The sequence below is a fragment of the Lissotriton helveticus genome, chromosome 12, assembly GCF_964261635.1.
Source record: "Lissotriton helveticus chromosome 12, aLisHel1.1, whole genome shotgun sequence".
NCBI lineage: Eukaryota > Metazoa > Chordata > Amphibia > Caudata > Salamandridae > Lissotriton > Lissotriton helveticus.
In genome coordinates this window covers 868,331,933-868,475,752 of record NC_136073.1, presented here as the reverse complement: position 1 = coordinate 868,475,752, position 143,820 = coordinate 868,331,933, and the positions used below count along the sequence as shown (strand labels likewise).

The window sequence follows — 143,820 nt, the reverse complement described above, 5'->3', positions numbered from 1 at the left end:
AGTGCGTAGTGCAGAGGCGTAGTGCAGAGTACAGAGGCGTAGTGCAGAGTGCAGCGGCGTAGTGCAGAGTGCAGCGGCGTAGTGCAGAGTGCAGAGGTGTAGTGCAGAGTGCAGAGGTGTAGTGCGTAGTGCGTAGTGCAGAGGCGTAGTGCGTAGTGCAGAGGCGTAGTGCAGAGGCGTAGTGCAGAGGTGTAGTGCAGAGTGCAGAGGCGTAGTGCAGAGTGCAGAGGCGTAGTGCGTAGTGCAGAGGCGTAGTGCATAGTGCAGAGTGCAGAGGCGTAGTGCATAGTGCAGAGGTGTAGTGCGTAGTGCAGAGGCGTAGTGCGTAGTGCAGAGGCGTAGTGCAGAGGCGTAGTGTGTAGTGCGTAGTGCAGAGGCATAGTGCGTAGTGCAGAGGCATAGTGCAGAGTGCACAGGTGTAGTGCAGAGGCGTAGTGCGTAGTGCAGAGTGCAGAGGCGTAGTGCAGAGGGGTAGTGTGTAGTGCAGAGGCGTAGTGCGTAGTGCAGAGGGGTAGTGCGTAGTGCAGAGGCGTAGTGCAGAGGCGTAGTGCAGAGGCGTAGTGCGTAGTGCAGAGGCGTAGTGCGTAGTGCAGAGGCGTAGTGCAGAGGTGTAGTGCGTAGTGCAGAGGCGTAGTGCATAGTGCAGAGGCATAGTGCAGAGTGCAGAGGCGTAGTGCAGAGTGCAGAGGCGTAGTGCATAGTGCAGAGGCGTAGTGCGTAGTGCAGAGGCGTAGTGCGTAGTGCAGAGTGCAGAGGCATAGTGCAGAGGGGTAGTGTGTAGTGCAGAGGCGTAGTGCGTAGTGCAGAGGCGTAGTGCATAGTGCAGAGGCGGAGTGCATAGTGCAGAGGCGTAGTGCGTAGTGCAGAGGCGTAGTGCGTAGTGCAGAGGCGTAGTGCGTAGTGCGTAGTGCTGAGGCGTAGTGCAGAGTGCAGAGGCGTAGTGCTTAGTGCAGAGGCATAGTGCGTAGTGCAGAGGCGTAGTGCAGAGTGCAGAGGCGTAGTGCAGAGGCGTAGTGCAGAGGCGTAGTGCAGAGGCATAGTGCGTAGTGCAGAGGCGTTGTGCAGAGGCGTAGTGCGTAGTGCAGAGGCGTAGTGCAGAGGCGTAGTGCAGAGTGCAGAGGCGTAGTGCATAGTGCAGAGGTGTAGTGCGTAGTGCAGAGGTGTAGTGCGTAGTGCAGAGGCGTAGTGTGTAGTGCGTAGTGCAGAGGCATAGTGCGTAGTGCAGAGGCGTAGTGCAGAGTGCAGAGGTGTGATGCAGAGGCGTAGTGCGTAGTGCAGAGGCGTAGTGCAGAGTGCAGAGGCGTAGTGCGTAGTGCAGAGGCTTAGTGCGTAGTGCAGAGGCGTAGTGCGTAGTGCAGAGGCGTAGTGCAGAGTGCAGAGGTGTAGTGCAGAGGCGTAGTGCGTAGTGCAGAGTGCAGAGGCGTAGTGCAGAGTGCAGAGGCATAGTGCAGAGGCGTATTGCAAAGTGCAGAGGCGTAGTGCAGAGTGCAGAGGTGTAGTGCAGAGGCGTAGTGCGTAGTGCAGAGGCGTAGTGCGTAGTGCGTAGTGCAGAGGCGTAGTGCGTAGTGCAGAGGCGTAGTGCATAGTGCAGAGGCGTAGTGCATAGTGCAGAGGCGTAGTGCAGAGGCGTAGTGCGTAGTGCAGAGGCGTAGTGCAGAGGCGTAGTGCGTAGTGCAGAGGCGTAGTGCATAGTGCAGAGGCGTAGTGCGTAGTGCAGAGGCATAGTGCGTAGTGCAGAGGCGTAGTGCGTAGTGCAGAGGCGTAGTGCGTAGTGCAGAGGCGTAGTGCATAGTGCAGAGTGCAGAGGCGTAGTGCGTAGTGCAGAGGCGTAGTGCGTAGTGCAGAGGCGTAGTGCGTAGTGCAGAGGCGTAGTGCAGAGTGCAGAGGCGTAGTGCAGAGTGCAGAGGCGTAGTGCAGAGTGCAGAGGCGTAGTGCAGAGGCGTAGTGCGTAGTGCGTAGTGCAGAGGCGTAGTGCGTAGTGCAGAGGCGTAGTGCAGAGGAGTAGTGCAGAGGCGTAGTGCAGAGGTGTAGTGCAGAGTGCAGAGGCGTAGTGCAGAGTGCAGAGGCGTAGTGCGTAGTGCAGAGGCGTAGTGCAGAGTGCAGAGGCGTAGTGCGTAGTGCAGAGGGGTAGTGCATAGTGCAGAGGCGTAGTGCAGAGGCGTAGTGCGTAGTGCAGAGGCGTAGTGCGTAGTGTGTAGTGCAGAGGCGTAGTGCAGAGGCGTAGTGCATAGTGCAGAGGCGTAGTGCGTAGTGCAGAGGCATAGTGCATAGTGCAGAGGCAGAGTGCAGAGGCGTAGTGCAGAGGTATAGTGCAGAGTGCAGAGGCGTAGTGCAGAGTGCAGAGGCGTAGTGCGTAGTGCAGAGGCGTAGTGCGTAGTGCAGAGGCGTAGTGCGTAGTGCAGAGTGCAGAGGCGTAGTGCAGAGGGGTAGTGCGTAGTGCAGAGGCGTAGTGCGTAGTGCAGAGGCGTAGTGCGTAGTGCAGAGGCGTAGTGCGTAGTGCAGAGGCGTAGTGCGTAGTGCAGAGGCGTAGTGCAGAGTGCAGAGGCGTAGTGCTTAGTGCAGAGGCATAGTGCGTAGTGCAGAGGCGTAGTGCAGAGTGCAGAGGAGTAGTGCAGAGGCGTAGTGCAGAGGCGTAGTGCAGAGGCGTAGTGCGTAGTGCAGAGGCGTTGTGCAGAGGCGTAGTGCGTAGTGCAGAGGCGTAGTGCAGAGTGCAGAGGCGTAGTGCATAGTGCAGAGGTGTAGTGCGTAGTGCAGAGGCGTAGTGCAGAGGCGTAGTGTGTAGTGCGTAGTGCAGAGGCATAGTGCGTAGTGCAGAGGCGTAGTGCAGAGTGCAGAGGTGTGATGCAGACGCGTAGTGCGTAGTGCAGAGGCGTAGTGCAGAGGCGTAGTGCGTAGTGCAGAGTGCTGAGGCGTAGTGCAGAGTGCAGAGGCGTAGTGCAGAGGCATAGTGCGTAGTGCAGAGGCTTAGTGCGTAGTGCAGAGGCGTAGTGCGTAGTGCAGAGGCGTAGTGTATAGTGCGTAGTGCAGAGGCGTAGTGCGTAGTGCAGAGGCGTAGTGCAGAGTGCAGAGGTGTAGTGCAGAGGCGTAGTGCAGAGTGCAGAGGCGTAGTGCAGAGTGCAGAGGCGTAGTGCAGAGTGCAGAGGCATAGTGCAGAGGCGTATTGCGTAGTGCAGAGGCGTAGTGCAGAGTGCAGAGGTGTAGTGCAGAGTGCAGAGGCGTAGTGCAGAGGCGTAGTGCGTAGTGCAGAGGCGTAGTGCGTAGTGCAGAGGCGTAGTGCGTAGTGCAGAGGCGTAGTGCGTAGTGCAGAGGCGTAGTGCGTAGTGCAGAGGTGTAGTGCAGAGGCGTAGTGCGTAGTGCAGAGTGCAGAGGCGTAGTGCAGAGGCGTAGTGCGTAGTGCAGAGGCGTAGTGCGTAGTGCAGAGGCGTAGTGCGTAGTGCATAGGCGTAGTGCATAGTGCAGAGTGCAGAGGCATAGTGCGTAGTGCAGAGGCGTAGTGCAGAGTGCAGAGGTGTAGTGCAGAGGCGTAGTGCAGAGGCGTAGTGCAGAGGCGTAGTGCAGAGGCGTAGTGCAGAGGCGTAGTGCAGAGGCGTAGTGCAGAGTGCGTAGTGCGTAGTGCAGAGGCATAGTGCAGAGGCGTAGTACAGAGTGCAGAGGCGTAGTGCATAGTGCAGAGGCGTAGTGCATAGTGCGTAGTGCAGAGGCGTAGTGCGTAGTGCAGAGGCGTAATGCGTAGTGCAGAGTGCAGAGGCGTAGTGCAGAGGCATAGTGCGTAGTGCAGAGGCGTAGTGCGTAGTGCAGAGGCGTAGTGTGTAGTGCAGAGTGCGTAGTGCAGAGGCGTAGTGCGTAGTGCAGAGGCGTTGTGCAGAGGCGTAGTGCGTAGTGCAGAGGCTTAGTGCAGAGGCGTAGTGCAGAGTGCAGAGGCGTAGTGCATAGTGCAGAGGTGTAGTGCGTAGTGCAGAGGTGTAGTGCGTAGTGCAGAGGCGTAGTGCGTAGTGCAGAGGCGTAGTGCAGAGGCGTAGTGTGTAGTGCATAGTGCAGAGGCATAGTGCGTAGTGCAGAGGCGTAGTGCAGAGTGCACAGGTGTAGTGCAGAGGCGTAGTGCAGAGTGCAGAGGCGTAGTGCAGAGGCGTAGTGCAGAGGCGTAGTGCGTAGTGCAGAGGCGTAGTGCGTAGTGCAGAGGCGTAGTGCATAGTGCAGAGGCGTAGTGCGTAGTGCAGAGGCGTAGTGCATAGTGCAGAGGCGTAGTGCGTAGTGCAGAGGCGTAGTGCGTAGTGCAGAGGCGTAGTGCGTAGTGCAGAGTGCAGAGGCGTAGTGCGTAGTGCAGAGGCGTAGTGCGTAGTGCAGAGGCGTAGTGCGTAGTGCAGAGGCGTAGTGCGTAGTGCAGAGGCGTAGTGCAGAGTGCAGAGGCGTAGTGCAGAGTGCAGAGGCGTAGTGCAGAGTGCAGAGGTGTAGTGCGTAGTGCAGAGGCGTAGTGCGTAGTGCAGAGGCGTAGTGCAGAGGCGTAGTGCAGAGGCGTAGTGCAGAGTGCAGAGGCGTAGTGCAGAGTGCAGAGGCGTAGTGCAGAGGCGTAGTGCAGAGTGCAGAGGCGTAGTGCGTAGTGCAGAGGGGTAGTGCGTAGTGCAGAGGCATAGTGCAGAGGCATAGTGCGTAGTGCAGAGGCGTAGTGCGTAGTGCAGAGGCGTAGTGCGTAGTGCAGAGGCGTAGTGCGTAGTGCAGAGGCGTAGTGCGTAGTGCAGAGGCGTAGTGCGTAGTGCAGAGGCGTAGTGCGTAGTGCAGAGGCGTAGTGCGTAGTGCAGAGGCGTAGTGCGTAGTGCAGAGGCGTAGTGCGTAGTGCAGAGTGCAGAGGCGTAGTGCGTAGTGCAGAGGCGTAGTGCGTAGTGCAGAGGCGTAGTGCGTAGTGCAGAGGCGTAGTGCGTAGTGCAGAGGCGTAGTGCGTAGTGCAGAGGCGTAGTGCAGAGTGCAGAGGCGTAGTGCAGAGTGTAGAGGCGTAGTGCAGAGTGCAGAGGTGTAGTGCGTAGTGCAGAGGCGTAGTGCGTAGTGCAGAGGCGTAGTGCAGAGTGCAGAGGCGTAGTGCAGAGGCGTAGTGCAGAGTGCAGAGGCGTAGTGCGTAGTGCAGAGGGGTAGTGCGTAGTGCAGAGGCATAGTGCAGAGGCATAGTGCGTAGTGCAGAGGCGTAGTGCGTAGTGCAGAGGCGTAGTGCGTAGTGCAGAGGCGTAGTGCGTAGTGCAGAGGCGTAGTGCGTAGTGCAGAGGCGTAGTGCGTAGTGCAGAGGCGTAGTGCATAGTGCAGAGGCGTAGTGCAGAGTGCAGAGGCGTAGTGCAGAGTGCAGAGGCGTAGTGCGTAGTGCAGAGTGCAGAGGCGTAGTGCAGAGGGGTAGTGCGTAGTGCAGAGGCGTAGTGCGTAGTGCAGAGGCGTAGTGCGTAGTGCAGAGGCGTAGTGCGTAGTGCAGAGGCGTAGTGCGTAGTGCAGAGGCGTAGTGCGTAGTGCAGAGGCGTAGTGCGTAGTGCAGAGGCGTAGTGCAGAGTGCAGAGGCGTAGTGCTTAGTGCAGAGGCATAGTGCGTAGTGCAGAGGCGTAGTGCAGAGTGCAGAGGCGTAGTGCAGAGGCGTAGTGCAGAGGCGTAGTGCAGAGGCGTAGTGCGTAGTGCAGAGGTGTTGTGCAGAGGCGTAGTGCGTAGTGCAGAGGCGTAGTGCAGAGGCGTAGTGCAGAGTGCAGAGGCGTAGTGCATAGTGCAGAGGTGTAGTGCGTAGTGCAGAGGTGTAGTGCGTAGTGCAGAGGCGTAGTGCGTAGTGCAGAGGCGTAGTGCGTAGTGCAGAGGTGTTGTGCAGAGGCGTAGTGCGTAGTGCAGAGGCGTAGTGCAGAGGCGTAGTGTGTAGTGCATAGTGCAGAGGCATAGTGCGTAGTGCAGAGGCGTAGTGCAGAGTGCACAGGTGTAGTGCAGAGGCGTAGTGCGTAGTGCAGAGTGCAGAGGCGTAGTGCAGAGGCGTAGTGCAGAGTGCAGAGGCGTAGTGCAGAGGCGTAGTGCGTAGTGCAGAGGCGTAGTGCGTAGTGCAGAGGCGTAGTGCATAGTGCAGAGGCGTAGTGCGTAGTGCAGAGGCGTAGTGCGTAGTGCAGAGGCGTAGTGCGTAGTGCAGAGGCGTAGTGCGTAGTGCAGAGGCGTAGTGCGTAGTGCAGAGGCGTAGTGCGTAGTGCAGAGGCGTAGTGCGTAGTGCAGAGTGCAGAGGCGTAGTGCGTAGTGCAGAGGCGTAGTGCGTAGTGCAGAGGCGTAGTGCGTAGTGCAGAGGCGTAGTGCGTAGTGCAGAGGCGTAGTGCGTAGTGCAGAGGCGTAGTGCAGAGTGCAGAGGCGTAGTGCAGAGTGCAGAGGCGTAGTGCAGAGTGCAGAGGTGTAGTGCGTAGTGCAGAGGCGTAGTGCGTAGTGCAGAGGCGTAGTGCAGAGGCGTAGTGCAGAGTGCAGAGGCGTAGTGCAGAGTGCAGAGGCGTAGTGCGTAGTGCAGAGGCGTAGTGCAGAGTGCAGAGGCGTAGTGCGTAGTGCAGAGGGGTAGTGCGTAGTGCAGAGGCATAGTGCAGAGGCATAGTGCGTAGTGCAGAGGCGTAGTGTGTAGTGCAGAGGCGTAGTGCGTAGTGCAGAGGCGTAGTGCGTAGTGCAGAGGCGTAGTGCGTAGTGCAGAGGCGTAGTGCACAGTGCAGAGGCGTAGTGCAGAGTGCAGAGGCGTAGTGCAGAGTGCAGAGGCGTAGTGCATAGTGCAGAGGCATAGTGCGTAGTGCAGAGTGCAGAGGCGTAGTGCAGAGGGGTAGTGCGTAGTGCAGAGGCGTAGTGCGTAGTGCAGAGGCGTAGTGCGTAGTGCAGAGGCGTAGTGCGTAGTGCAGAGGCGTAGTGCGTAGTGCAGAGGCGTAGTGCGTAGTGCGTAGTGCAGAGGCGTAGTGCAGAGTGCAGAGGCGTAGTGCTTAGTGCAGAGGCATAGTGCGTAGTGCAGAGGCGTAGTGCAGAGTGCAGAGGCGTAGTGCAGAGGCGTAGTGCAGAGGCGTAGTGCAGAGGCGTAGTGCGTAGTGCAGAGGTGTTGTGCAGAGGCGTAGTGCGTAGTGCAGAGGCGTAGTGCAGAGGTGTAGTGCAGAGTGCAGAGGCGTAGTGCATAGTGCAGAGGTGTAGTGCGTAGTGCAGAGGTGTAGTGCGTAGTGCAGAGGCGTAGTGCAGAGGCGTAGTGTGTAGTGCATAGTGCAGAGGCATAGTGCGTAGTGCAGAGGCGTAGTGCAGAGGTGTGATGCAGAGGCGTAGTGCGTAGTGCAGAGGCGTAGTGCAGAGTGCAGAGGCGTAGTGCAGAGGCGTAGTGCGTAGTGCAGAGGCTTAGTGCGCAGTGCAGAGAGTAGTGCGTAGTGCAGAGGCGTAGTGTGTAGTGCATAGTGCAGAGGCGTAGTGCGTAGTGCAGAGGCGTAGTGCAGAGTGCAGAGGTGTAGTGCAGAGGCGTAGTGCGTAGTGCAGAGTGCAGAGGCGTAGTGCAGAGTGCAGAGGCGTAGTGCAGAGGCGTATTGCAAAGTGCAGAGGCGTAGTGCAGAGTGCAGAGGTGTAGTGCAGAGGCGTAGTGCGTAGTGCAGAGGCGTAGTGCGTAGTGCAGAGGCGTAGTGCGTAGTGCAGAGGCGTAGTGCGTAGTGCAGAGGCGTAGTGCGTAGTGCAGAGGCGTAGTGCGTAGTGCAGAGGCGTAGTGCAGAGGCGTAGTGCAGAGGCGTAGTGCGTAGTGCAGAGTGCAGAGGCGTAGTGCAGAGGCGTAGTGCGTAGTGCAGAGGCGTAGTGCGTAGTGCAGAGGCATAGTGCGTAGTGCAGAGGCGTAGTGCAGAGTGCAGAGTGCAGAGGCGTAGTGCGTAGTGCAGAGGCGTAGTGCAGAGTGCAGAGGCATAGTGCAGAGGCGTAGTGCAGAGGCGTAGTGCAGAGGCGTAGTGCAGAGGCGTAGTGCAGAGGCGTAGTGCAGAGTGCGTAGTGCAGAGGCGTAGTGCAGAGTGCGTAGTGCAGAGGCGTAGTGCGTAGTGCAGAGGCGTAGTGCGTAGTGCAGAGGCGTAGTGCGTAGTGCAGAGGCGTAGTGCAGAGGCGTAGTGCAGAGTGCAGAGGCATAGTGCATAGTGCAGAGGCGTAGTGCAGAGGCGTAGTGCGTAGTGCAGAGGCGTAGTGCGTAGTGCAGAGTGCAGAGGTGTAGTGCAGAGGCATAGTGCGTAGTGCAGAGGCATAGTGCAGAGTGCGTAGTGCAGAGTGCGTAGTGCAGAGGCGTAGTGCGTAGTGCAGAGGCGTTGTGCAGAGGCGTAGTGCGTAGTGCAGAGGCGTAGTGCAGAGGCGTAGTGCAGAGTGCAGAGGCGTAGTGCATAGTGCAGAGGTGTAGTGCAGAGGTGTAGTGCGTAGTGCAGAGGCGTAGTGCGTAGTGCAGAGGCGTAGTGCAGAGGCGTAGTGTGTAGTGCGTAGTGCAGAGGCATAGTGCGTAGTGCAGAGTGCACAGGTGTAGTGCAGAGGCGTAGTGCGTAGTGCAGAGTGCAGAGGCGTAGTGCAGAGGCATAGTGCAGAGTGCAGAGGCGTAGTGCAGAGGCGTAGTGCAGAGGCGTAGTGTGTAGTGCGTAGTGCAGAGGCGTAGTGCGTAGTGCAGAGTGCAGAGGCGTAGTGCAGAGGCGTAGTGCAGAGGCGTAGTGCAGAGGCGTAGTGCAGAGGCGTAGTGCAGAGGCGTAGTGCAGAGTGCATAGTGCGTAGTGCAGAGGCGTAGTGCATAGTGCGTAGTGCAGAGGCGTAGTGCGTAGTGCAGAGGCGTAGTGCGTAGTGCAGAGTGCAGAGGCATAGTGCAGAGGCGTAGTGCGTAGTGCAGAGGCGTAGTGCGTAGTGCAGAGGCGTAGTGCATAGTGCAGAGTGCGTAGTGCAGAGGCGTAGTGCGTAGTGCAGAGGCGTTGTGCAGAGGCGTAGTGCGTAGTGCAGAGGCTTAGTGCAGAGGCGTAGTGCAGAGTGCAGAGGCGTAGTGCATAGTGCAGAGGTGTAGTGCGTAGTGCAGAGGTGTAGTGCGTAGTGCAGAGGTGTAGTGCGTAGTGCAGAGGCATAGTGCGTAGTGCAGAGGCGTAGTGCAGAGGCGTAGTGTGTAGTGCATAGTGCAGAGGCATAGTGCGTAGTGCAGAGGCGTAGTGCAGAGTGCACAGGTGTAGTGCAGAGGCGTAGTGCGTAGTGCAGAGTGCAGAGGCGTAGTGCAGAGGCGTAGTGCAGAGTGCAGAGGCGTAGTGCAGAGGCGTAGTGCGTAGTGCAGAGGCGTAGTGCGTAGTGCAGAGGCGTAGTGCATAGTGCAGAGGCGTAGTGCGTAGTGCAGAGGCGTAGTGCGTAGTGCAGAGGCGTAGTGCGTAGTGCAGAGGCGTAGTGCGTAGTGCAGAGGTGTAGTGCAGAGTGCAGAGTGCAGAGGCGTAGTGCGTAGTGCAGAGGCGTAGTGCGTAGTGCAGAGGCGTAGTGCGTAGTGCAGAGGCGTAGTGCGTAGTGCAGAGGCGTAGTGCAGAGTGCAGAGGCGTAGTGCAGAGTGCAGAGGCGTAGTGCAGAGTGCAGAGGCGTAGTGCAGAGTGCAGAGGTGTAGTGCGTAGTGCAGAGGCGTAGTGCAGAGGCGTAGTGCAGAGGCGTAGTGCAGAGGCGTAGTGCAGAGTGCAGAGGCGTAGTGCAGAGTGCAGAGGCGTAGTGCGTAGTGCAGAGGCGTAGTGCAGAGTGCAGAGGCGTAGTGCGTAGTGCAGAGGGGTAGTGCGTAGTGCAGAGGCGTAGTGCAGAGGCATAGTGCGTAGTGCAGAGGCGTAGTGCGTAGTGCAGAGGCGTAGTGCGTAGTGCAGAGGCGTAGTGCGTAGTGCAGAGGCGTAGTGCGTAGTGCAGAGGCGTAGTGCATAGTGCAGAGGCGTAGTGCAGAGTGCAGAGGCGTAGTGCAGAGTGCAGAGGCGTAGTGCGTAGTGCAGAGGCATAGTGCGTAGTGCAGAGTGCAGAGGCGTAGTGCAGAGGGGTAGTGCGTAGTGCAGAGGCGTAGTGCGTAGTGCAGAGGCGTAGTGCGTAGTGCAGAGGCGTAGTGCGTAGTGCAGAGGCGTAGTGCGTAGTGCGTAGTGCAGAGGCGTAGTGCAGAGTGCAGAGGCGTAGTGCTTAGTGCAGAGGCATAGTGCGTAGTGCAGAGGCGTAGTGCAGAGTGCAGAGGCGTAGTGCAGAGGCGTAGTGCAGAGGCGTAGTGCAGAGGCGTAGTGCGTAGTGCAGAGGTGTTGTGCAGAGGCGTAGTGCGTAGTGCAGAGGCGTAGTGCAGAGGCGTAGTGCCGAGTGCAGAGGCGTAGTGCATAGTGCAGAGGTGTAGTGCGTAGTGCAGAGGTGTAGTGCGTAGTGCAGAGGCGTAGTGCAGAGGCGTAGTGTGTAGTGCATAGTGCAGAGGCATAGTGCGTAGTGCAGAGGCGTAGTGCAGAGTGCAGAGGTGTGATGCAGAGGCGTAGTGCGTAGTGCAGAGGCGTAGTGCAGAGTGCAGAGGCGTAGTGCAGAGGCGTAGTGCGTAGTGCAGAGGCTTAGTGCGTAGTGCAGAGGCGTAGTGCAGAGGCGTAGTGCGTAGTGCAGAGGCGTAGTGTGTAGTGCGTAGTGCAGAGGCGTAGTGCGTAGTGCAGAGGCGTAGTGCAGAGTGCAGAGGTGTAGTGCAGAGGCGTAGTGCGTAGTGCAGAGTGCAGAGGCGTAGTGCAGAGTGCAGAGGCGTAGTGCAGAGGCGTATTGCAAAGTGCAGAGGCGTAGTGCAGAGTGCAGAGGTGTAGTGCAGAGGCGTAGTGCGTAGTGCAGAGGCGTAGTGCGTAGTGCAGAGGCGTAGTGCGTAGTGCAGAGGCGTAGTGCGTAGTGCAGAGGCGTAGTGCGTAGTGCAGAGGCGTAGTGCGTAGTGCAGAGGCGTAGTGCAGAGGCGTAGTGCAGAGGCGTAGTGCGTAGTGCAGAGTGCAGAGGCATAGTGCAGAGGCGTAGTGCGTAGTGCAGAGGCGTAGTGCGTAGTGCAGAGGCATAGTGCGTAGTGCAGAGGCGTAGTGCGTAGTGCAGAGGCGTAGTGCGTAGTGCAGAGTGCAGAGGCGTAGTGCGTAGTGCAGAGGCGTAGTGCAGAGTGCAGAGGCATAGTGCAGAGGCGTAGTGCAGAGGCGTAGTGCAGAGGCGTAGTGCAGAGGCGTAGTGCAGAGGCGTAGTGCAGAGGCGTAGTGCAGAGTGCGTAGTGCAGAGGCGTAGTGCGTAGTGCAGAGGCGTAGTGCAGAGGCGTAGTGCAGAGGCGTAGTGCAGAGTGCAGAGGCATAGTGCATAGTGCAGAGGCGTAGTGCGTAGTGCAGAGGCGTAGTGCAGAGGCGTAGTGCAGAGGCGTAGTGCAGAGGCGTAGTGCAGAGTGCAGAGGCATAGTGCATAGTGCAGAGGCGTAGTGCGTAGTGCAGAGGCGTAGTGCGTAGTGCAGAGGCGTAGTGCGTAGTGCAGAGTGCAGAGGTGTAGTGCAGAGGCATAGTGCGTAGTGCAGAGGCGTAGTGCAGAGTGCGTAGTGCAGAGTGCGTAGTGCAGAGGCGTAGTGCGTAGTGCAGAGGCGTTGTGCAGAGGCGTAGTGCGTAGTGCAGAGGCGTAGTGCAGAGGCGTAGTGCAGAGTGCAGAGGCGTAGTGCATAGTGCAGAGGTGTAGTGCAGAGGTGTAGTGCGTAGTGCAGAGGCGTAGTGCGTAGTGCAGAGGCGTAGTGCAGAGGCGTAGTGTGTAGTGCGTAGTGCAGAGGCATAGTGCGTAGTGCAGAGTGCACAGGTGTAGTGCAGAGGCGTAGTGCGTAGTGCAGAGTGCAGAGGCGTAGTGCAGAGGCGTAGTGCAGAGTGCAGAGGCGTAGTGCAGAGGCGTAGTGTGTAGTGCGTAGTGCAGAGGCGTAGTGCGTAGTGCAGAGGCGTAGTGCAGAGTGCAGAGGTGTAGTGCAGAGGCGTAGTGCATAGTGCAGAGTGCAGAGGCGTAGTGCAGAGTGCAGAGGCGTAGTGCAGAGGCGTAGTGCGTAGTGCAGAGGCGTAGTGCAGAGTGCAGATGTGTAGTGCAGAGTGCAGAGGCGTAGTGCAGAGGCGTAGTGCGTAGTGCAGAGGCGTAGTGCGTAGTGCAGAGGCGTAGTGCGTAGTGCAGAGGCGTAGTGCGTAGTGTGTAGTGCAGAGGCGTAGTGCGTAGTGCAGAGGCGTAGTGCGTAGTGCAGAGGTGTAGTGCGTAGTGCAGAGGCGTAGTGCAGAGGCGTAGTGCATAGTGCAGAGGCGTAGTGCAGAGGCGTGGTGCGTAGTGCAGAGTGAAGCCAATGCATATCTACAGGCTAGCGATGACAGTGCATATCTACAGGCTAGTGAAGCTAATGCATATCTACAAGCTAGCAATGACAGAGCATATCTACAGGCTAGTGAAGCCAATGCATATCTACAGGCTAGCAATGACAGTGCATATCTACAGGCTTTTGAAGCCAATGCATATCTACAGGCTAGCGATGACAGTGCATATCTACAGGCTCGCGATGACAGTGCATATCTACAGGCTAGCGATGACAGAGCATATCTACAGGCTAGCGATGACAGTGCATAACTACAGGCTAGTGGAGCCAATGCATATCTACAGGCTAGCGATGACAGAGCATATCTACAGGCTAGCGATGACAGTGCATATCTACAGGCTAGCGAAGCCAATGCATATCTACAGGCTAGCGATAACAGTGCATTTCTACAGGCTAGCGATGACAGTGCATATCTACAGGCTAGCGATGACAGTGCATATCTACAGGCTAGTGAAGCCAATGCATATCTACAGGCTAGCGATGACAGTGCATATCTACAGGCTAGCAATGACAGAGCATATCTACAGGCTAGCGATGACAGTTCATATCTACAGGCTAGCAAAGTCAGTGCATATCTACAGGCTAGCGATGACAGTGCATATCTACAAGCTAGCGATGACAGAGCATATCTACAGGCTAGCGATGACAGAGCATATCTACAGGCTAGCGATGACAGTGCATAGCTACAGGCTAGCGATGACAGTGCATAGCTACAGGCTAGCGATGACAGTGCATAGCTACAGGCTAGCGATGACAGTGCATATCTACAGGCTAGCGATGACAGTGCATATCTACAGGCTAGCAATGACAATGCATATGTACAGGCTAGCAATGACAATGCATATGTACAGGCTAGCAATGACAGAGCATATCTACAGGCTAGCGATGACAGTGCATATCTACAGGCTAGCGATGACAGTGCATATCTACAGGCTAGCGATGACAGTGCATATCTACAGGCTACCGATGACAGAGCATATCTACAGGCTAGCGATGACAGTGCATATCTACAGGCTAGCGATGACAGTGCATATCTACAGGCTAGCGATGACAGTGCATATCTACAGGCTAGCGATGACAATGCATATGTACAGGCTAGCAATGACAGAGCATATCTACAGGCTAGCGATGACAGTGCATATCTACAGGCTTTTGAAGCCAATGCATATCTACAGGCTAGCGATGACAGTGCATATCTACAGGCTAGCGATGACTGTGCATATCTACAGGCTAGCGATGACAGTGCATATCTACAGGCTAGCGATGACAGAGCATATCTACAGGCTAGCGATGACAGTGCATAACTACAGGCTAGTGAAGCCAATGCATATCTACAGGCTAGCGATGACAGAGCATATCTACAGGCTAGCGATGACAGTGCATATCTACAGACTAGCGAAGCCAATGCATATCTACAGGCTAGCGATAACAGTGCATATCTACAGGCTAGCAATGACAGAGCATATCTACAGGCTAGCGATGACAGTGCATATCTACAGGCTAGCGATGACAGTGCATATCTACATGCTAGTGAAGCCAATGCATATCTACAGGCTAGCGATGACAGAGCATATCTACAGGCTAGCGATGACAGAGCATATCTACAGGCTAGCGATGACAGCGCATATCTACAGGCTAGCGATGACAGTGCATAACTGCAGGCTAGTGAAGCCAATGCATATCTACAGGTTAGCGATGACATGGCATATCTACTGACTAGCGATGACGGTGCATATCTACAGGCTAGTGAAGCCAATGCATATCTACAGGCTAGCGATGACAGTGCATATCTACATGCTAGCGATGACCGAGCATATCTACAGGCTAGCGATGACAGTGCATATCTACAGGCTAGCGATGATAATGCATATCTACAGGCTAGCGACGACAGCACATATCTACAGGATAGCAATGACAGCGCATATCTACAGGCTAGCGATGACAGTGCATATCTACAGGCTAGCGATGACGGTGCATACCTACAGGCTAGTGAAGCCAATGCATATCTAGCTAGGCTAGCGATGACAGTGCATATCTACAGGCTAGCGATGACAGAGCATATCTACAGGCTAGCGATGACAGCGCATATCTACAGGCTAGCGATGACAGTGCATAACTACAGGCTAGTGAAGCAAATGCATATTTACAGGTTAGCAATGACAGTGCATATCTACAGGCTAGCGATGACGGTGCATATCTACAGGCTAGTGAAGCCAATGCATATCTACAGGCTAGCAATGACAGTGCATATCTACAGGCTAGCGATGACAGTGCATATCTACAGGCTAGCTATGATAATGCATATCTACAGGCTAGCAACGACTGCGCATATCTACAGGATAGCAATGACAGCGCATATCTACAGGCTAGCGATGACAGTGCATATCTACAGGCTAGCGATGACGGTGCATACCCACAGGCTAGTGACGCCAATGCATATCTACAGGCTAGCGATGACAGTGCATATCTACAGGCTAGCGATGACAGTGCATAGACTCACAAGGAGACCACAGGCAGCTGAGGTGCAATCTTCTCCCACTCACAAGAACGACATCACAGGCAGCAGCAGTGCAAGCTTCTTACACTCACAAGGAGACCACAGGCAGCAGAGGTGCAAGCTTCTCACACTCACAAGAAGGACATCACAGGCAAGTAGTGCAATATTCGCACACTCACAAGGAGATTACTGGCAGTACACACCACATGAACACACTCCATAACACATAGTAACAATACATTGGCATTTACAATGCCATTAGCTCAAACTCAAATAAATCCGAGCCCGATTGCATTTCTAATGCTTGTTTGTATGTGAGTTGCATGTTAGAACATGCCTTGTGTGTGTGCAGGGAATACCCAGCTCCAATAGGTTTAAGACCTTTTACTTTGAGTTAGGGCTGGATCATCTTAAGACAACCAACGCAAGCTGGCTTATCGTTTTGACTTAGTAAAACCCATCAGTCAGTCATTCTCAAAGTTGGACCACCGACATTGAGTCAAGGTGGGCAGCCAATGAAAGGTTAGTAGTGTACAGCAAGGGGGTCCCCAACTTCCCCTCTCTTGGCCACCAAAAGCACAAGCCAAAAAGAAGACCTTATTCCGATACTACTTTCACAGGGTTAGTATCTCCAAGTTGGGCACGTTGCGGCCTACAGTGCTGTTTGGGCTTCTTCAGGACCCGTGTGCCGTAGTATGAGTGTGAAAGGCCCAAATGCAACTATCTTAAGATTGTGTAGTAAAAACCTCGACAACTGCAAGCAGTGAGCCCTCCCAACGCCCCTACACCACTGCATCTGCTGCTCTAACGATGGCTGTTTCCATGACAAGGTCACACTCACATAGAAATAATCCTTCTTTAACAGGTTTGCAAATTTATGTCAAAACTTGGGCAAGTTATGAAAACATTTTCAGACAGCAATTTTTTTGCTGGCGAATATCCTGGATAAGAGGGCAGGGGTGAAAGTGCATGACAGTGGGGCGTCAGATACCCACCCTATGACTGGGGGCTGCGCTTAGCCGTGAGGGGCAGAGGTGAAATGTTGCAGTCCCCACGCAGTCTGCATTCGCCTGACCAGAAATCGCGGCCAATGGGTTGAAACTTTTGATTGGCAGGCAGTGGTGGGGCAACTATTGGCCCTAGAAGGACAGTAGGAGGATTTCTTGTTGTCTGACATGACGTCATTTTATGACTGTTTTTGCAAACTGACAGTCTTACACTTTGTGAAACATGCAACGTTTGAAGAACGTGTGAAGTGAAACTTTAAACTTTGCACAGACAGAACATAACAACGTGACATAGCATAGCACACACCATAGCACAACGGGACATAACAACGCATAGCATAGCATAAAATAACAGGGTCCACTCTCACAAAAGCTGACTCGGGTTCCTTCACCCCAGAAAACATATTTAGGGGCTCTGTGACATTAATAAGTAGTCAGAGAGACCCCCCAAAATCAGGAAGAATGTACATTTTCGTCACTGTGGCAAGACACAGCAGAGACCACCCTTCTCCCACGGCGATGAACCGGGAAGACCGCCAGGGTTCAGGGAGACCCGGCTGCCTGTGGCTCCCAGAAGGCACCGCAGCAAGGGCCCCTCAGCCCTGGTGGCAGCATGCCAAGGCGGGCCCCCTGCCAGCCCGAGGCAGACCCCAGGGGCCCATGGATGTCAATTAGGGGGTAACCAGGGGTTGCAGCTGCGACCCCTGAGCCACCCGTTGCGACCCCTGCCACCTTGCTTGCGACCCCTGTCTGTCAGTCAGCCTTGGCAAGTGCTGAGGGGCCGTGGGTTTGTTTCTGGCCACCCCAGAGGTGATTGGCTGGCATTTTATGAATCCTATCAGGGAGTCGGAGAGTGTGCCCAGAGCAGGCCAGAGGCCACACCTCTCCTCTGCTCTCTGTTTAATGTGGCTGTTTACAGACCCGCCTTCTTCGTTTCTGACCAGCAGGGCTGGCCCCTGAAGCGGGCTGATAAAAACTCTTGTTCCCTGGGCAGAAAACATTTACTGTGCAGCCTAAAACCCCTGAGACTTCATAGAATCCACAGGACACCACACCGGGGGAACCCTCGTCTTACAACTATCCCCACCACCAAACTTACTCATAATAGGGAAAGGGTGAAATGCACCCCAAGCAGACCCTACTTGTCAACCTATAATCAGGGTCACTGGAATTATGCAGCAGGGTTTACCACATTATGCAGCAAGAAAAGGCACATTAATGCAACACAATTCGGCACATTTTGAGATAGTCTCGCCTGATTATTTTCACATTTGTATACATGTTAACACTTTCTTGGAAGAGGTCACACTTCATCAGTTCCAGCCAGACACACAAACACAGCACAAAGCAACAGAAAGATGACCAGTCAACCTCTGCAAAGGGTTTTCCACTGCACAGACACATGTGAAGCTGCGTTTTCAGTAACTTTTGATCCGTTTGAGCTAGAAACTATTTTTTTCTTAAAATCTGCAAATTGTAGCGCAAAAGTGGGGGGCAGTGGAAACACCTACCCTGGCCCAATGGTGTAAGAACATGGACATAACTATGGTGACGGAGAGGGCGGTGTATAAACAAAGATCTAACCCACGCAAATGGAATACATTATGGCTACCCTGGAATACCTATAGGGGGGATATATGCGCGCCTCTGCCAGAGGAAAAAGACTGGGATAGCTCGGGAGAGGATGACGATGAGGACTAGGGTCGAAGGGGGGAAGATAGGGTAAAAACAATGGGTAGGCTACAACAATATAGGTTCACCGGGCGGGGCTACAGTTCACAAAAATCATAGAACATACAGCCTGTACTACTGCTTAGCTACTATACAATGTAATGCTGATTGTCAGAACTGATGCCAAATATCAAATCAGTGACGTTTTTAGTTACTAGTTATAAAAACAGAAAATGTAAGTTGCATTCCTGGTTGACTATGGCTGAATGTTGAAGCCACGCTACTAACTGTCGATACATAACTCAATGAATATTGCATTGCAACAATAAAAATATTTAAAAAAAAAAAAATCTGCAAATTGTTCAGCAGATGATAGATTATGTGGCAACGGCAGCAAATCCATAATTATGCGGAAAGCGTTGCAGCTGCAAAATCGTATAATGCAAGTGGCTCTGCCAATAATTGCGAACATGAGTGCGAACGAGAATGAATGGAGACCTGGGAAAACGAGAAAGAGACGTGAACCCAGGGAGACAAGGACACAGAGCTCAGCCGGTGAGGAAGATGACACGAAGTTGGATATACACACATGGTGAGACGAGGCGTTGAAAATGTATCCAGGTTGCTTTACCTTTGGGGTAGTTATAGACAAAGGGGGCGGGCTTTAGATTTGACTGAATCATATAGCCGTCTTTACCAGGTATGTAATATAAAAAATAAAAAAATAAAAATATATATATATATATATACATCTATATCTATCTATCACCCAGGATGCATCCGATTTACAATACACACCTGGAAGACCTGGGATTGGAGTAGTGATCCAGGCTGCTTTACTGGATTGGCTGTAGACATGGTGAGGTTCAGTTTGGGTAAATAAGAAACCTGTCAAAACCCAGGAATGGAACAGACATTACACACAATGCATTCGAATTGCAATCTCCATCCGACAATTCTGTTTGGAGAAGATATACACCTGTTGGGCTAAGAGTTGGAGTAAATTTACATCAGGTGGGACTAGGTTTAAAGCAGCAACACACCTGTGCGGAGTAGGTTTGCAGAAATGATATTCCAGTTTGCTCCAGGTATGAGATACTTTATAACACAGGACATATCTCATGTATTACTACTCCAAACCCAATCCCTCAGGTGTGTTCCTAATCCAACCATAATCTCAGCAGATGTAAACCTCCTCTGAACCAAACCCGGCTGCCATATAGATACTCCAACCTTAATCTCACATGGTGCACATCCCATCTCCATGGAAACCAAGATGACAACTAATCCAAACTGGTGGTATGCTTTGTTAGTATATGCTATGACTAATTTATGACCCTGGTTTTCACCACAAACCACTGTTTTCCCTCTCCAAATGCCCTCAATAAAAAACAGATGATCCTGAGTTCTTCTCTTAAATTTGTTAATCCAGTCCCACTCAGTTTTTTTCTGATTGCAGTATCTGTAAATTAGACTGATAATTAAACTGAGTCACCCACACAACTATGTATTGATGGTCTTTGCACTACTCTGATGTGGATTTGTGTAAACCACAATTTTATCAAGAGTGAAACTGATAATCATGTAAATACCCCAGAGGGCGAGATATTAAATAATAACAAACAGCACGTAGTACTTCTTGACTCAGGGCTGGTCCACGAATACTTGGATTTCCATGTGAATAAAAGGTGTGCACCTTTTTTGCACCGCCCTGCCGCAATGTTTATACAACATATCCGTCCTCGGGCTCTGCGGTCGAACGTGGAAACTAAATGTAGGCACAGATAAGGTAGGTAGCCCTTTAGTTAACTTAAGCTTTTGGTACTGATGACAAATATGAATAAGTGAGGATTTGATATGCACATTTGTATAGCACTTTACCACCAGGTGTACATTCCTATGGCTTGTTTGGAATCTGGGTCCTTTACGGAGTCCAGGATTTGTCCCTGACAGGAGTCAAAGTTGACTGCTTAACTATTGGCTGGAACTTATATCGACCTCGCGATAGTCACTAAGAGCAATGTGCAGCCGCGATAAATTGATGTGGAGTTAAGAATAGTAAATCTACACTTCCTCTTGTACCTTCACATGGGCAATATCTTGGCAATCAATGGATTAAGACACTGTATCATTGCACTGACACTATATTGAACGATTAGAGATAAAAGTCAGGTGCCATTGAACGCGACAGAGTTGGGACATGTGGGCGGCGGTCACATTTTACCTGGGCAGCTGGTAGTACTCCGGTCCACCTCTTGGTTGAACCGCTGTTTTTTCCAGCCTCTTCTGACCATTTACTTTTCTGTTGTGTATGATTTTTGATGGGATACTGTTCGTGGATTTGGTCCGTTTGCGGAGATTGTTTTTTTTGTACTTCTACAACCACAATTCACCAAAATTATGGAATCCCATTTGGTGGTCGTGCAAGGGGTGCATTAGTATCTGCTACCTGAGCCCTCGACTGGGTCTGGATGGAGCTTGCGGAATTCTCCTCTGCAGAATCACAGGGAGTTTCATTAAAACTCTGCAAAATGTACGTTGCGCTGTTCGCACTTCGAACAATGTACAGAAAAATTGAGAAAGGCAATTTAAACTCATGGCCCCAGTCTTCCTAAAATGTGCAAACTAAAAACGTAAATTTAATATATATTGCTCCTACTGCAACTCCAGGCCACCCCTATCAAATTTAAAATTGTAAGAAAAAAGTAAAAAGGTAAAAAAAAAAGACAACTGGTGCATGTCCTCCATCAAACAAAAAACTTATCCACGAGTTCTTTAACTAACTTGATCTTGCACAATTTTTTTTTATCCAATATTATACTGGTCCATTTTTAGGTTGAAACTATCTATGCTGGCTCAAATTTACGTTAACAAACCAAACACGTTTCTAGCTTCCCTACCCCACTCTCCCACAGGAGCGGACACATGGGGCAGGCTTACCCCACAATCCTCCTGTAATGCTGCCGGCCGTTGGCAGGCCATGGAGGTCTATGGTGTCACCCTGTGGGTCTCAACGAGTGGCTGCTTTGACCATCCATCATCTGTTTGCATGTGTTGGTGAGTGACTGGGGGCCTTAGAGTTAGGGTTGAATGCCTTCTGTTCAGTCGCTTGATGGGGCGCCGGGGATACTGCTTGGCTATGACCTCGGAATGTAAATGCAGGTATAGAGAAGGGGGTGCGGGAGGTAGCACCTGGATCCCTTCTCGTAAACGCCATTACACTCTTTCGCCTTCCTTGGCCTAGAACTTTCACCCCATCCTCTTTCCCTGGGAGTCCCCCCCCAATCAGTTTACCCGATCATAATTAAAAGCACGAGTTTCGGTCAAGTTGGCTTTCGTATGGCCTTCAGCAGGGCATAGAACAGGAGTTAGGCTCACAGGGAGGGACAAAAAGCAGAAGTAGACCAGCGTTGGATTGTGGCAAGCGATGAGGCTGGTGCAGGCGGCTGCATCTGCGGTGTCCCAGTATTCAGAAGTTCTTTTTTCATTGAACAGTACGAAGGTGTGTCAATGCCCGGGTTACTCATTAGTATACTTCATTAACATGACTCCCTCTTCCTTGTTTCACACTCACACTGTGATACGGGGTCCACAACTGCAGCAATCGACCACCTCTAGCAAACGCAACATACGTGTGTGGCTTCCAACTCCAGTGCAGGCAAAGCCAATTGGTAAAGCGCTGGCCACAAGCCTTCTCTTTGTCAATGCTTGTTTTGTTTTGTCCTTGTTTTTGCAAAACTTTATTATTGGGAAAGCTGCTGGGCACTCACCAATCTTAAAAAAAAAAAAAAAATGGCTGAAGCAATAAGTGTTTTTGCAAATGAGTCCTGTGAACTATTTCATGATGATTCACAACTGTGACCAGAGGTTGCATGCGGTTCTCTGCAGCAGGTGCATTAACCTTCTGAGATAGTTTGCTGCTGTTTCACCCTGAGACTTACTGGATATGCTGCTCCAGGGTGGCCTCGGGGAGACATCTGTGGTAGGAAGGTGGGTGGACAGGCCATACTCACCCTTAATACACCAGGAAAAGAAGAAGGCGAGGGCTAAATCTATCTGTGGGCACCAGTTTGGGAAATGCTTGGCCCTCACCGCATATAAATGCCTCTGACTTACATAATATGAAATATTTATGTGTCAAGCCTATTGATTGTGGGTTGACATACACATCGCGTATCTCAACAATGAAAAATACCAAATACCGCTATGTATAGTAAAAGAACTTCAAATTCGGACTCGCTCAAAGGTGTATGCTATTTGCACTTAACCCGTGGAAGGGAGGGGGGTGCCATCCTGTAGCCAAACATTCACCAAGGGTATGCCACAGCCCTGGTTTGCTGCCGCCCTCATCCCGCCATTTGCATTTTTTTAAAATAAGGTCCCGAAGAAATGCGAAGACCCGCTAGGGTCATAGTAGATGGTTGAAACATGTAGAGCAAAACTGATAAAAGGGTCCTTTCATCCCCAAGTCCATCATTGTTAATTCGTTTTTAATCCAGTTGAAGTAACCAAGAACAAAATGAATATATTGTGATGCTGATGTCTGTTTTAACTTTACTTTTCTTTCCTCTGGCAGTGAGGGAATTTTATTCTTCACTTAAAAATGTACTTGAAACCCTTGTTTCCACAACATTGGTTGTAACCTACTAAAACTTGCAAGAGTTTAGGTGTGGGAATGCCAGATGATGAAGAATGGCACTTTTAAGTGGGTGAGGGTCTACCAATTCAAAGTGGAATAAATGTCCCAAATTGGTACCTACAAATATATTCAGCCCTTCTTTCTTGTTGTATTTTTTGAAAGGGAGGATGGAAAAGCAGGCCAATGGGACCTCTCCCCCCTATTTTGCTGTATATTGTCCCACAAACCCCATTAGGTGCAATGAGGGGTAGGGGTTGGACCACTGCAGGAGAGGGGCAACACCTTTGCACTGACTGGGAACCTTGAGCAGGAGTGGCAGGGCGGTGAGGGCATTGGGACCATAGTGTAAACACAGCAGAGTCACAAGCTCTCACAGTCCTTCCGGTTACTCAGGTCCATCCATATGCGACTTAGTAGCTCTTCTCTGGGGTATTTTGTTTGCATTCTGGGACTTGTAGTCTTCTTGATCTCACAATAATACCAGGACTACAGGTCCCAGAATTCCACAAACAGCAAGGATTGGAGAAGGTAATTAAGCTTAAGATCTGCTGTTTGCACATTCAGAGACGAGCACGCACTCCACCGTGCTGCCTCCATCCCCTGAGGCTTGATAAGGCTGCACTCGCTCCGCCAGTGACGCCGCCTTATCTGTCCCACACAGCTCCTGCTTTCCACTCGGTGTCGTGACATCACACACGTCAGCACGCTTGGCGCGGCACCACGCAATGTGCGCACGATCACTTGTTTGGACTCTCCTTAAGAACATTCAGTTTTCTCTCCGTGACTTCCATGGGGCCAAATTGCAAACATGCCAACACACCCGATTCAGGCGGGAGGCTCCTGATTTTTTTTAAATAAAAAAAATGTCTTTCTTTTGGCTGTCTCCTGCCTGAAATTGCATCTGCTTCAATGTCAGTCAATGGGGAAACACATACTTCCAATTATATATTTTTTTAACTCCCATGCTCAAGCGTTTCTCTAGCGTCGCCACAAGATGGGCACCGCCAACGCTCCATCCTGGGAGCTCACGCCCATTTTGCAGTATAAGAATGGATGGGCATGTCCCACAGCACAACTGTACAAACAGCCCCCTGGCTGATGATGGCTCTATCTCACCCAGAAAGTGCTCTTCCAGAAAGGAATCCTTCACTGTGAGAAAAGCTTCGGTTCGGGTACCAAGTTTTGTCTGGGCGTACAGATGTCTCTCTTACTGTTGCCAATAGATGGATTTAATATGGATCTTGGGAGGTCGCCCCACCCTCCGCTGAGAACATCATGGCAACCCACTGACATTACCAACTCAAGGGCAGGCAGTTAAAGGGCAGAAGAGACCTCCCACTCATCGGTCACTCCAACAATTGTCGATAGGTTCAGAAGAGGCTTCTAAAGGGTAATTAGTACACTCACTAATCTGAAGTGTAATGAGAACACTCACTAATCACTAATCTGAAGTGTAATGAGAACAGTCACTAATCTAAATGAGAACACTCACTAATCTAAAGTGTAATGAGAACATTCACTAATCTGAAGTGTAATGAGAACACTCACTAATCTAAAGTGTAATGAGAACATTCACTAATCTGAAGTGTAATGAGAACACTCACTAATCTAAAGCGTAATGAGAACATTCACTAATCTGAAGTGTAATGAGAACACTCACTAATCTAAAGCGTAATGAGAACAGTCACTAATCTAAATGAGAACACTCACTAATCTAAAGTGTAATGAGAACATTCACTAATCTGAAGTGTAATGAGAACACTCACTAATCTAAAGCGTAATGAGAACAGTCACTAATCTAAATGAGAACACTCACTAATCTAAAGTGTAATGAGAACATTCACTAATCTGAAGTGTAATGAGAACACTCACTAATCTGAAGTGTAATGAGAACAGTCACTAATCTAAATGAGAACACTCACTAATCTAAAGTGTAATGAGAACATTCACTAATCTGAAGTGTAATGAGAACACTCACTAATCTAAAGTGTAATGAGAACATTCACTAATCTGAAGTGTAATGAGAACACTCACTAATCTAAAGCGTAATGAGAACATTCACTAATCTGAAGTGTAATGAGAACACTCACTAATCTAAAGCGTAATGAGAACAGTCACTAATCTAAATGAGAACACTCACTAATCTAAAGTGTAATGAGAACATTCACTAATCTGAAGTGTAATGAGAACACTCACTAATCTAAAGCGTAATGAGAACAGTCACTAATCTAAATGAGAACACTCACTAATCTAAAGTGTAATGAGAACATTCACTAATCTGAAGTGTAATGAGAACACTCACTAATCTGAAGTGTAATGAGAACAGTCACTAATCTAAAGCGTAATGAGAACAGTCACTAATCTAAAGCGTTGTAGTGTAGTTCCCATCATCCCAATAGGCTCTGCGCATTGGAATAATACCTACAGCAGTAAAGGCCTAGACCAGACGTTAACTAGGTCTACTACTGTCGATATTAGACTTAAAGTTTTGGGTTTGCCAGCTTAGCTCAGAGTTCACTAGAAACTTTCTCGAATGTTCAGGAAAGAATTAACTCTCCTGATTAGACAAGAAGGGATTTAGTTTCTGACAACCATAGAACATGACAACTTTGCTCTCCCCTAATCAAGAGTATATCTCGAGAGTCGTGTGAACAAAAGGCAGTTTATTTTACTCAGTCAGTACGTGCATTCTTAGTCTCATTGAGATTGTAGAGAAAAGGAAGAGACGGGCGTGTTCAATAAAAAGGTGTTATTTATTGATCAGTCTCTTTTCTCATACAAGAGAAATGGATCGATATTATTGCAATACTTATAGTTAAGTAAAGTGCATACATTAAAAGCAATAGTATAAAATAATACTGTAAAAACATTGATATGGTTTCTAAGCCATATGATGTTTTAAAATGAATAAAATATATTACATACACATATACATTTGACTAAACGTACTCAACTGGTGTTTCTAAATACGCCTACCCCGTGTACCTGACCTAAGTCTAATACGTGGGCGGGAATAGAAAGTTACAGTCTAAGTTAAGTTTGTTTTTGCCAAGTGAATAACTAAAGAATTCTCTGTGAGGGGTTATTCAGTTCTGTACCTGGAATCTAGGAATGAGGGATGGTATCTCTCGTCTCTGGTCTCGATATTCCAGGCTGCCTGCGAGGGCTACCCGGAAACGCCGGTGCTGGATTTCTCGGCAGGAGAAAGCAGCTTCTCTCAGCGCGTCAGGAAGGCGGGGCTGCGCCAGCGGGGTCTGCTCTGCTCTTCGCTTCGGCAAGTATGGCTGCTCCGTCTCGTCACCACGCGTGTGTTTGCATAGGGCAATATCGGTAATATTTATACCTTTAAGGTGCCGAGATTGACGTAAGGATGGACATAGATACGTCAATAAAGATGTCATACGACTTGCTCGTTAGCACATTCTTTTGCTGAAGTTCTCGGTGAAATCAAAACAATGGCCGCACGGTTTTTCCAGGTTGTCATAGGTTTGATTTGTTATGAGAACTCCGTATGCCTTATCAGGGGCTGGAGGAATATCGCTTGTCTAATTAGATCGCAAACGTTATGACCTAATCAGATAACACGTTCCTGTGCCGTAGTGTGACTGCGTCAGATAACGGTATCTGCATCATGGGGGTTTTCTGCCTCATGGGCTGACTACTAGTTAACTTGTTAGTTTGTTGTAACCAGAATAGGGTCAGGAATAGGGGGATCGATTCAGAACCTATAGGAATACATCACACCCACTCCACGCTAACTATGGACATATTTACTAATCTATGCATAGCAAAACATACTATAGAGTATAGTGTATACCTTACCACCCCAAAATACATAAATGCATTTTGAAATTATCAAATATACTGAAAAATTGCAGTCATATGTACTGTATGCACTCAAGCTGTAGAATAATGCCAAAGTAATCGCATTTGTATACATTATTGCTATCAGGTATATGAGAATTACACATGAAATGGCTCTTAATACAGAAAAAAAGTTCGAGACCATTCCATCACAAAATAAAATATTTATGAACATACCAGCGGGCAGCTAATGCCTATAAAGTATTCTAAAAATAGAAATCTTAGTTCTCTAGGAATAGTTTCTTACTTTAAGCAGAAGATAAGTGTCCCGAAATTTTGTAAAAAGTAATTTGGGGCTGCTGAAAAAATTGCTGTCCGTGAACTGGAGTGAAAATTGTTCATGTGACTTTATTTTTAAAGTTGAAGGCCGAATTCAGGGAACGCCGAGTGCGAGCTTGCTCAACAGTCTCTATTTCTGTTCCGGTGAGAACATCATATCATTTAGGCTTTCGAAAAAGCTGTCAACAGCTTCCTGGGAAAGTTCCACTAACTCGGAAATAGGTGTAATCATGCATTCGTGCGCATGATTGTCTCCATTGACATTCTGATTCGCATTGCTGACAGAAGGTCGTACCTGTTCGATGCTGCTTTCATCTTGAACTTCACTACCCATCAATCGTAGTGGTGAAGCTTCCACGAATGCCGTCATCAGGATTGGTAGCCTTTGAGGGCAGCACAAAGCATGAACCTTTCATCGGGCTCAACAATGTTTCTGCATCCATTGGCGCATCCGATTGTAGCGTCAGACAGGTGTCTAACACGCATTCTTCTCCGCATAGCAGACACCTCAATACAGGTAAAACACATCTTTGCCACATTGGTCGAAATGATAGAAACCAAGTCATGTTCAGGTCTCTAAGCCGGGAGAGTCCCAGGATTTTTGATATCCGGTCCCGGTATCCAATGGCTAGGATTGTTTCTTCCCTTGTCGCAAGAGTTTTGTCTGTGACATGGGTTGCCATAACGAAAAATAAGGACTAAGAATAGGATTCCTGCAATTAGTCCCAAGATCAGCGGAAGTCCGCCAAAAATCGAATGGACGAAATCTGGAAAAATACCCAGTATGGCTTTGAATGGTGTTAATGCCATCGAAAATACTGTCTTAAATACCTTTGAGACCCCATTGGTATCAGAAATATTTAAGATTTCATTCAGGATTTCTGCGAAATGTATGGGGGAATTAGTTGATAACAATGAATGTATCTCTGCAGTCGTCCTTGCGACTTGTAGATCATACGTTTCTTTTGATGACGTGAGCCTTGTAGGCGTCTGAAGAAGCACTGTTTTCATTCTGCTTAAAGTATCTATTCGAATAGAAGTAATTTTCAAATTGGGCCATGCCCTTGCCTCCCTGTCTGGAAAGGAGCTGGGGAACAATGAGCGTCCACAGCACTTGACCTTCGCAGTCGTAGTTACGAGATAAGGAGTCCCGGGCATAAGACTACAACATCTGCGGTCTACAATTAGAATGTAACTCCCATTATAGAGTCTTTGAAAGAATGGTTCTATTTCTGTTGCAGGTGCGCCTTGCTGGTGACATGAAAGGTTGTATGAATTCCCTTCACAAGCTCCATGCAAACTAATTCCGTTACACAGAAGCGTGCCGCTTAGTGACATCGCACAATTATTGCCACTAAGAAACACTTTCTGTCCTTTATTACTGACACATGCATGTGAATAGGGCAGGTTCCATGTTGTTTTAATGTACCCCTTTCCCAATTTCTCGTACATGCCAGCCTGTATATATTTTTGGCAGTATTGAAACCTGAAGGTTGAGATTGGAATATTTATTATCCCATGTATTATCCATTCACTGACAGGTCGTTCTGACATTGTCACTGGTAATCTTTCAAGTTTTTCAATGCTCAAGATTGTATAATCAGCACCCTTTTGTGCCATACTGATTTGTCTATCAGTAAGGTTAAAGATTTGGAATAGTGACGTTGTGTTGATTAAACGCCAAGGCACATAGCCTGAACGCAGATTTTGTAACGTCCAGCCAAGCTGTACAATAGAACGCAATTGAGACTGACCGTGTTGTAGCCACAGTAAGTCTTGCGATAATATGTCGATTGCTGAAGACACAATGCTGTCCAAAGAAAAAATTCTGGAGGACAGAGTCATTAACCCATTGTCCACTACAGAAAGTGATTTTTCCAACTTAATACGGTCAATTTCCCGTATTCTCTCTGCTGTTTCAATTTGAGTAACCTTCCAGGCCTTATTGTATGCTGCATATACAGAGGCTGCTATGAAACGCTTTTGACGCTGTTTGCGTGGTCCCATAGTGAAATCACGCAAGTCAGCACCATCAGTAAGTAAAGTTAGGTGTTGCTTAATTTCTGCTAGTGTGGAAGTTTGTAGCCATTGAAGGCACAATTTGCCCACACTGTAGGTGGTTATTATCCCTGGGTGATGTCTTTGAGGATATCTAGGGTCTGGCCTGGTCATTTTGAACCCCTGTGTTTTGTTCAGGAATCTGTCTTGACAGTTATTAGTATCTGTGGGCCAGATCAACCACTGTTTCCAATCAGGATGTGTTCTGTTTTGGTTAAATACATAATTTACGTCTATCTCTTCATCTGTAGAGCTATTGCTAAACATTGTTGGCTTTGGAATAGACGGTTTATTTAAGTCTTTGATTTTGGCTAAGCCAAGACAGGTGGTTTGTTGAACAGTGTCATTTAAAAATATCATTTGTTCTGGGATCATGCAGGCTCTAAACAAAGATTCTATACCCTGTACTTGCCAATCTTTTGTACCCCAAACACTTTTCAATTCAACATTTTTGTCCCAATAATCAAAACCAAAAGTATTCATTTTTTCAAAAAATGAGTCCGAATATATCAATTTTGTGTTGGTTATGATGGTTTTTGTCCCTGTCTTGTTTGACAATTTAAAATAAAATATTTCAGCATTACTTATGTTAAAACCTGAAAAATATGAATATTTGTCGTAAACGGTTCTTGAGCTCCCTTTTGGAGGTGTTGCACAATGTTCCCATTGATTATAATTTAAAACATTTCTAGGTTGTGCAGATCTATGTAAAAAATGGTTACCATAGTGGTTATAACAGTACATACTATCATAATTTGTAGAACCCTGCAAATAATCATGTTTAGTAAATTTAGCAGACATTACTAAGTCAGACATCATATTATTAATGCTTTCGAAGTCCCAATCATCAGCAAATGAGCTTAGTTTTACAAAGTCACTCAATGAGATCTTAATTTGGTGTGGATATTTCAGGATTTCAACAGGACCATACATTTCGTAGTCAGTGTTGTCTCATGCTACCCCACCAGGTATAGGATTGGCTGTGAAGTTGACTGAAGAAAGTTCTCTTTTCTCGACGTGTGAAGATGTGTGCGGTTTGAGGATCAAGTTGATTTTCTGAATTGCTGTGTCCATTTTAGCATATTTTCCCTCAATAAAGCGTCCCAAAGTTAGTACCATGATGAGCCAAAGTATGAGGATAAATGCACCAAAACCCACCCAAAATTCTATCCATGGAGAAATCAGATATGTTTCTTTCAGTTGTTTCAAAAGTTCTGTAGCTTTGTCTTTAAAGGTTTTTGATGATGGCTGTGTCTTTGATTCACTGAAGCCTTCAGAGGAATCATCGAAGTTTATGAAGTAGCCGGATGCAGTTCTGTCAATTGTCCCAATTGCTTCAGGATTTCTGTTTCTTGCATTTTCACTTGGTACTTCATTATATATTGGTGTGTCTCTGCTAAATGTTTTAATTTGGGTTTTCAGAGGTCTGAGTTCTATTGCATTGTTGCATAGTCCTTGTTGTTCTTCTGTAGGCGTTTCGAATGTGATGAGCCTCTTTGTTAGGACCTCTGTACTGGTAGCAAACCTTGGTGTTCTGCTACTTATTGGGAGTCCACTTGGCCTACTGTTTGTTATCGGCCACATGATTGTGGTTTTACCAGGTCGATGGATACAACTCGGTTCTCCTTTTTTCCAGCAAGTGGCGGTAGTACAACTGATCTTGTCCCGTTGACAGACAAGACAGGAACTGCTTTTCTGTAAGAAGGCCCAAATTCCTTCTTTACCGCGATCTTTTCCCTGACTAGATCCCCGACTTTTGGAATCCAGACAGGTCTTGCTGGGACAGGTGGTGGTTCTTCGGTGGTTGTTGGCTGTTGTTTCAACTTTATGTTGCTCAGGTCTTTTCTTGTTTTGTTTAAGTCCTGCAAAATAGCCAAACGGTCTTTGATATCAAAGCTTTTTTCTTTTACCACTGAAGTCTGACTATCAATGTCAGAGATCAACATCCTAGTTCCAAATAATAATTTGTACGCACTGAATCCCTTCAGAGAATTTCTTGGCAAGTTATTGAGACTACGTTGGACACTTATTAGATGTTTGACCCACCCAGCTCCCGAACCTAATATCCTTTCCGTTATAGATTGCTTTATGCCTTGGTTTTTTCTTTTCACCATCCCGTACCCTCAGGAAGGAAGTGAGAAGATTCCCGCTGGGCTATGCTCATTTGGTCATGTTTCCCCTCAGGCTGGAGGGCTAGAGTGAAAACAATGGTCAAACGTAGCATGCTCTTAGCGTATATGCCATTTAGACTCGCAAATCTTTGTATAACAGTCCAGACGTCAGCCGAGTGCTGGTGATCTACATTATAAGTGGAAACTAGCCTGTATATGTTAATCGCAAGCCATGCTCTTTACTGGTGATATTCTCTGCAGTGAGACTCCACGGTAGTATACTGTTTCTCTCACCACTGCGATCTCTGTTGCAATTTTGGCAGTTTTTTACAAACATGGTGTGACGCAGGCTCATGCCTGGCCACCAGTACCGTGATTGTAATTCTTCCAGAGAATCTTTTAGTATGAGGTGTCTAAGACCCTCACCCATATGTGCGTCTGCGATTAACAAGTTTCTCCTGTCCATGTTTGGAATCACTCTATTCCCCACTCCAGGGATTCGAGCAAAAGGGACGGAGTTTGCATCGATTATGTATGTATAATTGAGTGGATAGTTGATCGGTAACGCTGAGCAGTCGCCTTTTGATGACGTTTTCACCGCCAGCATTGTTTCACCGTCAATGTATTTTAATGTACGCTTTTTCCGAACTACGGGAGCCGATTTAGTGGCTGCCGCTGTGGCTGTTTCAGCCAATGAATTCCCTGCAACGTGAACGCCATCACGCTGATGACTCAGTGAGTGTGTCACGTGAGTCCTTGGTAGCTCTTTTTGTAAAAGAGCTATTTGTTCCCAGAGCAGTTTTTGCTTTATTGGTGCATCTGTGTCATCTTTGTAACCGTTTTGAATCCATGTCTGCAAATCCTTGTTATATGATTTGACGCAGTAATATGAATTTGACACTATAAGTGTCGGGAATTCGCGATCCGCATTATCTAGCGCCATTTTCAATGCTATTATTTCAGTCTGTTGTTCTGAATTAGTTTCTACTGAGTGTGTTTTTGTTAATAGAGGTTTTAGTTTACCTCCGCGCCACACTTCTTTTGTAATCTCACATGTGGGGTTGTATGCTTGTTCTCCCCACACGGAGGGTTGTGTATGTCCGTCTGTGTAAATTACACAGGCGTAATGTTCTAGAGGCAGAATTTCGGTCGGCAGAGGACATTCAAATTCATATTGGAGAAATTCTTGTGTTTTCAAGTTGGGATCAAATTCGTATGCCACGTCTGTTGCAGCAAGAGAGTTAGCCCATTGTATCCATCTTGGATGGAGCGCTTTAGCATTAGGAATGCTTGCTTTTGTTACAGCCTCTAGGGCTGGTATTGGTGTCACGATTATTATTCGTTTACCTTGTGCCAGGGCTCGTTCTTTTGCTATAGCTGTCTGTGTGGCAGTTAGAATTTTTTCCGTAGGGCTAAATTTCATTTCAGCCTTAGTGTACAAGTTTGATTTGAATGCAATTGGTACCTTTTCTCCCTCATTAGAGGTCAGGTATGTGAATCCGCATCTCCCTGGGATGACTCGAATCACAAGATTGCATGTGTTGTCACGTGTTTCTAATTTTGTTTTAATTAGCATGTCTGTTTGTAAGGATCTCAAAATTTCTGTGTGTATTTGAGTCCAATTGGATCTTTTAAAATCTGGTTTTATCAGATCATAAAGAGGTTTGACCCTTTCTGCGTAATTTGCAATGTATGTTCTTCCGAAATTTAGGAAGCCTAGAATTGACTGTAGGTTTTTGAGTGTTCTAGGTGCTTGGAGTACGGCACATTTTTCTAGAAAATTGTCAGCCAGGCTTTTGCCTTCACTTGATAATTCATATCCTAAGAACAGGACTGTCAGATGGGCAATTCTAGATTTTTTAAAGTTGAATTTGTAACCCTCTGCTGCGAACCCAAGTATTATGGTGTTCACTCTCTTCAAGTGAGTCTCCAAGTCATCATCTGTTAAGTAAATGTCATCGACATAAGATAATGCTTCATCATCATATATTTGTAGTAATTCTGTTACTCTCGCTGAGAATACCCCCGGGCTGTTCTTGTACCCCTGGGCTAACCGACAGAATTGTTTTTGAGTGCCATTTATTGAGAATGCAGTTAAATATCTGCTCTCTGGTGCTGTGTTTTGACAAAAGAATCCATTAGAGATGTCTAATGTTGTTTTGTATTTTTTGCGCACTATGTTATTCATTAGTGCAGCACTATGCGAATTTTGCACTGCAAAAGTTTTGCAACATGTGTTAAGGTGTCGGTAATCCAAAACTAGACGATATGAATTGTCTGGTTTGGAGACCGGAAACAAAGGGTTGTTCATTTGTGAGGTGCAAGTTTCAATCACCCCCTGGTATTCTAGCTGTTCTAGTATTTCATTTACCTGTTTTTTAGCTTCTTGCTTAATTGGGTACTGCCTTTGTGCAGTAGGTTGCGATTTTAACTGGATTTTGTGAGGAGGTGAGTCCTCATCCCATCCCACGTGATTTTTATATAAAGCAGGAGCTAGAGCCACTGCCCACTTTCTAGCAAGTGTGTATTTTTTATGAATTGGGATTTGATTTGAGAAGGCAGGCATAATTATTTCTTCGCCATGAGGGCACTCCCTGACAAACTCTGGTGGCCAGTCTTTTTCAGCTAGAAGGATATCATAGCCCTTGGAGAGATTATCCCAAAATAGTCCCCTTATTTTTCTAGTCTTATCCCCCTCTATACGCAATGTTATTTCGTATATTTTGTGAGGTTTGCTAACTCTGGTGTCCGCAGTTTCCACTTGAAGATATTCATTCGTGTCCACTGTCTCCAGATGATTCATAAGGACTTTGCGAGCTATGCTCACTTCTGCTGCGCTGTCTAGCATTGTCTGAGCCCATTCTCCGTTTTTCAGTTGTGTCCTCAGAATTCTCGGCATTGTTAACTATTTTAATGCTGGCTACCTTCTTCTTTGGAAATTGTAATTTATTTTTTAGCTGAGCAGGTTCCTTGTCTTTGGACTTGGCGTGCTCTTCTCTTTGTTCTGATCGTCCTCTTCTTTCCGATTTCTGCGAGGAAGTCTGAAAAGATTGAGAGGGACGTGTATCAATGTCTTGATATCTATCAGGTTTCTTAATATTATGCCTATTTCTAAGGTTGTATCTTTTCCGAGAGGGGTCACTCTGCGGTGACCTGTGTCTTTGGTTCGGAGATTTTTCTCTTCGCCTAGGAGACCTTCCTCTGGACTGGAATTTCTTTTCTTTAGGATTGGATTGTTTGTTTCCATCCCAGTTCTTTTTTGGTGATGTAGAATTATTATTAAAAAATATTTTTTCAGGACTTTCAGTCAGTTGTGGTTTTACTGGTATTCCACCTAAACTATCTCTACCTAGTTCCTCATAGGATTTTTCTATGATTCTGGCAATTTCAGCTGGTTGGTCTGCTATATCTGTCTCTTATAACCTCTGGCGAATCGCCACGTTTGCTGCTTCTCCCTTTATGTTGGCTAATAATATAGCCGAGACCTGCTTGAAGTCTTTTAGTAATTTCATACCAAGAGTTAAAGCGGGTTCTGGACCATATTCATCTTGAATTTGTGTTAGCACATCTGGTATTACCGAAATGGATGGAACACCGTGCGTTTTTGTGTAGATGGAAGCAAAGACTGTACCCCAAGTGTCACAGTCCTCTATGTGTGGTGCGATTCCCATTGGAAGACAGATAGTCAGAATCCTGTGTTTTTCTAGCGGGGTGGTGTCTGGAAACACCGCCTCTATTTGGGTGATTTTCTGCGCTAGCCAGAATGGTATTTGTTCCCGTTTAGCCGGTACTTTACCTAGGCAGGACTGGATGTTCTGTGGTGTAATTTTATTTGTGTTCCCCTGCTGAGGGGTCAGCTGTGGAATTTTAATCGCTGGCTGAATTGTTGAAGTCCGCATCACATACTGGACTAATTGTCTATGTATTTTTATTAATTGTTTTAGCTGTGTTAACAGGTTAGCTGCAGACATCCCGTCGATGTCTGGATGTGGTGTGTATCCGGCTAGAACCGGCCACGTTGCTCCTGGTCTACCTAAAGGACCGAGCCTGGTGATGTGATTATTGTGTATTAGGGCGCCATCAAATAAGAGCAAATGCTCTTGAAATTTGAGTGGTACTTCCACCTCCTCGAAAGGAGTGTACTCATTAGGAGGTTCCTCTATTTTGTAATAGTGGAAGTACTTTGTTACAGCATTTGCTGCTGGGAAATGTATCCATGAATAGTATACCTCTGTCTGCCGATATTCGTGTGCCTCAATTACGAATATGACTGTGCCACCTCTAGGTGTCAGCCCATTTTCTATAAGTTTTAATGTTATAGATCTCCTTTTAATGACCGGGATGAGTATTATATCCTGGTCTGCCGCCTGCATGGTTGCATCAGCTGCTGCGAGTTCAGTTGCTAATCTAACTGCCTCTCTTTCTTCTTCATTGTCTGACATTGTACTGTCCAGAAGGTTATTTCTTTTGTTTGCAGATCAGGTTTCTTATGGAAACAAAGATTAGATGCACAATATTTTGGAACAGTGTATCCTTCAACGTTGACTTATACCAAGAACCATACATAGGAGTTCCCTCCTGCGAGGTCTGGCGGATATAACCTTTCACCCACTCCAGACGTCTTTGGAGTATTATGGGAAAAGGGGTCTGAGTGAGAAAGCACGACTGAGTTACTCTAAATGTCTTACGTTAGTTTTATCGCCCTTTCCAAACACGTTGGGCGCCATGTAGTGTAGTTCCTATCATCCCAATAGGCTCTGCGCATTGGAATAATACCTACAGCAGTAAAGGCCTAGACCAGACGTTAACTAGGTCTACTACTGTCGATATTAGACTTAAAGTTTTGGGTTTGCCAGCTTAGCTCAGAGTTCACTAGAAACTTTCTCGAATGTTCAGGAAAGAATTAACTCTCCTGATTAGACAAGAAGGGATTTAGTTTCTGACAACCATAGAACATGACAACTTTGCTCTCCCCTAATCAAGAGTATATCTCGAGAGTCATGTGAACAAAAGGCAGTTTATTTTACTCAGTCAGTACGTGCATTCTTAGTCTCATCAGATTGTAGAGAAAAGGAAGAGACGGGCGTGTTCAATAAAAAGGTGTTATTTATTGATCAGTCTCTTTTCTCATACAAGAGAAATGGATCGATATTATTGCAATACTTATAGTTAAGTAAAGTGCATACATTAAAAGCAATAGTATAAAATAATACTGTAAAAACATTGATATGGTTTCTAAGCCATATGATGTTTTAAAATGAATAAAATATATTACATACACATATACATTTGACTAAACGTACTCAACTGGTGTTTCTAAATACGCCTACCCCGTGTACCTGACCTAAGTCTAATACGTGGGCGGGAATAGAAAGTTACAGTCTAAGTTAAGTTTGTTTTTGCCAAGTGAATAACTAAAGAATTCTCTGTGAGGGGTTATTCAGTTCTGTACCTGGAATCTAGGAATGAGGGATGGTATCTCTCGTCTCTGGTCTCGATATTCCAGGCTGCCTGCGAGGGCTACCCAGAAACGCCGGTGCTGGATTTCTCGGCAGGAGAAAGCAGCTTCTCTCAGCGCGTCAGGAAGGCGGGGCTGCGCCAGCGGGGTCTGCTCTGCTCTTCGCTTCGGCAATTATGGCTGCTCCGTCTCGTCACCACGCGTGTGTTTGCATAGGGCAATATCGGTAATATTTATACCTTTAAGGTGCCGAGATTGACGTAAGGATGGACATAGATACGTCAATAAAGATGTCATACGACTTGCTCGTTAGCACATTCTTTTGCTGAAGTTCTCGGTGAAATCAAAACAATGGCCGCACGGTTTTTCCAGGTTGTCATAGGTTTGATTTGTTATGAGAACTCCGTATGCCTTATCAGGGGCTGGAGGAATATCGCTTGTCTAATTAGATCGCAAGCGTTATGACCTAATCAGATAACACGTTCCTGTGCCGTAGTGTGACTGCGTCAGATAACGGTATCTGCATCATGGGGGTTTTCTGCCTCATGGGCTGACTACTAGTTAACTTGTTAGTTTGTTGTAACCAGAATAGGGTCAGGAATAGGGGGATCGATTCAGAACCTATAGGAATACATCACAGCGTGTAATGACAACATTCACTAATCTAAAGCGTAATGAGAACACTCACTAATCTGAAGCGTAATGAGAACACTCACTAATCTAAAGCGTAATGAGAACATTCACTAATCTGAAGCGTAATGAGAACACTCACTAATCTAAAGCGTAATGAGAACACTCACTAATCTGAAGTGTAATGAGAACACTCACTAATCTAAAGCGTAATGAGAACACTCGCTAATCTAAAGCGTAATGAGAACACTCACTAATCTAAAGCGTAATGAGAATATTCACTAATCTAAACTATAATGAGAAAACTCACTAATCCAAAGCGTAATGAGAACATTCCCTAATCTAAAGCGCAATGAGAACATTTACTAATCTAAAGCGTAATAAGAACACTCACTAATCTAAAGCGTAATGAGAACATTCCCTAATCTAAAGCGTAATGAGAACATTCACTAATCTAAAGCGTAATAAGAACACTCACTAATCTAAAGCGTCATGAGAACATTCAGTAATCTAAAGCGTAATGAGAATATTCACTAATCTAAAGCATAATGAGAACACTCACTAATCTAAAGCATAATGAGAACACTCACTAATCTAAAGCGTAATGAGAATATTCACTAATCTCAACCGTAATGAGAACATTCACTGATCTAAAGCGTAATGAGAACATTCACTAATCTAAAGTATAATGAAAACATTCATTAATCTCAAGCGTAATGACAACACTCACGAATCTAAAGTGTAATGAGAACATTCACTAATCTAAAGCACAATAAGAACACTCATGAAACTAAAGCGTAATGAGAACACTCACTAAACTTTTTTTTTGAAAAATATTTTTATTGCGAATCACAAAAAGGCACAGGTTCTCATGGCCATCCAAGCCAATCAAATGCAAGATCATTGACATGTAAATTCCGGGACAATACACAGCCATAGAGGCCCACATCCCGGAGGCTGGGCGGCGTAAAATCAGAGCTCGGGTCAAGAGAAACTCAGCCGTGCATTAACCACTTGGCTGCTAATGACAAGGGTAACTCGTCATGGAGTTCCCATTGATTTCAATGGAAAGTGTTAGTAAATGTCTCCAGGGCCTTAGCATCCAAGTGGTTAAGGATACGCCTATATCTTTGTATTCGCAAATTTTTCTTTTTTACTGTGTAACATACAAAACAAGAAACAAACCCCCCGTGCATGGCGTCATCAGTAAAGTATTGCAAGAATCAGGCTATCAACATGAGGCCCAACAAGGCGTAGTCATTATTATGCAGGAAAAATACCTGTAGGGATCACAGCAAATCACAGCCATACGCACCAAGGAATATTATCGTGCAAGCGGTGGAGTACTACAACGGACTCGGGCTCTCCAACCCGGCTCCCTCTCCAGTATACTCGGTCTCAGACTCAGCAGGGGTGAATAATTCAGCGCTGGTGGCATTAGAATCCTCATCCGTCAACCCCTCCATGCACATCATTCTCCAAGCAAGTAGATCATCTTGCAATTTCCCATCCCGGCGAGAGCGCTGCATGTGCGTCTCTTCAGCCAGGGACCATTCTCTGGCATCTCTCAGCCAGAGGGAAATCTCGGGTGCCCTCTGACCCATCCCGGTTATAGCTACACGCCTTCTCGCCAAGACGAGCAGTAATTGTAAAAACTTATAAGACAGCTTCTTCTTTTTGGGCTTGGGTACTAGAGCCAAGAGACAGTGAAGCGGGTCCAGCGCAATTCTAAGTTTTGTAGCACGACTAATATGGTCCACCACCTCCCTCCAGAAGGTACTGACTAGAGGACATTCCCACGCTAGGTGGTAAAATCCCGCCTTATGCGCACCACACCTAGGGCAATTGGTCGCCTATCTGCAGATCGAACACTCACTAAACTTAAGCGTAATGAGAACACTCACTTATCTGAAGCGTAATGAGAACATTCACTAATCTAAAGCATAATGAGAACACTCACTAATCTAAAGCGTAATGAGAACACTCACTAATCTAAAGCGTAATGAGAACACTCACTAATCTAAAGCATAATGAGAACACTCACTAATCTAAAGCGTAATGAGAACACTCACTAATCTAAAGCATAATGAGAACACTCACTAATCTAAAGCGTAATGAGAATATTCACTAATCTAAAGCATAATGAGAACACTCACTGATCTACAGCATAATGAGAAAATTCACTAATCTAAAGCGTAATGAGAACACTCACTAATCTAAAGCGTAATGAGATCACTCAGTAATCTAAAGTGTAATGAGAATATTCACTAATCTCAAGCGTAATGAGTATATTCACTAATCTAAAGCGTAATGAAAATATTCCCTAATCTAAAGCGTAATGAGAATATTCACTAATCTCAAGCGTAATGAGAATATTCACTAATCTAAAGCATAATGAGAACATTCACTAATCTAAAGCGTAATGAGAACACTTCCTAATCTAAAGCGTATTGAGAATATTCACTAATCTAAAGCGTAATGAGAACACTCACTTATCTAAAGCGTAATGAGAACATTCACTAATCTAAAGTATAATGAGAACATTCACTAATCTCAAGCGTAATGACAGCACTCACGAATCTAAAGTGTAATGAGAACACTCACTTATCTAAAGCGTAATGAGAACACTCACTAATCTAAAGCATAATGAGAACACTCACTAATCTAAAGCGTAATGAAAACATTTACTAATCTAAAGCGTAATGAGAATATTCACTAATCTAAAGCGTAATGAGAATATTTACTAATCTAAAGCGTAATGAGAATATTCACTAATCTAAAGTGTAATGAGAACATTCACTAACCCAAAGCATAATGAGAACATTCACTAATCTAAAGCATAATGAGAACACTCACTAATCTAAAGCGTAATGAGAACACTCACTAATCTAAAGCGTAATGAGAACACTCACTAAACTAAAGCGTAATGAGAACATTAACTAATCTAAAGCATAATAAGAACACTCACTAAACGAAAGCGTAATGAGAACACTCACTTATCAAAAGCGCAATGAGAACATTCACTAATCTAAAGCATAATGAGAACACTCACTAATCTAAAGTGCAATGAGAATACTCACTTATCTAAAGCATAATACGTATATTAACTCATCTAAAGTGTAATGAGAACATTCACTAATCTAAAGCATAATAAGAACACTCATTAAACTAAAGTGTAATGAGAACATTCACTAATCTAAAGCATAATAAGAACACTCACTAAACTAAAGCGTAATGAGAACACTCACTAAACTAAAGCGTAATGAGAACACTCCCTAATCTAAAGCGTAATGAGAACATTCACTAATGTAAAGCATAATGAGAACATTCACTAATCTAAAGCATAATGAGTACCCTCACTAATCTAAAGCATAAGGAGAACACTCACTAAACTAAAGCGTAATGAGAACACTCCCTAATCTAAAGCGTATTGAGAATATTCACTAATCTAAAGCGTAATGAGAACACTCACTTATTTAAATCGTAATGAGAACACTCACTTATTTAAAGCGTAATGAGAACATTCACTAATCTGAAGTGTAATGAGAACACTCACTAATCTAAAGTGTAATGAGAACATTCACTAATCTAAAGCCTAATAAGAACACTCATTAAACTAAAGCGTAATGAGAACACTCACTAAACTAAATCGTAATGAGAACATTTACTAGTGTAATGAGAACATTCACTAGTCCAAAGCGTAATGAGACCACTTAAGTTGACACAGGAGAAAACTACAATTTTCACAAATTACAACCATCATTTGTGAGTTTATCTCACACACTACTTCCTTCATCTCTCAGCAGGGCGACGAGTCCAATGAAAAGAAAAAAGTAGGTATCTTGTCACTCACACACAGCACCCTAACACCTCCTACACAATGTACTACAAATACAACTCTCTTTCAACCAAAAATGGCACCAATGTATAGCATGCCATCCAATGCGAGAATTTGCCTTAGGGCCCCACCGTGGGGTTTAAACCAATGTACAAAAGAGTCACGGTAATACACCACAATCTGTGAGCAGAAATGGGGCTCTCAGTTAATCAAGTGGCAGATCTGAACTCATGGTGCACAGGTATATATGAGCAGGTAAGTCAATGAATTATTGGGGCGGAGAGAGTATGTTTATCAATGTTTTATGAAGTGCTGTGCACCACCTTTCAGTCACTTCAGAGCACTTTAAAGTGTGTTCAATTAATATTACAGAAGGGCAGAAGTTGAGTCCTGACAGATGGGTGATTGGACCATCAGTCAGTGTTACAGTGTCATAAAGTCTAGGATTACTGTTGGAGTGTCATAGGGTGTAAACATTCCCATTACAGTATCAACAAGTGCACGTTTCTTAAATAATAGCACCATGTAAACTTCAGTGTCACAGTATCACAGTGTAGCATTATTGTGGTAGTATCAGAGAGCAAACATCACTATTACAGAACAACAAGTGTGCATTTCTTTAACAATAGCATAGTAAAGCAGTAATATTGTAGCATCACAGGGTGCAAACATCACCAATACAGTATCAATTAGTGCACATTTCTTAAACGATAGCACCATGTAAACTTCAGTGTCACAGTATCCCAGTGTAGCATTATTGTGGTAGTATCAGAGAGCAAACATCACTATTACAGAACAACAAGTGTGCATTTCTTTAACAATAGCATAGTAAAGCAGTAATATTGTAGCATCACAGGGTGCAAACATCACCAATACAGTATCAATTAGTGCACATTTCTTAAACGATAGCACCATGTAAACTTCTGTGTCACAGTATCACAGTGTAGCATTATTGTTGTAGTATCAGAGAGCAAACATCACTATTACAGAACAACAAGTGTGCATTTCTTTAACAATAGCATAGTAAAGCAGTAATAGTGTAGCATCACAGGGTGTAAACATCACCAATACAGTATCCCCTAGTGCACATTTCTTTAACAATAGCACAGTCTAAACTTTAATGTTACAGTTTCACATAGTCTAGCACTACTGTTATTGTATCATGGAGTGTAAACATCACCATTGCAGTATCCACAGAGCATTTTTTTAACGATAGCACCGTGTAAACTTTACTGTTACCGTATCACATTGTGTAGCATTATTGTTGTAGTATCATAGAGTGTAAACATCACTTTTACAGTATCCCCGGGGCACTTTTTTTTTTTAACAAAAGCATAGTGTGAACTTTACTGGTACAGTATCACATAGTCTAGCACTACTTTTGTTGTATCATAGAGTGTAAACATCACCATTACAGTATCCCAAGTGCACAATTCTTTAACAGCACAGTGTAAACTTTACTGTTACAGTACCACATTGTGTAGCATTATTGTTGTTGTCTCAGAGTGTAAACATCACTATTACAGTATCAACGAGTAGTCGTTTCTTTAAGAATATCACTGTGTAAACGTCACTGTTACAGTATCACATTGTGTAGTATTATTATTGTTGTAGTATCAGAGCATAAATATCACCATTACAGTATCAGCTAGTGCACATTTCTTTATGAATATCACAGTGTAAACTTCACTCTTCAAGTCTCACATTGTGTAGCATTATTGTTGTAGTATCAGAGTGTAAACATCACTGTTACAGCAACACCTAGTGCACGTATTTTTAAGAATAGCACAGTGTAAACGTCACTGTTACAGTATCACATTGTGTAGCATGATTGTTGTATCATGAAGTGTAAGCATCACCATTAGCTACTTCTAGTGCTTTGACAAACACCAAGCCATCAACCCCCCCTATGAATCTTTCCTTCTTTCTCAATCTTGTCCCCTCTCTCTCTCTGTCCCACTTTCTGTCAGCCTGTTCATCACCCCCAGTGCTTTGAGGCAACCCTTGAGTGGGGTAAAGCACTATTCAAGTCACCAACATAATGTCACCCAGTGTGAAAGGAACACATGTGAGTATCACTGTCACGCAACACACAATGTGCTGGTCAATATTATAATTTACAAACCATCAGTTTTGCACCACAACGTAATATGTTTGTCAATATTGAACAATGCAAACACATGGAGATGATGGGCGGAGCGCTGAAACTTTTTAAACACTCACCCCCAGTCACAGATCTGGGTTGAATCCATCATCAGTCTTTAGCTCACTCCGCCACCCAGTTCAGACACAGCTATAGGCAAATCAGTCTTGACCCTATGCCTCATGGGAACAGTCCAGCCCGAACTACCAAGCCAGGTCCTCCCTGGACCGGAAACAAGCATCCTGGGACTAGTTTCGGCCTAACAGCCCTCATCAGCCAGGCTGGCTTCAATCCAGTGGCATAGAGAGCACGGGACCCATGTCTGGGCATACCCTGCCCACTTAGGGTGAGCAAAGCAAACACAAAATGATGGATGGAGCGCTGAAGCTTTTCAACACTCACCCCCAGTCACAGATCTGGGTTGAATCCATCATCAGTCTTTAGCCCACTTTGACACCCCAGTTCAGACACAGCCATATGCAAATCAGTCTTGAACAATCACACAATGCCAGGTCCACCCACTGTTTCAGAAACTCCATCCCTTCAGACCTCACCCTGCACATTTTGCCCACCACAATATCTCACCGCTTGCTGTGGGGTGGAGCCTGGTCTTTATTTACGCACGCACACCTGGCGTGAGTTTCCATGGTGAGCCCTGATTGTTTATTGGACACCAGTGCACTGGGCACATTACTGGATGTGTACGCAGGTACATGTGGCGCACAAACACCATCTGTCGCAGGTAGGGCGCGGGGGAGCGGGTTCCGGTAGGAGCACTCCGCTGGGGCACCTGCTGCCTTCCAGGAACTGTCCCCAGCTGTGACTGGAACTGGGTCACCGGGGCGCCTGCTTGTTCTGCCCCATCCTTCCCTTATCCAACCGACAGGGCATAGCGGCTCTTTTCATTAATTCAATTCAATGATGTTGTTATATAAGAAATCAATAGGAAGCCTCAGAAAGACAGCGTGCACTTGAAAATCGACCGCAGAATATCGATGGGACACGATATCAAGGACAAATACTGAAAAACAATATCAACCAGAAAATCCAGATTTTCTAGACCTAAGTCCGCATATACGTACCTACAGAGTTATATACATCTTCAGGGTACGTAGATGTGGAGTTAGAAATAGTAAATTCATAATTCCCTATATGCACTTACCTTTCAATATTTTGCCCGCAATATTCTTGTACCTCGATATTCAATGGGTCAAAACTTAAATATCTATACTTCCCTATATACCATTACCCTTCGATATTTTGTCATGTTCTGTCCTCAATATTCCTTATCCTCGGTATTCAGTTGAAAGCCCTAAACTGGTCCCAGGATGCTTGTTTCCAGTCCGGGTAGGACCCGGCTTGGCAGTTCAGGCTGGACTGTTCCCATGAGGCACAGGGTCAATACGGATTTGCATATGGCTGGGTCCAAACTGGAATGGCATAGTGAGCAAAAAAACTATGGATTTAGGCCCAGATCTCTGTACTGGGGTGAATGTATGACATTGTCCTGCATTCTGTCCATCAATTGTTCTTTTTGCATCTGTATTCTGGGGGCCAACATTCAGTAATACAGTCCTGAAAGGCCGTTTTAACGTCAGCATGTGAGTGGCGGTAAATGAAAACACGTCACTCGCGACCATTTCGTGGCATTTATTCACGACTGAGGCCTGAAGTGAAAATGATGATTCACAATGACATCAACCATGCGGTGGTGGCTTTTTGATATGATGGTTGAATGCAAGGAAGCTGTGACGTCAGAGGCAGGGCACAGGCGGGGGTGGACACCGGTGTACGGAGTCCCCCCACTATAGTTAGAGAGGTGACTCTGTTCCTCTTACCCGAGGCTGTAGAAGGCTGATGGGTGTCACACTGCGCCCCAGCCCTGCAGCTGCTTGCATTTGGGAATACTGCCCACCTGTAATCCTGCACTGAGGCTGTTCTCACCCCCTGCCCCCTCCCCCGCCCCGCTGGCAGCACCCCCTTTATGTGTGAGATGGGACAAGTGGAGGTTATGTCTGAGACTCCACTCTGAGAAGTTACAGAGAGCCTCACACCCTCAACACTTCCACCTTCCAACGAGCTGCAGGTGTGTAGCGCTTTGAAGCCGGCAAAGAGCGCCAGTGAAAACAAACATCCGCTCCCAGCAGGTTTGACTGTTCAAAAAAATACACCCGGGCATCGTGTTTACTTTCTAAACATAGTTTAAGGTTGTAATAACAACTTCATGTCTCTTTCCGAGCTCCATTACACTCTGATGTAGAAAACCTACACGTGGTTTGCAAAAATATTTAAAAAAAACACAAATATTATTTTCATATTTCTGCAAGACTATGTGTCACTGCTGTTTTTGTAAAATAGGCGTGTTAAATTTAAGTGGGGTATTAGGGTTCAACATTACTTTCTGTGACGTAATTGTCAATTAAATATGGTGGTTAGTGTCCACACTGTTTTCCCCAGGACTTTCACCCCAATCACAGGGGTGTAAATGAATGGGGTTGGGGGTAACACTGACTGTTGCAAAATATATATGAATATCCATATAAATTCATGTGTATGCACTTCAAAAGATATCATGCTTAGATAGATCACATTAACATGAGGCCTGGAGCTCAAAAAGGCTTCCTATCTGACCTTGACTGGACACGCTTCAACAAGCTATTCTGTACCCCCTTGCAGGTCACCTTTTTTGTCCTGACTACATGATATTTCTTAATCTGGTTGTGCAACTTGCTTACACAGTGCCGAGCCAGCCTTTCTGGTCTGCCCATACATGGCTATTTATAATTTGCATGGTGCAGACATTGCAAATCCATATTAGCCATTTTTGGCTTGGTGCCTTATTCGAGTTCCACTGATATGGCAATACTCAATGTATATAACACCTAGAAGCCTGTCACTCTGGGAAGAAGCAGTCTGAGAGCCCCTAAGGTGGCAGATCTGACTTCTTCCTTGCTAATTAGCAATGATGCATGCTTTTGGTACCAATAAATAAATGTCACTCTGTTTCTGAGCAAACCTGCTATGTCTGGTGAGTTTCATTCATTTGCTCCTGGGAGGGTGCCAGTATGTCCCCATCACTGACTGGGTCTGCACTTAAGGCCAGTGGGACCACAAGCTAGGATCTAGCTGAAGTGGCAATATTTAGTCCTGAATCTGGATTATAGGCTGTCCTTGGGGACTTCAAACAAGCTGTGATCAGTGAAAGAAATTGTGAAAGGTGGGTTGGGACAGCTCACTTTGTAATTACACACAGTGCTTAATTTGTAAAAACAACACAAAAAAAACATAAGTGCCAGGGGCCTTCTCAAGAGGCCACTGCAGCTTGCACCGGCCAGCGCAGCCAAATAAACTACTAACATAACTACTAACCATCCACTCCTACAAGTGTGACAATTCAGACTATTCCAGGTCCCCCCAAAGCTAGAAGAATGGCTTGGGTGGCAGGTATTACTAAGTTTTAATATATATTAATTTATTAGGCCACTGTTGTTGTGCTCATTTTAAATTAGACAAACAGCACCTCCATGTGGTGAACTGTCACAAGTGCAGGTGTTGTAAGTGCAGGTGCGGGCACCAGCAACCACCTGCTCAAATTAAGCCTGCTCTTGGAAGGCAATTGGAGATGCCTTTGGTCACAAGACGCTTCAGCACAGCTAGACTCAGTCCTTGCTCCTCCACACTCAGCAGGCCTTGAGAACTCCTGCCCACAAGTTGACCAGGAGATAAAGAAATATGAAAACATCACATGATCTATAAAAAATGGCAACAGTTTCCAAACAAGAAGTCTGTGATGATTTCCAGAGGAACAAAGGGAGAAAGGCACAGCGCCTTGCTGCTCCTTTGGAAACAGTCTATCTTGAGGAGAAACAAAAACACGCATGATCTTTGCACATGCAATGTAGTGTGGCAAACGTGTGCAGGCCGCAGGACGGCTCAAGAGCTGAACCCTTGGTGATCTGCAGGGCCGGAGACTGGTTCCTGGCAAGGCCAACTTAGACTTTCATCCTTCTCAGATCGATAAGTAGAGGGCCAATAATTTCAATTACTGTAACCCTTGTTATTTACAGCGCTTAGAAACTGCAGAATTGCACTGATAATCACTACCCAAACATGGTAAGACTGGAGTAGAAATCACGTCCTGGCAGCAAATGAAGGATGTACGGCATTACGACGCGTACTTTTACAACACGTGCCGTTACAACGCGGTTTTTTCAACGCAAGTCGTTACCACGACTTGCGTTGGAGGGGGTGCGGACTTAGGAATTTTTTAATTTACTATTCCAACACCAGCCTACGTACAGTAGGGAAGGTGTTGGATAGTAAATTAAAAAATTCCTTGTCCTGCAGCGCCCTCCAGCGCAAGTCGTGGTAACGACTTGCGTTGAAAAGACCGCGTTGTAACGGCACGGCGGTGTAACAGCCGCGTCGTAAAGGCTGTTCACCCAAATGAAAAGTGGTCTCCATTAGCGAATCAGATAGCTTGTAAAGTGTCCAATATTTGCAAATTGAGGCCTTTGTACACATATAAAGACAAGCTATATAGCTATTTTGCAAGGTATGGGAGTCTGCATGGATTAGAGGACCCTGCAGGCAATGTTTGTGGTAGGGTCCGCGCTATATAAAACTTTATAAATAAATAAATCAGTGAAATCAACAGTAAAAGTTGCCCCTGCAGACCATAAAACGGGCATAAACCAGCGGTCGAAGAGCTTTAAAGATGTATGGGAACTGTGATGCGGCGCGTAATGGGGCGGGGTTAGTGAGTGTGGGGGCGTGGTCAAAGGCACGACTAAAATAAACAAAAGATTCTGTAACTTTTTTCAATCTTTCCCCTTCATGTTAGTGCATGTAAAATAACACAGAGCTTAAATCAGGGCACGAGTCAGGGGTACACGCGGGTGGATGGCGTCCCCCCACTATTTTCACAGAATGGACGCCGTCCACCCTGCCAACAAGTTGGGTCCCACTGAAAAAGATGCTGAATTAGTCCAGGTGTAATTGGCAAACATCGGGACACATTCTGCAGCGCCTGCACGTTGTTGTCTGCTATCAGGGTACAAAGTCGTAAAAAAAAGAAGTGGGGGGACGCTGTCACCGGAAGTGACGTCACGACCGGAAGTGACGTCACGAAAGGTGCCGAGCTCCTCGTCCTAGAGAGGCCAAAAAGTGAAGTCCAGCTCTTTGGCAGGGGGACGGTGTCCCCCCCCGGTAAAATAAGTGGGGGGACGCCGTCCACCCGCGTGGTACCCCGACTCGAGCCATGTCTGCTATCGAACGCAACAACATGAACGCAACAACATGGGGGCGGGGCTTTCTTAGTTCGGACTCCTGGTGGGCCCAAAACAAAGGCCACATCTGAGGGGTGATCAGGCCTCCTTTTGTTCGAGTCTCCTGGCTGGGAGCAGTCAGGAGCCTCACACCTAGAAGCAAATGCAGCAGAGGGGAAACAAGGCTCACACCTTGTTAGCACTTCACACAGAGAGGCAGCTTTTCACTTTGTTCCGTCCCTGTTTGCAAGATTTGCATGCACTGTAAGAAGGTCAGATGTGTTGATCTTTCCCTGTATTTACACAAAATAAATATAATTTATATAGTTCTTACTACTCCTGAGGAGGCGTTGAAATAATTTAAGTTCCACTATTATTTCTTGTAAAGCACTGTGGGTAGAGGAAGTTTGCGCTGACAAAAGGCAACACTGTTGTATGCATAGCTTTCAAAAGTGTGAATCTTCTGTCTCAATAAGGAGCGTTTGTGTGATGTCACTTCTTATGATGCCACTTCTTATGATGTCATGCGCCGTGATGCTACTTGCATTCTGATTAACTAGGTTAGTCCCCCTACTTCTTTTTTGAGGACTTGTGCCCTGGCTTAAATTAAAATGAAATGCAAGTTATGTTAATCAGTGGGAAATACACTATCGCACATTATGAAACCTCTATAAGTTAATGCCCTGCACCAGAGAGGCACAGAATCGAACCCTGGTTGGTGTAGTTGGCATTAGTGATGTGAGTATGGTAAGTGCTACAAGGCCCAGTTTGTGACAGACAGCACTGTGGACATGTAAGTCATCATTTTACACTTGCATTACACACAGTGTGGGGTAGACTGCTACAAAGGGCTTCAGAAAATAGATTCTAGTAATATCCAGTCTGTATGTAGTGTAAACATTTTTTTATAACTGTCTTTTAAAAGCACACACTTCACAGCTTACCTTACAACACCACTCAAAAAGAACACAGCTGTGCCACCAGAAAGCTTCAAGGAATTCCGTCAATTAAAGCCAGGACAGCTTCAAAGAACCCTTTCCTTTTGCAAATTAACCAGTTGTGCTAATTTGCATTTCTTTCAGGCAGCAGCACCCTGGCAGGAAGGCTTGTTTAGCAGTCTGCCCCTCTCTCGGTTGACAGCGAGGAGACTCCTTGCCTTACACTTCAGCTGAAGCAATTCAACTCTCGGAATTAACCTTGCTGGGACGGTTATCTTTTCGCAAAAAGTAGGGGAACTCTTTCTAAAATTAAGAGGTAGGAGCACGTTGTGCCCCTCAGATCTACCCCACTTCGACCACTGCCATTACACCCCAAAAAACAAAGCCCATCCACTAATCTGTCAGGCCAGCCACTCTGGCGCTGCCAGATTGCAATATTAGCCCGTCCAACCCTGTACCCAAACCCAATCATACACATTTAATCGACTCCAGAACAATGAATCTTCGAATCAGCCCTGCAAGATATTAAACATTAAGGCTTCAGGTTTCTGCTGAAACCCACGATGTTAGCTCAGTAACATTCAAACAAAATCTACAGGCTACACAAACATATGCCTTACTGCTTACAAACAGATAGTTGCTTGCAGCAGGTACATAACCCTCTGAGCTACTAACTTTAGTAAATGAAAGTTGCATAAGTGTTTCTTAAACAACGCTGAAACCCACGGTGCTATATTTATCTTATTCGAACGTGCAATCCACTGGGTACATGCACTGCTCTGCAGCAGGCACATGAACACTGCGAGCTATCTCATGATGAGGCCGGTCAGGCTGGGGTAGATCCAGGCCCTCGCCAGCCTGACACGTTACTGACTCTGCCTGTGATCTTTCTGCCCTAGCCCCACCGTTCTGTTAGTGGCAGGGTCTGGTCAGCAAAGGCTGCCCAGTGTGACAAGTCTGACGGAGGCCTGTCACCAGCCTTATCTGCGTTCTAACAGCATCAGGTAATAAAACACAACACTTTAAGTTATGCAAGAGTGTTACTTCATTTAAATGCATTATTCATTCTGTGCAGACTTGTTAAGAGGGCACTAAGTTAAGAACTCTCGTCCCAGCCTCCCTCCCCCTGCAGCCACTCCCTGCGCGCCCCCAGCCAGGGTGGGTGTGTGCTCTGTGCAGACGCCCATTGGCTGCCCGCTGCTGTCAGTCACAGGGCTCAGTGGGTTGGGCGGATAAGCAGAGACGAGCCGAGGACAGATGGTCACAGCCCGCAGGCGCCGCCCAGAGCAGCCGTCTGATCTGCTGCATCTTTCAAACCCGGCCGGGGAGGGGTGGAGCTCGGGGCCGGGGGCACCCCTCGGGCTGCGGGGGGTCTGGGGTGCAGGCAGCCTGCTCACAGGCCGGGATCGGCTGCCTGGCAGAGGGTGCCAGCCTCGCGGGGCGTGTCTGTGCCAGACCTGTGCCAAGGGGGCCCCACGCCCAGATCTGACACGTCCCCTCCGAGGCCCGGAGGGAAGGCGTGACACTGGGGTGAGATCCGGCCCTGCTGCGTGAGGGACGACAGCTGCATCGACTCACAGACACCACTGCATCGAAACACAACAGGGCTAACTCGAACTGCGAATACAACGGCGCTTAACTACATTGACTGCCACATGCATTAACCAGCAATAACAGCCCGCTGCATTATCCCGCCGCTACATCGACCCACGGCTGAAACAAACCGCAGCTGCCTATCGACCCATAGTTGAATGTACCAACAGCTGTATCGACCAGTGTTGCATCGTCCTAAAGTTGCACCGACCCACAGCTGCAACGACCCACATCTGCAGAATTCCGCCGGAGGATACCAGATTTTAGAACTGTTCTTGAAGTTGGAAAGTACCCGAGTTTTCATTGACACTGTTTTTTGTGGCATGGTTTCCAAAGACAGCTTCTTCCCGTTTCTGACGCTCGTAAATATTAGGAGGGGAAGGCACCAATTTGCATCGGATTAGGTCGTTTGCCCAGGATCACACAATTCGACCGTATAGATAAACTGGATTAAAGCTCCTCGCCCAGGCCACACTTCACCGCAAGCGCCAGCTCCACCCTAGGTGACATCCCCACCCCAGGGCCACATCCCACCCCAGGGGTCCTCCCTGCCCCCCGGACCCCCGGACAGACATGCAGTTCCACAAGGTGCGCAGCTTTCAGGTGGAGCTGGAGGGCAGCGCCCACGGGCTGTACCGCAGCGGGGAGGCGCTGTGCGGGCAGCTGGTACTGGAGCTGGGCCGGGAGATGAAGGTGCGGGCCCTGGAGGTGTGTGCCCGGGGGGTGGCCGCCGTGCACTGGCTGGAGAGCCGCAGCGTGGGCATGAACACGGTGTACAGCGACTACACATCCTTCGAGAGCTACCTGCGGCGGCGGCAGCATCTCATCCGAGGTGAGTGGGGGCGACACACTCCCCTCTGTGGCTAACCCCTGGGCGACCCCTCCCTGGTGCGCTCCGGGGGATAAAAGGGGCGACACGTTTATTCTTCCCTCTCATGCGCCTGGAAACCCTGCAGTTTTCTATGATATGAAACTCACCCAGTGAGAAAGTGACTTAAAGGGAGAAGTTTCCAGAAATCTAACGCAACTTTTTATTCTAGCACAGAAAAAATCGGTAAAGAAGGCTTTTGCTAGGATAGGTTGTGGGCAACAGTCACTTTTTTAACTTTTAAAGATATATGTGTTGTTAAAAATAATTTACGGTGCCTGCATGTTGGCTCTGTGGAGCTCATGGTCGCTAAATTGTAATTGCATTTATTATAGCGCTTACTACCACTAACGAGGTGCCAAAGCGCTTTTTCTGCAAGTAGCATTCTACTGTGGAACCCATAAGTATTAGTGGTGAATTAGTATGGTGAAATATGAAAGTAATTTGAGTGGTGGATATTAGTCAGTAATTTGAATTCAGACGGATATCGGAGGGATAGAAGAGAGAAAAAGGTTTGCATTTATATAGTGCTTGCTACCCTTGATGGGGTGTTGAAGCAATTTTTTGGCGAGTAGCACGCTACTCCGGAACCCATAAAGGATTAGTGGTGAATTAGAATAGTGAAATATGAAAGTAATTCGAGTGTTGGATATTAGTCAGTTATTTGGATTGAGAAGGGTAGCGGAGGAATAGAAGTGACGTGCAAGCTGCTGGAGCGGTGGCAAAGGGGTTTTCTTTCCAAAGCAGCAGCCAGTCGTGACTTGTGCACCTCTTTTTCACATTTACTTTTTGCACTTATTGTACATTGGAAAATAATGTTTTTTATAACACCCCACGTGCCTCCATGTCCCCTTCTCGAGTCCCGGCTGCCTCATGCCATGACAAGGGTGACCTGAGGCAGGTCGTGTATTCAGCCTGCGCTGCTAAGCATGCTGGGACATGTAGTCCTATAGGTGTAAATTAAACTATGAGCCCCTCTGCGCTGAGTGATGTTGGCTGAAGAGCCGGCACTACCAGGTCACCCTCCTGACATGCGGGCAGTTGTGTGACACATGAGAGGGGCACGCAGCGGGCCACGTGTGCACAATTCTGTGGCTTTCTATCTTTTGAAACCCGTTCACCTACTATTGATGACAGTGGGGCTCATTTAAGGCACTATTACTGCACTGTCTTGGTTTTCCTGTGGTGAGGTTTGGTCATAGAGGCCTGGGCAGAGTTTGCGGAGTTCAGCTACGCGCAGGCCCGGACTGGCCGTTGCGGGCACCGGGAAATCCCCCGGTGCGCCGCAAGGGTGGGGGCTGTTTTTGTTACAGGGCCGTTTTTGCAGCATAGCTGCAAAATCGGCCCTGTAATAAAATCGGTCTAAAACCGACCCCGGCAAAGAGCTCGGTCGCACCCCCCAGGAGGCCAGCCGAGCACTTTGCCAGGGCCGGTTTTGGTTCTCAGTCCGGCCCTGGCTACGCGTAACTGTGCCAAGTGACCAAAAAACTCCACCGCGCTAAGCAGAGTCCTGCGAGTGGTGGAGTGCGTCAGCTGGTGCCCTTCGCACTGATTTTTAGTGCCGGGTGTTTGTCTCCCGCTGGATAATAAGAGCGAACGGCACCATGCAGCGCACCACAAGAAGGCGCTGCTTCTGTCGCCGCTCAAGTAGATGTTCTACTCGAGCGGCGGCTTCCTCAGCTCAAACGGAAGGTTTCTCAACGCGAGCGGTAGCGGCCACCTGCAACCGCCCGTGTTGAAACATCTCGCCGGGAGGTGGACTGGAGTAAGATTTTCCTCACTCACGCTCGCCTACTTAACGCAAGTGTGAGCAAGGAAAGACTCAGCGGAGTGGAGTTTTTTGGAACGGCAAGTGCTTTGCGTAGAGGGAAACTCCTCAAACTCTACAAGCAGGGTGGAATTTCTTACCCAGGCCTAGCCATAAACTGTAGTGCAATGAGGCCGCATCTCACTGCTCACAAGTATCCGTAGGCTCACCACCTGCCACTAACATGAACACAATATGTCTCACACTAGTGTGGTGAAAATCCTCACACACAAGATAGTGGGACCAGACGGGTCCCGGAAGGGTAGAGAGGTCCTCAACCACGAGGTTGGAAGCGACACGTCCTCCCGAATTCATGTACTCTGAATGAACCTAATGTGTGTCCCTACGGAAAAATGCTGCTCGCTCCTACAGAGATAGAAGAGGCAGGGGGGCGGGGGGTTCCTAAGTGTTTGAGATTCTCGAGGGAGCAGAGCAGCTAGTAGGTTACAGCGGGGTTCGACCTTTGATAAATGTGTGACTACAAGGCCTCCATCCTGTGCTCACTCGAGAATCGAAGCCATGATTACATGATTCCTCATCTGAAACCGGTGGCAAGTATTAGTCTCGTTCCTACTTATACACCTAGCTGTGCCCTATGCTAGTTGCATAAATGTACTCACGTCTCTGAGGGAAGTAACTCTTTACATCCCACCCTGATGAAAGCCCAGGACTTATTTAGGCCATTAAGGAGGGTTGAAACGTGTTGGTGCCTATTCTAGGGTCATAGCACCATCACATCCTGATACCCGATTTTAGTGTTTTTTATCTTCCCTCCCTCTCCATCAATAGAGGATACTTTAGGAGTGGGTGAGGAATTTTATCTTTAACGGTACGCCCCCATACAGCCCGATGTTGAAGCATGTCACTACTAGAGTGAGTGAGGGCTGTAATAAGAAAAGGGTCTCTTTCCCTTCCCACCGTAACAAGTTGGTTACATATCAGATTCTCTCAGAAATACCCACTTCAGAGATTTACCATCAAACACGTAGGAACCCCAACCCCCCACCTGCCTGTTGTATCTCTGGAGGAACGAGCAGCGAAAATCCTCACTCTAAGGAACAAGCATTTGCAATGCAATAGGTCTTGCATTTACACAAGTTTGAGCTATTCGCATTGTAAATTACAATGTCTTTTATTTATTTTATGGTTTTTAAAACGAATAAAATGCATTATTTGCAATGCTAGTAGCTTAAACTCTCGCAAATGCAAGACCTATTGCATTGCAAATGCTTGTTTACATATGTAGTGCTGCTACCAGTGTAGCGTAAAACTAGCCAGAGAGCAAGAGAGCTCTGATAAGTAGGGGGAAACCCAACGGGTGGCTTGGATGGTTCCAAGGAGGCAGGTAGTGTGTGGGTCCCATCCTGTAGGATGACATCATCTTCGAAGAAATGTGTCATGTTTCTTAGCTGCAGGAGATCAGGACCCATTATCATAATGTTGATGGGGATGTTGCTCCAGATCCCAAGGGTGCAGCTGGACAAGGCAGGTGGGGGTGAGATGGACGGAGGAGACTAGTACGTGGTAAAAGAGGTGGAGAGTAAAATGGGATGTGGAGAGAGTAATTGGACGTGAGGGATGGGAGGTGGGAAATGAGAAGTGGTGAATAAAGTCGAGGTGGTAGGTAAAGTTAGATGAAGAGAAGCGGGAGGCTGGACGAAGGGTATTTGAAAGAGAAAAGGAGCAGGTGAGATACGGGAAGTAGGGAGATAAAAGGGTGGAGATATTGGCAGGTGATAGGTAGAGAAAGAAGGGAGCTGGAGAGCAGAACAGACACAGAGGGGGGGCAGCCAAGCAGCCACGAAGGCGAGTCATGGGCGGTCGAGGTCTCTGATACAAACTCAAGATATTTACAGCAAGATTCCCCCAAAAATAAAAAAGAGGCGAGGCACCCTTCAGAGGCAGAAAGGAGATACATGCCGAGGCGAACATTAATTATGGCATCCTGCTCTGGGCCTGTCTTCTGTCAGACAGGATCACCACCCGGAGGGAGGCTGGAAGGAGGGGGCCTGGCAGGAAGCCCTGAGAACAGCCCCCCTCCTCCATACTGTCAGTCACCCTTACCCCTCCCATGTCGACCGTACAGCCATCGCGCCCAGAAACTCTTTAGAGTGCCCACTGACGTCAGAGGGTCATTGCCACTGTCGACTCAGTGCCACTGCTCACTGCAGACGTACCACTGCAGACAGTGCCACCGCTCACTGCAGACAGTGCCACCACTGCACTGAATTTTTTTTAATACAATGAAGCACTGTGCTTATGACGATAAGCACAATTACGTTTTTAAAACTTGTCAAGCGCTCAGACGCTAGAAATGTCCCGGTCTGCGCTTGGGAAAACTACAAATAAATTATTTTTTAGACTTATTCTCTCCCTCGAAGGGCAACTCAATGAAGTTCTGTCCTCAGACTGTACCCCTGGTTTTCCCCGAGGCTGTACATGTTCACACACCCACCGCCCCTCCTCGTTGCAACATCACACAAGACCCCCATTCACTCCTTAAAACGAATCGCATTTCTGCCTCAGGAAGAAAAGTGAGCGATTCACATAAAAAGAAAAGAAGAAACTAAAACAAGCGCTGGCCATCTGTTTTTCACATCGATCTCTTGTCTTTATGGGGCCATGTGTTTCTAACACATTCCCCCATAAAGATAAGAAACTGCTTTGCGACAGACACAAAGCAGGCCACCGAGTCCTGCTCGGAGGCCAAAGGGCGTCCACCAAAAACCGTAATTTCCAAAGGCAGGCCACTGTTTACCATAAACGGTGATGCCAGCTAATAGATATAAGGGGCGGGCTTAAAGCCCTTTTCTAAAACTACTCATTAACAATAATTTTCGCCAAGCGAGCTGCGCGCAAGTGCAGCAACGCTAGGCGAGACCTAAAAAATTAGACTTTGGTGCTTTGCGCCCATTCTGACACCTTTTGCCCATAGTCGACCACTGGAAAGAACGTTCTGTGTAGACACAACAAGATACTATAGTGCCAATATGACCAGTAATTGGCAAACTTTGTGCAGTGCAAGACGTGCAATGCAACAGGATAGCACAAAATGTAGCAGGACTGGGCTCCAGGAAATAAGCAAGGAAGCCCCCTTTTGGAAGAGTCAGTCCGATAACAAGTAGGACTGGACATGTCATGGCAGGAATGCCAGAAGTTTTTGCGGAGCCTGGGTCTCCAGTTTCTGGCTGGGCACACATCACACAGGCCCCTGTATCTAATTAAAAGAGTACCCCTGCACAGAAATAAAAAACACAGCTGCTCCACCATTAGTCACCATCTATTGGTACAGCCCTGATAGCCGCCGGCTCATCATTCAGAAGCAGGGCTGGCCTGCTTCAAACTTTGTAAATACATTGTGTAGTGAGATCATTGGGTGCTGAGAAAGGGAGGGGCTTGGGGGTTATGCCCCACTCTGCCCCCTGGTGGCCGCCCTGTGTGATAGATTATGTCCCAGCCCCAACAGGCTATCAGAGATGACAGCTCTTATTTCCATGAAGATCAATCAATTTATGTTTGCATCATAACTTTTCAAATAGCGTTGATACCACTTTAATTAAGTTTCTAAGCACTATAAATAAAAGCAGTCTGATGACTCGGTGCCAGCCTTGGGTGGCGAGGAGGTGCTTAACACCCCGGATGCGTCACTCATCACTGGATTAGCTCATAGGCCACCAGTAGCAAATGGTGGCCCAGATTTTTCCTTTGCATTCTGGGACATGTAGTCCTCTTTATTCTATGATTGCACCCGTTGTTATCTTTTCTTTCTGCTCTTCCCTGCATAGCACATGGAATCTTGCTCTCTGGCTACTATCGGCAGAGAGAGCAGATTGCATAAGACTGTACTTGTCCTAATATTAATTACAAGAAAAGCAAACTTTGAAATTTTTACTCAGATTGGGAGGGTTTTAGGAGATTACTCTGCAATTAGGGTAAACTTTTCCAGTCCATGGTCATATTATTAAAACTGTCCCCAGTGCACACAGGTGTGCGTTCCGCTTGGTTGCACCCCGGGGCACTTTGGTTTTACAGAAGGGGCTGCAGACTCTTGCGTGGCCCCTGCCGTCCACAAAGGGGCGCTCCATATGCTATGGCGCCTGTGCTATGCTACAGACGCGGGTGCAATGGTAAAGAGGCTGTCAGGAGGCGCACTGAGTACGTGGATAGAAAGTGGCGTAGTTAGTGCATTAAGCATTGGCCTTCTTGGAAGGGGGCTGCGATGGTCCCCGCACCCTCAAAGATGTTCACCGCAGGTGGGTGCTGTTTCACCTTACACCCACCTGCAAGTTTCTGTGGCTAATGCCAGAGGTCACGTGCGCAGAGGATGGAGCATTTGTTAGCCTAATGGCTAATGGGCTCACTGTGCCAGTTTAAGGATGCACTGTGGAGCATAAGGAGCAAACAAACCCCTACGCTGCACCAGGTGTGCAATTCGGGCTATAGGTTTAACTTTGACAAATCATTCCTTTCACTGTGTTATAATTCTATTAGTTCAAATTCATTGAGCCAGAACTACAACTCCCAGAATGCACTGATCTGTAAACTGAAAGCTAAAGACTGGACACAGAAAATGATGTAACAAAGAGCATTTTGGAAATCCTAGTTATTCTGTACTCAACCCCCATCCTCAGGGACAGCTCTATCCATGCAAGGTGTATGGAGTGAAGTGTGTTGTCCTCTGTAGAAATGAGTAATGTAGTAATAGCCCCTGTGGTGCAGGGGGGTGGGGCGGGTGAGTACGGGGCAGGCCGAGAGCTCCTGACTGGGGCCAGAGGGTGGGGGACCCCCTCAATGCCCTTTCCCGGGGGTCCCCTCAAGTTTCGTTACGCCGCTGGTAGAAGTCGGACCTATGTTTGCGGTCTAGATTGCCCACTGCAGACGCTTGTTTGCAAGAGATGGCGGGATCTATACTAGGCCTGGGTGGTAAATTCCGTTGAATTTGCGGAATTTAGGTAATTTTGCATTCCACAGAGAACGCGAAATTGCTCAAAATTCTGCGTTCCGCGACTTCACGAAATTTTTGCTTGTTCGCGTTCTCAAAATGCATGTTCGCGAGATATTTCCCCCGGAGCACGCAAACAGCAATTGCGAACAATAAAAAAGCATCGCAAACAAGCAATTCCGCGTGTTCGTGGAATTTCTGCATGTTCGCGGAGATTTTTTACTTTTTCGCGGAAATTTGCGTAGCGCGATTACGCAAATTCCGCCCACCCCATATCTATACAAGCGGGAGCTCACCAGGGTCGCATTACATAAAGTACAGAGGTCACACAACAGGTGCGTGCTCACTCTCCGCTCTCTCGGGGCACTTAAGTTTTACAGAAGAGGCCGCAGACGCGTGTTCAGTTTTATACGGTTATTAAATGTTCAAAGGCAGAGAGGGGAGGCCCCTACTGCTGGTTCCATATAGATAACTTTGTAAACTTTAATCTGGGCTATCCAGACCTATGTTTTCACTTCGTCTTCTTATGCGCATGAAACTTATCTCTCTATAACTTATGTGCTCTCTGGAAATTGTGTAATTGTGTTGGCTAAGAGAGTGCGTAATGAGTCTGCTAGGTGTTTTGTACTCCTCCAAGGCCAGAATTAGTTTTAAATTGTCAGAAATAAGCATGAGGCTGTCAAAGGCTTAACACAATTATAGTGTGTCTAAAACATGGCATTCAGCTGTGGGATTTGTGTGAAAGCACAGTGAAGGAACCGCACCTTACTGTGATATGTACAGCAGCAGTTAGAAGGCAGAGCTGTGAGCCGGGGAAGGAAGTCTCAGAGAACAGAACATGTCATGGGGCCTGGCCAGGAGCCTGACTGTCACGCAGTAAAAAGTACAGTTAAACCGTAGGGCAAGAGACAACACCGGATGTTGATTTCACAGACTTACCCCAGGAAAAGAGAGAGAGCAAAGGCTGTGTGTCAACTCTGGCTGCAAAGTGCAGGTGATGAAAGTGCACAACAAACAAACAGGCCCACAAGTCTTAAGTTAAGTAGTGGCAACAGAAGCAAACTGGATGGAAACTAAATATGGGCATTTTGTGACACCACACTGCTTCCTAAAGGAGAGGGGGTGTTGAGCTCAGCACAGGCCAGGCCCAGCGTGCAAACAATTCTGCCCCACACCTGCCTGCCTTTCAACAGTCCTGAGCTGTGGTGACCGCCACAGACAGGCCGGTCTGCTTATGTTTGACAAGTGCCTGCAGCTGGAAAGGGGCAGCCCCGGTCTTCCTGAAATAAATACTTCAAAATAATGGAACTGGCTGTGCACCAGGCGTGAGCAGAATTAAACGTCTGTTGGAGAAGTTGTGCAGAGTTCTGAAAAGTTAATTAGTTACATCAGCTTGGGAAGTTTACTGGAGAAAATGTCTTGGGTGAGAATTTCTTTGCTCAAAGTAGTTCCATGTTTTTTCATATGCAAAAGTGATAGAAGGGATTATTCATAAAGTAATTTTTGGCAATAAACGTATCTTTAACTTTCAAAGTTGGTTCTGTGGCGCCGCGGCCAGGGCGACTGACGCTGGAATCTGGGGATCAGGGTTCGATCCCCGGCTCCGGCGGCAGGTTAGCCCAGCACCATGTGACTCTGGGCAATAGCTTGCTTAATCTTCCCGACGGCCCCCAGCGCCTAGAGACCCTAACGGGTGATTGTGCGCTTTACAAATGTGGATTATTATTATTATTATTATTATTTACACCGGTTAGGTTTTTCTTGCAGGCTTAGAGGCTTTGCTACTCCATAAATGTAAGCCACGGCTGTGCAGAAAAACCTACGCAAGATATGGGACGCGAGCAGGCCTCCTAACACACATTATACCCCATACATTATTTCTAATACTAAACTCAAGTTCTTGCATTTTTCTGGAGCGGGTGCCTCAGGATGCCTTTTTTGAAATGTTAAATTATGCTATGCTATGCCTTTAAACATCGAAGCGCCTACATATGGAAGCCAGGCGTAACAAGCACTAGATACATTTGGTGACCACCATTAGCCGCCCACCGTTATTGCAGCGGAGAACGGCCATTGCGTAAGCCGCTTATTTCTGTGGACTTTCTGACTTGTGGAATCACAAGTTTCATAAACTGCAGCCTTAAGTTTGGAAATGCCAAAACATGGCTGCCACCTCTGTTTGAACTTGGTTATGTAAACCCAGTGAGGGTTGTTTAGAGAAGGGATTATTAATTTATGACTCGGAGCGACTACAGTAAACCTTTTCAACAGGAACTTCTGGGGTACAGGCTCACAAGAAAAGCTCTAGCCTAAAGATTAACTGGTGGAAGGGTGTAGAGACAAAGACATAAAGGAAGGACTAGACAAAGATAAAAAAAGACTATGAGAAACCCTAAAAAGAAAGACTAGAGATAAAAAACAGTGCAGTTATAGTGGCAGCAAGCCTAGAAACGTTGTTAATTTTGCAGGTATCATATCAGACCAGTGCTTAATTTGTAAAATATTAAGTGCCAGGGCTCTGACCAGCAGGCCACTGCAGCTTGCATCACCCATCGCCCTTGTCATCGCTGCCAAAACAACTACTGACCATCTCTCTCACATGTAAATGCGACAGTTAAGATGATTCCAGTCCCCCAAAGCTAAAGGAATGGCTGGGGAGGCAGGTATGAGCAATTGTAATATATATTGTATTCGTAAACAACCGTTGTTCTGCTCATCTCTAAATTAGATGAGCAGCGCCACCATGTGGTAGACTGTTCTATGTACGGTGTTGACAATTAGGTGCCGTGCCGAGCAACGGAAACCAATTAAGTGCTGGTGCTTAGCACCGGAAAGCCCCGGCTCAAATTAAGCACTGTCACCTACCCTCTGTGAAATGAATTTTACTGTGTGATGGGGAGGGATCTCGAGCGGGTGGTCTGGGGCTTTGAGTCTATCCCACCTGGCCAGACACACAAGGGGTGGAACGTAGAGCCCAACGCTGCCCCAGCCTACCCTCCCGCACTCACGCAAAATCAAATAACTAGAGCTTGTGGGACTGTCGCCAACTTCATGTGGAGGTGGTAAAAAACCTGATGGACGTCCACTGCCCATGGCCTCCAAACACGAGCTGGTAAGAAGCTATCTGTAGGGCTGTCCGGCACACTATATGCCACCAAGTGACATCGGTTCTTCACCAGGAGACCACGTGGAAATTGTAGCTACCACGTGACACAAAGTATTACGTGGTAGCTGCAATTTCCCCAGCTGCAGTGTGAGTGTACGCACATCTGGTATATGGTGCACAGTCCCTCTTCCAGAAGGCACACAAGGCCTCGATGCTTAAAAGGTATCACGAACAGGTAAACTCTCCCGACATCTCTTATGGTTGACTCGCTACCAAAACGCCAAGGAAGCAACGGCATTACTAGCCGTTGACGTGTTGTCTTTCAATTATGTCACGTTATTTTCCCAAGTTTTCTTCTAACTGGATCATTGGGATGACCCCCACTCCTGCACCCCCAATTACACCACCTTACCCAGGAGCCTTAGGGGGAAAAAAAAACCTCCTATTTCTTTTAAGCTCTTTTCCGATCTATAACTCCGCTTTCCTTCATAATTCTGCTGCCATAAAAGAAAAGCTGAAAAACTAGTTTGCTGTTACTTTTAGGATATGATCCTTGAACATGCAAAATTTCGTAATTGATTATGATTTCCATAAATTGGGATAGTTCTTGAATTTTTAAACAGGGAGATTTTACTGTAGCTCCCCTCATTTCAGAGAGGTCGTGAATCGATATGGCAGGACCAATTGAAGTTGCAAGAGACATTATGTAACCTTTTTCTAACTGTGAAGGGGCCTTCTCTTCTCTCCACCATTTTAGGCCGGACCCATCACTTTTCAGGTCTATCTTAGGGCCCGACCCATCTCTTCTCCCCACCATCTTCGTCCATACTCATCTCTGCTGTTCTCCCTCTTAGGCCGGACTCATCTCTTCTCCCCTCAATTTTAGGCTGTATCCATCTATTCTTCCCGCCATCTTAGGCCAGACCCATTTCTTCTCCCCGCCATCTTCGTCCATACTCATCTCTGCTGTTCTCCCACTTAGGCCGAACTCATCTCTTCTCCCCTCAATTTTAGGGTGTATCCATCTCTTCTCTCCTCTGTCTCAGGCCGGACCCATCACTTTTCAGGTCTATCTTAGGGCCCGACCCATCTCTTCTCCCCACCATCTTCGTCCATACTCATCTCTGCTGTTCTCCCTCTTAGGCCGGACTCATCTCTTCTCCCCTCAATTTTAGGCTGTATCCATCTATTCTTCCCGCCATCTTAGGCCAGACCCATTTCTTCTCCCCGCCATCTTCGTCCATACTCATCTCTGCTGTTCTCCCACTTAGGCCGAACTCATCTCTTCTCCCCTCAATTTTAGGCTGTATCCATCTCTTCTCTCCTCTGTCTCAGGCCGGACCCATCACTTTTCAGGTCTATCTTACGGCCCAAATCATCTCTTCTCCCCACCATCTTCATCCATACTCATCTCTGCTGTTCTCCCTCTTAGGCTGGACCCATTTCTTCTCCTCACTATCTTAGGCCGGCCCCATCTCTTCTCCCCTCAATTTTAGGCTGTATCCATCTCTTCTCTCCTCCGTCTCAGGCCAGACCCATCTGTGCTCCCAACCATCTTAGGCCATACGCATCTCTGCTGTCTTCCCTCTTAGGCTGGATCCATTTCTCCTCCTCACTATCTTCGGCCATACCAATCTCTTATCCCCACCATCTTAGGCTGCAGCCATCTCTTCTCCCTACTTATCTCTTCTCCCCTCCATCTTAAGCTGTACCTATCTCTTCTTCCCGCCATCTTGGGCCAGACCCATCTCTTCTCTCCTCCATCTCAGGCCAGACCCATCTGTTCTTCCCGCCATCCTAGGCCATACCCATCTCTGCTGTCCTCTATCTTAGGCCGGATCCATTATTGCCCCTCACCATCTTAGGCCAGACCCATCTCTTCTCCACATGGTCTTAGGTGGTACCCATTTCTTCTCCCCTCCATTTTAGGCTGGACCCATCTCTTCTCCACATGGTCTTAGGTCGGATCCATCTCTTCTCCCCTCCATTTTAGGCTGGACCCATCTCTTCTCCACATGGTCTTAGGCCAGACCCATCTCTTCTCCACATGGTCTTAGGCCAGACCCATCTCTTCTCCACATGGTCTTAGGTGGTACCCATCTCTTCTCCACATGGTCTTAGGCCAGACCCATCTCTTCTCCACATGGTCTTAAGTGGTACCCATCTCTTCTCCACATAGTCTTAGGCCAGACCCGTCTCTTCTCCACATGGTCTTAGGTGGTACCCATCTCTTCTCCACATGGTCTTAGGCCAGACCCATCTCTTCTCCACATGGTCTTAGGTGGTACCCATTTCTTCTCCCCTCCATTTTAGGCTGGACCCATCTCTTCTCCACATGGTCTGAGGCCAGACCCATTTCTTTTCCACATGGTCTTAGGTGGTACCCATCTCTTCTCCACATGGTCTTAGGCCAGACCCATCTCTTCTCCACATGGTCTTAGGTGGTACCCATTTCTTCTCCCCTCCATTTTAGGCTGGACCCATCTCTTCTCTACATGGTCTTAGGCCAGACCCATCTCTTCTCCACATGGTCTTAGGTGGTACCCATCTCTTCTCCCCTCCATTTTAGGCTGGACCCATCTCTTCTCCACATGGTCTTAGGTCGGACCCATCTCTTCTCTTGGACCCATCTCTTCTCCCTGAAACCTTCGGCCGGAACTCCTCCCTGTTAACTCAGGGCCCGACCCATCTCTTCTCCCCGCCATTTTAGACTTACCCATCTCTTTCCTGCCACCTGAGGCCGCACCCATATTTGCTCACCACCATCTTAAGCCAATGGGGGTTATGATGTAATGGATCGTTTCTAAAGTATTTCCGGTTCATTAATAAATGTGGTTGGAGCTTTTCAAATATTAGTTTTTTCTTATTTGTAATTATGTAAAAAAGGCGTTTCCGCCAGCCATAGTATGCTGCGTGTCAACGCGTAGACGGATTTGTCTTGCTGTTAACTGCGCTCAGTAGAGGATATGGCATTTGATACCATTAAAAAAAATGCTGTATATTTAGTTGTTAATTCCAGCATTTCTTGATCATGTTTCCCCACACAAATAATGTTTTGTGCCAAAAAGCTGACATGAGTGAAAGACCCAAATGCTTTGTATCGAGTAGTGCCAACACCCAGATTATGAATGTAAAGGAGGCATAATGGGGCGCGAAGACTGCAGCCACCCTTATGTCAAACCAACCAAAATAACATGGTTTACCTTTGCTTGAAACCTTAGAGCCAAACAAATCCAACATAAACAATAGCCCCGCAAAATATTTTATGATATTATCAAATGTAACTTGTAGGTTCCGTGAAATCATATATTTTAAAGTAATTTACCAGTGTCGGTTGTCATTTCATTAAAACTTGTATGGGGGAGGGGGTGCTTTGTGTGCAAATTTAATGCAAGGCCCAACTGGTTTTCCTTTTCACAGTGGTGAGAATGCTTAACATCTGCTAAAATAACATTTTATTGTGCAGTTAATGTCATCGCTCGTAGGTGACTCTTTCTAAATATTTCTCTGTGCAAGTTTTTACTTTTTGTGTAACACAGCACTACAAATGTTCTTATTGTTTTGTGCTGCGTGACGTTTAAAGGCATGACCCCATGTAAAAAATTAATTATCACATTCTTTACTTAATTACTGTAACCCCATCAGGTCTTCTCCTTTCTCAAAATGTTCAAACACCCAAGTCAATTTGTGTGCAGTGACGTGGGAAGGGTGGTGCCGGCCGCCCCGGGTGTCATCACTGAGGAGGGGGGGGGACAAAATTGCAAAAATATATGTTTTAAACAGGGCCGCACTGGGAACCAAAACCGGCCCTGGCAAAGTGCTTGGACGCCCCCTCCCCACGGAGGTTGTGGGTGCCGCCGAGCTCTTTGCCAGTGCCGGTTTTCGGCCGATTTTGTTACAGAGCCGATTTTGCAGCTATAAACGGCCCTGTAACAAAAACGGCCCACAGGGGCCCAAAACCGGACCCCACCCGTGCGGCGCACCGGGGGATTGTCCGGTGCCCGCAACAGCCAGTCTGGCACTTGTTTTAAACACATATTTTAGCCATTTTGTCATGGTGACAAGAAATGTTCTGCACCGGGTACCCCCTGACCTTGCTACGCCACTGTTTGTGTGCATATATCAAATAGGAGGGCAAGGAAAAGTTTTGCAAAGCTCACAACTTGCACATTTCGTGAAGTTGCATGTCTGTGAACTTTGCTGGATTTTACCTGTGGGCAACATTTTACAAAAGGTTTTACAAAAGGATTTTTTCCAACCAAATAACAGACCAGTGTAATTCTTCTGATAAAAGTAGGTTTTGAATAGTATGCCCTTCAAGCACTTTTAACGTTTTTCCCACATGCTAATTTATTAAGATTCATGAAATTCACCTTGTTTTCGAAATTTTATTTAAAAAACTTGACAAAACGTGTGGACGTAAAGTTACAAAATGCAGGCCTCAACTTTACCATGAGATGTTTCTAAAAGGATTCTATAAGCCATGTCCCTGAGACTTCCAAGAACACACTTGGTATTTCTAGTAACCTTCTGGTTATTATTGTTACTATCAGAAAGAGGGCGATTGTTGATCAATGAAGGAGACTCCCTCGAGTTCAGTGAAACTTGGCTATTGCATGTGTTTGTTTTAGGTGTGGTCTCCTCCTCCAAGAGAAGCCTTCGCCCTCCAAGGCTCTTGGCAGCGTAGACCTGTACACACCTGTTGTTGCAAGCGCCAGCAAGGTCCTCGTTTCCCACGGTCGCTATCCCATTGGATCAGCCTCTCTAAACACTGATCCGAGTGTTATCGCTCTCTTTCAGTCGGAAGGGCGTCTCGAACGTGGCCCGATAGCGACACCTCATTTCTTGACTCTGTTCTTGTGTTTCTTAGTGATAGCTTCTGTTTGGGTTGGCACATGGAAAAGTCGGTTCACGTGGGTGCATGTTGTTTTTTTTTTTTAGAGCGGGCAGGGTAGGAGAAGGTTACTAAAGCTCAACACCAAGAGCTGATGGATCTGAGCAGAGTAAGATTGTGATTAGTATGTGAACAGCCAGGCCCTTTTGTCTTCCTGTATCTGGTGTACTACTGACAGCTGCTGACTCTGTTCTCCTGCTCCAATGTTCCTCTTACTGCCATGACACTCCCCAGTCTGTGTAGAGACCTCTAGAGGTCAGACTTTCCCCTGACACTCCTTCCTGAAACCAGTTCAATTCAGTTTCCTCAGGGCTTAACCCTGAGGTCTTCCAGGAGCTTGGCCCGGAGACTGTTTCTACAGTAAATGTTAATGTAAATGTATTTGAGCTTGTAAAGCACACTGCTACCCGGAGGTCTCCTGGCGCTGTATAACGCTGGAGAACCCGTCCTGGCTTTCCCTGTGGGATGGTCCCTGCTGGGAGTCCCCAAGGTGGAGCCAGGCATCCCCGGCGTTGATGGGGCCGTTGTGGAGATTAGGCAAGCTAATGCCCAGAGTTGCCGAGTGGGACCCCTGATTAGAGTAGGCACCGAAGCGAGAATTATCAAGTCCGCTGACCCAGGTCCACGACCCTGCCGCGTCGGGAATTGAACCCTGGTCCCGGGCCGACTTCTGCTCCCGGGTCTGCCGCCTCTAACCAGTGAGCCACACCACTCCACAGTGCTGCCTCCAATGTCAGAACACCTCTGGAGTGTTCACATTATAACTGAACTTAGTTTAAAACTTGTGCCCAACAGTTGGGCAAAGTTTAAAACCAGACACCTGATGTGGAGTGAAGTTTGATGGTGTATGCATGTTCTGTGTAATTATCTGTCCACTATTAGCTGGGGTGAGGCTGTTTTTGGTTGGTTCAGAATGACCCACCATCAAAGATTGGTCTCTCTGTCAGGAAGAAAACAAACACCATGTCAACGAGCTCCATGCGTGGCATTTCTATGGGCCCGTTTCTCTGCTCCCACCACTAGATGACAATGCTGCCGCAGAAACCATTATGTTTAGGAATCAACGCATAGTATTAAATAGGATCGCTTAACGGCGTTTCTCCTCACTATCCACTAGATGGCAATGCGACACAAGAAATCTGTTCTGACCGGCAGCAGTTGGCATATGTGTTTGTTGACGCCCACCTATACACTTGTGTGTATATAATCTGTGCGTGAACTCAGGCACACAGAAGCTCCGTGTATTATGAAATATTGGGGAGTATAAATGCAGATGCAAAAAATGTTTTGGTGCACATTGTTGTAATAATCCCCCAAATTATTATCTATATTTTGTATACGGTTCGCTCCTGGATTTTAGTAGTTTACTGATGCTGCTTTAATATTTACTTTTTCATTAGCCAAACATAAAACAACATTATATTTACTTGGGGTGGAGGGGGCCAGCAAGGAGTGAGCATGTAGGGTTTGAACTGATCTCTGCTGCAGGTGTACCACCCGCTGAGTTATCGTCCCAGCCGGTCTCAGGAGGCGTCACTTGCCCTCTGCCAGCCACTGGGGCAGAACTCAGACGTGGTCCACAGTGACCAGAACCCCCTGCGATGAAATGTAAAACCCATCGTGAGAGCAGTTCTCCGCCAGGGGGCGCTAGAGTGAATGACCAGCCCAGCATGTCTATGGGGGAACAGTAATATTGTTAGTTAAAAAGAGGGATGCTATCTTTAACAAGCAGTTACAATGCAATAGGTCTCGCAAAGACATTATTTTGAGCTATTGACATTGTAAATGGCAATGCTTTAAAAAAAATTTAAAAGGCATTGTTATTTACAATACCAAAAGCAACACTTATTGCATTGCATAGCGCAGTATCCGTGAAGACGGTGCTGCACTTATTAAATTTACACAAAAAAAAGTGTTTTGGGGCAGAGAGAGAAGAAATGACGAGACATGTGAGATGGGGAAATAAGGCACTGATAAGTAAAAGTAAAAGATCCAGTCCGGGTGGGCGGGGCCAAAAGGAGACAGGGCGGTGTTGCCTAGGAAACCCTGCCAGGTAATTGGCGGACTTCCTGGAAATACAGCATGTGGCGACCAGCACCGATTCCACAAATGCATACATACATTTACACACACACACACACATACATACATCAACACACACACACACATACATACATACATACATACATTCATACATCTCACTATAAAGGTGCTTGTGTTGATGCGGTGTGTCTGCCCCCTTTCTTCCTCCCAAATCTTTTTTGGTTTAAGACATTTTCAAATAATATATGAAGGCACTTTTTGCCGACTGATGTGCAGGGCGTTCAGGCTGCTATCAAATCAGACATATGGTACATTTTGGGGCACTTATGTGATCGGAAGCGATATTACGATAGTCGCATACGGTTGATATTGTAAGTACGTACTCTTGTGTAATTCGCCAACAGCAGCATTTTCCACAAAAAATACCAATATATAACACTGGGCATTATATCAAAAATGTGTTGTCAACATTTCGAGCCAGTGCAAACTGGGAGACAGGGCGTTCCCCAGGCTAACCTGTTCCAGCCCCCTTGCCCACGGGCCAAGCGCATGGCGACCAATGTGCTGCACAAAAACCGCTTAACAAAACACCACTTATTGGGGGCGAAGTCGCGATCTATTGTGACAGTAGCAGCAGGGTGACAGGGACCAGAGGCGGTGGTAGGCCACCATGCTCCTTTGTCAACATTCCTCAAAAAATACGAATGTCTCAGCTGCCACCGTTCAATTAATTTCACAGAAAAATGCGAGGTCTGTGCATGCGCAGAGCCTACCAGTTGAATTCTGATGAACACACGCCGCCGTCTCCATGCGTGAAAAAAGTAAGCGCAAATCTAAAAGGGAGCAAGTTCAGGGGGGTTGTCTGCGAAACATCCACATTGACTTTCAGAGGACAGCATTGTGTCCTCTGTAGATTACCAGGCTCGTCGCCAAGCAACCCCCTGGCAGGGGCGGCTCTAGGCTCATGGCGGCTCTGGGCAGGAAGCATAGGTAGGGGGCCCTGGAAGAGGGGGTCGGGGCGGAGCCCCCCGGTGCTCAGGAAGGGGGTCAGGGTGTTTGGAAGTGGAACAGAGCCGGAGGCCGCCAAATCCCTGCCACTGGGGCCGCCATGCAAATATGTATCCATCCTCAGAGGATTATTATAGTAAAGATATATATTGGCGTGGCGGCCCCTGGGGTTTGGCGGCCCTGTGCAGGTGCACAGATTGCACATGCCTAAGGCCGGCCCTGCTCCTGGGGAACAACAAGCTAGGAGGGGCGGGACGGAGAGGCCCTGGTCCTTTCATGGAGGTAAAAATACGGCCTTCGCGCTCTCTCTGGCGGAACGGCCACGCTGCCAACTTCGGAGCTGGGGAATCATGTTCGAGTTTTGGGGTCGAGACTCCTGTGATTTTGGGCACATCAGTTCATCTTCTCATGCCTACCAAAAAAGAATGTGTCCCAGTGTAAAGTAACTGGGGCTTGCACACCTTTAGAAGAGTCGTGGACAGACAGGGAAGCCCCAAGAGAACCCGCAGGAATGCCTGAAGCGGGCAGCGAGGCCGGGATGCCACTTTCGCAGCTCTGCGCTCTTAGAGCACGTGCCCCGACCCTGGCACCAGCACTAATTAATGGCTGATTTGCCGTAGCCCTGAGGGGAAGGGAGTGGTAATTATGCGGCCACCTCATGTTATAGTTGTGCGCATACATTCAAAACGAGTGCGCGCGCTTACCAAAAGACAGTTTTTATTAAAAAAACAAATAGAGCGCGGTGCGAAAATATAAATACATAAAGTGAGCGCGGTGTCCCTAGTGGGCAAGATTGTAGGTAACCCTGGACACGAACTCCGCTCAGCTGGTGGAGTTCGCGGAGAACGCGATGTCCCTGCAATATTTCTGACTTCGCAGCAGAGCGGAGTTCAGACCCGGGCCCTCCTGCCTCCCATCCCCCGCAATACATATTTTTTAAATAAAATGTACAATTAAAGTAAAATAAAAGTGCACTTACCTTATCGCGGCATCCCAGACTGCCCTCCTCCTCGCCGTAATCCCCTACGTCAGACGTACGCCATGGTAGGACTGCGCATGAGAAGTCCTACCATGACGTACGGGAATACGGCAAGGAGGAGGGCAGCTCGGTACGCCGCGATAAGGTAAGTGCACTTTTATTTTACCTTAATTGTGCATTTTATTTAAAAAATATTCATTGTGGGGGTAGGAGGTGCGATCGGAGCTCCACAGAGTTTCTGGCGAACTCCGTAGAGCTCTGCGTAGAGCAACTCTGCCTGCCCCGCCTGAGGCTAACTCTAGGGACTCAAGAAAAGGATCGATGTCACGTGGGAAACAAAGGTGACTTGAGGAATCTGCTTTCAGAAAACAAAGTCAGCAGCTAGAGAGAAGTCACGTCTCTGCTCTGTATTCCGTGTTAGAAGGGACACACTTGTAAAATGCTCTGCCTGGAACTGCTTCACAGAGTCCCTGGCTACCTGCACAAATTTGTCCAGGTGCCAAAAAAGGAGACCATGGTTCAAGAAGGGTGGATAGACAGGTAGAGCCACGCCACGTGTGAGTAACTTACAGTGAAATGACTGGGGCAGCGCGCGGGGTGGAGACAAACACTTGCTGACGGGTAATCAAGATATCTGCAGGAAAGCCCCGTCTGGAAGCCCTTTGCTTAGCTGTGCCCAGGGCTTTAAGTGGGCTGGGTCTCACCGGGTCTGAGCACCAGTAGTTTTTTAAAGGGGCTTCGAAACGGGTCTCTATCGGGCTCCGTTTTGTGCCCTGGCACAGGCGGTCCATTTTTTTCCAGATTGCAGTGACAGTGACATTTAATTACGCAGATGATTTGCAACTTATATTCACCATCGGCTCCACTCCAGACTCCATTTTTGAAATTCAGTCTACCATGTTGTACATTAGCAACTAGAGTGGAGGCGATAGCTACAGGTGCACCCTACTCCTGTCCCTGCTCAGGTCATCGCCACGCCTGAAGGAAGGGAGTGGAACAAGGTGAAAATAACCAACATTTTAATTAGGTTTGTTCTGTCCAGGTTGACTGATATTTTAATTAAATAGCTAAGATTTCAATCGTTGTTCTTTTCAAAGAATGCCCAGTATTGTAGGTGATTTATTAATTTTACATTCCATCTCTTCATTTCTTATTCAGGATTACTCAGTGTTTGACAAACGTCCAAGTTTTGTTGGACTGTCTGAGACCAAGCTCAGGGTGCCCTTCAATGATACAATGTGTTCATTATAAAATACATCTCTGATTTTCAATCTCTACATCTGAATTTCATGTTATGCAAGCTCAGACACTTCATTTTGTCTGTTACAGTTTGCGGCACATTTGGATAAGCTCGTAATGTCTGATCCAAGATGGCCGCCCATGCGGAGACATTTATTGTACTGTTAGGGACCCTGCAAACCAGTATTTCCATCTCAATCATAAGGTCTGGGCAATTAGAGGTGGGTGAGCCAAATATTTGACAGGAAGAGCTGAGCTAGAGCAAAGCCAAGGGTCTGGCTGTGTTCGAAGAGCCCGCCCACAAGCCGAGCCCTAAACAGTTTGGCAGCTAAATCCTGCAACAAACATCATGTGGAAATATGATAGTCTATTTACATTTTAAATAGGTATTTCTTTAACATGCAGAAGTGTTTTGTCTGAATACTGCAGATTGTTTTTATACAGTGCACAACCTGAACTCATATCTGCGAAGGCGGGCTGATGCATGATAACGAAGAAAATATTTGCCTAGGATCAGACAATTTGGTTAAGTAAGGAAGCCAGGATTGGTCCCAGGTTTTCTGGTTGCACATTATGCATTCGACACATTAGTTGGCTACCTCATTCTCTCTTTTTGTAACACAAAAGGAATATGCTTTGTTTTAAATTCTTGGCATGTGATGGTAGAGCATGGGTGGCAGGCAGAAGCCACATCAAAGCTCGGCTCGTTTTCGGCTCGGGGGTCCGAGAGGGGCTCAGGCTGAGCCAGAGGCAGGCCTTAGGCTCAAGCCTGGCTGACCCACTTCTATTGACCATTACAGTGATGTTATTACTTCAGGAGAATATTTTAGAAATGTCAGCCAACTGAAAAGAGACAACATCTGGCCCAAATAGACCTGGGCTGCCTGCCAAAGTGGGAGATCTGCAAAACAAGGTCCCTTCGGCACAGTTGATGTCGGGAATTACTTTTATGGAGAATCTACGATTGGCCAGCTGTGTTTACAGGAAAATTCTGTTTTTTTCTTCATGACATCAAGAGACTTTGAAATTGGAAACACAAGACACGATTAGAAGCCTGACGCAGGCAGGAAGAAAACAACGTGTGATGTCTGAGTCCTACTCCCCTAGCGTCCCCCCCCCCCCCCCGCCCCCAGCTGGCCAACTAACCAGCCGACAATGTTTCAGGCAGGGTCAGTGAATGTTTCTCTGTATTTTCTACAGGTTTATATTACCTCCTGGAGCAATAAACAGTCACAGGATTCACCTAGTCTTATCTAGCTGCCAGGCCTATGGGGTTGCCTGCACTATTACTCTGAGTGTATGTATGTGCTAGCTACGTCAGAATCAGGGTAAGCGTTATTGCACTAAATCAAAACACTTTCATTCCATCACAAACTATGGCAGTCAGGGTCACCCCTAATACTAGATTTAGGGGCGTTACAGGGGTGGGTGGGTTGGGACTAATAGGTCTCTTCTTTGGGTGGGTACACTCCCTATTATTCCACCCTCCAGTGGGAATGAAAATGAGCCTCTCCCTAATTGGCTGGTCCCCTCATCTTCAAGATGGCGGGGACTGAGATATATGCTTCACCTCGCCTAACCCCCCACCTGGCGGGTGGGGTTGGCATAGGTTACCAACACCTCTCTTCCTAGCTTGGATTTCCTGCTGATTCTCCCGCCATAAAGGGGGGGGGGGGGCAGGACCAGTAGGAGACAGTTGCTGGGTGCAGCAGAATAGGTACAGCTTCCAAAGGTGGCAGACCTTCGAAGATTCCCCTTTCTTGGGGGCAGCTCATCCGGGGGGGGGAGGCGTGACACCTCTACCCAGGATGGGCTTTGTTTCTGGACCCAGGGAGCAAAGGCTCTCTACCAGGGGTCCAGAAAGCTGTCTTGTGGTGGCAAATTATGGGCAGCCATTCTGGAAACACACCAGGACTGGTTGATTTTCTTGGGCATCTGTAAGATGCCCTCTGAGTGTTTTTAAGTTAAATCCCACACGGGCATCAGTGTGGGTCTCGTGTGCAGAGAGGTTTGCTACCAAACTTTCCAGAATTCAGTAAAACCATTATGATGCTGTGGAGTTTGTAATGACAAACTCCCAAACCATAAACTCTTAATGGCTTTACTACACTTACAATGTCTAAGAATGAACTGAGATGCTGTAATGGTACAGGGCGCATGTCTCTGTACCCTCACCTTAGGGCTAATGCACCCTGCTAGAGGGGTGACTAGGCTATGCCCCAGGCAGTGGATTGCAGGAATGGCATTCAGGGATGTGCGCCATGTTGACTCTTCACTTTTCTCTACACCAAAGCGTGCAGCCTGCAGTGGCAGTGTGTGTGGGTGTTAATGTACAGGACCTCTAAGGGTGGCACAATAACTGGTACAGCCCTTAGAGGCCTTCCCTGGTCACAGAACCCTTGGTACCCTTGGAACATTTACAAGGGGCTTGCCTGTGCCAGAGATGTGCCAATTGTGAATACAAAGGTACAGTCTTGTGAAAGTAAACAGGCCCTGGGAACCTGATCGGCAGGGACCATCTAATGTCAGGCAAAAAGTGGGGGGCAACCTTGCAAAAAGGGGCACTTTCCTACACACTGTATTCTTGAGATAAAGACTGGAGGAAGAAAGAGGCATGAGGTAGAATCAACACTAAGCAACCTTGGTATTTAGAAAACATTTTTTTTTTTACAAACTAAGCACTGATGCCAGCTCTGATGGGTGTAAAGTTTGAAATAAAAATGCCACCTCCCCATTTTCGCTCTAAAGTGCTTTGCTCTGCAAGGAGGCACTGCTGAATTTGTTTATCAAGACATTCTTTCCAGATCAAAGGTGGAGTAGAACCAGGTTGTGAAAACACTTTTCTGGTGAGGCACTACTCACTTTTTTATTTCTCTGAGCACAAATATAAGCTTTGAACTTGCCAGCATCTAAAGGATGAGATAGTTTATACGTGATTTTGTTGATCGAAAGCAAACCTACCTCAAAGATAATCCACAATTATGGACATGCTTTGCCCCTTTTAGGTGCCATCCATTAGATCTGTTAGAGCTGATCTAAGAATAATGGAGTTGTTAAGGCCAACTCCAATATGTAGGAAGTGGGATTAGTCACCGTGTGGATAAATTGCTTACTGTGTAACACTGAATACCCAAATCCGATACCTTAGTTTCCATGTAACTAATTTATGTGGTCTTGAAAAAAATCAGGTTCCTCCCTCTGTTTTCATTCAGTTACCTGTTTGGAATAGGGTCAGCTTTAAAAAGGACTAATAGACAATATCGCTATAACAGTCCACCTATGTTAGTGACGCGTGAATGCGAAAGAAAACATTCTGTGAACTGTGAAGTAAAGCGGGAGGGTGTTGTTTCTTTTATGCGCGATGCCTTATGGTTGTTATAGGAAACAAAATACAACGTGAGCACAGGTGAATGAGAGTTCCACGTATGGAAACATAGCTGCACACACCAAAATACGAGTCTTCTAAGAGCTGGCCTGAGAGCGTGAAGCAACGCCGTGTGGGCGCCGGAGTGTATTCCTAGTAGAGGTGCTTGAAATGAGCCGGTACTGTCCGGTACAGAGTACCGGCACTTTTTTATTTTGAGAGGGAGAGTACCGGCACTTCTCAAGAGAAATGCAATACTTTCAATTGTAGAGTACCGGCACTTCTCAAAAACAAGCCGGTACTCCGGTACAGAGTACCTGCACTTTTATTTTTCCATTCCAAGCACTGCATAATAGGCAATCAAGAGGGGGGGTGTGGTGGCACAGACACCCAAGTGTACCCTACTTGCACATTAATCGTATGATCACCGCTGCTTGAGCGGGTCCGGTCCTGGGGCTTCCGATCTCGGCGAATATCGGCCGACATCTTGGCAGGAGAGGGGGACGTTTTTTGGGCGCCATTGTGAGCGCTCTAGTGCTCCGGTAGACGCGCGGTGAGACTATTTAAACCAGTCCACCTAGCGCGCTGTGGGGGCGCGCCTTCATCGCGCCTGAGTCAAGCCAGAGTCCTGCCCGTCTGCGCCCCCTCAGCGCTAAGGTAGCGCCAGGCGCCAGTGACTCTGTGCATTTATCTTGTGTACGGCAGGTATGTATTCTAGGGAGGATCTCCTTAGACTACGGACCCACCCTCCATCTTGTACTAGCGCACCTCTCGATCCGCTATGTGGCCCTTTTAAGTGCCCATGTGGTACGCTATCACTCCCTCCATGCGCTTCCATCTCCGGGCCTTCGGGGTCCTTGGATCTGAGCAGTGCTCAGTCATCTGCCTTATTTACTATCCCCCAATCCTCCCGCGAGCTAAAGATCTGGCATCTTAATGTTAGATCTCTGGTCATGCATTATCAGGACATTTGGGATCTGTTATCAGATGAGACTCCTGATATCTTTTTTATGACCGAGACCTGGCTACAGGAAGAGACTATGGCCATGGCTAACCTAGCACTCCCGTCGGAATATTCCATCTTCACGCATAATCGAAACTCCAGGGGAGGAGGGATCGCCATGGCTAATAAATCATGCTACCCCTGTACCTGGAAAACTCTTGACATAGAGGGCTGTGAACGTGCACATTTTTGCATTACGATCAGCCATCATTTCACTATGTCTGGCCTGTTGATTTACAGACCTCCAGGCAGCGATACGCCCTTCAGGAACGCTCTCCCCGATCTTGTAAGTTCGCTTGCGCTGGGGGCGGCTAACTTTAGCATTATTGGAGACCTTAATTTACACCTGGATACTCCCCACATCCCTGCGATCAGCATCATTCTTGCGGATCTGGAGGCCCTCCAGCTTTTTCAGTTGGTTACCCACCCCACTCATAGGGGGGGGCACATGCTGGATCCGATTTTCACAAACCTAACCACGGCTATAGTCACCTTGCCTAGACCCATAGCTTGGACTGACCACTATCTGATAGAATTTCATCTTACGATCAAGGATCGTCCTTTCAAAGTATCAGACAGACTTATTTTTAGGCGTCCCTGGAAAAAACTCAAACCATCTGATTTCCACCACTTGCTCAGCTGTTTTCGCTACCCTCTTTTGAGGATGTGGAATCTGGCTATGACCTGTTTTGTGAGTGGGTCACTAAAGCCCTTGATTTGCTGATTCCTCCCGCATGGAGTAAGAGCCGCTTGCTAGAACCTAGTACCTGGTACAACGACTCTCTTCGACTCCTAAAGAGAGCGTGCAAGCAAGCAGAAAGAGCTTGGCGCAAGTGATACGAGGCTGGGAAAAAAATTATTTATCTAGCACAAGTTAAGAGCTATCATAGAGCTGTCTGTAGGTCGCGGGCAGCATACTACTCTCATGAATTTAACAACAGCTCTAATCCTTCAAAGCTGATTTTCAAGGTGTTAAAAGATCTCACAGCCAATAGAGCACCTGTGGCTGAAATCTGCTCACTTGTACATTGCGAAGATCTTGCAGCCTTTTTTGTTGAAAAGGTGGCTAAAATATATCGCTCTTTCCCCAGCACTAGTCCGATAAAGGAGGATCTGAGTTACATGACCAGCAGTAATTTGGCCTTATCGATACAACCTGATTTATCGGAGGAGGAGTTTCACAAGCTGACAGCCAAAGTTAAGTCTGGATCCCCAGTTGACCCTCTTAGACCGGCTCAATTTAAAGAGTTATCTTCTTCATGTTCTTCTCCCCTGCGCCAACTCATAAATGTATCTCTCTCCTCAGGTTTAATTCCATCTAAATGGAAACTAGCTCACGTCAATCCCATCTTGAAAAAACCCGCTTTGGACCCCCGCAAGCTGGAGAATTATCGACCTATCTCCTTGCTTCCTTGGGTCGCGAAGGTGGCAGAAGCGCATGTCAATGGTGTTCTGTAACCCTGGGCGTAGTGTGCGGAGTGGGGCTCCGCGGAGCTACGCAAAGTGGGCGCAAAACTACGCCCACCCGCGCACTCCGCGTAGCCCCACTCCGCGCCGCCCGCCTCCCTCCCGCCCTCCCTAAATACATAAATAAAAGGATAGAAAGCTTTTAAAAACACTTACCTTGTCTGCCGGGTCCCCGGGGCTCCGTCTCGCCGTCCCGCGATTCGCGCCGCCACCGATTCAGATACTAATGCGCATGCGCGGGCGCCCGCGCATGCGCATTAGTATCCGAAATGGCGACGCGAATCCAGGGACGGCGAGAGGGAGCCCCGGGGACGCGGCAGACAAGGTAAGTGTTTTTAAAAGCTTTCTATCCTTTTATTTATGTATTTAGGGAGGGCGGGAGGGAGGCGGGTGGTGGCCGGCTACGCACCGTCTGCGGAGCGCGCGTAGGGCCGCCTGGCTACGCCCGCTACGCAAAATGTGTAGGAGACGGCACTACGTGCACTCTGTGCACGGAGCGTATCTGGCCGCCCACCCTTAGTGTTCTGTCTAACCATCTTCAGTCCGCTAACATCTCGGACCCTTCGCAAAATGGTTTCCGGGCTGGCTACAGCACCGAGACTGCTCTTCTTTCCATGACTGAACACCTGCGCACGGTGTTGGATTCGGGCCAAACTGCGGCACTGATTCTACTCGATCTCAGTGCCGCGTTTGACACTGTTTCTCATTTAATACTTTTGCAGCGTCTGGAAGAAGCAGGCATTATCGGCGTGGCACTTGATTGGTTTCGGTCGTTTCTTTCTAACCGCACCGTTAGGGTCTCCATCCCCCCATTTGAATCGAAATCTTATTCCATTGAGCAGGGAGTCCCACAGGGGTCGGCACTCAGCCCCACGCTGTTTAATCTGTACGTGCGGCCTCTGGCTGCAGTAGCTAAGCGTTGGGACCTGACTATGGTCTCTTACGCGGATGATACGCAACTGGCGGTCGCACTCAGCGGGGACTCTGATCCCGAAGCTATCAGATTTCGGGAGGGTCTTAGTGCAGTGGCAGGTTGGATGACGGCCAATTGCCTACAGCTCAACGCTAAAAAGACCGAGGTTCTGATTGTGGGTTAGCAGAGCAATCTTTGGGGCGACAAATGGTGGCCATCAGATCTTGGCCCTATCCCTACACCAGTAGCTGAGGTGAAAAACCTTGGGGTGTGGCTGGATCCCTCCCTCAGTTTTTCCACCCACACTAAGAAAATAGCAGCTACCTGCTTCGGGATTTTACGTGGGCTAAGGCCGATCTTGAAATTTTTTGATGCCCCCACCCGACAGCTGATAATTCAGGCGGCTATACTGGCTAGACTCGATTATGCGAGCTCTCCTCTGCTAGGAGCTAATCTGACAGAAACTACTAGGCTGCAGCGTATCCAGAATGCGGCCGCTAGGGCGCTGGTAGGCCTTCCTAGATTTTGTCCTGCCAGAGATACTATTCGCAAGCTCCATTGGTTACCCCTGATACAGAGGATTCATTTCAAGACCTTGTGTCTATCGTTTAAAATTCTAAAACAATCCTCACCCCAAATTCTGCAACATCTTATTTCCCCTTATGCCCCTTCTCGGCAGCTGAGGTCTGTGGGGCAAAATTTAGCTGTTGTTCCACGCTTTAAGAAAAGCAGAGCAGGCGGGCGCTCCTTTAGAGTGCTCGCGCCTAAGCTGTGGAACTCTCTCCCGGCCCATATTCGTGCCATGGATGAGCTACTTGCATTTAGGAGAGCCGTGAAAACATTTATTTTTCCTACTGGATCCTAGGACTCCATTTTCCAATTCTTTGCCTTTACTGAGTTGTGTTTCTTCCCCAGATATAGCGCCGGGACGCCCCTTTGCTGGGGCAGCTGTGCGCTCTAGAAATGGAAATAACATAACATAACATAACATACCCCAACCTGTGTACTTCCGGCTTCTATGAACCTCTATGTGGCAAATATGACACTTCAAAGATGCCTGCCGTCCCCCCGGGATATTGTAAAACATTTGCACGTGTAGGGACCTTTTCAGAAAAGAAATGTCCAGTATTTTTAATTATTGTTATGCCTGGAGAGCTGTTGCAATGAGTGGCTGGATTTTTTATCCAGCAGTTCACTGCTATGACATAGCAGCGGTGGGTAACAGAGCTTGTTGCTACTTCATGAAGGAACTCCTGGCTTTTCTGGCAGGCTCTCTGAGAGGGCCAGTCACACTGAAGAGCACTGAGCTCGGCTTCTGGAGGAGAGGGAAGGAAAGGCACCGGAGTTGTGGGGTGACTGGCAGAGGGGCAGGTATATGGTTCTTACAATATACCTGCCCCTCTGACAAATTGGGAACAGGGGTGAGAGGTCATGTTGCATGTGGCTGCACCTACGTACCAGCTGAAAGCAGGGGTGGGTGATTTTGGAGACATACATATATACGATAAAATTATAGATGGGTAAAAGGTGAATAACAGAGATTCTTTTCACTGAGGGGGCGTTGAGTGACATCATGACAATACAAGCTTCCCTCTCGTTGTCAATGTGATGTCACACAGGACCTCTTGGTGGAAAACAGACGTCATTCACTGTTCCCCATCTACAATGTTATATGTTATTATTACTGGTTGCAGTAAGACTGTTATTTGTATTTTATTAGTAATTGTATTATTAGTGTATTTATTATTCTCTTATTGCAGTTACCCTCATTCTCGCATTTACTCGTATTATTAATCCTGTAGTAAAGTTGTTTTTGGGTAAGAACCACCATTTCGCAGGCTTGAAAACAAACAAAGGGCCCTCCTAATGTTCCCAAAGACCTCTCAAGGGTGAGAACCCTGGGACTACTTAGACACGCTAAGTAATCGTTTACTAAGATTGATTATTTTTTGTCTAATCTATAATATCAGCTGAGAGCTGGTCTAGGTGAGGTCAACTTGTCTTTATTGACAAAGCAGATGTCCGTCTACTCGCTGGCTGTGACCTCACTCTGGGGTCAGGCCTGTTTACTAGTGGAGAGGGGGCTGTGCGGTGTAAAAGAACACATCGCATGCACCTCACTTTATTGGCCGCTAGGTGGCGCGAGAGTGCAGCGCAGAGAAGCACTCTCCCTTTCTGTTTTCAGGGCCCGCATGTAACCATGCTCTGTGCTTACAGGAGCACGTTTGGTGCTCTGCAAAGAAAGTCTATATAAGAACCTGGTACCCATTACCTAATTTGTTTTAAAGTGACATCTATTACTTGACGGATATTTTATTTGCCCTGTTTGGCGTGGTTTAAACTGGGCCTGGGAAAGAAGCCACTTCATGGATGCGAGACCCCTCGGGCACAGGCTCGAATGTCAAGGGGTTAACTCAGCCTTTCATCCTTTTAAGATTGTTAAAAATAGTAGCATTAATTTTGGGATCACTAAACATATTTTATACACCGCTAAAAAACACCCATGTCAGTGAATGTACCTTTTTAAGAAAGACCCATTTTATGATACGTTATACCACATAATTGTTTCCATATACTGAACTGCCTGCGGAATTTTTTTAATTATATGTTGGAATCGGTTTAAGGTGTATTTTACTATCTTTTGGTTCAGTGAAACTTCTGAACCTTAGCACACATTTTGTTACATCATGGCACATACCATCCAGTGTCCAAAAATGGAATGTAGTACAAACCATTAGAAAATGGTTATCTGGAATTTCCAACACAATCCTAGATTACGGTGCTACACTCTAGCTGTTTTTGTGCCTGTAACCTACAGTTTTGTCACCAAACGCTGCTACCATCAAGCCCTTTTAAAACTACAATTGTAAGAGCTTACTCTGTATCTGCAGGTTTTAACACTTATTATTAGCATAAAAAGGCCCAGGCGCACAATAGTTTGTTCCCTTTCTGGTGAACAACACAGAATAAAAAGAAAGTGACAAAACATTCAGTACAATAATTAAATTCACATATATATCTGATATTCACCTCAGAAGTGGGGGGAGTTTGTGAAGTTATGAAATGGAACAGAAACTTTTCAGTTTCACTGTTTCTTTCGTGTAGCAGGGAATTGAGGTACTGGCATTTGCCTCAGAACACACATGGCGGAAACTGATTTCACTTACTGTGTTTAGAAGAAAGGAAGAAAATACATAAACACACATTTGTGAAAGAGGAAGATATACATTGAGAAACAGTTATTTTGTTGATTGTTTGATGCCTTAAGTGACAAAGTCAGCTCAAAATAAGTTTGGGCTTTTGGTAATAGGGTTGTCCTTGCTTCATGGTGTCTGTGTTAAAATCTCTGACCGGTAAAATGATTTATAAGAAAGCTTGTATGTTATACTCGTATATGGGGCAGATATAGAGAGGTGCGGAGAGCACGAATCTATTTATTACCAATAATAAGTGTGGGCGGGGCCATGACTCATGACTGGCAAATCCTGGAGGGGGCCATGTTGCCTCCTCTCCCTCAACAATGGTGATAAATAGCCTAGAGTCTGCTCTAAGGATCCTTCTGAAACGCTTTAGACAGCTTGCAAGTACTTTTTGAATGTTTACTTTAAGTGTTTGCTGATGTAGGTTTCACTTCCAGAAGGCAGAAAACACCAGATCGCACTCTTTTACCAGCCTGGACTTAGGAATACAGTTCAGGCTGGTAAAAAAACTAGGGCCGGGCGGTAGATTTCGCTGCGCTCGCGGAATTTGCGGAATTTTGGCAATTCCGTGTTATGCGGAGAACGCAGAATTGCAGAAAATTCTGCGATGCGCGGCGTAGCGGAATTATTTCCTTGTTCGCGTTCTCAAAATGCGTGTTTGCGCGCGTGGGAGCGACTTACCGGGATCCCTGCATTCGCTGATGTGTTTTCCTGTTTGCATGCGCCATGAGATTTTGGTAGCCAGCCGCGCAATCCCGCAAGAGTGTGCAATCGCGAACAGGTCACTGGGACGCGCCATCGGACATCCGTGTTTGCGAACAGGAAACACACATTGCGAGCAGGCTGGACAAGTGAAACAAGATGGCCGCGACCGCTTGGACAAGTTCGCGAGATATTTCCCCCCAGGCACTCAAACAGCATCCCCGAACAGGAAAAACATAACGCGAACGGGCGGACCAAGCATTTCCGCGTGCTCGCAGAATTCTGTGTTGCTCGCAGAGATTTTTTACAGTTTCACAGAACTTTGCATATTGTGACTACGTAAATTCCGCTCACCCCTAAAAAAAAAAACACTGCCCAGTGGCAACCCCTTGCCACGCTGTTTGTCATCCGTAGTGGATAGAAACAAATGTATTTAACACAGGATGTAGTGTATTAAATCAATACATTGAGATACAATCACAACAAATAGGCCTTGTGACCTTTGTAACCTTGCGTTCCACTGTCAATCATTGTAACACACTTTTTCAGTGAGGCATTAAGCAGTTTTCAGTCAGTTTTATGTGTCTGAAAATAATAACATGGAATTTGACCTTTGCACTATAGTAATAAATGTGTGTTTAGTAGCACACTTGCTCTAAAAGTTTTTACTGAGGCAAATGTATTTAAACTGGGGGGGTGTGTGTGTGTGGTTGTGTGTGGTTGTGTTTGTGGTTGTGTGTGGTTGTGGTTGTGTGGTGGTGTGGGTGTGGTTGTGTGGGTGTGGTTGTGTGTGTGGTTGTGTGTGTGTGGTTGTGTGTGTGTGGTTGTGGTTGCGTGTATGGTTGTGTGTGGTTATGCGAGTTGGCGTCAAATGGTTGCTTCATTCTTTATTACACAGATAGTAAATTCATTTTGCTCTATAGTTTGCATCAGGGCAACATTTTTGTAATCAGGCCAAAAAAGTGCACCAATATGAATTAATTTAAAATAAAATGTAATCAATCATTTAAAACAAAAATGGCAGCCTCCATTATTGAGCTGCATTCTACAGATGTGGTAGGAACACAGCTCTCTCAGCAGCCGGAAACGGTTCATGAAAATGAGCAGATGCGCGCTGTATTCCGATGGATGTCATAATTCCAAGATGGCTGGTAGCGGTCATGTGACGGGCTGGGTGATGTCACTAACGACCTCTTGGTTACTTACCACAGGAAATACAACTGTCATGCACATTTTCTTAGTGCTTTACATAGATATTTATCAGGTTTCCAAGGGTTCCAAATTTCCGAAGACCAGGGAATCGAGGCACAGTGAGATTGAGTAATTTGCTCAGGATCACACGTGCGCTCTAGCGGGAAAGCCAGGACTAGGCACGACCCTGCCCTGCTTGGTCCAGGATGGAAGACTTGAGCTAAGAGACCACATTCATAAATTGGTCTGTTACTTGTCCTGCAATTCATTATTTGGGGGCAGAGGGTGGGGGAGGGGTGCATAAAGTTACACAACACACCAATTCAGCCGGCCTCTGAGGCCTGGCGGGCTGGGGCAGGGTCAGCTGCTTGTCAGTGCTCTTCGTGAGGTTCTGCTGAAAGGCCGGTAGGGCTGGGCAGAGTCCCCCTCTCTTCTCAGCCCCCCTGGCCCTTCAGGGTCCTTCGGCTTCCCCTGCACCCTCTCCCCCCTGCTGGAGGGCAGCGTTGCTGCTTGTTTTCGAGCTGCGACAAATCTCAGTTCCTTAAACAGCAGCAGCACGGCGAAGGAATGTTGTTTTTCTGTGAGAATTCCTGGAAGCCCGGAGTCTTTCTAGTAACCGAGGTGGAGTGCTGGAGGTGGATATCTTTAGACTGAAGCGGGTGAGGCCAGAGCTCCTCGCGAGAAAAACACCGACTGCCACGAAGGAGCAGATGGACCGATCGAGGGGGCTGCAGCAGCAGGGTGTGGCGGTAACAAGGCCGGGCTGTTCCAAGTAACCCCAGTCTGACAGAGAGACAGAGAGACAGACAGAGAGAGACAGCGAGACAGACAGAGAGACAGAGACAGAGAGACAGACAGACAGACACACACTCCCCTTGCCTTGTTCCTCTCTGTCAGCTCCTAGGCTTCTCTCTCACTTCCCTGTCCCATCTGTAATGCTCTCCTTCTCCCCTCTCTCACTCCCTCTCTTTCTCTCTGTTTCCCACTCCCTTCCATGTCTCCTCTCTCGCCTTTTTGGGTTTCGCCTGCCGAAAGGCTGCGCTCTGCGCAGCTTTTCAGCGCAGGTGAAATCCTATGTCTACACTAAGCACTTCGGGAACGTCCCCCGGCTCTCATTGGCTAGCTCCATAAATGGAGGCTAGCCATTGAGTGCCGGATCTGTCCGTCAAGGCCGGACCAGATTCGGGGGCGTTCCCGAGATTTTTTCCCAGGGCGGAGTTACGTTTTTTCCCCGTTCCCTCCCCTTTCCCGCCGTCCGTGTCCTCTCCCGCCCCCCTCCCGTCGTCCGTGTTCTCTCCCGCCCCCCTCCCGTCGTCCGTGTCCTCTCCCGCCCCCCTCCCCCCTCCCGTCGTCCGTGTTCTCTCCCGCCCCCGAATCTGGTCCGGCATTGAGCCGGCACCCGCCTTCCTGCTCCGGCCGTCTTCTGCGTCTCTCCTCCCCCTTTCCCGCCCCCTCCCGCTTGACATTTTTAGTTATGTCGGACCGCAATGAAGTGCAGCCTGTGGGACAGGCAGCCGTGAGCGCTCGGCTGCAGTGTACTTGGTAACGCATTTGCATTTGCTACAGCAGATCCCCGCCTCCCTCTCCAGGTGAGTGCTGTTTTATTTTTCTTGCGCCGTTCCCGCTCCCGCTGTCCGTTTGCGCCCCCCCCCCTCTCAAAAGAACTCTGAAATCATGGCACATTAAAGTGCGCTCTTAATGTCGATCCGCTCTCCCCGCCTCCCTCTCCCCTCCCACTGCAGATCCCCGCCTCCCGAGCCGCAGCTGATCCCGATCCGCTCTCCCCGCCTCCCTCTCCCCTCCCACTGCAGATCCCCGCCTCCCGAGCCGCAGCCCCCCCCTCTCAAAAGAACTCTGAAATCATGGCACATTAAAGTGCGCTCTTAATGTCGATCCGCTCTCCCCGCCTCCCTCTCCCCTCCCACTGCAGATCCCCGCCTCCCGAGCCGCAGCTGATCCCGATCCGCTCTCCCCGCCTCCCTCTCCCCTCCCACTGCAGATCCCCGCCTCCCGAGCCGCAGCCGGTCCCGATGCCGTTGTAACACGGCCTCCGCTCTCCCCCTCCCCTCCTACAGCAGATCCCCGCCTCCCTCTCCAGGTGAGTGTCTACTTTATTTGGGAAACACCACAGTGAGTGCTGTTTTATTTTTCTTGTGCCGTTCCCGCTCCCGCTGTCCGTTTGCGACCCCCCCCATCCGTCCGTGTACCGCCAGCGCTATGCTGCAACTTCCCACTTCCCACTTCGTACGTGTTCCACGAGGCGTTTTGTCTTGGAAGTAGCAGCTGCTTTTTTCTTTTCAGATAAAAAGTGTGCAAGGTGACAGGCACATCAAAGGCTGCACAAGGGATAAGTGAAACGTGTACACGAAGGATTTGGAAAATGAACACTGTTTCTGGGCAGAAAAAGAGAAACTTTGTATTACAGCCCTTTGATGTCCGAAAAATAAGAAATGATTTGACTTTAGACGTTAGGGAGGCTGCCTGAGGTACAGGGCGGCTGAGTGGCAGATGGCATTTCACCGAAATTACCTTTTGTCCTTGCCACGTGCCAGGAGGCGCCTCACTTTATTTGTGTGAACACGTGCACACTTGGACTGCTATAGACACGTCGTTTTTCAATCAGATTTTTATTTTATTTTAAAAGGAACATGACCATTTATTTTTGCTATATTCCATCCTGGTGGGGTCCTAATGTCATACTTTTCATCCCATCTACGCTAATAGCATGAATATGACGTTTGGGAAATTGCAGAGTGTAGTTTATAGTTTTAGATTAAAATAGCTTCCCATGTGTCCAGAACATGCACTGTGCGCTGTTGTACCAAAACTCCGAAAATGGGATATTCTATTAAAAGATCTCCAGTGTATGTTTGTTGTTGCCCTTTGTTTTGGTTTTCGCTTGATAAATGCGAAACTACATGTGGCAAAAAACAAACGGATAGCTAAGATGAGGTCGGTTAATAGGCAAGAAGACTGAGGGATGTAAGCGTTCAGCACTGACGTGTGGTGGTATAGTATTCAGCCTGCTATGGAATGATTGCATTGCAGCGCATGAAGGAATATTTTATATCTCAAAAGAACTCTGAAATCATGGCACATTAAAGTACATATTCCGTAGATGCATCGTATATAAAAATCGGTTAGTTCGTTTTTTCCTGTGCATCAGGCGCTCTTAATGTTTTAGCCGGCACTCAAAATGCAAACCAAACATTCTGGCTTTGCCAAGGCTTCTTTTGTCTTTGTCAACATGTGCGCCGCCCTCTTGCTCGGCACGCGCGGGGATAGTTTGTGACCGCTCGGGGGTCCTCTCCCTGTGAATCCGTCACTGCTGTCAGCGCCCAGGCGTGGGGTGATGCTGTTGCCAGGATACCTTTAAATCCAGGGCTGGTAAATCTGTGCAGCCTTCTCGACAGTGGTATTGATTAGAGGGTTTGAACTGTGACCTTTCTCCTCATTGACTGCACCATGACCACCTCTGCACAAGTCATTCAGCAGGAACTTGAGGCGCAAAAATGAGCATGGTTAAACCTGAATATGGGATAAATGTCATTATGGGTGCATGGTGTACAATTAAAAATATGGAATATGGTCTCTTTTTTAAAACCGCTCATTTGTGGTATGATAACTGAGGTGAAATAGTCTTGCACAACAGGGTTCCCTTGATGCTTTGTTGAGATGCTTGATAAACGTACGTTGTCGTCTTAGACACACCGGGGCTCTAGGGTGTGTGTGTATGTGACTGCTCCAGAGTGTGTGTGTATGTGACTGCTCCAGTGTGTGTGTGTGTGTATGTGACTGCTCAAGTGTGTGTGTGTGTGTGTGTGTGACTGCTCCAGTATGTGTATGTCACTGCTCCAGTGTGTGTGTGCGTGTGTGACTGCTCCAGGGTGTGTGTGTGTGTGACTGCTCCAGGGTGTGTGTGTGTGTGTGTGTGACTGCCCCAGGGTGTGTGTGTATGTGACTGCCTCAGAGTGTGTGTGTATGTGACTGCCCCAGAGTGTGTGTGTATATGTGACTGCTCCAGTGTGTGTGTGTGACTGCTCCAGTGTGTGTGTGTGACTGCTCCAGGGTGTGTGTGTGTGTGTGACTGCTCCAGAGTGTGTGTGTGACTGCTCCAGAGTGTGTGTGTGTGTGTGACTGCTCCAGAGTGTGTGTGTGTGTGTGTGACTGCTCCAGTGTGTGTGTGTGTGTGACTGCTCCAGAGTGTGTGTGTATGTGACTGCTCTGGGTGTGTGTGTGTGTGTGTGGGGGGGGGGGCTCTCTTCTGCCCTCACTCTCCCCTATGCCCCAGCCGTCCCTTCTCGCGTTTCCCCTCTATTTCCTCGTTGGTTCCTCGCTCTGCCTTTCCCTCTCGTTCTTCTCCTCGCACCCTGACCAGCTCAACCTCCTCCATTCGCCGTCCCTCCTGCCCGCTCACCGTTGTCTTCACACACCCCTCTCCACTTAGTATGCCCCCTCCTTTCCTTTCTCCCTCCCATCCTCTCACATCCTCCATTGATACATTGTACTCGCCCTATCTTTCTTTTGCTTTCCTCTTCCAAATCTACCGCTTGTTTTTAAAATTTATATTGCCTGTCCACCTCCTGCCCCTTTCCTGTACCCCCCAAACTATCGCCTTCTCTCCCTTTCGTTTCACCCTTCCAGACTCTTCCCCATTTCTCTCTCTGTCCCCCATTTCTCTCTCTGTCCCCCATTTCTCTCTCTGTCCCCCATTTCTCTCTCTGTCCCCCATTTCTCTCTTGGTCCCCCATTTCTCTCTCGGTCCCCCATTTCTCTCTCTGTCCCCCATTTCTCTCTCTGTCCCCCATTTCTCTCTCTGTCCCCCATTTCTCTCTCTGTCCCCCATTTCTCTCTCTGTCACCCATTTCTCTCTCTCTCCCCTTCTCTCTCTCTCTCCCCCCTTCTCTCTCTCTCTCCCCCCTTCTCTCTCTCTCCCCCTTCTCTCTCTCTCTCCCCCCTTCTCTCTCTCTCTCCCCCCTTCTCTCTCTCTCATCCCCCCTTCTCTCTCTCATCCCCCCTTCTCTCTCCCCCCCCTCTCTCTCTCCTCCCCTTCTCTCTATCTCATGTTCCTGTGACCCATGGCGTTGGCTGCAGGTGGGTTGGCACAACTCCTGTCAGAGAAGTGTCTCAATCCTGCTGTGGATTAGGGGCACGTGCCCCTGCTTGGTCCATGGTGAGGTGCTTTTTACACAGAAAAAGGTGTCTCTGTTAAACCGTAGTTTGAGAGTATTTTTAGTTATTGTGTTTTCTTATTGTACAAAACGAATCATGGTGGAACCGGGAATCTTATGCCAGAGCATCCCGGAAAACCCAAAAAGTGAAAGTGAAAAAAACATTTTGGAGAAAAATCACGTGATGTCACAGAAATCGCTTCATCTCTTAGTGGTGTTTAATGTAGGTGCATTTACAAACCCCAGCCCTCACATAAGGTGTCTGAAATGACTCAGACCTGGCAGATTCTCTTGATGCCCATGAGCAACAGTAAAGAGCATGTTCACCGCTGAAGAGTGACCACTTCACCATTCATCCCTTTGTGCCTGCAGACAGAGCTGAATACTTCACCTTTCACCACTTTGCATCTGCAAACAGAGCTGACCACTTCACCAGCTGAGCATCATTTGCATAAGCGTCATTGACACCCCATACTACCGATTTTTTTATTACATATGGTTTCCACAATTACTTAAAGTACGTATGTTGTGATCGGTAGTCTGTCACCTGCTATACATTCCACCATACAGTTTAAGATTCTTTTTGGTATTTGTATTCATCCATTTACACCCTTTTACGTTAAAATAGCTATAGCTTTACTGTATAGTTGCTATAAAAGCTTATAATATGGTATAGTGGGCACTTAAAAAAAAATATCACTCCACTGCTAACAAAGCATGAATAAAAACAAGCATTGGAAATGCAATAGGTCTCGCAGCATTAGAGTTAGTGCTTTTAGAATTGTTTATGGGTTTTTGTGTAAATCTTTAGCATTTTTGTTTCCTCTAGCCAATGCTAAAGAATTAAAAAAAAAAGCCATAAACATTTCTAAAAGCTCTAACTCAAATGCTCCGAGACCTATTGCACTGTGTGAGGGTGAGGGGTTGAGGGTGAGTGAGGGTGAGTGAGGGTGAGGGTGGGTGAGGGTGAGTGAGGGTGAGTGAGGGGTTGAGGGTGAGTGAGGGTGAGGGGTTGAGGGTGAGTGAGAGCGAGGGTGAGTGAGGGTGAGTGAGAGTGAGGGTGAGTGAGGGTGAGGGTGAGTGAGGGTGAGGGTGGGTGAGGGTGAGTGAGGGTGAGGGTGAGTGAGGGTGGGTGAGGGTGAGTGAGGGTGAGGGTGAGTGAGGGTGAGGGGTTGAGGTTGAGGGTGAGAGGGTGAGTGAGGGGTTGAGGGTGAGTGAGGGTGAGGGTGAGTTAGGGTGAGGGGTTGAGGGTGAGTGAGGGTGAGGGGTTGAGGGTGAGTGAGGATGAGTGAGAGTGAGGGTGAGTGAGGGGTTGAGGGTGAGTGAGGGTGAGTGAGGGTGAGTGAGGGTGAGGGCGAGTGAGGGAGGGTGAGGGTGAGTGAGGGTGAGTGAGGGTGAGGGTGAGTGAGGGGTTGAGTGTGAGTGAGGGTGAGTGAGGGAGGGTGAGGGGTTGAGGGTGAGTGAGGGTGAGGTTGAGGTGTTGAGGGTGAGTGAGGGTGAGGGCGAGTGAGGGGGAGTGAGGGTGAGGGCGAGTGAGGGTGAGTGAGGTGTTGAGGGTGAGGGTGAGTGAGGGTGGATTAAAGTGGATGTGGCCATTTCACAACTGTCCTGCTTTATACTCAATAACCACTCTAAATAGTTCTGGTCTGCGCCCACTTATGAAAAGGGGGCAATATTTGGTCTCCAAATAGCTAAGAGCTCAAAACCTATATCAGGGTCCTGGTTTGTCCAGTTCCAAATACCTTTCTATCCACTATGCACCAAAATATCATCGTGGGGTCAAACTAAACTGCTTTGTGTCAGAAACTTCAAAGACAGCAGTCCCAATTTAATAGAGTCTAAGATTTCTTCCACTCATAGGAATATACCAGATTAATGTGAAGTAAACTATCATGACAAACAACGTTGTCTGGATCAAGGTCAGCAAAAATATAGACCAGCAAATGTGCTATTAGGGCGATGGAATGCAGTTTGAGATAAAATCCTTCAAAACATCTCTCACCTCTTTGAAAAAAATGATTTTTAATGAAAGTAAAGCAGCTTTCTCCGATATTACCATGGAAACAAACAGATCTTTGCAAGACTTCAAAAGATTCTAAGGTTTCAAAACACTTCCTTTGAATCTTACTGCAGAAAAAGAGAAAACGGACTTCTTTAATGCAGTAAGCCAAAATGATCTAATCAACACAATCGACATGGCATGTCTCACTATTATCCTAGGTGGGCAGGAGTGGATGACTTGACATTTCAAACAGCAGGAAAAACGATGGGAGTATCTTCTTATATCAATCTGCCTATTTGAACACTCAAGAGTGCATGCCTGACTAGATGCATCAAAATTATCATGAAAAAGCAGGAAAACTAATTTACATGAATATCGACTTCACATAGAAACAAGATGTTTCTTCAAGTGAATAAGTGTTAAACACAAGATAGCAAAATAAATAAATCTGCTTAAGAGTGCGCCACTCAGTGCAAAGTTTGGACTCTGCCAGTCTGTGAATTTCCAAAAAGGCTTTACTTTTGTAATTTGAAGAGTCAGGATAAAGGTGAATGGTGTATGTGTAGAATGAATCAGCCATCTTGAAATTTTTAACAAACTCCCTAAACCATTTGAAGAAATACATTTGTGGCAACGGATTTTTTAAACGTCTGAAAATTAATCCAGTTCTCCGATCAAAAACAAACGTATTTTGTTTTTTACTCAAATATGACGAATACATGCAGTAAAAACATGTTTCAAACCACTCCAAAATTAGAAGGTTTTTTTAATTTCTTCTATACATTTTGTTTCAATCGTAGAGAACACACGCAATTAGGGATTAACGATCTTCGTCAATTTGCTGCCGCTAAATGTAAACAATAAGTACAACACACTTAAATTGCCGAGAACGCTCTTCATATCTGGAAATGGGATTAGGCGTGTTTCTTGTCCTTCCTTGATTTCTATTACATTCAGGGGTGTCGCGAGAGCCGAGAGTTGCTAGCGAGGAAGTTTTGATTTTCATACAGGGCACTTAACTTTTTCAAAGCGGCACCTGGAGGAGGAACAGAAGTTGCAGGTGCTTATTGACGATTCCTCTGGAGTATTTTATTTACAGCCAATGTCTAGTGAGTTTTTAGTGCTTTAGACTTGGAGATCCGAGAACAGGCTACTTCATAGGCAGAAGTGAAAGACTCGGAGTATCAGTCCTTTCGAAGGAGCACCAGTATCCTCTCGTTGGGCATGGGCACCCATCGCTTCCAAGAGCTTGTCATAAACTAATACTACCTAAAGATACCGTAGCAGAGAGCGCCCTTCCCTTGCAATAACCGAGGCGGGAATTAAGGGTGCACTGCAGCAGAGTCCTTCAAGATTCTAGTTGTGAGTTGCTTATCGAATTGAGAGTGTTTTTTGTATATCTGTAACCCTGTTAATCCCATTACACATACAGATTTACAGTAACACGATGCCACGAAAGAAATGTGAAGTGGGTGGAATTTGGAAAACCAGAGCGAGGGAGGACTCAGCTAGCGGCAGGCAGGCAGGGGAGGAGGGGGGAGGAGAGTAGGGGAGGCACGGCCTAGCGGCCGTGCAATCAAGTAGTGAGGGGGCGGAGCTGGGGGAGGCTGTGGAAGAGAGTAGGCAAGGCGACACGGCGGGAGGGGGCGGAGCGGGTAAACAAAGACGGACATGCACGCGCCCGTGACTTTTAAGGTCAATGCGCATGCGCATAAGCTTAATGCGCATGCGCATTGACCTTAAAAGTCACGGGCACTGCAAGGAATCGCCACGATTCCTTGCAGTGTGGATAAAGAGTGGATGAGCCCCTATAGTCTCGCTTGCTCGATGCGCATGCGCATCGACAGGCGAGACCTAAACATTGCCATTTACAATGCCAGTAGCTCCAACTCCAACAAATGTGAGACCTATTGCAATGTAAACAACAATGCCATTTATTTAGAAGAAAAAAAAAAAAAGAAATGTCATGAGCAATGCCAATAGCTCTAACTTTTCCAAAGGCGAAACCATTGCATTGTAAATGCTTGTTTCAGTTCTCTCTGTCTCGTTGCCATGTTCTCTCTCTCTCTCTCTCACAGTTGTATCCCCACCTCTCTTTGCCATTTTTCGTTGCTCTCTGTTTTTCCTTGCTGTGGTGAAACCTATAAACTGCGCCTGTCTCTCACACTCCTTCATCCATCACGCTTCTAAGCGCTTTGTCCCATCATACGATAACCGCACCTCGGTGGTCCTCACGCACGACATGGAAACACTTCCCAGACAGGATCAAAACAAAGACAAAACCCTTCCAGCCACACACCCTACACGGTGAAGCGAGCTGCTCATGTAGGTGTCTCTACCTCTCATTGTCCTCTCCTTCACCTGTCATCTTTCTCTCACTTGATTGTCCCCTCGTTCCCTTGTTCCCACACTCCTCCGATGTCCCTGCCCCTCCTCTGTCTCTCACTGCAGTGCTCTCTTTCACTCTCTTTGTCCACTCCCCTCTCTCTCTTTCTCTCTGCTTTTTTCTTCCCTCTCTTCTCTCCCCCTCTTTCAGCTCCCTTTCTTCTCCCCCCCACTCGTTTTCTCTCTCTTCCCTATCTCTCTCCTCTCCCTTTCCTTCTCTCCCCCGCTCCCTCACTCCTTCTCTTCCCTCTTTTTCTTCTACCTCTCTCTCTTCCTTTCTCTCTCCTCTCTCCCTCTTACCCCTCTCTCCATGTTTCTCTTACCCCTTTCTCCCTCCTCTCTTCTCTCCCTCTCTTTCTGATACCCCTCTCTCCCTTCTCTACCCCTCTCTATTGCTTCCCCTCTGTCCCCTCACCCCTTCTCTCTTTTTTTCTCCCCTCTCTATTTCTCTTGCCCCTCTCTCTCTTTCTCTTACTCCTCACTCTCTTTCTCTCTTCTCTCCTCTTTTTCTTCTCCATCTTTTTCTCTTCTCCCTCTCTCTCTTACTCCTCACTCTCTTTCTCCCTTCTCTCTTCTCTCCTCTTTTTCTTCTCCATCTTTTTCTCTTCTCCCTCTCTCTCTTCCCCCTCTCCCTTATCCCCCTCTCTCTCCCTCTTTCTCTTACCCCTCTCTTTCTCTTACCCCTCTCTCTCCTCCCCCCTCTCTCTCCTCTCCCCCTCTCTATCTCTTAACCCCATCTCCCTTTCTATCCCCTCCGTGTTCCCACACTCCTCGTGTCACTGTTCCTCCTCTGTCTTTTATTACCGTGCCCCTCTCTCCTTTCCCTATTCCCCTTTCACTTGCACCCCTCCCTCATCTTGACTTTGCTGTCCCCCCCTTCGTTCTCCCCTCATTGCTCCCCGTTCCCTCTCCTCGACCCTCTCCTCCTCATGTCCGTGTTTCCTTCTCTCTCTCTCCCTCGTTGCCTCATTCGAAGTATTTTCGTGCTCCCCGGTTCCTTATCTTTTCCCTTCTCACTCTCGCCTCTTTCCCGTTTCCTGACATTGTCACGACCCCCGCCCCCCCCTGCTGTCCCTCTCTCACTCCCGCTTCCCTTCTCCCCCCCTTGCTTCCCCAGTGTGTCCCCCCCCCGCCCCCTTTCCCTCGTGTTTCCCGCCTTTCCCTGCAGACAGCAGTTCCTGGCGCAGGGCAGAGTTGTGAAACTCTACCCTTCACTGTTTGCCTGCCCTGGGGCCAGCTCCCAGCGCATGCGCAGTGCACTTGTTTTGCACTGGAAGGAACAGTCCCTCCCTGGGCCCTGTGCAGAGAAGGCGGGGCCGCGTGCCTCACCCTCTCTCTACACAATCCAGTGCATGGCTGGTTTTCACATGCACGGCGAGGCAGGCCAGTATTTTTCAAAGTAAAAACCACGGTACACATTTAATTTTATATAAAATACCCCACTATACATATATGGGCCGCTCTATACATTTGTAGACCGTTTTATGCATTTTTGGGCCGCTTTATGCATTTTTGGGCGGCTTTGTGCATTTATGGACCACTTTGTGCACTTATGAACCGCTTTATGCAATTATGGACCGCTTTCTGCAAATATGGACCGCTTTATGCAAATATGGACCGCTTTATGCAATTATGAACCGCTTTATGCAATTATGGAACGTTTTATGCAAATATGGACCGCTTTATGCAATTATGGACCGCTTTATGCACGTATGAACCGCTTTATGCAAATATGGACCGCTTTATGCAATTATGGACCGCTTTATGCACGTATGAACCGCTTTATGCAAATATGGACCGCTTTATGCAATTATGAACCTCTTTATGCAATTATGGACCGCCCGCTTTATGCAATTATGGTCCGCTTTATGCAATTATGGTCCGCTTTATGCAATTATGGTCCGCTTTATGCAATTATGAACCTCTTTGTGCAATTATGGACCGCCCGCTTTATGCAATTATGGTCCGCTTTATGCAATTATGGTCCGCTTTATGCAATTATGGTCCGCTTTATGCAATTATGGACCGCTTTATGCAATTGTGGTCCGCTTTATGCATGCATGGACCGCTTTATGCACTGCTCCCGGGGTTGTGCGCTGTGCACTGCCGTGATCTTTAATAAGCTTTGCGTCCTCGGGGCATATGACAGACATATATTCTCGGGGTGCCTCGGCTGTTTCCCCAGTGAGGCCGACGCCGCCTCCTTTTCAAAGCGGCCTTCGCTTGCACGACAGTGACCCAGCGACCTCGTGTGCAGACAGTGGGAGAGAGAGTGAGCCCGCCTCACTTGTGCCCTCTCGGCTCAGCTGCTTCCGGCACTTTCACTCTGCGGCCCTTGGTGACGCAGTCTGGGTTTAGTGCACGAGTGCTGGTGGCTTGCCCTTTGACCCTCGGTCTGGTGGGCTGCAACGTGAAGGCTTGTGCAGGTGTGATGCATCATCGAGTCTGGTGAACTGGTCATGCAGTTCACCAGACCGTGGGAGCTGCCTTGCAGTCAGCATACATGCCAACATTTTAGGACATGGACGTGGGAGATTTAAATAAAAATCCGGAGAATGAAAATTCCCCATTGACTTCTCTTATTGAAAATGCAATTTCAGGCGGGAGACAGCTAAAAAAAAAGCAATTTTTGGCTTGAAAAATCGGTAGTCTCCTGCCTGAATCGGGTCTATTGGCATGTATGCATCAGTGTGACAGAAGTAACTCCCTAATTGCCATCAGTGTCACAGAAGTAACTTCATCAGTGTCTCAGAAGTAACTCCCTCATTGCCATCAGTGTCACAGAAGTAACTCCACCAGTGTCTCAGAAGTAACTCCCTCATTGCCATCAGTGTCACAGAAGTAATTCCATCAGTGTCTCAGCAGTAACTCCCTCAATGCCATCAGCGTCTGAGAAGTAACTCCCTCATTGCCATCCGTGTCACAGAAGTAACTCCTGCATTGCCTTCAGTGTCACAGAAGTAACTCCATCAGTGTCTCAGAAGTAACTCCCTCATTGCCATCAGAGTCTCAGCAGTAACTCTCTCATTGCCATCAGTGTCTCAGAACTATCTCCTGCATTGCCATTGTCTCAGAAGTAACTCTCTCATTGCCATCAGTGTCACAGAAGTAACTCCTGCATTGCCATCAGTGTCTCAGAACTAACTCATGTATTGCCATCAGTGTCTCAGAAGTAACTTCCCCACTGCCATCAGTGTCACAGAAGTAACTCCCGCATTGCCATCAGTGTCTCAGAAGTAACTCCCTCATTGTCATCAGTGTCTCAGAATTAACTCCTGTATTGCCATCAGTGTCTCAGAACTAACTCCTGTAATGCCATCCGTGTCTCAGAACTAACTCCTGTATTGCCAGTGTCTCCAAACTAACTTCTGTATTGCCATCAGTGTCACTGTAGTAACTCCATCAGTGTCTCAGAAGTACACAGAATCACAGGAGGTTTTGGCGTCGTTACCGAGACTCGAACCCAGTTCCTCCAGGTCCGAGGTCGAGTGACCTAGCCGTTAGGCCAACTCCTCTCAGAAGTTACTCTCTCATTGCGATCAGTGTCTCAGAAGTAACTCCCTCATTGCCATCAGCGTCTCAGAAGTTACTCTCTCATTGCGATCAGTGTCTCAGAAATAACTCCCTCATTGCCATCAGTGTCACAGAAGTAACTCACCAATTGCCATCCGTGTCAGGGAAGTAACTCCTGCATTGCCATCAGTGTCACAGAAGTAACTCCATCAGTGTCTCAGAAGTAACTCCCGCATTGCCATCAGTGTCTCAGAAATAACTCCCTCATTGTCATCAGTGTCTCAGAATTAACTCCTGTATTGCCATCAGTGTCTCAGAACTAACTCCTGTAATGCCATCCGTGTCTCAGAACTAACTCCTGTATTGCCATCAGTGTCTCAGAACTAACTCCTGTATTGCCATCAGTGTCTCCGAACTAACTTCTGTATTGCTATCAGTGTCACTGAAGTAACTCCATCAGTGTCTCAGAAGTAACTCCATCAGTTTCTCAGAAGTAACTACATCAGTGTCTCAGAAGTAACTCCAGTGTTTCAGAAGTAACTCCCTCATTGCCATCAGCATCTCAGAAGTAACTCTCTCATTGCCATCAGTGTCACAGAAGTAACTCCCGCATTGCCATCAGTGTCACAGAAGTAACTCCATCAGTGTCTCAGAAGTAACTCTCTCATTGCCATCAGTGTCTCAGAAGTAACTCCCTCATTGCCATCAGTGTTTCAGAAGTAACTCCCTCATTGCCATCAGTGTCACAGAAGTAACTCCCGCAATGCCATCAGTGTAACAGAAGTAACTCCCGCATTGCCATCAGTGTCACAGAAGTAACTCCATCAGTGTCTCAGAAGTAACTTCCCCACTGCCATCAGTGTCTCGGAAGTAACTCTCTTATTGCCATCAGTGTCTCAGAAGTAACTCCTGCATTGCTAGTGTCTCAGAACTAACTCATGTATTGCCATCAGTGTCTCAGAAGTAACTTCCCCACTGCCATCAGTGTCTCAGAAGTAACTACCTCATTGCGATCAATGTCACAGAAGTAACTCCCGCATTGCCATCAGTGTCTCAGAAGTAACTCCCTCATTGTCATCAGTGTCTCAGAATTAACTCCTGTGTTGCCATCGGTGTCTCAGAACTAACTCCTGTAATGCCATCAGTGCCTCAGAACTAACTCCTGTATTGCCATCAGTGTCTCAGAATTAACTCCTGTACTGCCATCAGTGTCACTGAAGTAACTCCATCAGTGTCTCAGAAGTAACTCCATCAGTGTCTCAGAAGTAACTCCATCAGTGTCTCAGAAGTAACTCCTTTATTGCCATCAGTGTCACAGAAGTAACTCCCGCATTGCCATCAGTGTCACAGATGTAATTCCATCAGTGTCTCAGAAATAATTCCCTCATTGCCATCAGTGTCTCAGAAGTAATTCCCTCATTGCCATCAGCGTCTCAGAAGTAACTCCCTCATTGCCATCAGTGTCTCAGAAGTAACTCCTTCATTGCAATCAGTGTCACGGAAGTAACTCCCTCATTGCCATCTGTGTCACAGAAGTAACTCCCGCATTGCCATCAGTGTCACAGAAGTAACTCCATCAGTGTCTCAGAAGTAACTCCCTCATTGCCATCAGAGTCTCAGCAGTAACTCTCACATTGCCATCAGTGTCTCAGAACTATCTCCTGCATTGCCATCAGCGTCTCAGAAGTAACTCTCTCATTGCAATCAGTGTCTCATAAGTAACTCCCGCATTGCCATCAGTGTCACAGAAGTAACTCCATCAGTGTCTCAGAAGTAACTCCCTCATTGCCATCAGAGTCTCAGCAGTAACTCTCTCATTGCCATCAGTGTCTCAGAACTATCTCCTGCATTGCCATTGTCTCAGAAGTAACTCTCTCATTGCCATCAGTGTCACAGAAGTAACTCCTGCATTGCCATCAGTGTCTCAGAACTAACTCATGTATTGCCATCAGTGTCTCAGAAGTAACTTCCCCACTGCCATCAGTGTCACAGAAGTAACTCCCGCATTGCCATCAGTGTCTCAGAAGTAACTCCCTCATTGTCATCAGTGTCTCAGAACTAACTCCTGTAATGCCATCCGTGTCTCAGAACTAACTCCTGTATTGCCAGTGTCTCCAAACTAACTTCTGTATTGCCATCAGTGTCACTGTAGTAACTCCATCAGTGTCTCAGAAGTACACAGAATCACAGGAGGTTTTGGCGTCGTTACCGAGATTCGAACCCAGTTCCTCCAAGTCCGAGGTCGAGCGACCTAGCCGTTAGGCCAACTCCTCTCAGAAGTAACTCTCTCATTGCCATCAGTGTCACAGAAGTAACTCCTGCATTGCCATCCGTGTCACAGAAGTAACTCCATCAGTGTCTCAGAAGTAACTCCTTCATTGCCATCAGCGTCTCAGAAGTTACTCTCTCATTGCCATCAGTGTCACAGAAGTAACTCCATCAGTGCCTCAGAAGTAACCCCATCAGTGTCTCAGAAGTAACTCCATCAGTGTCTCAGAAGTAACTCCAACAGTGTCTCAGAAGTAACTCCTTCCTTGCCATCAGTGTCACATAAGTAACTCCAGTGTCTCAGAAGTAACTCCCTCATTGCTATCAGTGTCTCAGAAGTAACTCTCTCATTGCCATCAGTGTCCCAGAAGTAACTCCATCAGTGTCTCAGAAGTAACTCCCTCATTGCCATCAGCGTCTCAGAAGTTACTCTCTCATTGCGATCAGTATCTCAGAAATAACTCCCTCATTGCCATCAGTGTCACAGAAGTAACTCACCAATTGCCATCCGTGTCAGGGAAGTAACTCCTGCATTGCCATCAGTGTCACAGAAGTAACTCCATCAGTGTCTCAGAAGTAACTCCTGCATTGCCGTCAGTGTCACAGAAGTAACTCCATCAGTGTCTCAGAAGTAACTCCCGCATTGCCATCAGTGTCTCAGAAATAACTCCCTCATTGTCATCAGTGTCTCAGAATTAACTCCTGTATTGCCATCAGTCTCTCAGAACTAACTCCTGTAATGCCATCCGTGTCTCAGAACTAACTCCTGTATTGCCATCAGTGTCTCCGAACTAACTTCTGTATTGCTATCAGTGTCACTGAAGTAACTCCATCAGTGTCTCAGAAGTAACTCCATCAGTTTCTCAGAAGTAACTCCATCAGTGTCTCAGAAGTAACTCCAGTGTCTCAGAAGTAACTCCCTCATTGCCATCAGCGTCTCAGAAGTAACTCTCTCATTGCCATCAGTGTCACAGAAGTAACTCCATCAGTGTCTCAGAAGTAACTCCCTCATTGTCATCAGCGTCTCAGAAGTAACTCTCTCCTTGCCATCAGTGTCACAGAAGTAACTCCATCAGTGTCTCAGAAGTAACTCCCTCATTGCCATCAGAGTCTCAGAACTAATTCATGTATTGCTTCAGTGTCTCAGAAGTAACTTCCCCACTGCCATCAGTGTCTCTGAAGTAACTCTCTTATTGCCATCAGTGTCTCAGAAGTAACTCCTGCATTGCTAGTGTCTCAGAACTAACTCATGTATTGCGATCAGTGTCTCAGAAGTAACTTCCCCACTGCCATCAGTGTCTCAGAAGTAACTACCTCATTGCGATCAATGTCACAGAAGTAACTCCCGCATTGCCATCAGTGTCTCAGAAGTAACTCCCTCATTGTCATCAGTGTCTCAGAATTAACTCCTGTGTTGCCATCGGTGTCTCAGAACTAACTCATGTAATGCCATCAGTGCCTCAGAACTAACTCCTGTATTGCCATCAGTGTCTCAGAATTAACTCCTGTACTGCCATCAGTGTCACTGAAGTAACTCCATCAGTGTCTCAGAAGTAACTCCATCAGTGTCTCAGAAGTAACTCCATCAGTGTCTCAGAAGTAACTCCTTTATTGCCATCAGTGTCACAGAAGTAACTCCCGCATTGCCATCAGTGTCACAGATGTAATTCCATCAGTGTCTCAGAAGTAATTCCCTCATTGCCATCAGTGTCTCATAAGTAATTCCCTCATTGCCATCAGCGTCTCAGAAGTAACTCCCTCATTGCCATCAGTGTCTCAGAAGTAACTCCTTCATTGCAATCAGTGTCACAGAAGTAACTCCCTCATTGCCATCTGTGTCACAGAAGTAACTCCCGCATTGCCATCAGTGTCACAGAAGTAACTCCATCAGTGTCTCAGAAGTAACTCCCTCATTGCCATCAGAGTCTCAGCAGTAACTCTCACATTGCCATCAGTGTCTCAGAACTATCTCCTGCATTGCCATCAGCGTCTCAGAAGTAACTCTCTCATTGCAATCAGTGTCTCAGAAGTAACTCCTGCATTGCCATCATTGTCTCAGAACTAACTCATGTATTGCCATCAGTGTCTCAGAAGTAACTTCCCCACTACCATCAGTGTCTCAGAAGTAACTACCTCATTGCCATCAGTGTCACAGAAGTAACTCCCGTTTTGCCATCAGTGTCTCAGAAGTAACTCCCTCATTGCCATCAGTGTCTCAGAATTAACTCCTGTATTGCCATCAGTGTCTCAGAACTAACTCCTTTATTGCCACCAGTATCTCAGAAGTAACTCCCTCATTGCCATCATTGTCTCAGAATTAACTCCCTCATTGCCACCAGTGTCACAGAAGTAACTCATGCATTGCCATCAGTGTCACAGAAGTAATTCCCTCATTGCCATCAGCGTCTCAGAAGTAACCCCCTCATTGCCATCAGTGTCTCAGAAGTAACTCCTTCATTGCAATCAGTGTTACGGAAGTAACTCCCTCATTGCCATCTGTGTCACAGAAGTAACTCCCACATTGGCATCAGTGTCACAGAAGTAACTCCATCAGTGTCTCAGAAGTAACTCCATCATTGCCATCAGAGTCTCAGCAGTAACTCTCACATTGTCATCAGTGTCTCAGAACTATCTCCTGCATTGCCATCAGCGTCTCAGAAGTAACTCTTTCATTGCCATCAGTGTCTCAGAAGTAACTCCTGCATTGCCATCAGTGTCTCAGAACTAACTCATGTATTGCCATCAGTGTCTCAGAAGTAACTTCCCCACTGCCATCAGTGTCTCAGAAGTAACTACCTCATTGCCATCAGGGTCACAGAAGTAACTCCCGCTTTGCCATCAGTGTCTCAGAAGTAACTCCCTCATTGCCATCAGTGTCTCAGAATTAACTCCTGTATTGCCATCAGTGTCTCAGAACTAACTCCCTCATTGCCATCAGTATCTCAGAAGTAACTCTCTCATTGCTTTAAGTGTCACAGAAGTAACTCGTTCAGCGTCTCAGAAGTAACTCCCTCATTGCCACCAGTGTCACAGAAGGTACTCCTGCATTGCCAACAGAGTCACAGAAGTAACTCCATCAGTGTCTCAGAAGTAACTCTCTCATTGCCATCAGTGTCTCAGAAGTAGCTCTCTCATTGCCATCAGTGTCTCAGAACTATCTCATGCATTGCCATCAGCGTCTCAGAAGTAACTCCCTCATTGCCATAAGTGTCTCAGAAGTAACTCCCTCATTGCCATCAGCATCTCAGAAATAACTCTCTCATTGCCATCAGTGTCTCAGAGATAACTCTCATTGCCAGTGTCTCAGAACTATCTCCTGCATTGCCATCAGCATCTCAGAAGTAACTCCCTCATTGCCATAAGTGTCTCAGAAGTAACTCCCTCATTGCCATCAGCATCTCAGAAATAACTCTCTCATTGCCATCAGTGTCCCAGAAATAACTCTCATTGCCAGTGTCTTAGAACTAACTCCTGCATTGCCATCAGCGTCTCAGAAGTAATTCTCTCATTGCCATCATCTCAGAACTAACTCTCTCATTGCCATCAGTGTCTCTGAACTATCTCCTGCATTGCCATCAGCATCTTAGAAGTAACTCTCTCATTGCCATCAGCATCTCAGAAATAACTCTCTCATTGCCATCAGTGTTTCAGAACTAACTCCTGCATTATCATCAATGACTCAGAAGTAACTCTTTCATTGCTATCAGCGTCTCAGAAATAACTCTCTCATTGCCATCGGTGTCTCAGAAATAACTCTCATTGCCAGTGTCTCAGAACTATCTCCTGCATTGCCATCAGCATCTCAGAAGTAACTCCCTCATTGCCATCAGCATCTCAGAAATAACTCTCTCATTGCCATCAGTGTCTCAGAAATAACTCTCATTGCCAGTGTCTCAGAACTAACTCCTGCATTGCCATCAGTGTCTCAGAAGGAACTCCTGCATTGCCATCAGCATCTCAGAAATAACTCTCTCATTGCCATCAGTGTCTCAGAACTAACTCCCGCATTGCCATCAGCGTCTCAGAAGTAACTCTCTCTTTGCCATCAGTGTCTCAGAAGGAACTCCTGCATTGCCATCAGTGTCTCAGAAGTAACTCTCTCATTGCCATCTGTGTCTCAGAAGTAACTCTCTCATTGCCATCAGCATCTCAGAAATCACGCTCTCATTGCCATCAGTGTCTCAGAACTAACTCCCGCATTGCCATCAGCATCTCAGAAGTACCTCTCTCATTGCCATTAGCATCTCAGAAATAACTCTCTCATTGCCATCAGTGTCTCAGAACTAGCTCCTGCATTGCCATCAGTGTCTAATAAGTAATTCCTGCATTGCCATCAGTGTCTCAGAAGTAACTCCCCCATTGCCATCAGTGTCTCAGAGCTATCTCCTGCATTGTCATCCTGTGTCTCAGAACTATCTCCTGCATTGCCGTCAGTGTCTCATAAGTAACTCACTCATTGCCATCAGTGTCGCAGAAGTAACGCCTGCATTGCCATCACTGTATAGCGTTTAGACGCCCCAGGGCAGTAATGTGCTCTATAAATCCAGATTGCTGTTTTCTTCCAGTAAGATGTTTATTGAACCAGCTGTGTCATACAGTAGTATGTTTATTGCCCCAGCTGTGTCTTCCCTTAGTATGTTTAAAATGCCAGCTGTGTCCCAGTAGGATGTTTATTGCTCCAGCTGTGTCTTCCAGTAGGATGTTTATTGCGCTAGCTGTGCCTTTCAGTAGGATGTGTATTGCTCCAGCTGTGTTTTCCAGTATGATGTTTATTGCTCCAGCTGTTTTCCAGTATGATGTTTATTGAACTAGCTGTGTCAAACAGTAGTATGTTTAATGCACCAGCTGTGTCTTCCAGTACAATGTTTATTGCTCCAGCTGTGTCTTCCAGTACAATGTTTATTGCTCCAGCTGTGTCTTCCCGTAGGATGTTTTATATATATACCAGTTGTGTCCCAGTAGGAGGTTTATTTCTCCAGCTGTGTCTTCCAGTATGATGTTTATTGCTCCAGCTGTGTCTTCCAGTAGGATGTTTATTGAACCAGCTGTGTCATACAGTAGTATGTTTAATGTGCCAGCTGTGTCTTTCAGTACAATGTTTATTGCTCCAACTGTGTCTTCCAGTACAATGTTTATTGCTCCAGCTGTGTCTTCCCGTAGGGTGTTTTATATATATACCAGTTGTGTCCCAGTAGGATGTTTATTACGCTAGCTGTTTATTCCAGTAAGATGTTTATTGCTCCAGCTGTGTCTTCCAGTATGATGTTTATTGCTCCAGCTGTGTCTCCCAGTAGGATGTTTATTACGCTAGCTGTGTATTCCAGTAAGATGTTTATTGCTCCAGCTGTGTCTCCCAGTAGGATGTTTATTACGCTAGCTGTGTATTCCAGTAAGATGTTTATTGCTCCAGCTGTGTCTCCCAGTAGGATGTTTATTACGCTAGCTGTGTATTCCAGTAAGATGTTTATTGCTCCAGCTGTGTCTCCCAGTAGGATGTTTATTACGCTAGCTGTGTATCACAGTAGGCCTTGAGATGCCCTGATGGCTCGCCTAGGAGACTGCCTATGACCTTAGCTGTATCTCACTATAGACCTTTTGAATGCCCACGTTGGATCATCTTGGACCCTGTAGACTACAGAAGTCTCTCCCTGCGGAAGGCTCTGTGGGCCTGGAGGGTGCGATTAAATTCATCCATCTGTAGAGGGCATTCTTCTTTCTGAAGTAGAAGTTCTCCTGCTTGCCCTTCGAGTTGGGCATTAACTATGGTAGAATCTCCCTTGATCTGTCCCTTGAGTCGGGCAGTATCTGTAGTTGGTATTTACCCTGCTCTGCACCTTGAGTCGGGCAGTATCTATAGTTGGTATTTACCCTGCTCTGCACCTTGAGTCGGGCAGTATCTATAATTGGTATTTACGCTGCTCTGCACCTTGAGTCGGGCAGTATCTATAATTGGTATTTACGCTGCTCTGCACCTTGAGTTGGGCAGTATCTATAGTTGGTATTTACCCTGCTCTGCACCTTGAGTTGGGCAGTATCTATAATTGGTATTTACCCTGCTCTGCACCTTGAGTTGGGCAGTATCTATAATTGGTATTTACCCTGCTCTGCACCTTGAGTCGGGCAGTATCTATAGTTGGTATTTACCCTGCTCTGCACCTTGAGTTGGGCAGTATCTATAATTGGTATTTACCCTGCTCTGCACCTTGAGTCGGGCAGTATCTATAGTTGGTATTTACCCTGCTCTGCACCTTGAGTTGGGCAGTATCTATAATTGGTATTTACCCTGCTCTGCACCTTGAGTTGGGCAGTATCTATAATTGGTATTTACCCTGCTCTGCACCTTGAGTTGGGCAGTATATATAATTGGTATTTACCCTGCTCGGCACCTTGAGTTGGGCAGTATCTATAATTGGTATTTACCCTGCTCGGCACCTTGAGTTGGGCAGTATCTATAATTGGTATTTACCCTGCTCTGCACCTTGAGTTGGGCAGTATTTATAGTTGGTATTTACCCTACTCTGCACCTTGAGTCGGGCAGTATCTATAGTTGGTATTTACCCTGCTCGGCACCTTGAGTCGGGCAGTATCTATAGTTGGTATTTACCCTGCTCGGCACCTTGAGTTGGGCAGTATCTATAATTGGTATTTACCCTGCTCGGCACCTTGAGTTGGGCAGTATCTATAATTGGTATTTACCCTGCTCTGCACCTTGAGTTGGGCAGTATCTATAGTTGGTATTTACCCTACTCTGCACCTTGAGTTGGGCAGTATCTATAGTTGGTATTTACCCTGCTCAGCACCTTGAGTCGGGCAGTATCTATAGTTGGTATTTACCCTGCTCGGCACCTTGAGTCGGGCAGTATCTATAGTTGGTATTTACCCTGCTCGGCACCTTGAGTTGGGCAGTATCTATAATTGGTATTTACCCTGCTCTGCACCTTGAGTTGGGCAGTATCTATAGTTGGTATTTACCCTACTCTGCACCTTCAGTTGGGCAGTATCTATAGTTGGTATTTACCCTGCTCGGCACCTTGAGTCGGGCAGTATCTATAATTGGTATTTACCCTGCTCTGCACCTTGAGTCGGGCAGTATCTATAGTTGGGATTTACCCTGCTCTGCACCTTGAGTCGGGCAGTATCTATAGTTGGTATTTACCCTGCTCTGCACCTTGAGTTGGGCAGTATTTATAATTGGTATTTACCCTGCTCTGCACCTTGAGTCGGGCAGTTTCTATAGTTGGTATTTACCCTGCTCTGCACCTTGAGTCGGGCAGTATCTATAGTTGGTATTTACCCTGCTCGGCAGCTTGAGTCGGGCAGTATCTATAATTGGTATTTACCCTGTTCTGCGCCTTGAGTTGGGCAGTATCTATAGTTGGTATTTACCCTGCTCTGCACCTTGAGTTGGGTAGTATCTATAGTTGGTATTTACCCTGCTCTGCTCCTTGAGTCGGGCAGTATCAATAGTTGGTATTTACCCTGCTCTGCTCCTTGAGTCGGGCAGTATCTATAGTTGGGATTTACCCTGCTCTGCACCTTGAGTTGGGCAGTATCTATAATTGGTATTTACCCTGCTCTGCACCTTGAGTTGGGCAGTATTTATAATTGGTATTTACCCTGCTCTGCACCTTGAGTTGGGCAGTATCTATAATTGGTATTTACCCTGTTCTGCTCCTTGAGTCGGTCAGTATCTCTGGTCGTCGCTTCGCTGCTCTGCCCCCTTTGGGTCATCTCGCCCCCTTGCAGGGGCTGCGTTTTGTAGCCGAGTTACTGAACCCAAGGTCTATGAAATCCCTCACGGGAGGGGATCCGGGAATACCCCGGACTCGACGAACCTGGGAACCCCCCAGCCTGAGGCCCCGCCCAGACGCAGCTCATTGGTGGAGGAGCCCTGGCCAGTGCTTGGCACCTCTCCTCCGCGGGTGGCCCCGCCCCCCTCCTGTCAGTGCCCCCCCTCTCTCTATATATATACAGCCCCAGCCGCTGCTCCTCACAGCAAAGTTTATCCGAGCGCTCAGAAGTGAGACTTGACTTCTAGGCGCTGCCGGGCATCTCTTGGTGGCTCTACCCCCGCACAGGGCAGCCCTCCTTTCACCCTCTCGCCTCCTTTCACCCTCTCTCCTCACCTCAGTTCCACCCTCCCTCCCTCGAGCCGGATCCCGGCGCCGACGCAGCCATGATCTTCGACAAGGTGAAGCGGTTCCTGCTGAGCCTGGACGGCCCGGAGCCCGGCTCCCCGCCCGTCTTCAGCGGCGGGGACACCGTGACGGGCCGGGTGCTGCTGGAGCTGGAGGCCGAGGCCAAGGTGGAGTCCATCAAACTGCACGCCCAGGGCCTGGCCCGGGTGCACTGGACCGAGTCCCGCAGCGCCGGCTCCAGCACCACCTACACCCAGAACTACTGCGACGAGGTGGGCTACCTGGAGCACCGGGAGGGCCTGCTGCAGACAGGTGAGCCCCAGAAACCCCCGCTGATTCACACAGCTAGCGCCTAGAAGCCGATCTGTCTGCAGCGCTATGCTACTCAAGTTTCACTATGTGCTAGAAGTGAACTGTGCAGTTGGTACACCTCTTACCTAAAACACTTAGAGAAAGCGAAAGCGAAACTAGACGTGCTGCATAAAAACAACGTGCAGCTTTATTTACCCTCATTCATCTCTTCATCCAGCTGCAGTCAGGGGGTGGGAAGGGGTGTATGTAAAGGGCAGAGATGGTGTTTTGGGACTGGAAGTGCATAGATGTAATTCAATTTGTGGAACGGTGCTGTTCATTCATCTGTTCATCCTGGTGGGACCCGGTGCTTTAACTTCTTTTACGCATGAAGCGCCTAAAAGCGATTCAGTTCGGAGCGCTATGAAGAATACATATGTTGTCTGTTCATCCGCCTGCAGACTGGGCTCTGCGTAAACGGAAGCAGCGTGCAGTACAGTTTATTTCAAGTAGGAGGTGCCTAGAAGGCATTCAGTCCACATTGAGGCGCTACACAAGTGTCTTCAATTATTCGTTCATTCTGCTTAGACAGATGGGAAGCTGAAATCGCAGGTTTTTTTAATCGGAAGAGGGAGGTAGGTAGCTGTCTCCGTGGGGGGGGTCATGACGGTGACCTGTAGCGCCAGGGTCATGACCGTGCACTGGGTCTGTGCAGCGCACCTAGAAAAGCCCAGCTTCGCCTTACTTCTCGTCCCATCAACGTCATTACCTAGCTCAGGGGGTTAATGCGTTCACTGCAGAGATGTGTGTACAACCTGCTGGTCGCAGTTACACATTTTAAGGTTAACTCGACATTTCATCATTTCAAAATCGATGAAATCAGTATCTATTGTTCGAGGGTTAGTGGCATAGTTACAGCGCCGAGAAGCCATACAGTGTGGCCAGCTTACTGTACGAGGAAAGAATTTATTAAACTATTGGGACGGGGGTCTATTCTTCTGTGCGCTGCTCCTTTATGTTGTGTACCTTATTCACATTTGTAAAGCGCCAACTACCCTTGTCGAGGCACTTTAAGCACGTGTTCTATTCGGCCGCCCTCCCCTTCAGATCTGGGGAAGCCATCACACTGCAGGAAGGTTGGGTTGACGGGCTGTGCTTGGTTTTGTGCGGTGCCAGCATTTGTTCATTGTTTAGACTTGGTGGAAAGTGTGTGTGTGTGGGGGGCTTAGTTCAGTTTACGTCACCAGAACCCCTGCGTTTTAGATTCGGAGGTGTCCTTTCAATATTAATAACTCCTCAAAGGAACAACACAGAGCGTTGCAACAGAACATTTTTGTTGTAGCCGAGGCTTCCAAACGTCAGGGTTTGTACATAGGACAGCTGCTGAGCGGTGCCCGGTCGAGGCCAGATTTCATAAACCGGATGTGGTGGGCGGGGCCAGGGGCAGTGCTGGACAGCACACTTTGCAGTTTCATTTTTTGAATATTTACGTTTTGAGGCACCATGAGGTAAACTTGCCTGAACCCCTTGCATTTCTTTTTAGGAGGATTAAACGATTAAAAGACAGCAGTCGATTTAGGGGTACCCGAGGTTTCTGCAAAAGGCACTGAACCCCAACCCAGCTGCCGTGTTTGGCGCATTGACTCTCACAGCCATGCTCCAGTTGTTTCTCGCTCGACTGCACACAGCTGGCTGGCACGAAACTGCTCTCTTTCAATGTAAACATGCATTTTCCGAAGAGGAATTTGAGATTTTAAGCGCTCTAAATTTGGGAAGATCAGGAAACTTTGTTTGCCCAAGATCACACAGTTTGTTCAAGTGGCGCTTCCGAAATTTGATCAGGTATCACCTGGTTTCGCAGCCAAAATGTATCCAAAGGTCACAGCTTTCCCCTGCTTCTCTCGCGAGGCTTGTTTACCCAGACACACGGCCTATCCTCGCCTGAACCCCCCGACGCCCCCAGTCTTGGCATGTGCGACTGTCACATGCGAGCGGCCTCGCGTTCTTTCACAGGGTGACCGGCTGCTATTTTTGGGAGCGTTAAGTGGCGCTAACACCCCTGATCACCAGACCCCTGTACATAAGACGCCCAGGCTGAGCATAAGAAACGGGGGCAGGGATGGGTCACGCGAAGGCAGGGATGGGTCACGCGAAGGCAGGGAAGGGTCACGCGAAGGCAGGGAAGGGTCACGCGGGGGCAGGGAAGGGTCACGCGGGGGCAGGGATCGGTGTTTGTGTGTCGGTCCTGGCCTCAGTCCAGCTTTGAAGAAACACGGAGACAGCTGGCATTTGAGGATTCTCAATGTATGATGGAAGGTTGACAGGGCTGGGGCAGAGTCATGTGCAGACTGGCACTAACACCAGATATTTATAGTGTTTAGAAACCATGCTGGTGCCACTAAGTGCTGGTCCTAGCAAACTTTGACCAAAACGCATGTTTGATTGAGAATGTGGTTTTTGCCACATTTTCCGCATACTTATTTTAATCACTTTTGTTGAGAAATGTCTTTAATTGCGTGGGCAAGGCTGCCTCAAAACATGAGAGCCACAAAGCAGTGGGCAACTGTACTCCCCACCAGAACGAAACGAAATGGCAATGCCCTTCAGCACGTGCGTCCGTGCACGTAACACGCACACAGACGCACAAAGGGGCCTATCCAAGACCAGCCAATATCAAGTATAAACCATAAACTGGCTAAAAGTAGCATCTGTTATTTACAGCGCTTAGAAACAGCGTGGTATATAGTGCCATACAAAACAAGGAGTTAAAATTATCTCTAAATGCATTGGTCTACTCCAAACGTGCAGGCCACTCTGCGAGATAACCGACCTCTAAACCATACCAGCCACCCACCAATCCCAGCGCCATAGCGTGCAAACTGGTGCATTAAAATGGCAGGAAAACTGTTCGTGTCTCTGTTGTTTACTTCATCTGTTTACTTAGTTTGATTTTTTAAAATATGCAAGTTGCAGTGAAGAAAGTACGACTAACCCCGGATCATAAACAAGTTTCAGTGTTTTTTTATTGTGCTTAGGGATGTAGCCTGTTCTTTTTAACTATATAAATATTTTAGCATTTTTAATACTTATTAGAACATTGGTATGATTGGAGCTTTATTGAAGACATTGAAGGGCTCAGGGCCAATAATAGCTGGTATAGGCCTCCTGCTTCAACATTCCAGTGTTTGCCTTTCTGTTTCTCCATTTTTATTTTAGAACCTTCTAACTTCATTGGGTGGAATGTTCTAATAGCCTTATAGCCCGCCTGCCTCTGGCTACACTGGTTGTCAAAGGCCCTGCCCTCGTAGTAGGCCCAACTCGGATTCAGGGCCCTTAACAACCATTATAGCCCTAAACAGTGCGCTACAAGACTATAATATGTTACCTAATGTCACACAATGAATGTACCTCGTGACTTGTTTCTATCAGAGTGGGCGTGGTTCAATTAATGCATCAATAAGCCGAAGTGTTAAAGAAATGTGTTAGGTCTGTGTGGGGAGGTGGGAAGGGTGCCCAAGGGACTCCTAGTCTGCACTTCTATGTCTGGTTTCCTTAAATTGATTTCTATCTGCACCTGCATAAAAACTGGCTCAGATGCACCCCTGTCGCTTGCCAGAAAACCAGATTTTTAAAAAGCACAAGAAAACCACATTTTTAAAAGGCCTGTGAGAAGTCTGAAACATGTTTTTAAAGAGCCTGTCGCATTTCCTCCTCTTCCTGTACTTGGGTGACTGACAGCTGAGCTCAGCAGAGCAGACCGTGAGACCGGAAGTGCTGCAGAGACGTGGTGTGCTCTCTAACTGTGTTTTCTTGCTCTCCTCGCAGATAACGGGGCGCTGACGGTGCTGCCGGCCGGAAAACACGAGTTCCCCTTCAGCTTCCAGCTGCCAGAGTAAGTGTGCAATCCGTGTGCGTCATAGCGCCTGGTGCAAGAAGTCGAGGCGCATTGTGCAGTGGATGTGACACAGGGCGAACACCCTTTGCTCGTAAAGTGTGAAGTGCCTCGAAGAGTTAGCGCCCACAAATCTATTGCATTGTAATTGCATATATATAGCGCTTACTACCCCAGACCAGGCGTCAAAGCGCTTTTTCGGCGAGTAGCACGCTATTCCGGGACCCATAGAGGATTAGTGTTGAATTAGTATAGTGAAACATGCAAGTACATTTTAAATGGTGGATAGGTTAGTCGGTTATTTGGATTTGGAAGGATAGCAGAAGGATAGAAGAGGGAATGTCATGATTCAACAATTCATTCATTTTCAATAAACGTGTCCAAATCAAGCACGCAATGGCGTAGTAGCCCATAGACCCTTGTCAGGGTATGGATTGTGGTTTCTAAGCACATCTTATTGTAGAGCATAAGGCCTCAGAGTCTTGGGGAGAAGGCCGCGTGCCCAAGATCAAACAGTGTGTGTGGAAGTTGATGGTACTCAGTCAACAGTTCAGCAGATCTAATCTGTATTCAATTTGGGGTTGGCTATAGAAGCACATGATCAGCCTATTTTTATCAATTTCTTGCCTGCATAGGACCTTGGTGACGTCATTCGAAGGGAAGCACGGCAGCGTGCGGTACTGGGTGAAGGCCAAACTCCACCGGCCCTGGGCCACCGTCAAGAAGGCCAAGAAAGACTTCACCGTCATCGAACCCATTGACATCAACACGCCCGCCCTACTGGTGAGTCTGGGGGCGACCCCCGGGGTGGACCATCAATAAGGGAGGTGTAGGGGGGCATATTCTCATACAGTAGAATTTTCTTGGCCTCCCAAATGTAACTAGACTTATATAGTCCTTTCTCCTCATTTCTATAGGGCGCATAATTTATTAATTTTCCTTTAATATAACAAAAATATGCTCATAAACTTGACTGTTCTGTCCAGTAGCTCACATCAAGTTGGGTACAATCCATTTGCCAATGCGTAAAACCTAATTTTCGCAGTGATGGCTACTAAATCTGTTTCATAGGCCACTGAATATTTGGGGCATTGTAAATGTACCTTCTTTATTTAGTACAATCATTGCTAACTGGAGGGAAACTTAATGGCCATTCTCTTCTCTCCAGGCCCCACAAGCGGGTACGAAGGAGAAGAACGCCCGCGCCTGGTACTGCAGCCTCGGACAGGTGTCCGTCACCGCCAAGATCGACCGGAAAGGCTACACCCCAGGTAATCTTACGGATATCACTGATTGCATTGAAGACTGCCTTTTTCTCCCTTATTAAACACAAGTACCTTAAAAGCTTTGACCAACGACCAGCCTGGTCCTTTGGGTCAGAGATTAGGTGGTCAATACCAAAAAAAAAATCTAAGCTCATTTTTTGAAATTTATTTTGGTGGTTTTCTATTGCTTCCCTATATTATGCTTTTCTAGTGTCAGGAAAATGTGTTAACTGCTCTCAGTTTTGCACACAACAAAACTGAGGTATAATAAGGCCACATATTGCCCAGGAACACACAAGTAGGTCAAGTGAGGGAAACATTAGAATTTGCGTTAATTGGACTCACAGCCAAGGCCCTAGTGCAAGCCTCCACCCACCACATTCATGCTAACATCTCACTGCATGTGTCAGCTTTGCAAACTGCACCCAGTGTCACATGACCATCCTCAAAGCACTATAAAAAGGATGCCACCACTGATTATCAGCAAAACACAGCTGCTCTGGAAGGCCTGCAATCAACATAGCTTTAATTTCTCCTCCAGGTGAAGTAATCCCGATCTTTGCGGAAATCGATAATGCCACGTCCCGGGCTGTGGTACCGAAGGCGGCCATTATCCAAACGCAAACCTTCATCGCACGGGGAACCATGAAGCAGAAGAAAACTGTGGTGGCCACCATGGCTGGGGACCCGGTGGGTGCTGGAAAGAGGGAGACGTGGCACGGAAGAGCACTGAAGGTCCCACCCCTTGGCCCGTCTATTACGCAGTGCCGAATCATCCGCGTCGAGTATACTTTAAAGGTGAGAGGTCGCCACTACATGGAGGAATTGAAAAAGGAGCTTGATATGGGAATTCAAAGAAGGCTTAGAGTAACTGGGCTGTGAGGCTTTCGAAAGATTAACACAGCTGTGGTGCAAGGTTTTATTACATTTTCTATTTATGTTAGACCTCCAGAAAAAATATATTTTGCCATTTGGTACACCGTTTCCTGTGAAACTATGGGTGTTTTTAAGGTTGTTTGTTACAATCTGGCTCCATCTTGTGGCCATTTAAAGCAATACCGTAAGGCACCTTTTTCAAATGGCCTTAATTAAGACAAATGCTACATGAATCTAATGTTGCACTCCCTTCACAAAACACAGAACTGTGCCAGGGTGCAGAAAGAGTTTATTGGAACACAACTAACGTAAAACTCTGATGGTATGAGTAAATCCTATTGCTTGTTTCAATTGGTTGATTTGAGATTTACCATTTTTTCAGATTATTTGATTATATTAATATGGTCCATTGAGTGTGTGGTGTCATTTTCATTCAAAGCCCTCCTTCCCTCTTGTGTCTTAGATGTGCGTCGACATTCCCGGCACATCAAAGCTACTGCTGGAGCTTCCGCTGGTCATCGGGACCATCCCGTTGCATCCCTTCGGGAGCCGGACTTCCAGTGTCAGCAGCCAGTACAGCGTCAATCTAGACTGGCTGCGACTCACCATCCCGGAGCAGCCTGAGCGTAAGTATCCAATGGGATGATCTGTAATGTTTGTGCTCTGTGGGATTTGTAGTGCCAACATGGAAGAGTGCCGTCTTCTGGGTGCAGTGGGGAACATTGAGGGTAAGGAGATATCTATAAAGCTATGAGCGCTGAGGGTAAGTGGGCAGTCGGGGGCTGTCTTGTGTTGTAGAACCCAAGATAAGGGTTGGATGATCGAGTCCAAAAATTGATTCTTTCTGGAGAATTTTCTGGGAGAAGCAACGCGTGACGATGCAAGGCGTATCATGTGATTGAGGCCTTCCGGCTACCCATACGTTATCTTCCATGTCCATTGGTATCTCCTTTACGATAAACCAAAACCAGAAATCCTCCTTATTGTGGAGGTGAACTGGTCCTTGGGAGAGCTGCGTGTTACTGATGGTAGAGTGTATCGCAGGACCAGTAGTCGTCAGCAAGCACGATCCACTTGGTCTTTACCAGAAGGCTGCAGCGGATAGTCCGTGTAGGAAGTGCTGCTCTAGAAGGTGTCTGGTGTCCACCCTGTGGAAGGTGAACCCCCTTGTCTAACCTATATTTTAATTTATTTTTCAGCTCCTCCTGAATATTCCGCCATTGTGTCCGACGATGACTCCGAGCACAGGTTGTCCCCACCGCTCCACGGTGACTTCGATGGCCTCCTGGAGGGCCCATTCTATGCTTACATCCAAGAGTTCCGGAACCGACCGCCGCCCCTGTACTCTGTGGTGAGTGACTCTCTCATCAAGCGTGAAGAATAAATAAAATTGACCCATAAGGGCAGAAATGTGCTAAAGCTGAGTTTTTGAGGCCTAATTTCCTACTTGGTCAAATTGTTTGATCCTGGGCAAATCACTTTCTATCTCATTCTCAATTCCCCCATCATTCCAAAAATTGTATTGATGAAAGCACTGTACGCGAGACTTCTAAATAGGGAGGGCATCTGGGGATATGTGCCGTGAGCTCCTCGCCCATGCTACAAAAGTAATTGATATAACCGATAATAAATAAATCCTGGTCGACTTATTAATGACAAGGCAGCCAACGGGAGCTCACCGATGCCTGGCAACCAATAATGTCCCCTTTCTTTCCTAGAGTTTTATTTTTTTTGGGTGGAAACCAGGGTGCGGCTTTGCAAAAAATATTTTGAGCGGGCCACTTTTAAAGCTTCTGACAAGCCAGTACTCCAGAGCAGAATCGAAAGTACTGGACACTAAACTATTGAGCAACACTGGCGTATCGAAAAGTGAGGGCGCCTCCCTGTACGGCAGGGGCGGCTGGTGACATTTGAAAGTGGTGAGGCGTAAACTAATTTGCATATTGCACCGCAGTGATCGAGCGCAGCGAGCGAGCCCGAACTACCTTGCATCCATCCATACATCATTCATGCATCCACCCATCTATCCACCCACCCATCCTGCATCCATACATCATTCATTCATGCACCCACCCATCCATCCATCACCCATCATGCATCCACCCATCATGCATGCATCCATGAATGCATCCATCCATACATCATTCATGCATCCATCCATCCACCCATCCATCCATCATGCATCCACCCATCATGCATGCATCCATGCATCCATCCATACATCCATACATCATTCATGCATCCACCCATCCATCCACCCAACCATCCTGCATCCATACATCATTCATTCATGCACCCACCCATCCATCCATCCACCCACCCATCCATCCATCATGCATCCACCCATCATGCATCCACCCATCATGCATGCATCCATGAATGCATCCATCCATACATCATTCATGCATCCATCCACCCATCCATCCATCATGCCTCCACCCATCATGCATGCATCCATGCATCCATGCATCCATCCATACCTCATTCATGCATCCACCCATCCATCCACCCATCCATCCACCCACCCTGCATCCATACATCATTCATTCATGCATCCACCCATCCATCCATCATGCATCCACCCATCATGCATGCATCCATCCATACATCATTCATGCATCCACCCATCCATCCACCCAACCATCCTGCATCCATACATCATTCATTCATGCACCCACCCATCCATCCATCCACCCACCCATTTATCCATCATGCATCCACCCATCCACCCATCATGCATGCATCCATGAATGCATCCATCCATACATCATTCATGTATCCATCCACCCATCCATCCATCCATCATGCATCCACCCATCATGCATGCATCCATGCATCCATCCATACATCATTCATGCATCCACCCATCCATCCACCCACCCTGCATCCATACATCATTCATTCATGCATCCACCCATCCATCATGCATCCACCCATCATGCATGCATCCATCCATACATCATTCATGCATCCACCCACCCATCCATCCACCCAACCATCCTGCCTCCATATATCATTCATTCATGCACCCACCATATGCCGTCTCTGGGGTAATTAATCAGTGCATTTGTTTTCAGATGACCTTGTAGCACGTTATGCCCCCAACAGCCTATTGGGGGCATAACGTTTTACAAACATAACACTGTTTGCAACTGCAAAAAGAGAGAATTCCACTCTCGGAATGCCGGCGATTAAAACAACACATCAGCAATACTCTTTACAGGACCCTCTGCCGAGCCTACCGAGCAAAAAATGCATTTCCCAAGTCTGCGGAACTCCCGGAGGAGTCCTAAAATTTGCTCAAAAACAGCCCAGCTGCGCAAAATGAGCTTCAGTGATAAACAGCATCAAGAACCAGAAAACCGGATGACGTGAAAAGAAGAACACACATTTCGTCTGAGCAGCGCAGACAGTGTTAGTCTAAATTATGGCACAGTAGCAAACTCTTTAATTACCAGTACACTATTTAATCTCACCAATGTTTAGAGAAACCACAATGAATAAAAATGACAGTGTGTTTACCTGAGTGTGAACGAAACGGGTCTCCCTGGCCGAGCGGGCGCCAGGATTGGCTGGGGGGGCACCATGACTGCTCGCCCAGTCGCCCTGTGCAACCCCGGGGGCTGCGGCCCGCCCCCTGGTCCTCTCTCTAAGGGGAAAATCACAGGGGAAACCATCTGCGCATGCGCGGGCTAGTTTGTGCCCAGAAATCTACTTGCGCAGCAGGCCAATCCGCCCCCCCCCCCCCCCCCCCCTCCGCACTCCGGAAAAGTCGGCCGGCGGGTAGCGCGATTGTTTTCATATTTTTATCTGTATTTTATTGACGACGCGGTGGGTCCATGGGGCTTAGTGGGGCTACGCCCCTACGCCCCAATGGACGCACCGCGCCTGCTGTACGGTACTTAGAGGGGGCCCCCTCCGGGCTCAATCAGGGCTCTCCCGGCCAGAGTTCAGTGCCGAGGGGGCCCCTTGGAGCTAGGGGCCCCCCCGCACCGCGGGGACCTGTGTTACGCCCCTGTTGAGCAATATCTTCTCAAAGCAACATAAAACCTCTCTCTTGCAACCATTTTGCCAGCCGCAGCCCGTGCAGGTAAGAGCAAACAGGCGGGTGGGGGCGATTTATACAGACAACCGCGAGGGAATTTTTAAAATGTATTTAATTTCCCCTCGTGGTCGTCTGCCGAGTCCCTCCACAACCCGGCCTCACCGCTCTTACCTGCACAGGCTGCGACTGGTGGTACCTACTTAACCACTCTATGTGCAAACTTTAATATAGGGCATTTTAATTCAGAGTTAAACCCAAAACCTTCAACCTACCTAGATCTGTAGCCTACACAAAGTTATCTGTGGCGATGACGCGAGCAGGCACACCCGTTAAAGACACCGATAGTGTGCCAATGGAAACAAAAGGTGTTCCCAGAGTAGGAGATGTGTGCCAGTAACTGGTAGTCGGCAAGCCGCCTCTTGTAGTTTCTCGGAGTTGAAAGTAACTGGGTTGGGTCCGGGCTTCGGATGGGCTGAACTTCCAACTGGACCGCCACCAAAACAGGAAACAGCGTTTACAACGCAACTTTTACCACGCACTACTTTTACCACGCAACTTTTACAACGCAATTCGTTACAACGAATTGCGCTGGGGGGCGCTGTAGGATAGGTAATAGTTTATTTTACTATCCAACACCTTCCCTACTGTTCACGGGGACTGGAGTGGGAATAGTAAATTAAACTATTCACTATCCAGCGCCCCCCAACGCAAGTCGTTGTAACGACTTGCGTTGTAAAACCTGCGTTGTAAAGGCTTGCATGGAAAAAGCATGCGTTGTAACGACATACATCCCACCAAAACACATAAGAGGGTGGGGGAGTTCAGATCTGAATTTTGTGAAATGAATCTTGCAACAGGAGCTTGATCTAATCCCTCTGGTTACTTTTCAGGTTGACCCAAACCCGGTCGACAGCATGAGGCCCCGATGCATGACGTGTTGAAGGAAGCGACTGCAAGACGCTGTCGTGCTAGAATCGAAAACCCAACTTGGGATGAAGTCTCCGGATTTTCCACCCTGGTGGAACTGAAGACGTTTTGCTCAGGCACGGTGTCCCACCGCGATGGACAAGGTGTGAACTTAGTTGTCCAGTGTCGCGTGGGGTGTTCGCCGTCCGGCCCGGGCACTCGAGGACTAGTGTTGGTGCCGGGTGTCCTGCGAGCCTTGCTACTCCTGGGATCGAAGCGTTCACAGGGGGTTGGTAACCCCGACCGCTATGCGCTGTGTACCTTTTCACAAGACTAGCTATTGACGCAAGAAGCAGTGTTAAAGTAGCACAGTTGTACAGTCTTGGACATTAACGGAGGGGTCTAAATCTAACGGCGAGCGGAGTACGGAAAGCGCTTCGCAGAGAAGAGAGGAAGTTGGAAGTGTCTCTTCAACATCCATGTGTGACTTATCGAAGTCAAGAGACTATGAAAAATTCAGACCTAATGTTGTGTGTCCTCAAGCCAAAAAAACCCTGTTCACTGTGACCGAATGCGTAAACCTCCAATTTTGCGCCCTCAAAGGACATGTTAAGATACATTTCACTCCACTTGTCAAACACTCTTTTTTTCTATCCCTGCCCTGTGTTCTAGAATGTGAAAGAAAGACTGCTAGTCTGTTGTTGGTTTCTAGGAAAAATGCCATCTCTGCACTCTAGAATGTGAAAGTAAGACTGCAAGTCTGTTGTTGGTTTCTAGGGAAGGGGGCCATCCTGCACTCTAGAATGTGAAAGAAAGACTGCTAGTCTGTTGTTGGTTTCTAGGGAAAATGCCATCCCAGCACTCTAGAATGTGGAAGAAAGACTGCAAGTCAGTTGTTGGTTTGTAGAGAAGGGAGCCATCCCTGCACTCTAGAATGTGAAAGAAAGACTGCAAGTCTGTTGTTGGTTTCTAGGAAAGGGGGCCATCCCTGCACTCTAGAATGTGAAAGAAAGACTGCTAGTCTGTTGTTGGTTTCTAGGGAAAATGCCATCCCAGCACTCTAGAATGTTAAAGAAAGGCTGCAAGTCTGTTGTTGGTTTCTAGGGAAAATGCCACCCCTGCACTCTAGAATGTGGAAGAAAGACTGCAAGTCTGTTGTTGGTTTGTAGAGAAGGGGGCCATCCCTGCACTCTAGAATGTGAAAGAAAGACTGCAAGTCTGTTGTTGGCTTCTAGGAATGGGTGATGTCCAATGAGGGAGGCCACAGCAAGTTGAAACTGCAGCATTTTGTTTGTGTTTGGTGCTAGACTAAGGCTGGATTCGCTGTATGATGTAATATCTGGCAAGAGTATAGGAAGCAAGCGCACAGAGGCAAACCACCTCTGATCACTTGTCGCAATCTAATGACAGCCAAGGTGTTGATGAAATGTACGTAAAGTGTTAAAATAGATGTAATGTACGAAATCTAGTTGGCGTCAAAAGTGAATTCACGCGCCTGGTCCCTATGTATGTTTACCTAGACGATGGCGTGAGAATGATGCGATGAAATAGCTGGTACCAAAGGGAAGCTAGCCATTTAATGGAATATATAAATACTTGAGGGGTGCCTTAGATATGTTTCAAAGTACTGTCTGTAGGGGAGACCTGCACGTTTGAAAAGTGGTGCTTCACAAATCTTGCACTTCTAGTGACTTTTCACATTTGGGCTTTGCGGTTTATTGTGCCTTAAAAAAAAAGAAAAAACTATATAATCTGGGAGTTTTCCCACAATACCCGTCCAAATGTGCATTCCAGTATCAGAGTTGTGCCAAAAACGTAGATTATTTTTTCTTGGGTGACCTGCAGAGTCATGTGTTTTACATATTTGTAATGCCAGCAGTACTTCGGCAGCATGGAGAAAGTCTGCCTACATATAAAGGGTCAACAAGCCTTAAAGCTATACCAAAATGAAGGAAATGGCATTGGCCAGTGCTTATTTGCATACTTTTACAATACTTTGTTACTCTGTTGTAAAATTGTTCAAAAATACTTTTTGTCACGTGAAAAATAAAATGATATATTTTGTATATTTAACAAGGCGTTACCACGAGCAGTGGTTGGCTTTTCTTGGAAGTGTCCAGACTCCATTTCTCCAGTGGGTACATCAGAAACACTCGGTAGCAAATTTCGCACAGCCTCACCGCGACAAGACAAATCCGTAGAGGATGTAGAATCCCTCACCATACCACTAGAACACGTATGATGATAGATAAAGGGAACCATACTGTCCCTATTCCACCACCCTCTCCCCTGTAAGTGTAACAGAAAAGAAACTTGTTTTAACCCCTTCGACCAGCAATGAAGAAACCGATTCCCCTTTCACAACCCTGGGTGGTTTCTTAAACCCCAATTATTCCCATTTATTTCAGTGTTCGTCACATTCTTCCTGCAATCTTAGTCATTTCTGTATGTTTTGTTTCCGTGTGTGTGTGTGTGAGTTTGTGTGTGTGTATATATATATATATATATATATATATATATATATATATATATATATCTCTCTCTCTCTCTCACCTGTCTTTATTATGTACATCAAATTCTTCTCCACTGTTCGCATTGACACTTTACAAACGAGCATTCTGCAGTTACACTGGGCAATATTACATAAGGTGCTCAGGGGGAGCAACGGGCATTTGCACCCGCGTTGGCACCCCTGGGGCTCTTTGGTATTATAGAAGGGGGGCAGACGCTTGTGCGTCCCCTTCTATAATACCAATAGCGTTGGCGCACTTTAAGCGCCAGCGCTATCCACCGATGGAGTTCCCTCATTTGCATAGGGGCGTGCCCCATGCAAGTGATGGAATTCCTTTGACTCTGCGCCCGCGCCATATTACAGATGTGGGCATAGAGTCAAAAGTCCTCAGAAGTCGCACTGATAGTGCGCCATTTAAAAGGGGCACACTGCAGCCCTCTGCAGGGGGTAAAGGGGGGTCCCATGGAGCCCCCAGACATCCCCTTGCAGGCGGGGGCAGTCACTGACTGCACCTGCCAACAAGGGGTTCTCTAAACCCCTTTGGAAGTGCAGGCGGGTGCCGCCAGCACTGTGAAAGCACGGGGCAGCTGCTCCGTGTTCTTACATGAATGCACTGCGGGCAGCGCAAGTTTGCGGCCGCCCCCAGGGCAGCGCATTCACTATAATGGGGAGCATTGGCGCGCCGGGCGCAAACAATGCCAATACGTAATACGCCCATGATATTAACTTAGTTTAAGCCTCTCTTCCTCATAGCGACTTTATGTGTGACTCACCAGCAGTACAATGAAGAGTAGTGAAGTATGCCCACGCCTTATCTTCCAGAAATTTGGACACATCCACGTGAGCAGACTGAGTTGTTTGAATACCTTCCTTAACCCGTTGGGTGCTGGTGATGGAACCACTCCGTCACCAGCCTCGGACGGGCTGTGCTAATGACGGAGTGGTTCCGTCACGGCCGCCACGCCTGCAGGGCAGCGATTTCGCGCCTGCGCTGAGCGTTCCATTGAGCGGGCAGGCACGTGACGGAACCACTCCGTCACAAGCACAGCGCGCCCGAGGCTCGTGACTGAGTGGTTCCGTCACGAGCATGGCGGCGCACGGTCCCCCCTCCCCCCTAGCGGTGCAACAGAATTTCCGCCGCAGCCAAGGGGTTAAGCAAGCGATTAGCCCTTTCTACCAGGCCATTGAAAGAAGGACTGTATAAGGCAACCTGCGAAGGCTCTATGTCCAGTCTAGTCCTAAATTCTTTCATTTCCTTTGACACAAAATGCGTACTAAGTACTGCGGGGAACCCTCACTGGGAAATACTTTTTCTAAAAAATGAATAGCAGTCTTGGTATTAGGAGAATCGACAAATGAATAGTAAACCACATAAAAAACGAATCAATTAACACAACGTAGAATCTCTTCTCGGCTGGCAGTAAACTGAAGGGACCTGAGCAGTCCAGAGTAAGTTTTCATCTAGGGGCCATGGGCAGCAGCCCCGGAAATAGAGGTCAGCTAGCTGTTTTCCAGTGTTTATACATTGCGGACATTCTCCAATAAAAACAGAAACAAGTTTGTCCATACCGGGCCACCAAAAAAGCTGTCAGTCTCTTGCAAGTCACTGAAATTCCCAGATGACCATCATGTGCCAAAATGGCTCTACGTTCACATAAACTTGAAGGGGGCACAAACAAACCCTTCCTTAACCAAATCTGATTTTCACACGACAGCTCAGACAATATTTGACAAAAATCCGTAACTCGTCTAAACTTTTTTCAGATGTAAATGTAAATGTACAGGAATTTATATAGCGCAAATCACCGAGCGGTTTCTAAGCGCTTGCTTAGGGAACCCGTCCTGGTATTCCCCTGTGAGATAACCCCGGCAGGGTATCCGCAAGGTGAAAGCCAGGCATCCCGCCGCGAGGGGCCGTTGTGGAGATTAAGCAAGCTATTGCCCAGAGTCGCAGAGTGTGAACCCGTGAATCGAGTACGCACCGGAGCGAGAATTGTCGAGTCCATGGACATTTTAGGACTCAAGACCCTGCCGAGCCGGGAATTGAACCCTGGTCCCGGGCTGACCTCTGCTTCCAGGTCTGCCTCCTCTAACCAGTGAGCCACACTTCTCCACAATGGAGACCAGATGGTCAACCTACTCTCATGTAGTGAAACACTTTTTGCAAAACTCCATCATTTGCTGTTGCTGTCACCCACTCAATCTCGGAAATAACTCCATACCACACATTTCTTATCTTTGCCACCTGTTGTGGCATAAGACATTGGCAAAGGCAAATGTGGCAAACAATCAGCACTAAAGTTCTCCCCCCCCCCCCTTGTATGTATTTTACAGGCATGTCATATTCTTGCAGATTAGAACAGCTGCACCAATCGTGCCGACACTTTGTGTAAACCATTGACACTTAAGATATGCACTAAAGGTTTATGGTCAGTATAGGCATCAAAAGATGTTCCCCCAAGTATGACTTACCTTTTTCTACTGCCCAAACACATACCAACGCCTCACATTCCACCGTGCTGTAGTTCGCTTCAGCTTTGTTTAATATTTTGGAAACAAAAGCAACAGTAGTTTTTTTTACCACCAACCCACTGACCAAGAACTGCTCACAACCCTTTACGACTGGCATCAACCAGGATGTAGGAATTACAACTCGTAACATAAGGCCTCCATGCCGGAGAATTCAACACAAATCGTGGGGTGAATAAGAGGGGTGTTGTAAGCAGAGAAAACCACAATCCGCGTATAAATTATTTGGTAAAAACAAAAAAATCTGACCCCGCCCGCCCAAAAGAATTGGCCGCTCGGGGAAATGAGGTAGACCTAACATACAGAATGCATATAATATATATTTGGGGGTGGCACCTGCGATTCAACTATTTGTGGATGCAGGAAATGTAAGGGTATAGTAGTGTTAAGATAACTTTGCTGGTTAATGTGCCTACTGCAGAGCGCAGTCGGTAATGTGCATATTACTGAGTTGCATTTTACTTAAGAAAACTCAGAGGGTTAATGTATCTACAGACATTGTAAGCTCAGGTATTTATGTATCACAAAGAAAACGTGCATTCGACCTGGAAGGCGCGAGTTTACAACCGTGCAGGTCTTTTTCTTAATATTTTGGTGTCCGAGGATATTGAAATGGGTTCCTTTTAAAGTAATACATACGGATTAGTACGTGGTATAGAAGTGTGCAGTAGTGTAATTACACACATCCTCATATACACTTGCCACTCGTATAGAACATGCCTAGAACTACATCACTCACTTTCAATTACACTAGAGTAAATTAAATCATTTTGGGAATTTTGAGTTCCACTTGTTACGCAACATTCCCAAACTTATGCCATTATGGCATATCGACTAATTACATCATGTTACCGGGAGAATTTTAGAATAGAGCGGTGGAAGAACCCGAGCGACCATAATGCGAGTGGGTGTCGTTTGTGGTATTTGTTTTTTTGGCACTTTTTTTGCATGAAATGCATTGTGGCCTATAACAAAAGTACATTTCGGCTGTTGCCGATTGCCATTTATGTGAGGCATTTGTAGCAGCTGTGATACAAAGCAAAATAGGAGCCCTCCCTTTATCCCTCACGGGCTGCTGCTGTGCAGACCGAAGCACAGTGATGGTGCATCAGCACCTGTACATAAGTCAGGGCGTCAGCTAATGACACCGGGACACGAGCAGGAACCTTCCCTCGAGCAGGACTGTAACGCGGCAGCCATCTTAGGAAGAATGGCGGGAACCGAGATCCGGGCGGTTCCCACTCTATTCCAGCCTGCAGCTGAACACTTTAATATGTATTCATGTTTAAGCTACGCTTTACGAAATACTGAATGCAATTTTGAAAGGTTCTCTTGTCAAAAAGATCAAAAACGTGTTTGAGAATTTCTAGCCTTTATTTGCATATTTTGCGATGGTAAAAGAAAGGACCACGCGCCGTGGCTCACCTCTGTTGAGAGATTTCAGCCTCTTTACCTGGGAAGCATATTTTGGTACATTAAGATTCCAGGCCATTCTTACCAGATGTGTCTACGAAAAAGGACAGCAGATGGCGCTCGAGAGTTCGATTACCACAGCGCCTTCTGTCTGTCAACTCTCTGCCAGTTTTTATCCCGTGGTTTAGAATCCCCTGGGCCGACTACGCATCTCATGGTTGCTAGGTCGAAAAAATGATTACACTCTGTTGGATATGTGGACAAAACAGATTGAGTGCCAAGGGACCTTGCAGTTGCCCTGCCAGCAGGGATACTTAAGGGTATATTAGGTTTATTTGGGACACCTTCTTTCGTCTTAGCTCTCCCCATTTGCTCATACTTACCTTGCTTCTCTTTGTCTCTGTTTTTCTCCCATTCTGTTACATTGTCCTCCCCTCCCGTACTTTCGGTCTTTCGCCTTCTCGTTTTCTTTCATCTCGTTTTCTTTCATCTCTTTCCTCTCCTATATTTCTCTATTATCTTCTACTCTTTCTATGCTAATTCCTATCCTACCTACTCTAAGACGGGGAACACCCAGCTAAGCCACATGCATACTCTGTGTTTGAAACATTTTGAGAAGGCAGTTTCTAATAAATGAAGCTGGAGCAGGACAGAATGGGGCCCACCTCTCTCTGGTTCCCGGTGCACTGCACCGGCTGCACTGCTGGTAGCTACGCTTCCGATCATGATCACTGAATAAATCATATAAATTCTAGGGAAACCAAAAGGAGATTGAAATTATTGAGGAAGTGAAAGGCACGGAGTGGTTGCCACCTACAATAGTAGCATGAAAAGCCAATGGGTATTCCAGGCTATTTATGGACCTAAGAGCAGTGAGTGTTTGATTGCTGATGATTACCCGCAACCCAATATCACAGGAATTTTATCCATGCTAAGAGGTACAAAGTATATTTTTTTCATCCTTAGATTTAACCTATGCTTACTACTAGATGAGATGGTATTCCAAATTACAAGAGTTGACGGCATTTATCATGCCATTTGGAAAGTACAAGTTCTAAAAATGGCTGTTTGGGTTTCTTTCGTACGCCATTTACATAATCCTGGCGATAATATTAAAGCATTGCTGGGGTGAACATATATCGGGTTGATCTGCTGGTTTATGGAGTTAGTCGCATGGAGCATGATCAACGGTTGCGTGAGGTTTTGAAAAGCATGAACTAAAGTGGCTTTACTGTTCAAGCAGGGAATGCAGATTTAATCGAGTATCTTGGTGAAAGGATGCCACAAAACAGGTTTGAACCAAAGGAAGAACTGGTCTGTGATAAATCCAGTAAATAAAGCAGAGACAGTGTTGCTCCTAGTGATGGTAAAGTATTATAACAAATCTGTTGCAAGTTTTGTAGAGAAGACCAAGAATAACAGAGGGCTACTAATGAAGTGTGTAGGTTTTCAATGGAACAGGGAGTGAGAGGATGAGTAGAATTTAATAATTCAATAAAATGCAGGGAGCTCCATGCCCGCAGAGTTTTGAACCGAGAGATGAAATGTCTAGAATAAAGAAGTATATAATGGTGGTACTAGACATGGTTACCAGGTGGCCGGAAATAGGGGTGGTGACCAGCATTGAAGCAAAAGAGGTTATAAAGTATCTGGAGGAATTGTGCTCGGCCAAGGTAAGGTTTTCTCAACCCTATGGCAATTGATAATGGGGTGCAGCTAGTGTTAACTGAATTGGAGGGTTTTTTTTTAATGAGGAGAAGGATAACACATAATGCAACATATTTTCCAAAGGTCAATGGAATGATCTATAGGTTTAATAAGGTGATTAAATGAACTATTAAAACAGCAAGTGGCAGCAGCAACTGGTGGCAGGAGTTAAATTACACTATTGTTGTGCATAGGTTGAATACTCACTCTACCGCTGGTGAAATACCATCTGAATTGTTCAGAAACAGGAAGGCCAACTTGGTGAGGTGTCCGTCATCGATCAATGAAAAATGGAACAAAACGATCGATGAAGTGGTACAGAGGGTACTGTGGCGAAAGACTGAAGAAAGTAAGAACATTGAGAGAAAAGCTAATTTTGATTGGAGGATAACTGTGCAATTCACCAAAGTACAAGTAGGTTCATTGATGAGAATCAGGAACCTTAGGTTGAAAAGGAACAGCTCCCAGGGATTCTGAACCTCTTAATGTTATCTAGATTTTTCGCAATGTTTAAAAAATGGAGGATTATAAAATATGGAACTTAAACAGGGTGGCAAAGATCTCACCTATGGAGTTTTTCGAGAACGCAAAAGTGGCGGGTGAACAAAAATTATGAGTGAGCTGAGGGGTGAAGGAAAGAAGGGTGAAGGAGTGGGTGAGTTATCAAAACTCCAGAGCTTCTGAAAGACTATGTGGTCTCACTTCCGTCAAAGGTTTGTCCCACTCTCTAGACCCGACAACCACTGAAGCTTGCAGGCTTCTGTATCCGGTGATATAGCTTTGCTATCTCAAGCTAGATCCTTTAAGATCCCCGTATGCTGAGATACATCTCCGCTGTCTATGCTTCATCCTTTAACATCCTTCTACCCTCAGATAAATCCATGCTGTCGGAAACCTGAGCCTGTGAGATCTCTGAAACCCGAGATATAGCTCTGCTGTCGGAAACCTGAGCCTGTGAGATCTCTGTAACCCGAGATATAGCTCTGCTGTCGGAAACCTGAGCCTGTGAGATCTCTGAAACCCGAGATATAGCTCTGCTGTCGGAAACCTGAGCCTGTGAGATCTCTGTAACCCGAGATATAGCTCTGCTGTCGGAAACCTGAGCCTGTGAGATCTCTGAAACCCGAGATATAGCTCTGCTGTCGGAAACCTGAGCCTGTGAGATCTCTGTAACCCGAGATATAGCTCTGCTGTCGGAAACCTGAGCCTGTGAGATCTCTGTAACCAGAGATATAGCTCTGCCGCCTGAAACTTGAGCCTGTGAGATCTCTGTAACCCGAGATATAGCTCTGCCGTCTGAAACTTGAGCCTGTGAGATCTCTGTAACCCGAGATATAGCTCTGCTGTCTGAAACCTGAGCCTGTGAGATCTCTGTAACCCGAGATATAGCTCTGCTGTCGGAAACCTGAGCCTGTGAGATCTCTGAAACCCGAGATATAGCTCTGCTGTCGGAAACCTGAGCCTGTGAGATCTCTGTAACCCGAGATATAGCTCTGCTGTCGGAAACCTGAGCCTGTGAGATCTCTGTAACCAGAGATATAGCTCTGCCGCCTGAAACTTGAGCCTGTGAGATCTCTGTAACCCGAGATATAGCTCTGCCGTCTGAAACTTGAGCCTGTGAGATCTCTGTAACCCGAGATATAGCTCTGCTGTCTGAAACCTGAGCCTGTGAGATCTCTGTAACCCGAGATATAGCTCTGCTGTCGGAAACCTGAGCCTGTGAGATCTCTGAAACCCGAGATATAGCTCTGCTGTCGGAAACCTGAGCCTGTGAGATCTCTGTAACCCGAGATATAGCTCTGCTGTCGGAAACCTGAGCCTGTGAGATCTCTGTAACCAGAGATATAGCTCTGCCGCCTGAAACTTGAGCCTGTGAGATCTCTGTAACCCGAGATATAGCTCTGCCGTCTGAAACTTGAGCCTGTGAGATCTCTGTAACCCGAGATATAGCTCTGCTGTCTGAAACCTGAGCCTGTGAGATCTCTGTAACCCGAGATATAGCTCTGCTGTCGGAAACCTGAGCCTGTGAGATCTCTGAAACCCGAGATATAGCTCTGCTGTCGGAAACCTGAGCCTGTGAGATCTCTGTAACCCGAGATATAGCTCTGCTGTCGGAAACCTGAGCCTGTGAGATCTCTGTAACCAGAGATATAGCTCTGCCGCCTGAAACTTGAGCCTGTGAGATCTCTGTAACCCGAGATATAGCTCTGCCGTCTGAAACTTGAGCCTGTGAGATCTCTGTAACCGGAGATATAGCTCTGCTGTCTGAAACCTGAGCCTGTGAGATCTCTGTAACCCGAGATATAGCTCTGCTGTCTGAAACTTGAGCCTGTGAGATCTCTTTAACCGGAGATATAGCTCTGACGTCTGAAACTTGAGCCTGTGAGATCTCTGTAACCCAAGATATAGCTCTGCCGCCTGAAATTAGAGCCTGTGAGATCTCTGTAACCCGAGATATAGCTCTGCTGTCGGAAACCTGAGCCTGTGAGATCCCTGTAACCCGAGATATAGCTCTGCTGTCTGAAGCTTGAGCCTGTGAGATCTCTGTAACCCGAGATATAGCTCTGCTGTCGGAAACTTGAGCCTGTGAGATCTCTGTAACCCGAGATATAGCTCTGCTGTCGGAAACCTGAGCCTGTGAGATCTCTGTAACCCGAGATATAGCTCTGCCGCCTGAAACTTGAGCCTGTGAGATCTCTGTAACCCGAGATATAGCTCTGCCGCCTGAACTTTGAGCCTGTGAGATCTCTGTAACCCGAGATATAGCTCTGCCGCCTGAAACTTGAGCCTGTGAGATCTCTGTAACCTGAGAGATATAGCTCTGCTGTCTGAAGCTTGAGCCTGTGAGATCCCTGTAACCCGAGATATAGCTCTGATGTCTGAAGCTTGAGCCTGTGAGATCTCTGTAACCCGAGATATAGCTCTGCTGTCTGAAACTTGAGCCTGTGAGATCTCTGTAACCCAAGAGATATAGCTCTGCTGTCGGAAACCTGAGCCTGTGAGATCTCTGTAACCCGAGATATAGCTCTGCTGTCTGAAACTTGAGCCTGTGAGATCTCTGTAACCCGAGATATAGCTCTGCTGTCGGAAACTTGAGCCTGTGAGATCTCTGTAACCGGAGATATAGCTCTGCCGTCTGAAACGTAAGTCTGTGAGATCTCTGTAACCGGAGATATAGCTCTGCCGTCTGAAATTTGAGCCTGTGAGATCTCTGTAACCCGAGATATAGCTCTGCGTCTGAAACTTGAGCCTGTGAGATCTCTGTAACCCGAGATATGGCTCTGCTGTCGGAAACTTGAGCCTGTGAGATCTCTGTAACCCGAGATATAGCTCTGCTGTCAGGTTCTTGAGCCTGTAAGATCTCTATAACCCAAGATATGGCTCTGCTGTCTAAAGCTTGAGCCTGTAAGTTCTCTATAACCTGAGAATTAGCTCTGCTGCCAGGATCTTAAGCCTCTAAGATCTCTGTAAACTTAGATACAGCCCTGCTGTCTGAAACTTAAGCCTGTAAGATCTTTATAACCTGAGATATAGCTCTGCTGTCGGAAACGTGAGCCTGTAAAGTCTCTGTACTGTGATATAGCTCTGCTGTCTAAGGCTTGAGCTTGTAAGATCTCTCCAACCTGAGGGATATGCTTGCTGTCTCAGGGAGGACCCTATAAGGTCTCTGAAACCAGATAGAAACCCCATATATTATAAGCTTGAACCTGTAAATAATGTTTATCTGAGAAACAGTGTTGAAGTAAAGCTGAGTGAGAGGGCCACACTTAAGACGCGTGGGCTCCTATGGTCAGCTGCAATGCGGCTCTGCATAGAAGCAAAGCTCCTCGGCCTGAGCCTGTAAGATGTCTGCGTCCTGTCCTGTAAGTACACTTGTGCCTGTAGGATCATAAGTGTCATCTATGGCAAGACTTTGCTGCAGGAACCATGGGTTTCATTAAGATCTATGCAACCTGAGAGATAGCTTTGCTGTCTAAAAGCCACATTTTGATATATTTTGTGTATAAAAGCTTTTATCCTGCGTTGGAATTTTTGACCTCCATGACACCCCTCCAGCATACTCTGAGACCTCCTCGTGCCCTTTCAACCACCCCTCGAGGTGGGAACGCGTGATTGGCGCTACGCAGACCCCTGCTGCAACTTTTGCCAACAACTGCCCAAATATGATGGCTCAAAATCACTGTGCAAACTACCGCAGAGACTAAGTCATCATAGGTGTGCTGGGTTTCTGCTTGTGTTAAGAAATTACAAATTAAAATAAATACAAATTGGTGGATATAAGCAATGCCAGTCCTCCTGCAAGTACAGGTTTACATCTTGCTCAAAAACATTTTGTCCTACGGTCAGGGTTTAAGTGGGCCGGGTCCTGCCGGTGCTCAGCACCAGCAGTTCTAAAAAGCAGGTGTCGAGAAAGGTGCCTATCGGGCTCTCCATTTTTGCCCTCACCCTCAGGGTGGGAAAAAAAATCTTCACTCTGCAGAAGCGGCACCCTTCACTGCTTTTAATGTAACTTCGGAGAGGCTCGTTATAGTTCTTTCACACTCTCATCATTTCAGAACGGAAGCATTTTCAATATTCTATACGACAAAGCAATAGCTGATGCTTATTTATCTTATGCAACTAACAACCATTAACAAAGGCAATAGTGCTGGCTTGTTGTAGTTGTAAGGTTACGTGTTGTATTATATATCTGGATGCAATGACAGAAGCAGCAAATTACCAGTCGGGTGGCGCAATATACTAAGCACAGATTTTTAGCTTACGTGTTTTTAAGCCACACCCGTAATTACATCGGCCACGTCCCTTTGAGAGACCCCTCAGTTTCTTCATCCCACAAAAAGCTATGTCTACAGTCCAAAAAACTCCTATGTGGGGGACGGAATCACTATTTCACCTCTCCAGAAGTCCGTGACCCATGGCTTTTGCAGACAGTGCCTTGAGGGCAAACCACTTTGCGCTAGAGTAGAACAGCGCCCAAACATAACACCGTGTGAACCGTGCTACACGAGTGTGCCGATTAAACATCTGTATTTCAACACGTCACCTGGTGATTGTTTCTGTTCCAAAATTCCCATCCAGTCAATTCCAGTTCTCTCCTTCCTGTCCTGAGAGAAAGAGGCGGGAACAGGCGCCGCCCTTTTTTGTTGCCATAGTGATTCAACGAAAGATTGCTCACCTGGACCTGTGTGTGCCAGACATCAGGGGAAGGGCATTGCCCTGGCACTCCTCCCTCCCTCTCTCCAGTATAAATAGCCGGGCTGCCGTCACCTGCCTCAGCGCGTAGTCTTCCTACAGAGGGATCCTGCAATTTGCTGCTGGCCGCCCTCAAGGCTTAAACAAAGAGACTGAGCTCCGCGCCGCGACATGATCTTCGACAAGGTGAAGCGGTTCCTGCTGACCCTGGACTGCCCGGAGCCGGGCTCCCAGCCCGTCTTCAGCGGCGGAGACACCGTGACGGGCCGGGTGCTGCTGGAGCTGGAGGCCGAGGTCAGGGTGGAGTCCGTCAAACTGCACGCCCAGGGCCTGGCCCGGGTGCACTGGACCGAGTCCCGCAGCGCAAACTCCAACGCGGCCTACAGCCAGAACTACGTGGACGAGGTGGTGTACCTGGACCACCAGGAGGCACTGCTGCGCACAGGTGAGAGGGGGCCCGTTGTTATGGGTGGGGGCGGTGGTGAGTGGAGACACATGAACAGGGCTTCGTAAAGTAGGGTCGTGGGTTAATATACCTGCAGCAAGAATGAGTGGGCTTCCAGCTGGTCAGAGGTTTAAATACTAAGAGTACTGATTCAGCCGTTCATCCTTCTGAGGTTGATAACTTATAAAAACTTATGTCTAGAGCGGTCATAGATGAAATAAGCTGTGATATTGTGATATGTGCTATATGAAAGACGAATTTCATTGTCACTTGGGGATCGATTCCTCTCCATTCCCAAATGTTAAAAATGCTGGATTTATATTCCATATATATTTTTGGGACTTTCTCTCAATCTGACAATTTCCAAAACAAACCCAAGGCTTAAAATGTGTGTTTTGCTTACCGGAGGACAAAAGATTTGCCCAGGGTCACACAGTTTAATCAGGCAGCGGGTGTGATTGCAGCTGTGAGCTCCTGGGTCAGAGTGGATAACACCCCCTCTAGCCCAGGGAGACGAGGCTTCCAGGACAGTTCAGATTTTTCACGAGCAGCCCCGGGAATCTTCGCACATTTAGCCATGCCCTGCTTTTCAGGAGAGTGGACTGAGAGCAGGGGGGGCGAGGCCGCCGCGGGGGGCATCTCATGTCAGCAGGACTCGGGGTTTAAAAGCTGAATTTAATTTATCCGCTCAGTGCCTCCCTGTCGAAACACAAGGTGCAGGGAGGGGCACGAGCGTGCCTACTCTGCTGGGCACGCGTGGTGCAGGGAGGGGCACGAGCGTGCCTACTCTGCTGGGCACGCATGGTACAGGGAGGGGCACCCGCTTGTGAGCCTCAGGGTTTCACACGCGTGTGAGTGTGCTGCACGTGGGGCCGGCCTTTCGATGCAGTGTGTACCCTTCAGGATACTGGTTCGCGTCCCAGCCTTTCATCCTTCAGACTGTGATAAAAGGAGCACAAGATAATTGGGTACAAAATAACACCTGCCATTCGAGCGCCGCGACAGCCTTTACATTCGTGTGTGCGCTACACACCTGATGAACACTGTCATCTCTCTAGCAGAACCGCAGAAACCATTCATGTTTTTTGCTTCATCGGCTTCTTGGATTTATGTCTATTGCCGGCTAAAAAAAACCACTTTATTTTATAAAGCTTTAGCTGAAAGCAGCTGTACACTACAGACATCAAATGAGCACAGGTTTAAGGGTCGCGGGGCATTTCCTTCCGGTCTTGGGTTAGAGTCTTGCGACAGCTGAGCTCAGACAGGCTTTCAGGGGACAGGAAACACTACAGGAGGTCTGAGCACGAATTTCTAACGTTATGTATCTTTCTTCCTCAGATAACGAAGCTCTCACGATTCTGCAGCCAGGAAAACACGAATACCCCTTCACCTTCCAGCTGCCAGAGTAAGTGTTTTTTTTATAGTTGCAACATCTATCTATCCATCTATCCATCCATATTATATATATATATATATATATATATATATATATATATATATATATATATATATATATATATATATATATATATATATATATATATATATATATATACATAATAGAGGGCCACGTGCATCATTCAAAACACTGATCTCAAAGGGGCAGCTTCCCTTTGCGACTGCTATTTTCGCATTTGGGATGCATCATCCAAAATGAAAAAAAAAAACGCATTTTAAGTAATTGCTAAATTTGCGATTACTTAAATTACGATTGCATTTCGGGAATCGCAACTAGCGGTTCCCTAAATGCAATGCATTAACCCCCAAAAATGTGCGATTTCGCAATTAAGAAACGCAAATTACCATCAATTCAAAGTTGATGGTAATTTTGCGAAAACTTTGAAAAATGCACAAAAGTGCATTTTTCAAAGTTCCATGTTGCACACATTCATGCCCTTGGGGCATGTATGTGTGCAACATGTGGTAACATGACAATTTCAGGGGTGCATCAGGGTGTCCTTTTGGCACCCTTGCACTTTTGAAATTGCATTTGCAATTTGTGAGTACCTATATGGTACTCGCAAATTGCGCGTGCAATTCCCATTCATTCCTATGGGCCTCTAGGTCCATAGGAATGAATGGGAAGCAATTCCTTAATTGCGAGTCGCAATTAAGGAATGTGTAGGAATCGCGATTTTTTTGTGTGATTCCTACATGTTTAAGCAATTGCGATTCCTAAATTGCGATTTCTTAAAAATCGCAATTTAGGAATCGCAATTACAAAGTTTGATGGATGTGACCTATAGTGTGTACTCACGTCCATTGGCATATTCTTTGGGGCTGGGTGGATCTTTAAGTCCATGGTAACTCCCCCTATCCCCTTCCCCCACCGGACTAACGTCCACTTGCCTTATATACACAACATTAATATAGTTTCTTAATCTGATCAGGCTACAAGATATTTAGCGGGTCTTCTATGGGAGTCTACATTTGCAATAGCAAAATCATCACTCTGACAACTTTATAGGCAAATGATTCCTATGAAAACAATCTAAAAATCATCCTTTTTTCTCTTTACCACCCCAGGGACGTGGTGACGTCATTCGAAGGGAAGCACGGCAGCGTGAGCTACTGGGTGAAAGCCAAGCTGCACCGGCCCTGGGCCCCCGTCAGGAAGGCCAAGGTTGACCTCACCGTCGTCCAACCCATTGACGTCAACACACCCGCACTACTGGTGAGTCTAAGGGAGACCCTTGGAGGTGGGATGACTAATAGCGATTTAATAAAAAAAACAAAAAAACTGAAAAAATACAACAACAAAAAAAAACAATAAAACACACCTAAACTGAGTTTTGCAGATTTAGTTTTCAAAATGGCGGCCTCTGCCTGCCAGCTTTATTGCAGCCTTGGGAGTTCCTTGTACGTTAATGATGAAACTGCCAGGGGCGTAGCGGAGTGCTGTCGGGGCATCCTTGCCCATGTCAGACTTTTTCCAAAAGCTAATTTCTGGCCTCTTATGCAGGACAAACATCTCAGTGGCTAAAACCCTCACCCTCACTTTATAAAGAACAACAGAGACTCAGTCAGCACTTTAATGAGGCAATAGTGATGCATGATGTGATTTTAATGCCCTCTCCTCTCTCTCTCTCCAGGCCCCACAGGCAGTCACCAAGGAGAAGAGCGCCCACGCCTGGCACTGCCACCTGGGACAGGTTTCCGTGAATGCCAAGACCGACCGAAAAGGCTACACCCCAGGTAACCACCAACAGCGACTTACCGTACCTAAGCTGACGCAATTGCATAGTGAGTAAGAAAAGGCTCTATTGCTGTAACCAATCCCTTGTGGGTATAAATTATTTCCCCACACATTAGGCTCCTTATTTTACAACATGAAAACAACAGGGAGTAGCCAAGATGAGGCAACATTTAATGTCCCAGTAACTGCTGAGTGCAACATATTATGTCAATTTTCCAGTATTAGATAATGAACTGGTTTGTTGCAAATAAGAATGCATGTCCACCCAATCGGCCAATGGAATTCCTAGATTCAGTGGGCGCGTACCTTTGCTTTCGCAGTCGCATTTTACTACATGTGTCAGAATGACTTACCAAAGACAAAGCTTTGTCTGCAGCTTTAGTGACCAAATGTTTTTTTTAAATTTCTACCCCAGGTGAAGTTATCCCAATCTTCGCTGAAATCGACAACAACACGTCCAAGGTCGTGGTGCCCAAGGCGGCCATTATCCAGACGCAGACCTTTGTCGCCCGGGGGACGACAAAGCAGAAGAAGACCATTGTGGCCACCATGGTGGGGGAAGCTGTAGCCCCCAGAAAGAGGGAGACGTGGCACGGGAGAGCCCTGAAGGTCCCGCCCCTCTGCCCGTCCATCACGCAGTGCCGGATCATCCGCGTGGAGTATGCACTAAAGGTAAGACCAGGACTAGCTTTTAGGCCTGGGAGAGCGCAGCGGTAGACACAAAGTGAACCCGAAGAAAGCTGGGCAGCCCCAGGCAGGGATTCAGATAATGAGATATTTATATTCACATTCAAAGTTCTGTTTAAGTAACTTCAAATTTAATCCAGAAAGAGGGTAAACAAATACAAGAATGGCATCTATTGCTCTGGTATCGATTGTCATGGCTGGGGTTGTTCCTGCCTGACTTTAAGCCAGAGTTCCTTTTTACTTCCGGTTTCTGCATTGGCCTTTAACCTTTGCACGCCTCACCCCGGAGGAAGGGATTAGAGTTGGCCTTCTACACCTTGGTAGAGGCTCTCTCGTTTTACACAACCCCACACCACTCGCGTCCACTGATGTAGTGCGTGTTTCCTTGTTGAATCTACATTAGTACTCCATCCGGGGTGATTATGAGCCATACCTGGCGGCGCTGGCTGTGCACCGAATAGACTCCACTCCGTCACCTGAAATGTGCAGGTGTGTTCATGTTAATGACCTCTGGGGCTGGAACCTGGGCAAGGAAATGGCAGACCCAGCAAAAAAAGTTTTGAAATTTACTGTTAACTTAGCTAAGTGTTCTCATAAACCAGTTTTAAGTGGTGAAATGATTATGTTTATGGCAAATGGCTGTTGTGCAATTTTTAAGGGTGTTTCCCTTCTTATTTTTTTTTTTACAAAGGTTTGTGTTGAAATTCCAAGTTCATCAACCCTGCTCCTGGAGCTACCGCTTGTGATTGCAACAATCCCGCTGCGTGCCGTTGGGAGTCCAACATCTGACACGAGCAGCCAGTACACCGTCAACCTGGATTGGCTGCGCGGGACCACCCCGGAGCTACCTGAACGTAAGTCTCTTATCAATGGTGGAATAGGAATTGTTTTGTCTGACACAAAATGGCTGCAACGTAAATGAACTGTTTAAGAGGTGTTGATGTCTGTGAGATCACCATCCATGACTTAATAAGTCTCTATGACATCATTAGCAATGTTTCCACTTTTGTCAACACTTGATTGTTGTCTATGGCATCTTCGGCCAGTATAAGATGGTTAGCCTGGACTTCATCAACAATGGTTTGATTGTTGAAATGACATCACGATGATGGCTTGAATGTTGCTGATGCCATCATCAGCCGTGACTTGGTTAAGAGCTGCTACGTCATCAGTGGTTACATTGTGGCCCTAACATGAGCAACAATTGTTTTTATGATACCCATGTCGTGATCAACAATGGCCAGATTGTTGTCCTGACATCACCGTGACATTGGCAATAAAGGTCTGAGTGTCACCTATGACATCACTATCAGGGCTTGACTGATGCTCATGACATCAACAATGACTTAAATGCTGTCTGTTACTTCAACAATAAGTTAGAGCCTGTGACTTTTTTAGAAATGCAAAGTTATACATGTGCCTACTCTCTGCAGAAAAATTGTGAATTATTGTCTAACCTAGGGCCTGTATTGCTTTCCAGCTCCTCCTGAATATGCTGCAATTGTATCCGATGATGACTGTGAGTACACTATGCCTCCACGGTTACACGACCGCTTCAGTGGTCCACTGGAGGGGCCATTCTACGCTTACCTCCAAGAATTCCGGAACCGCCCACCTCCGCTGTACTCCGAGGTGAGCATTGTTCTCTACAGATCCCAAATTTTCCTCACCTTGTTTGTGCGGATCTTGCTCCAGCACCTCCAAAATGTGTTTACACGTATCAAATGAGATGGTTGTCTATGGATTGTGAGGGTAGGACAGGCCAGGCGCACGGACGGCAAACCATGAATTACTTCTATAGTGAAGAGATGAACCAGTTGAGTTTACGACAATGTAGTAAATCAGATCCTTCCTGATGGGCGGTGGCCCTTTCTTGGCCATCCAAATATGACCCTATCTCACTGCCGAAAAGAGCCCCTCCATGCAAAACCCTAAGTTACGTCTTTCTTTTTTAAGGGTGTGGGGGATTCCTAGAAGTGTTATACAAAAAGGTTACCACACAAATATGATACAAAAATCAATTTTCTGCCCACCCCACACATCTTGATTCCAGGACTGTTTCCTGAGGTGTTGTACATCCTGCAGTGTTCTACTGAGCTTACACTGGTTTAAAGCCATGGGAATGAAAATTGATGGAAATCTAACACACATGTTTAAGTAGATCAACCTCGTGAACCAGCAAGTTAACCCCTTACATGCTCATGACGAGCTCAGCTCGTCATGCAGCACAGTGCTCGTGTGCTTATGACGTCATGACCACACCCGTTTTTATTGCTGTCCAGCACAGCAGGGGAAACTATCTAGAAGCGATGAGGTTAATCTTCCACCAATCAAGTTTTGTTTACAGTGAATAAATAAAAAAATGCAATCATGTCATTTTTTAAATACATTTTCTAATGCACTTAAGTTCCTACCCCATAACCTCTTGCATGCCCTAAAATGCGAAGCAATAGCACAGAATGTGCTAACCATCTCCTTCGTGTTCCATTTCAGATTGACCCAAATCCAATCGACGGGGTGAGTCTCCGCGGCTCGACTGGGTGAAGACTAAGACGCAAGATGTAGTCGAACTAGAACGGAGAAGGCTTCAGAGTCTGTCCTGGTGTTGACAAGGGTGCCTGGTCCAGGCATGGCGTCGTCATCGAGACAGAACGCAACTGCAGACCCGCAGGCCAGGCGCCATCTTGCAGGCCCTGGAGCAAGGAAGACGGTGGCTTATGGATCGCGTGGACTCCGGCTCCTACACACAAGTGAACGGTTTATAAGCTAGTTGGCCATTAGGACCGATGTAAGAAGCTGTTGCTGGAAAACTTTAGATGACGTAAGAAAGCAGAATTGATGCAGAAAACTGTTATTGATGGAAGAAACCAAAGCTAGGATAAGAAAATAGAATTTACGTGAAAAACTGTTGACATAAGAGGTAGTCGTTGATCTAAGAAGTTGATGTAATAAGATGCAATGGAAGTAAGAAGTGGGCGTTGGTGTAAAAATGTGGCGATCGAAGAACCGCTGTAATTTGAATAGTAGGTGTAGCGTCCCTCGAGCAACAAGCAGAAAGGAGAAAAAGAATTTGAGAAGAACTTTTTTAAATCGCCAATTAGAACAGAGGTGCCATTTTGAAGTAAAAATTGCCAAAAGTCCATATTCCCAGATGAGACCCACCTTGGTATGTGAACACATGAAGATATCATCCTTCAAGGGAACCGACCTTCACCTGGGGGGCTTTAATGGCGTCGAACTGCTGAGTTAAAACGTGACACCTTCTTCTGCTTCAAGGCTGATATTGAATTACTGGGTTAATGAACACATTTTTGTAAGACATGCTCTGTATCAACCAGCATTTTTTAAAATGTTTTTTTCTTTCTTTTTCTAAATCGTGTGAAAGAAAAAAAGGTCATATGCTTCATAGCTATAAAAAAGAAATTAACTTCCTAATGTTAGTTAATACATTGCTGTGAATGGACGCAAAGTAGCACAACTAGTGAGTGAATATGTTGCAGAAATGAAAGCTTAAGCTGCAATGAACAGTGAAGGCTGGTTCAGCCTTTTGGGTTTTAAAGGACGATGAAACGAGCTTGTTATGCAATACCTTAGTGCCTACTCTCTTTGGAGGTACTATTTGCTATAGAAATTGATAGCGCCTCGAAACCTTCAAAACAAAAACAAGGCAGGATTAAGAAGCCAAAGTGTTATTTTGTGCATATTGTGAAACGAGAGAATTTTTTTTTTAATATTGTCCTCCCCATTCTTTTCAGGCCTCTTGCTTTGCTGTTCTTTTCTGTAATGTTGCTCTGAGCTCAAAGTGACTCAAACCTTTCATGTTACGAGATGTTTATTCTGTGACCTTGAAAATAAATGTTTTATCATTCCACATTTTCTGTTGTCTCATTTAAAAATATAAAATTAAAAACAGATCAGGAACTGAAGGGTGTTCCAATGCGCTCACCTCCCCGACACCACTTCAACACACTCGCACAACATGGTGTCCACTTTTATTTATTTTATTTAACAAGTTTTATATAGCTCTAGCTTAACCCGTAGGGATCAGAGCACTTTACATACACACAGTAAACAGCAGAATGACATTACATTACATAGTAGGCCGACAGTAAGGAAGCAAACCATAGAAACAATAAAATACAGCATGGGCAAAAAATATGCAGTGCAGCGGAGGGGGAGAGAGCAATAAAAGAAAAGGCGAGAGTGACATAGTCCGGGCACCCACTATCCTTGAATGTCCAGAGAGAGAGGAGACAACTCGGATAAAGAAGACTAGGTTAGTTGACGTTGTTCAGGAAAGTATTTGATTAGGAGATGGAGTTTGAGGTCCCTTTTGAAACAGGAGAAGGAGGGGTTGCATCTGAGGACTCCTGGGAGAGCGTTCCATATCCTGGGAGCGTTGCCAGAAAACGATCGGTATTGGGTGGTTTTGTTTTTCAATTTCGGAGGAATAAGGAGTGAGTTGGAGCTCCTTAGTGTTCTGGTTTGACCTGCTCTACTCAGTTTATTATTTAAGTAGTTGTGATCAGGAGAGTGCAGGGCTTTGTGTGTGATGCAGGCCAATTTATAGATGCACCTCCCTTCCATGGGAAGCCATTTGAGGCAGTTGAGAGCTGGAGTGATGTGTTCAAACTTTTTAGCTCCTGATACGAGTCGAGCGGACATGTTCAACACTGCCCTTAGAGGGGCTAGGTGAGCTTTCGGAGTCCCTGTAAGGATGACGTTCCCGTAGTCGATTTTAGAGAGAACTGGGGATTGGACTACTGTCTTGAGGTCATCGTGGGGTAGAAAAGGTTTCAATTTCTTGAGGTGTTTTAGAGAGAAGAGAGCACTTTTTGCAGAGTTTTTGATGTGGGCCTCCATTGATAGGTTCTTGTCAAGGGTGATGACAAGAGACTTAACTGAGTCGGATAGAGTGAGGGGGCAGTTTAGGGCGACCAGATTCTTGAGCCACTCTTGGATCGGACGATGCTTGCTCTCTCTGTTCTGGAATAAAACATTTCTAATGCTTATCTTAAGCTAACTTTCAGCCTCACTCTATAGCAGCTAGCTCTTCTCCGGAGTGCGAGGCGCTATATAACTGGTACAGCGGAGTACTCTGAAAGCGCTTTTCCTGCACACGTCACTGGCCTCTAGATGTTACTCACTGAGCCACCAGCGCCTGGCAGGAAGCCAGACACTCAAGCGGACAAGGCATTGGGAGGCAGAACAAAGGGCATTCATTGTAGGGGGCACTCTCTTTTGGGGACACAGCTCGTTAATTGGTCAAAGTTTGTACCTCTGACCTTGACCTGCAGGTCTTCTTGTGGCTTGGGGGAGGGGGGGGCACTGGGTGGGGGGCCTTTATTCCGGGGGCAGTGGGAACCCCAAGTAAGGCTGAAAGTTCGGACCAGAAGATCCCCCTTGTTTCCTTTACCTGTCTGGGATTTCCCCCTGTTTCTATCCTAAGTTTAGACTTTGGGGCAGTGGTGCTCCAGACTAGACAACCTGAGTAGACCATGGTGCAGCCCCCTCTCTCCCTCTGAGGCCTACATCAGACCCCTCTTAGAGCTGGACCACTGGATGAAATGTTTATTGAAAGAGATGCAACAGCCTCCCAGCTTCCATCCAAGCCCTGATGGACTGCCATGGTGTCTCCATGAGGATTTCAGCTGGGGTACCAAGACATGCATGCGGTGCCCCCCACCCTCACTAGGCTAAGGCTCGGCTGACTGCACTTCACACCCCTGGGCATAGATGGTGCCAACCTGCCCAGCAGGGAGGGGGGCAGTGGTTTGAGAGTGTCTGTAAGTCTGTGTCCATGTCTTTGGTCATTCAATCTACAGGTGTTTGTGTCAAAAGTATCAGTGCCACAGCGTCACGGGTTCCTGTATCTGGGTCGCCATGCCATGTCCTGGTGTGCATGTGTGCATCAAACTTTCCACGTCACCAGCGGAAGTCCCACTGTACGGGGTCCTAGTGTCCGGCACTGGCGTTCCAGGGCCAAGGTGCCAGCCTCAAAGGGTTTGGACCCGTTCCCCTAGGTGGGTATCCCGAGGTTTGTTTCCATGCCCAGAATCACAGGGCTTGCGTCCAAGCAGCCATGACTCCTAGTCAGTGCCCTGCAGTGCCCAGGGACAGTGTCTACTTCCCAAGGTCAGGGTGCGTTGTGTCCCTGGCACTGTGCCAGCGTCGCCCTAGCCTTGCCAGGATTGGTCCCTGCTTTCCAAGGCCCATCCCCCTTCTTTTTGTCCCAAAGTCTTTGTCCCTCGGTCGCCTCCTCTGACCTCGTCGGAGGGTCACTGTCCCAATGTTTTGTCACCTGGTCCATTTCTGACTCTCAGTCCCCCTGTGAATGCACCTCTTTTCAGTGCACAACCCAAGTGTTCCCTTTAAAAATCCTGGTTTTGGACCCCCTTTCTCAGTGCCAATTGTCATTGGTCAGTGCCCCTATAACCCTCTCCCTAAGCCTGTATTCTTGTAAGCATTTCCGTGTCATCCATTCAGGGCCTGGACAGTGCTTAATTTGTTTAAAAAAAAACACAAAACGTAAGCCACTGCAGCTTGCACCATTTAATGTCCAAATTAATAAACAGGTTTTATCATACCCATCTCAGTATTAGATAATAGCGGCACCTTGTGGAATAATGTCTCACGCGCTGGTGTTGACAATAAGTGCCGGTGCCGAGCACTGGAAAGCACCGGCTCAAATTAAGCACTGGTTTAGCTTGTACCCATTTCGCCGATCATAGGTTCTTGTACTTGCTTTGTCACACCTGTACTGGTACCCCTACATCCATACATGAAAAGTCCCAGGATAATAGTGCCTCTGTCTTGTTAGCCTTCAATCAATCAATCAGTCATTTATATAGCGCAGCACTGTTACCGCTGGGGGTATCTGAGCACTGAGGTTGCCGTGTCGACATCGAAAAGCCAGGTCTTGTGTTGCTTTCTGAAATCTGTCAGGGAGGGTTCCGTTTGGAGGTGGAGGTCGATCCAGGGCTTGGCGGCGATGTAGAAGAAGGAGCGGCCGCAGCTACGGCTGCGAAGAAAGCGGGGGAGTGTGCGCGGGCGAGTGAGGCGAAGCGCAGGTGTCTCAAGGGTAGATGGAAGTTCAGTCTGTGGTTGTTGTAGGAAGGTCCTTGTTCGTGAAGAGCCTTGTAGGCGAGTGTGACTATCTTGAACTGGCATCTTTTCTTAAGGGGAGCCAGTGAAGGTTTCTGAGGTGATGAGAGATGTGGGTCCATTTGGGAAGGTGCAAAATGAGTCTGGCGGCAGCTTTCTGTATGGCCTGGAGTCTTCTGAGGAGCTGGGTGGGGATTCCGGCACAGAGGGTGTTGCTGTAGTTGAAGCAGCTGGTTATGAGGGGCTGTGTGATGGTCTTTCTGGCGCTTACTGGGATCCATTTGAAGATTCTGCAGAGTATGCAAAGGGTGTGGAAGCGGAAAGAGACGACTGAGTTGATTTGTCGTTTCATGGTCAGTTGGCTGTGAGGATGATGCTGAGGTTGCGTGCTTGCTTGGTTGGTGTGGGTGTAGGTCCTACTTCTGCTGGCCACCAGCTGTGGTCCCATGCAGAGGTGTTATTACCAAAGATTAGTACTTATGTTTTGTTGGAGTTGAGTTTGAGGCACTATCAGTTAGTTCTGGCATTGGAGGGTCCTTGGTGGGTGATGAAATGAGCTGGGTGTTTTCAAAACAGGAGATAATGTTGAGTCCGCGGGCTCCGATGGTGTCTGGAAGTTGGGACATGCAGATGTTGAACAGGGTGGGACTGAGGGATGAATCTTGGGGTACGCCACATATGATGTCCTTGGGGGCCGAGATGATGGGTGGTAGCCGGATGCTCTGAGTGCATCCTGAGAGGAATGAGAGGATCCACGTAAGGCCATGTTGTTGGATGCCAATGATGGTGTGGTGGGAGACTGTGTTGAATACTGCGGAGAGGTCGAGGAGGATCAGGGCCACCATTTTGTTTCGATCGAGGAGGATTCTGATGTTGTCTGCGGCGGCGATCAGTGCAGTTTCAGTGCCGTGGTTGGCCAGGAATCCATATTGTTAGGCATTGAGTGGATGGTTTCGTTCAAGGTAGTCGATGAGCTGTTGGTTGGTGGCTTCCTTGAGAACTTTAGTTGGGTATGGGAGATCGGTCGGTAGATTTGAGGTCACTGGGGTCGGCCGAGGGCTTCTTTGGAAGTTGTCTGACCTATGCATGTTTTCCTCTGTCTGGGAAGGTTGCTGTGGAGATGGCGGGGATGAGGATGTTGGTGATTTCAGTGCCAATTGGGTTGGCTCTGAGGTTGAAGAGGCGGTGGGGGCAGGTTGTCGGTGGGTGCCCCGAAGTGGATGGAGGACATGATGGTGGTCTGGATGTCGAGTTGCAGCCAT

At 47.2% G+C, this 143,820-nt stretch overlaps 2 protein-coding genes across 3 annotated transcripts; both read left to right on the top strand.

Moving 5' to 3' along the window:
* Positions 1–49,957: 49,957 nt before the first annotated feature.
* Positions 49,958–119,845, top strand: LOC144799575 (arrestin domain-containing protein 2-like). Of its 2 annotated transcripts, none has more exons than XM_078670946.1 (8): positions 49,958–51,126; positions 110,614–110,680; positions 111,316–111,463; positions 111,849–111,951; positions 112,487–112,743; positions 113,285–113,447; positions 114,021–114,172; positions 117,757–119,845. In XM_078670946.1, exons 1-8 carry the CDS (start codon positions 50,868–50,870, stop codon positions 117,805–117,807), a joined length of 1,200 nt encoding a protein of 399 aa, XP_078527072.1. In that variant the 5' UTR covers positions 49,958–50,867; the 3' UTR covers positions 117,808–119,845. The 2 variants fall into 2 exon arrangements, with proteins under 2 accessions (XP_078527072.1, XP_078527071.1); XM_078670945.1 differs by lacking the exon at positions 49,958–51,126 and adding an exon at positions 106,351–106,809.
* An 11,366-nt stretch (positions 119,846–131,211) lies between these two features.
* On the top strand, positions 131,212–139,327 carry LOC144799571 (arrestin domain-containing protein 2-like). The gene is made up of 8 exons (XM_078670941.1): positions 131,212–131,571; positions 132,910–132,976; positions 134,098–134,245; positions 134,664–134,766; positions 135,183–135,439; positions 136,146–136,308; positions 136,935–137,086; positions 137,948–139,327. The coding sequence occupies exons 1-8, from the start codon at positions 131,298–131,300 to the stop codon at positions 137,996–137,998; spliced, it is 1,215 nt and encodes a 404-aa protein (XP_078527067.1). The 5' UTR covers positions 131,212–131,297; the 3' UTR covers positions 137,999–139,327.
* Positions 139,328–143,820: the final 4,493 nt, after the last annotated feature.

Coding starts and splice junctions, on each gene's coding strand:
- LOC144799571 (XM_078670941.1), top strand. CDS start 131,298: ATGATCTTCGACAAGGTGAAGCGGTTCCTGCTGACCCTGGACTGCCCG. Junction 131,572..132,909: donor GGAGGCACTGCTGCGCACAG/GTGAGAGGGGGC, acceptor TTTCTTCCTCAG/ATAACGAAGCTCTCACGATT. Junction 135,440..136,145: donor GCGTGGAGTATGCACTAAAG/GTAAGACCAGGA, acceptor TTTTTTACAAAG/GTTTGTGTTGAAATTCCAAG.
- LOC144799575 (XM_078670945.1), top strand. CDS start 106,536: ATGATCTTCGACAAGGTGAAGCGGTTCCTGCTGAGCCTGGACGGCCCG. Junction 113,448..114,020: donor CATCCCGGAGCAGCCTGAGC/GTAAGTATCCAA, acceptor TTTATTTTTCAG/CTCCTCCTGAATATTCCGCC. Junction 114,173..117,756: donor CGCCGCCCCTGTACTCTGTG/GTGAGTGACTCT, acceptor GTTACTTTTCAG/GTTGACCCAAACCCGGTCGA.